General features: G+C 37.4%; 2 protein-coding genes across 2 annotated transcripts; one reads left to right on the plus strand and one right to left on the minus strand.

Moving 5' to 3' along the window:
• Positions 1–231: 231 nt before the first annotated feature.
• Positions 232–65,597, plus strand: FSIP1 (fibrous sheath interacting protein 1). Its single transcript, XM_066188301.1, has 11 exons — positions 232–296; positions 645–831; positions 1,657–1,806; positions 3,104–3,276; positions 4,140–4,224; positions 5,790–5,888; positions 8,761–8,852; positions 9,562–9,669; positions 13,067–13,231; positions 17,184–17,321; positions 64,271–65,597. Exons 1-11 carry the CDS (start codon positions 264–266, stop codon positions 64,844–64,846), a joined length of 1,806 nt encoding a protein of 601 aa, XP_066044398.1. The 5' UTR covers positions 232–263; the 3' UTR covers positions 64,847–65,597.
• Positions 65,598–74,797: 9,200 nt separating this feature from the next.
• On the minus strand, positions 74,798–90,585 carry THBS1 (thrombospondin 1). Its single transcript, XM_066188303.1, has 22 exons — positions 90,523–90,585; positions 90,263–90,357; positions 88,949–89,526; positions 88,390–88,465; positions 87,946–88,142; positions 87,652–87,777; positions 86,038–86,131; positions 85,526–85,699; positions 84,974–85,150; positions 84,494–84,667; positions 84,191–84,318; positions 83,921–84,073; positions 83,207–83,425; positions 82,593–82,700; positions 82,048–82,207; positions 81,538–81,656; positions 79,669–79,903; positions 79,039–79,266; positions 78,571–78,842; positions 78,014–78,111; positions 77,760–77,899; positions 74,798–77,134 (listed from the first exon to the last, which is right to left on the minus strand). The coding sequence occupies exons 2-22, from the start codon at positions 90,330–90,332 to the stop codon at positions 77,127–77,129; spliced, it is 3,534 nt and encodes a 1,177-aa protein (XP_066044400.1). The 5' UTR covers positions 90,333–90,357; positions 90,523–90,585; the 3' UTR covers positions 74,798–77,126.
• Positions 90,586–144,179: the final 53,594 nt, after the last annotated feature.

Consider the following 144,179-nt stretch of genomic DNA (forward strand, 5'->3'; position numbering starts at 1 on the left):
AACACATACTTGAGTGGCAAGCCAGTCTAAACTGGAAAAACCTTGTAACATGGAGTTACTAGAAAGCATTTTAAACTTACATGATCTATATCTGAAATATTGCAGGGCTTGTAGTATGTTTATTATGAAACTGTTTATTTGAAATGTTTTTGCTGTTTTTTTCCTGATTTTAGGTAACAGTGGATATTACACATGGGAGCTTAGATGAAATTTCAAGGCCTATAACTAGCTCAAGACCTAATTGTAGACTTTTAAATACATCTATGGAGTTAACACCAGAACCGTGTTTACAAAAGGTAATTTTTCTCTCCTTCAGCAGGTTAAAACCTCCATGCCTAATTCTTCATAGTAGAATGCTAAAGAAGTGATATTCAGCTTTTTTAGTTTCATATGTACCCTAGCCTGGCAATCCCAAATCTGACAGTCTGGGGAATGATGAGCTTGAGAATCAGTGTGAAATCTAAGAAAGAGAGCTCTTGCTTAGTATTAGTATCAGGCCCGGAAATGGTTCTTTTATTTAAGAAGTACACTGCAGTATTGTACAGAATTGCTGTTGTCCTTTGTGATAGCATGTGAGTATTGTGGTTATCTTCTTCACCCAAAACATTCCTGTTTTCATGGTGACAATAATTTGCATTTCCTAGGTTGAGTCACCTGTCAGTTTGGCTGATGGTTATCAGAAAGGCAATCTAGAAGAATGCTGTCCAGCAGAAAACAAAGGTGATGACAGAGATAAATCTGATGTCCAGGAGGTAAGAACAGATCAGCAAACAGTGGAGAATACGACCATCTCTCTTCAGAAATGTCTGTGGAATCCCAACGAGTTGTCAGGTGGGAATGACTAAAACTCTCCTTTGTTGTGACTAGGCCAAATATCAAGTTTTTATAGTTCAGGCAAAATTCTACTGATGGAGGGAATAGAGGTTGCAAATAGGCAAAATTCTGGAAAAGAAGATGTCAAAATCCATACCTTCACTTCTCTTCACTATTTGAAATCCACCTTTGAAAGAAATGTGTTATTACTGTCAGTGCAGTACAGTAAATTTCTTGTGGCATCATAAGCTATGATCTGGTTTAAAAGATCAGGAAAACCCATCCATGTGTGTTCCATGGAATCATGTTAGAAAGTGTTTTCATTAAGATGTTTTTAATCAAACTTTTCAGAGTAATCACGATCATGTGTTGGAAACATTGTATCCTAATTTTGGTCCACCTGTCCAAAAGTCTGGAATTTATGATTACATGTTACAGTATTTAACAACTGAACAATGTTAATACTAATAAAATACTTTAAATATAAGTATGCAGTGTAAAACTTATATTGAAGCACTTGCAGAAGTGTTTCATGGCATTCTTCTGTCATTCTATAAATGGTAATGGATTAATGTTCTTGGGTGGCTGACTGTTTACAAATAGAGATGCAAAGGCCAGTAAGTGAAGCAGGTGTTTGGATACAGTCTTGAAATTTAGTTAAGATTTCATGACAGAACTGGGGTCAAAAGAAATATCTTGATTCCTGCTCCTGTTTTTAACATGAGTTCTGGTGTACTAGTACATACTATTTTTTAAGCTATTCTACTGCAAAGGCTCTGTGGTGATCCCTAATTGACAAAAATGTATGGTTTATTGTGAAAGGCTTTTCCTTGTGTATTTCAGGATGTTGCTCTAATTCAGATTCTGGAGATGAAGGCAATGAAACACAGATGTCGAAATTCTGTGAATCTTCCCCAGGACAACCAAGCAGTGCAAAATCAGATACTATTTTACAAACTTCGCATTCCTGTGAACCTAACCCAGGAAAACCAGGTAATGCAAAATCAGATAATACCTTTCAGGTGTATAAAATGAGCAGTGCAATAAAACCTTTTCCTTTTCTTATGAATGCGTGTAAGACAGTTTGTAATGGTTGTGTATTTGTGTGCATATTATATAGTTATAAAAGAATACTGCAAGTTGAACATGTATATGAGTTGTGCTATTCAAGAGGTATTGGATGAATTATTTATTTAGAGTTTGCTTTATTAATGGATATATGCTATATCCATTAAAATTCTATAATAGAATTTGAGTTTTCTGTAAATTCAATCAGTGTAATAAGGCAGAATTCAGTGGTTATCCTATCCAGTGCAACAATGCTGGTCACCAAACATGATATTAATATCTACAGAACAGAAATTGGATAGAACTCAACTTAAAGCTTCACTCAGTAGTTTAAGGTTGATATCAATCTGCTGAGCTCAGGCCAGTTAAAATAAGTACTCCTTTTTTTACCATCTGTCCTTGGGTCCATCTGTCCTCTGTAGGTCACTTAGATTTTTATAGCTCTTCCCTTGTTGTATCCCTCATATTTTTATGGCATAAAGTAGACCAATGCATCACAGTAAATGCTTGGATCAATGGCTATGTAGAGCATTTGACCTCAAGAGATTAGAAAATGAAATAGAGTGTTTCAGGACTCCAAAATTTGTAAATCTGTGGGATTAGGGACAGTGCAGCAAGTGTTTCTTCTGCAATTAATATGGAAAAACAAGGAAAAGAAGGAGACAATATAGAAATCTACTTTAATTAAGTAATGGTAGCTTCCATCATGTTTCACAGTTTTTCATTTTTAAACCAACATTTTTCTAGAACCAGTATCAGAATCTGGTTTGGCTAAGACATAAGACTGTAACTTCTCTAATATTTAAAGGCAGAGATATTACAGAGTCTCTCTTAACCCTCTCTTAATATTAATTTCAAAATATATTCTACTACTCAGGCTGAAAAAAATATTTTATATTTTTAAACTCAATGATTTTTGCTGATACTGTGGAGATGTCATTCTTCCATTATAAATTTGAATCAAATTGCTTGCCCAAAATAGGTGAGTTTTCCTCTCCCACACCTCCATATCCAACTGCTACAGCTCAGAGTTTGATTCAGCACTCTGTTGCAAAGATTTCTGTATTTTTCTCCGCTACAAACAGGTTTAGAAATTAACATGCATTTGAGAATGAATGTTGTGCTCTTATCTATGGGTATTGCCAAATTACTTTAACTGCTTTTTAGTGTTTGTTTTTTTGACATGCTTCAAGCTAACATTAATTTTAAATATATTCTCCAGCAGACTCTTCTGACTTGGAATGTTCTGAAGACACAGATATAGATGCTCAGATTCAAGCAGCTATAAAGAAAATGAATAAACTTGACACTATACTTGAAAAACAGTGTTTTAAGGAAAGAGTAGTTAAAAATCAAGGCAAAGAAATGAGGGCAATGCTCTGGCAGGAACTTCAGGTTAGAAGTGTTCTGCTTGTTTTGTGACTGATGTATCTTAGAGAACTGTCTCACAGAATTACCGTATTTCACAGAAGCCTTATTATTAAATAACTCACAGTTGGCTCACTAAAATTAAGAAATGAATCTTAAAAAGTAAGATTGGATAGTTTTTAATGCATATTGGCTGGGCAGGCTTTGAAAGAAGGACACGCTCCTTAAAAATTGATAAGACAAATTGCCAAATATGCAGGTGTCTGGGTGTGGTTTACTAGCATAGGATTATGCTTGAGTTCACCACTTGCAGGGAAGGTAAGGTGTGTCAAGATGTAATGGCTGTGAATCCAGGCGAAAAAGTATTTATTCTGCTCAAGTGGGATCCTTCTTAGGCCCAGCTATTTCAGTACTGTCTGTTGTTGAAGAAATTAGAGATGCTGCCTGAAGAAGGCATAAGAATGCTACCGCACAAATTCCTTTAACCTATCCCTATCCCGGCCTCTAGCAGTTAAATGCCTTGAAACAAATTAGTATTTCCTCTGTTTTACATGAACAGAAATGTGAGTTGCTTAAAAACATGATTGTTTTGACTGCATTTCATAATTTCATTTGATTTGGAACCACATAGACATTATAGAACTTTGTCCGGTGAAGTGGGTCTCCACATAAAAGACTATGTATAACAGAGGCTTTAATGTTTCACCATACTTTTGTCATAACTTCTGGAGATATTCAGATAGCCTCAGGAAAGTAGAGTGAGAAGAGTAATTTTTAATAGGGCCTGAAGTTCATTAGATCTGATATGCACACAGTGTATTTCACTTTAAAGAATTTACTTTAAATATATGAATGTATCTATACATACACAGTTTATTTCTTTTGAATAGTCTATCAGAACCACAGGAAGCCATGAGGAGGTAGAAAACACAAACCAGTTTCTAGCTTTGTTCTCATCGTGGCAGGATACAGCTGGTAAGTAAAGAGAAACAGAATTGTGGAACAGACTGTCTTTTTTTCTTTTTGGGGAGAGAATAAGGATTTGAGGTCTGAATGGCTTTTGCTTAGCAAAAATCTCAGCTTGAATGTTGGAAGTACATGCATAATAATGGTAGCTAAAATATTTCAATAAATATTTCAATGAATAAATAATAATGGTAGTTAAAATATTTCAACAAAACTTACTATTTACAATGTAACCTGCTTTTATTTCTAGGCTAAAGAAATGTTCTATGCTTTTATTTCTATGCTAAAGAAATATTCTATGTTCGGGTTACTAAGGGAAGAAAACAATTTGATTTGGGTGATATTTAGAGAGTCTCCAGCAGATGTCAGGATATATTAAAATAACAGTAGGCAAGCAAGACTATATGACTGCTTACTCCTTTATCTCAAAAGTTACTCCTGTAGAGACCATGTGCATCACGTGGTTTCTGGTGTGCTGCAGATGAAATTGAATCGTTTAGATTTATAGTTTTCCTCCAGCTTGATCTTTATCTTTTCTGTATCATGCTAGTGCCTTACTTTTCAGGTCTTATTTATTTACTTTAGGATTTATTTAAGTAAACTAATGTCTTGATGGCTGCCCTGGTTGATACTGAAATGGAATACATTTCATATGTTTTGCTTTTCAGAACTTGAATTTGATAGAACTTTATTAAGAAAATTATAGATGAGAGCTGTTACAGCTTTTAATGTAGCTGTGAAATCAAACACAAGTTCAGGTACAAAATCATTAATAACTTAAGTGTTCCAAGCCTTTCAGGCACAAAAAAACCTTCTGACACACTCACAGCAGAAATCTAAATCAGGAGTTAATTAAACAGCCCTAAATTACTTACCGTATGCTCTGTTTATCAAAATAATTTGTTCAGTTGAGTCCGTTACACCTCTTTATTACTGATTATTGTTTGGTTTTTTCTTTGTGAAAATCACATGTAATTCACGTGGTTCTTTGCAATATGTGTCCTTTTCTGTAAGTGCTAAGTATATAGACTGCAACCTACTGTTCTAACTTTTTTTTCCAGTTGACACATGTGAATACTTCAATTGGTTTATTTTTTTCTTTGAGTAACAGAAACAACTAGGATGCTTGAACACTGTTTTTCTAGAGTATGCCCTTGACCTAAGCCACTTGGAAGTCTAATAATTCATGCATGGGCAGACACCAGCTGTGAAAACCTGAATGCTTTATTCTTATTCAATGTTTTAGATGACTTGCCACATGGTGTCTGTAGAGGCATTTGAAGTTTAGGGCCTTGGGCTATATCTTTGAGGATGTGATGAATTGTCTTCTATGGGCACTAGTTGTTAAAAACAAGAACACAGCCATAAGAAACAGCATACATATGACTCACGCTTTACCCTTTCCCCCTTCTTTGTTTCTTGCAAAATACAGTGTCTATGTCATTTATCCAAGTGAATTTCTTTACTTTCCAAGTGTGAGGAAAGTACTGTAAGAGGTCTTATAGTATGATATACGTGATGCTATATCTTTAAATACATTTGAATTGAATTTTACTGGAAAAAAATCCTTACAGATCCTTCCCATGCTAAAGAAGATGAGCAGTTTACTTCAGTATTTCACACATGCATGAATCCTGAAGATTACGATTGCCATAAAGCCCAAGAAAACCAGGGTAAGCTTTATTAATGGTAGAGTTTGTGTTTTTAGAAATGGCAAAACAACATGTACAATGGGTGGGTAATGAAGACTCAGTCTTTGTGGCAAGGCCAGTGAAATGGGAAAAAGCAAGGTTACTTACTGGAACAGTGACAGTTCTTCCCTTTTTTGCAAATGAAAGAAGAGAACAGCTTTGTGACTTATCTGAAACCTTTACTCAACATGCAAAGAAAATTTTTACTTTTGGGTTTATAAAACCATTTTTTTTCCATTTCAAAAGGAAAAGGTGTGTAAGTGATATATTGTAAAATGTATCATTGATTCTTCATGGCAGTTCTTTAAGAGCTTATCTTTGCTATTACTTTAAGGTATTGTAGCTTGTATCAATAGGCTTGTTGTATTCCAGAAACCATACAGAAATGACAAGTGGTGCTGAATCTAACTGCAGCAATTCTGTATTTTATTTGTTTTCAGCAGAAATTGTTTGGATTTGTGTCAAATGTAAATCTTGAGAAAACTTATTTTATATTTTGCTATGCTGATTATAGTAAAGTGTGCACTGCTTTTATGAAATAAGTACATTCTGGCAAAACTCAAACACCTGCTGATTCTTTTAGAGACCATGTGTCATCATGGACTGTATAGACATTTCAAATGCTGTTAGTGGTGTAGTGTGTCCAGCATGTCAAAATAAATGGAATTGTGCATGTATGCCTCTGTTCTTTCCCTATTTGAAATTTTAATTTGTATGGTTAGTAACTTTTCACATGTGTTGTGATATAAGAATAATAGCTTCAACTGCCATTGCTATCAGTTGCAATTTTTTATTTCTTTGTCAACTACCATGCAATGTAAACAGAAGGAATCAATCTTCCTGGTGACTGGCTGAGATGACAAAGACATAAATGCATCCCTCAAAACGGAAGCATTGATGGCAGCAATATCTCTGCAGTTTGTAGAATGTGACTGTATGTTTTAATTTTTAACATAGAATTCAACTCCTTTATCATTTTATCACTCGTCTTAGTTCCCCAGTATGTGATCTTAACTTTGTGGGCTAGAGTTTTTAATTTCTCTGCCTTTCTACCATATGTTTTCATTCCTTCCTTAAAATAAAGGTTGACCCTCAGCTTCCTTCTTCAAATTTTCTGAGTTTTGCTGGAGTGCCCTTGAATAACAGTGGTAGATTTCATTATCAGTACTCAGTACAGCACTGACTTCTGGAGCTTCCAGTACAGGTGTGGTTGGGAGTTGCTATCACTTGCACTACTTTGGGATGTTCTGCACGTTCCTACTTTGGGAATGCATGAAGTAGAGATCACTTACAGTCTGTGAGCAAAATATCACTTTAAATGACTTTTACTATTTCTGCTGGAGGCTTTTGATGTGGTGTCTGAATAGCTAAGAATTACTGTTTTGGTTGCTTTTGGATTTCTGTGTCACAGCTGTCATAAAGGCAGATCCTGAACAAGAGGAACTTGTACGAGAAGAAAGTGCACACTAGTTTTATGCTATTACTTCATCAGTCTCATCAAGATTTATATAAAATCTTTGAAATATGTGCCAAATCTACCAAAACACATATGCAAAATCTGTTTAGCTGCAATCTCTTTTAATTACCCATGGCAGTCTTCAGTGTATTCTTTGTCCCTGATGCATGTCTGTCCCTTCTTTACTTCAATGTTTTGAGATGTTCTGTATGATAGCATCCTCTCAAAAATGCTATTCTACAGTCAAGTGAAAGATATAGCTTAAAAGTAATGTATATCTTGTGTGTTATGTTGGTGTTTGGTGTGTTCTGCTCATTTCAGGATGCAACTTGTAATATTTATATTGATTGTTAAATTCCTACATGATCTATTTCCTTGACACATGATGTTGCCTGGTAACAGTAAAGAAAGCTCAGGATGCTTTCAGAGAACAGTTGTGCATTTGAACTGTAGGGGGTTTCTTGGTCAGATCCAAAACCTCAGTTCTTTAAGGTTTGTGTGTAAAGGATACATGGAATTTACTTCATATCTTGGTGAGTTTGCTTTTATTCTGTTCACTCTGAAAGAGAGTTATTTCCATATAGCCTGTCTTCTAGTATCTAACATGTCATATTATTTTTTTTTTTAGTGAAATAACCCATCCATTTTTCCAATTTCTGCTTTCCAGAAAAGCAAAGAGTACCATGCCTGCTTTTGAAATAGTTCTTGAGGTTTAGAAGTTGATTGTATTTGCTTAGACTTGCTATTTAATGTGACAAATATTTGCTATTCATAAAAGAATTGTTATTTTAAGCATGGTAAAAGTCTGAAAAACAGAATCATGCCCTTTTAAAATCATGGATAGAAACCTATTGTTCTTAGAATATCATGTGACTGTTTAATAGATTTACAGCTCTATGATGAGTTTTATTTTTTAACAAAATTTGTTTTATAAGCTGTGTTATAATAATATCAACTGTATCATCTGTTTTTCAGCTGTTTTATTTAGAAAAATGTACTTGATATTTCTCCAGATAATTCTGTGGTTTTCAAAAAAATTATTGTCTGGTTTTGTAATGATGAGAAAACTGCAACGATGATAGGGTTTGAAGGAATGCTTTGGCTTTTAAGGCCACCATGTTTAACATTTTTGAGGTCAGAAATCCAAAAGTATTTAGCCTTTGTAACATTGAGTGATCTCATATAATAAAAAGTTGAAAATGAAATTAGATTTTGGCAGTAGTATGGTATAAATATAACAATATCATTTACATAAAGAATGAAACCATAATACAAAAAGTTTGTCTGTTGACTCTATATGTTTGCTAAAGATTTGAATGGGATTGATGTTATTACAGTTCTAGTTGAATGAGAATAGGAATGATTATAATGTAGCAACTTTTCTTCCTCAAACATCAGATTATCCAAGTGAATTAGAAACAGAAAAATCAGCAGAAAAAACACATAGCAAAAATAAAACCAGCCAGCATTTCGTTAAAAAGAACATTGAGGTAAGCATTAAAACATAAAACCAATAATATTTTTTTAAATGTTATCTAGAAATTAGTCTATAAGTGCTTTTGAAGACAGTTTTTTTTTAAAATCAGGAACTTTTAAGTTGATTAGGCATAAATGAAAATTTACCTTTCTGTTAAAACTGCTGTTTATGGCAGAGTACTGTATTAGGTGGTTCTCAACTTGGATGCTCATATTGGTTAGGATAATACTGCTTCTATGCATTTGATAAAGAGTATTGCAAACTGAATTGTTGTGTTTGTGCCTGGACACAGCTTTTTTTAAGGGCAATGTCTTAAGACTTCTAAAGAAATGACTTACTATCAAGTTAAAGGACCATGCCCTGATGCATAAATAAGGGATAGATTTACAGATTGTTTGTGTGTAGCCTGGATGAGACCACTCTGTCAGAAAATACATCCCTAGATTTTCCTGCTTTTTTTTTTTTTCCTGTGAGGACCTAGTAGGTATCATGATCTTTCATCCAATGAAATATATTTGCCTCCTTGCTATGCCAAGGACTAATATAGGATTTTAAATTTATTATATGTAGGCTGCTATATTTTTTTGTCAGAGTGATAACTTGTATTATGGAAATAAACAAGATTTGGCTGTTAATTTCAGAGTTAAAAAGCTTTGTATGGAGGTGTTTGAGTTAGTGAAGTTCTAAAGTATGGGGTTTTTTTCTTTTTGTAAACATTTCAGCTAGCAAAGGATTCAGGAAACCGATTTGTTATGCTTGAGGGAGAAAGGAAAAGACTAACTGAGCTATTGAAAGATACAGAAGATGGAACTGAATTGCAGGATCTTGAGGTATGACAAATTTAATCTGTACTGTTTTGTTGTATTTGGCTTATTTTTACAGTAAATCTAAATTTGATCTTAGTCCTACCGTGAAGTACTCTACTGAGATATGAGAGAAAAGATGGAGAAATACTGTTGAATTTGTCTCCAAAAATGAATTCTCGCTGGTTTCTTTGTTAATTTTATTAACAGGAAAACCTAAAAAAAAAAAGTTAGGCACAGGAGGAAGAAACCTTAGAACTTCACTTGGAGAAAATTACCATTTTTTTGCATAAAATGTGAAGTTGTGGAGTATCAATCTGAGTGGTTAGTGCTGTAGTCACCGGGAGAAAGGCCAGAAACTACTTGCAAATAACTCCCAGGTTTCTTGACGACTGATAAATGGACTTCAAAATGCAGCACTTGGGGAAATACACATTTGTGAAGCTTATGTGTCCAGTTAGAAAGACAAATGTAACATCTTTTTGTGGCTTTCAACTCAGTCTGTCTTGAAAGTATATCAAGTCTGCTTAAGCATTAGACATCTGTCGTTTAGCATAGTATTGTTAGACAATGTACAGTCTGCATACTGCAGTGAATATCAGGGGCTGAAGTGAGTGGAAATAATCCTCATGGAGAGTAAAAAGAGTATTTGATTATCCCATCAATCACTGTTTCTAGGAGATGGTCTTCAGTTTGATTAATGCCATCATTTAAAGATCTGAAGATGTTTTAAATAACCTTCTGTTAGTAAACATAGCTTTCTGACCCAGGGAATACTGGTGCTTTTTTTATGATTTATTTTATTGATTGCAAAAGTATTCTCTCAAAATGTGTAGTTACTAGGTTTTCTTTCTCTTTAATCTAGTGTCTGTCATAGAATTTAGAGGCATTTATGCAGAGTAGCTAATGCAAATTCCAACTAACAGCATGTACTTTTGTTCATCAATTCTCAAGGCATCAAGGCAATGGAAAAGTGTAACATGTCCTCATTTTGTACTTGGCACATGTCACTGTCACGTATCGATAGAGATTTTACTGTTAATATTAGATATAAAGTAGATCATCTCACAGGATGTGTGTTGTTGTATGTTCTTGATACCATGGACAAGAATGGTAGTTTGTGGGTTACTCTAGTCTGTACTAGATAATTTCTTTAAAGGAAAAAGCTCCTAACTCTCCTATCAAAGTAGAGTAAAAGCAAGGATAATAGTTACTTAGACCTGTCTAGTCTAGTGATGGATTCTTCCTCTCCCACATTGCAATTTTATAACCGGTGAGGCATTTCCTGTGGCTACTTCATAACAAAAATCATGAGGAAATTATCAGCTAATGAGTAATCTAGACAACTTCAAGCTGGATAGGTAATTATCCAGTTGATGGCCTCTTTCATCTTATTTTATTCTGACTTAAAAAGCTGGTGCAATCACATTGGCTGAAGTAATGTTTTGGAGGCTGTCAATCAAGGCAGATCTGGTTATGCTGTATGAATTCCTCTGTATGGTGTAATGTGGATTAGGTAACTTCATTGGATTTGTACTACTACATACGCCAAATATCCAAACAGCACTTCTCACTCTTTGAAAGAATGTTTTATGAGTATTTAAAAATTTTAGAAGTACACATATTCATGCTAATCTAATTGTCAAAGCTGAAGCTGCAGGAGTATAATTTGTTTCAGATGTTCCACCAAAAGCACCGACTGTGCTGTTATAAAAGTATTGTTCTGAGTTAACACACAGGAAACATTGACAGGACAGAAGCTTATTTTCCAAGCAAAGCTATCTTGAAAATACAAAAGAGAATGTGTGACTCCATTTCATCCTGGAGTAAAATGACTACTGGGGTAATGTGGATACTTGGAGTATGGCATACAGAACTGAGCTGTAGCTGATGAACCCAGTTACATCTTACCAGGCTCCTGTAGAGTAATTCCTGTGTTTTTGCACTGTGATCTTCATTCTGTGATTAGGAGGTGGTTAACATGACCCAAATGTAATACCATGCTGGATACTTCTATTTTGGTGGTCACTGTCTCACCTGAACAGATGTTTCCACAAAGCTGGCAAGCATCTAAGACATTTGTGAGTGGTTATTTTGGAGTCAGCTCAGGTCTGGTCAGGCTCATTAGTTGTGTCTCATCGTACTTGTATAAGAAAGCATTAGAACTGATTTTGTTTCACAAAAAGGATGACTCTTGACTTTCTTTCTTTCTTTCTTTCTTTCTTTCTTTCTTTCTTTCTTTCTTTCTTTCTTTCTTTCTTTTTTGCATTTATTATGAAGATAATTTATGACAGGTGTTTGGGGTATGCTTCTTTTTTCTTTTTGCAACGAGTGTGCTTTAGGGTAATAGAGATGAACCATGAATGACCACATAGCAGTGGTATTGTAATTGTAAGCTGGTATTTCCTCCTCTTGTATGGATGCAACTGCTCAGATGGCCAGAGGACTAATCTGAAAGCTGGAAACAAATGGTGGGCGTGAATGTCTTGCATGACAGATTGTTAGAGTCTTAGGGCAAGGTGCTGGTCCTATTCTGGTAGGAAAAAGAAAGGAAACCAGCGATACACTCATGTTCTTCCACACATCCTTGCTCTTTTAAGGTCCTATCTAGTCTTTCATTGTGGTCAGGACAGAGATGTAATCTGCTACTCTGATACCCAATGAACGGGGCTTGTGCAGACTCGCTTCCCTGAGTGTGAGGCAGGGAGCGACAAGTTGCTGTGGAGAACCTGCATCTGTCTGTGGGTATGAGCTCATTTTCTTGGGTTAAGTGGTCTAGCTCACTCATAATATGCAACTGTATGTAGTAGGAGTATATATTCATATGTGTTATTCAGGCGTTAACTGCTATCAAGAGGAGAAAGTCATGTAAATCATGATCAGGAAACAAACTCTCTGCTTTCTGTCTCTCCCAGAGTTTCTGTGATAACATATAGGGACTCTAGAAGGATGGCAGCTACTGACTTCAGAGCAGTTCCCTTGATTTCCTATGAATGCCTTGTTTTTTCCTTTGGTGCAAGTGTCACATTACACCTCATACCCTCTGTTTGAGATTTGGCTCCAGGTGGTTTCTGCCATAGTATCAACCTCTGCAGTTTCATTCCAAGCCAAATTTTGGTCAAGCTTTCTCACTTTTTGACTCCTTTATGAGATGGAAAGTGGTTGTCCATGTAAGTTGCTCCTTGGTTATATTTAAAAGCAATGAATGTATGAATGTCTCTACTTGTTCTGTCCATAGCTGCTCTCAAGTGTGTTAGGGACATGAATATTTGTGAGATTTTAGCTGTATGCTGAGATGGATGAAAATGTACATTTAATTATTAAGTATGGTTTATCTGAAAAATAAATACACTTGATATGCAACTGCCCTTAAAGTCTGTTTCCTTTGCGAATGAGACTTAAGTATTTTCTGCACGTCCAACAGGAGAATGTATCTGTGTGGCAGGCACCAGGAGAAGGGTACACACCTGAACCGATAGAATTTCATCTCCTGAATGAGATAGAAAACAAGCTTCAATTACTACAATCTGATGAGGAGTTTCCTGCTCTTTCCAGCTCTAGCTCAAAATGTCCAAGCCAAATATATCAGGTAGGTTACAGATCAGAGCTCAGTTGCAGATATTTTATTTGTAGTGTGTGTTGAGATCAATACCGCATATGTCTGTATTTGTATCTTTTGCATTTTTCTTTAGGATCCTCTCTTTATTCATAAAGCCTATATGTTAAGGAATGAAGTGAGAAATTTTAGCTATAGAAAACAATAGAAAAATAATTTCCTGCTATTTTGAGTCATGTTTAATTCGAGAACTGTCTTAACAGTTGTTGATTCCACACTTCCAAGATCCTTCATGTTCAGAAACTGGTAACTCATACATTGTTAACTGCATGAGGGTGTTTTTTTCAGCATAGAAACAAATTATCCATGATAGTTTACCCTTGGCAATTAGAATAAGGTTTCTTCTTATCTCCGGGTACCAAAAGTGCCTGTTCAGTTATGGTCTGAAGGATAAGGCAATGACCGATAAGCAGTGCTAAAGACTGTAGAAGATAGATTGAAATTGTATGCCCCTTGTATTTAATGGCCTTTGTCTTTTTGCCTTGCCAGCAATATTGAAATTTGAAGATTAAGAGTCAAGGTCTCAGCCTTGAGAAATGATTGTTTGAATTTTGTACTCAGAAGACTCCAATTTATCCCATGCCCTGGTACTGTTGTCTCTACTATAATGTGGCTTATAATAAAACCCCCTAATTCTTATTTTGCATTTATTTGCACAAAGCTTGTTTACTTCTGTAATATTTTCATTTTATGGATATATCAGAACTGATATATCAGAGAATATCTGTAAAACTGTTCATTCGCAAAACTTTTCAAAAAACTGTTAAGTGTATGAGAAATCTCTGAAAGGTTGAAATACCTGTGGGTCTGTTTTTTCCTCCTTTTTTAAGGGCGCTTTAATGTCATTTTTTTTTATTGGCTTCTTTCTAAATGTGAGGTTTTATTTTACCTCTAGCAGTATTTTCTCTTGCTCAGTTCCAGAGGAGTCACATTTTGATGTTGATCATTCACCAGCTGGGATCTAATGTGTGAAAAAACACCTCCCCCTCGTTCGTAAGCACGTGACAAATGCCCTTGTTACCCTGGGCTTGCTAATGGTTGCCTGATCTCGTGTTCAGTGTAGTAAGACAGGGGCTTGAAGTTAATGTGACTTGCCTGTGATAATGAATGCTCTGTTTGGAAAAGTTTGTCCAAGTTGTTGTTGTTGCTTCCTTTCAGGTAATAGCCCAGAAGTATTTTATAAGAAACTTGTCTTTAGGTGATTGCTAATTAAAGAGTAATGTATTATCTTTTTTTAGTAATATTAAACCTAACAACCAAAAAAGAGGTAGTTAATTCCTTGTTACCTTTCATTAGTGAGAAGCAGTTGCCTTTCAGGTTTTTTTTTCAGCACACAAAAGGCTTTCAGACATTGTAGTTTTATGATTTTAATTTAGAATTAGTTTAGAGTTGCATATTGTGAAGCTGCACATTCTTTTCTTCCAAGAATTGTGTTAGATACAGCTTTCAACATGCAGACACTTAATCACTCTTGCCTCAGTGGGAGATGTCCTTTTTGTCACTGATGGATACCTTGACAGGATACAGGAACTCTTCTCTCACTCTGAAATCTTTACTAATGGCTTTAATTATCCTGCAATACCATGGCTGAGCTGTAACAGAGGAGCAGACATGTTCATCTTCTTGTGCAAGGAGTCCAGCTGGATTAAGAATGCTTTTCCATGACTAATGTTCACTTTTACATGGAAATGTTTTATCATCAGAACTGCTTTCTCTCTGAGATTTCTTTCTTTGCTCTGGTGCCAAATTAACTAAATATTTAAAAATGTTTCTGTCTTAATATTTTTGGGGAACAATAAAATTAAGTTGAATGTAGTCCTGAAAGAAATGGGACAATGATAGGCTGAAGAATATGAAGTGTAAGACTGTGTGTGATGAGTACAGTTATCAGCTTGAAATACTGGAAAACTACCTGAAAACTAAAGGAAATGAAGATGGTATTTAAAAAAACAATAATATCTGTAGGCTTGGTTGTCTTAAAAGATAATTAATATGTATTACCATGAGAAGTTCTTTCATAACTGATTGGAGTTTTTTATCGGGAAAATATTACCTTTTTCTATTATAGAAGTGGACTACAGTTAACAGTTTAAGATGAAATAAATACTCAAAATTCAGAAGATACACTAATTTTTCAATTAATGAACTCCTTAATAGCCTATGCTCTATGCCTGTGCTTTGCCAAAACAGACGACTTTCATAGATGATACCTGTTTCAGAGCATGGTTAGAAGCAGGTTAATAAACTGATGAGTTTTATGCCTCAAGATGATTGTATGACACTAATATACTTCTTTAGATGGGATTTTGTTATTATTTATTAATTTTAGAGAAAAGGGAGCACAACAAGTAATTATAGCTATTTCAAATACTGCCTATTTCTCTTTGGCATTATGTTTGTTACAGCTTTGTCTCTCGCTAAGTATTTGTATTTTCCCTTACGTAAAATGTTTAACAATTTTATTTTCTACAGATCTAAAAATATGAAAGATGAAGTAATCTCAAATGGACTTCTACTATGTACATGTGCTATATAATTGAAACATAACTTAATCTGAAGTATGCAAAACTTTGACAATGAAATATTTTCCTTGTTATAATACTTCATATATTTATTTCATGATAGCTTGAGAAGAATGTTAAAAAATTAGTAAGTGGGGAAAAGCCTTGACTTTACTCATATTGTGTGAGTTTCTGTCAGTTACTATTCAGGGATGAGAGAAGTGAGGCTGTAAGAACTACTTATGAGAAAGCAGTGCCTTAATGCTTCAGAGTGGTCATATATCAAATGGATAATTATGAATCATTTCAAAAGCAATACAGAATGAAACAGAAAATATGATTGTCTGTTACAGGAAAATTTGCTGTCATTGTGGTACTGCCAACTATTACTGATTGTAAATATATATTCAAAAAATTTTATTGTATTAAAATGAGTTTATTTTCAGGCAACTATTAATTTGATTTAAATGTCAGAACTCATAGGTTTGCTTCATGTTTAGAAAACATTGTTTACAGGTACAGTTTTTTGTGTATTGTAGCTGAGGAATTTACTACTGAATTGTGAAGTTTGTTTTTCTTTCCAATTAGGCATGCTACTTGGAATTATTTTCATTGTGTGTCTATTAAAATTTCTTGAGCTGCTTTTGAAAGTAAGAATGAATAGAGTATTTTTTTATTCTATGGCTGCTCATGTTCCTTTGGTTTGAATTGATTATCAAGATGAGGGAAAGTTTTTTCTTAGGCTCTTTTATCTCTGCCACTATTGAATCTATAGTTTGCAGGAGAAAGCTCTGCTTTTTTCAGATTACAACATAACTTTGCAGTTTTGCCAATACTTGTCATTCTCAATGAACTGAATTAAGTGTAATACTGCAATTTGAATGTATTTGGGACTGATACACACTTCAGAATCTAGTCCAAAACTATTGAAGGATGTGAGAATGTGTAACCCAAATCTTTAATTTGGGCAACTAACTCCAACTTACAGAGGGTTATTCCTTGTTTACCATGATACCTAATAAACAAAAGCTGTTGCCATTTCGGCTCAGTTTTTCCTTTTTCTTCTGACTTAATTGTGATCCCAGTATGGTTAATAGGAGCAAACTTTGAACCAGTCATTCAGACACCCCTATTCTCCGAGCGCTTTTATTGTTGTAGTAGAAATTAAGCATCCAAGTGTTAGATCTGGACACTAAGAAATTGCTCTTAAAATGCAAAGGGTAAGAATTCTTTTATTGAAATATGTCTTGCCTGATATTTAGCTATTGTATTTGAAAATATCCATTATGAAAATTTGCAGAATTTGACATTGACTTATTATTCTAAGCGTTTCACTATTTTCTCAGTAGAAATCTATAGAACCCTCATCTGTCTATGAAGCAATATAAAGTTATGTGGTTAACTTGTATCAATTATTTTCTCAGGAGTCTCTGGTTTATGCAAACAGAAGCCTAGAAACAGTTCCAGGTGAAAAGATTCTGCGGGACAATAAGGAAAAACGTTATCAACAGAATCGTCTGAAAGAAATAGATAATCAGCTGGAATCCCTAGAGAAAAGTCTTGTAAGTTTCCTATTTTTTTCGTATTTTTCTTCCCTCAGTCTGGGAATATTGGAGTTTATCATTCCATGTGTCTTAAAATAAAATCAAGTTTTTTTAACGTTATGTAAATTTCTGACAGGAATCCCAAAGAAATATGCAGGCAAATGTCTCAAATAATTATTCTTAATCTGGGAAATCTTTTTTTTTCAGTTGTAATACATACTGACCTTTAATATAGGGTCTTTCAAAGTCAAGGACATTATCCTCCTCTCTCCTTCCCCAGAGGGGCTTAGCATAAACAATAATATATAAATGCATCCTAAAAGAGTTTTTTAATGGCTCATGTACTTCAGTGTTCTTTGAAGGACCAAGTCTCACGGGAACATTGTATACATTAAGTTATTGTGGTAATCTTTCTTTATTATCACTACATTGAAAGAAAAATAGCATTTTTATGTCTGTGCGTTGTAGAAATTTTGTGTAGAAATCTTGTGTGTAGCTATTTTTAGAGTTTTTCACTTAGTAAGAAAAACATAAATATATAAATTTGTTGTGACTGACCAAAAATCCACATAGTCTACCTTTTTCTCTTGGAGGTCTTTATTCAGCAGTAGGCTTACTCTCTACAATAATCAGAATTAGGAAAAGTATTGTTCCTGTTAATCTTTTATCACCCTCAAAAAGGGATCTCCAGTGCAGATCAAAAGCTTTGTGATTCAGGTGGCAGCATAACTGCAATGGCATAATCTCAGTTACTTATAGTACTGTTGCTATAGTTGCAAAAGCTTCAGCCACTCTACATAATCAAGGTTTATTCTGGCAGTGCTGGAGTATATGTGAAGTATGAGAACAAATACTTTGAACAGGGAAACTGTTTTAGAGGCTGTTCACTTGTGTGTGTGTGTGTGACTACAGTAAGAAAGCATATTTAATTATTTAATCACAGTACCAAAACAATAGTAGAACTTCATTTTAATACACTATTCTGTTATACTAAACAGTTGAAAAAGAGAGACAAATAAATAGGGGAAATCTGTGAACTTCAGTATACTGAGTAGGTTAATGGGTAGTCGGATATAGTAAGTCTGCATATTGTCATATTTTTCTACTCATTGACCTTTATATCACTTTTTGTCACTGCTGACCTTGCTCATGAGGCAAGCACAATCTGAGGAAGTGTGTCTGGGGATTGTTTGATAGTCTACAACAGGCCTGGGAAATGCAGTGGGCTGCTGACTCATTCACATATTTGTGTATACATGGGTCAGTTCCAAATCTTGGTTGGGTTATAGCAGTTTTGTTTGGTATCAGATTACATGCAGACTCTTTCGATATACCACCCATTTTTCCTTGACTAGATTGTCAAGGAAATTGTGCATTTGAAACTCTAAATTGATAGACTGTAACACCAATTTACACTGTCTATAAATATAGAATGTCACCTGCACCCATGTGTAGCATTGCTGCATGCTGTGTAGCATTACTGCCTGCTATGCAGCACTTGGCAGGGCTTTAGCGGGACACACTGTCTTCTGCTCAGTTGCTGCTCTGTACCATGACTGAGATCATGGCATGTGGATGTGAAATATGTGAGTAGTAGGTCCTTTGTGGGATAGTTCAGTTGTCAATGAAGGTAAAGAAGTGTTCAGGTCTGAATGTAAGTAGACTTACTTTCTTGTGTGGAAAAAGAAGAGCCTTAAAAAAAGAGTGCCTTTTTTTTTCTTTCTAATGCAACACATATAATTGAATTTTTTTCCCTTAAATCAGATAACATATGCAGTTTTGTTAGGGCATTGTTTCTATATCAAAGTAATATTTGGGCAAATATGGTCACTGTCAAGACACTGCTTGATGAAAAACTAAACTGAAAGCTTGGGTTGAGGAAGGGAGTATATAAGATTCATGTTTCCAGAATAATTTAATGATTTCTGGAAATACTGGTTTTTATTCAATAGGTGGCACTCTTCACTGTATGTCAGAAGAGGAATGCTGAGGCATGGATCTAGGGGATATTTTGACTGGCAATAAAGTTGTCATTTCTGCTTCATAAAATGCAAGTTGTGAGAGATTTGCCTCTCACTTGTGGCAATAGTCCATGTGTGCAGCTTTTAGCATAGTTATTTTTCTAGCATTCTTAAAAATTGTGTATTTAAAATGCACATTTTTAAAATTCACATTGCATTTCAATTTCTCCTTCACGCTTTCATAAATCATTGTAACTTGCTATGTAAAATAATAAATAAATGCTCTGAGTAGAGGAGGTGATTAGCCAGCAGTTAGGAGTGTTACTTCTGAATGCATGGTTATACCTGATAGTTGTAAAATACAGTATTTTACAAGCTTAGTATCTGAGAGAACTTACGTTAAAATTTATTTTGAAAAGTCCCTTGGACAAAATATTTTTTGGTTTTGCTTCCTAGCTGGAAATTATGAATAGTTTAACTAAGCAGAATTTAGCTCTGTGTGTTAGGGCATTACTTGCAGTAGGTATAAAGGTAACTCTATTAACTTTTTTCGGTGTGTATGGTAGAATACTGCATTTTTTCACTACTTTAAAATGGATTATCTAAATTTATTTGTATAATGGTAATGACCTTCTCTTCAAAGGGAACAAATACATTAATCATATTTTTGGAGGAGGCTATTTAGTAGGTTCTGGCTTCTGAAATTATGGCATTTATGGATTCCTCCACTAAACGTAACCTACATATGCTGTAAGACTTCATCGTCTCAGCTAAATCTGGGAGTAAACTCACGAAACAAAGCCAGAAGATAAAACTTTAGTCTAATTTACGTTTAATATAAATGCATAAAATCTGCTGAATATTACACTGAATTAGTGAAACTAAGGGCTTTGGAATCTGAGTTTCTCCTTTGCTTTGAAAAAAATTGTCCCTAGTGAATTAATATACCAAAGAATGTATTGTATGCATTGTTGAAATGCATTGTGAAATTTCAATCCAACTGAAACGTATCTGTACTGTGGTATCTGGGCCCTTGCTGAATTTCTTTTAGGTTTCAGTTTGACCTTAGTTCACTTGTTCTTCATTTGAAACCATGTCTGACTCTCTCCGCATTCTTTCATCTTTCAGTTTCCTGGAAACCACTGAGCTTATCTTTGTTTTGTGGATTGCATTGTTAACTGCTGCTTCAAAAAAATACCCAGTTCAGCTGCCAAATGCGTGTTGCTGAGCATTAATGAAAAGAATTTTATATAGAAAGAATAATAAATGTAGTTATTTTTCAATTGTGGCTTTGTCTTGTTGGCCGTTTGTGATAATCCAGTGGCACGTTTGATGATGTGTTGAATTTCTTCATGGCAGACAGTAGGTTTAAATGCACATCAAAGCAAGCTATTATGTAAGATAGCTTCACCTTTGCTGACTATATATGTGTTGATTTGTAATGTATTACACTGGAAGCTGATTTATTCCTGCCAAAAGTCTGCCTACACATTTCTCTTTTGGGGTTTTGGTTAAACATACAAAATCAAAAATACTTCAAATGTGCGTTGGATATATATGCATGCAATAGTGTGTATACACAGATATAAGTCTAAATGCCAATTACCTCTCAGCACGACCTACTTGGAAAAAAAAGGTGTCCTCTTACTTTTAGTAAGTGCTTTTAAAACAGAAGAAACTAGATAGAATTAAGGCCCTAGTCTTAATATTAAATTTATCAGATGTCTGTACACCTCTAGGAATCATTTTTTTCACAAGTTCATGCAATCTTGTGGTCAAATGCATTGTGTGCTTGTTAATTATTAAGGATTTTTTTTAATATGAGATAGTATTAGGAAAATATGCATTTGGTTATTGGAGTAGCTGAAATTTGCAGAAAGGTGAGCAATTGGTGAGGATGATAAAGAACAAAAATAATAAATGTGACAATGCTGTCAGGAGCTTTGATTACCTTCAGGAGCTTACTCCAAAAAGCATAATTCTTATCTTTTTGATGCAAAATAAAGTATATCTGTGGGGACATCTCAGGATAAAATTAATTATTGTTTGGTCCTGGAGGAGGTCTTACATCACTTACATCATTTACTGTTCATCAGGGTGATGATGGGGTTTGTTGTTACACATAATCTTGTTCCAGTCTTTGCCCTGATACTGATTGAATTCAGTGTACTTGATCCTGAGTCTGTGTTAGGCAACTTCCAGAAAAGAGGAATAATTTCTTCCTGACCTCTGCCATAGTTCCTTCCTTCCCTTTTAAAGCCCTACCACATATCTGGAAACTAATTTGTCAACCTGACAATACTGTAATATGTTATTGTATCACAGTCTCTCCAGAAATTAACAACTAATACTTTGAATAGAGAAACACAGCCATATTTTGAACTGCTCCGTGCACTGGTGGGTCATTGTGGACTATAGCAGATAAGTAGCAAACATTTTTATTTTAATTCATATGGTATTATATGGTGTCTGGTTTCTATATAAGCATGTGTTTCTCCATTAAAGTGGAAATTGTTTAATAAAACATTTCTGTAACACATAGCACCAAATAAAGGGAAAAAGGACAGCCTATCTAAATAAAGTTGAGATACGCTGCTTTCTGTGTTATTTCTTCAAAAAGTGTACCAGGTGCTAAAAGTTGTTTGTCAAGCTGTTGTCGAGCTTCAAACAGATCTTGTTTATTCAGGTTTTACAAGACTTCATTCTAATTATGTGATTGTACAGAATTGTTTCAGAATGAAATGTGGTAGCACTTCCACCTGGGAGAATATCAAGGTGAAAATCCTATTTTCTTCATTTAGCAGCCACTACACACGAGAAGAGAGCAATAAGATTAATAGTAGATTAACAAAATGTATATATTTCACTCATAATTTAAATAAATTTACTGTGTATTGTTTTTCACTGTACTGTGGATAAGAATTAAGTGGTTGCTAGAAGTATTTATAAAAAATATTTTCAAACTACATTGGATTAAGATTCAATAAAATTAAATAATTTTTGTACACATGATAAATTTTTAAAACTAAATTATATTAAAATACTGATCAGTATTAAACTCTTAATGATGATTCTAGTTTATATGGAAAATTAGGATACTATTTATAAATTAATATTTAATTATTAATTAAGTTCAACTTAATATGCCTATTAAGTTGAACTGCATCCAAATGATGGTGATAAATAATATTGCCAGTTGCATCATAAGTATCAGTTATGTGTTGGTACTATGTATGAGAAATTATTGCTGGAATTGGATACCTGTAATGGGACCTGTTTTAAATATAATGGATTTCTAGGTAAGAATGATCAAATTTTCTGTCAATTCAGTGTACCGATCCTTCTTCCCCCAAAACGTCATTTCCAGTTAAGACAACACTGCTGGTTTACAACTCTGCTATATTGTGGTGTTTGCCATCATAAAATAACAAAGTATCTTTGATTGCTCACCCATCTCTAAATTCATGTAGTGCTACTTATAGTCATAGTTTGATCTCCTCCCATTTTGTGTCTCTAGCATGGCTTAAGTATAACTGCACTGCTTTCTTAACTTTGTTTATTTATAAATGGCATTTAATATCATCAAACATTATTATTGGAAATGTGCTTCTTCTTAGATGGTGAAAGAGGCCATGAAAACTGACTTGCTTCTATGCTCTTGTGTTATTTATTCGGTATATCTGTGTCACACTTCTGTCCTCTCTGACCTCAACAGTGTTGTTGTATTTGCCTATTACTTTTTTTTACTATGTCATCCATTTTTCTGCCTCCTGACCTCTCTCATCATCTCCAACCTGCATTCCATGTATCCACTCATAATGCTCTTTTTCATTCCTTCTAAATTCCCCTTTTAACCTGTCATCTTTAGTTCACGGTTGAGATAAATACATGGCTTCAAAGCAGGATGGTGCCCTTTTTCCAATGGTTATATTTTTAAACAATTGCTCATTGCTCTGCTCATGCCTGAAGCCTTCTGGTTAAAGACTGTCAAGTGTATTGAACAGTGGAGTTTTGGTGTTTTCCAGATGCATGACTATCTGTGTACATGTACCTTTTGTATGGATATACTTATAACAGGTTTATTTGGGCTTTTCATTTCTCCTTTCTCTTCCCTGTTTGTCCAACATGTAGCATCACATTTCAATGCAGTAACTGGTTTCTGGCTGTGGTAATATTGAAGTAGTGGCAAAAAATTCTCTGTTTAGTAAGTGTTGACACCATAACATTTTCATCATTGAAGTGTGCATGTCCCTCTGAGGCAAGGAGAAGGTATTTACCCGTTATCAGACATCTCTACTGGCAAATGGAGGACTTCCTCGTTCCTTGCTGCAAGTTAGCACTGTTTCATTTCTGTAGGAAAGGTGTATTATTTTTGTTGGCCCACTTGCGCTCTGTACTCTAAGTGAAGTAGTCAGGAAAAAACCTGTTTCTCTGCAAATGTCGTTGGGGAAGGCTGTTTCTGCTTTGCCCTAGAATGTCCCATTCAAAATGAGAAATGAAAAACAACAGGGCTGCTGTGGAGGAAACCCTCTGCAACATGTACTTAAGGTGTAATTTATCCTTTGTGGGTGAGTATTTTAATCTTTTGATAAGTAGCATATAAATGCATCTCTACATCTTATAGTTGGTGGCTGTGTGATATTGAGTTTGATAAATGTCAACATAGAAAATTTTGGCTGTAAATTTATCTTAAAACCTGTGTGTCTGTATGTCTGCACATACAAACTGTGGAGTAGAGCTTTGTTTTTTTTCTTGAGATGCTTTGGGTTACTAGGCCAGGATGGAAGTGTAATCATACAGGGTTTCAAACACATAGCAGATGCATAGGTTGGAGATACTCCTGTAAATGACATCAAATTATTTGATGGCCACATGGGGTTTCTAGGCCAAAACATTCTTAAATATCCTAGCGGTGTGTGATTTCTATAAATATTTGTAATCTTGCTGTTGGCATGTTGTTTATTTTATGTTGTTTAAGCTTTATATATATATATATATATATATATATAAAGTATTTTCATCTATGAAAGGCAGTAGTGGTAAATAAAAAGTTATTTTCAGTATGATTCCTAAGAATATAAAAATACTATTGAATTTATAGATAAGAGGGATACTGCAATTAATATTTTAAAGCAAACTGATAGCATACTGTGTTAAATCTGATAATCACAGTTTTATGACAAAGCTTAGTTGGATGAAGTATTTCTGATGGAATTTTGGATTCTAGGAAGTTTCCTGGGATGACAACAGCAGTATTTCTAGCATGAATGTAGTAATTTTATTTTCAGAAACAGGGTAATCCTGTTTACAGAGTCAAACAAAGTAGGTTTGAGAAAAGCCTTGCAAGATTTTTCTCATAAATCTAAACAGTCTAATTACATGTCATATTTTGTAGCTGTGCTGCACGGCACAGGTCAGTATCAAAAAATACTTAGGAGGCTGGGATGTCCTCTTTCCAGAAAATCTTCATTTAAAATATTCCCTCTTATTAGAACTAAGGGCATATAAACTTTTGATGGAAAAAATACATAAATGCCCAACATTCTGCTACTGAGTATTTGTACTGGTTGCCAGTTTGGCAGGGTTGGGCACCTCGTGGATTGTCTCATGCTCAAGTCTGTTTTTTGATGCTGGACTGAGCATTCCTTTGTCTATGGCCTCTGTTTGCTACACATGCTCAGAGCATGCCAATACACCGAGCAGCCATAGGTACAAAACATGTTAGCAGGCATGGTCAAAATTATGCCTCTTCTTTCAGAAACACAGCCTGTCTTAGAGTATGCCCCCACTTTATTCAGCCTCAACAATTTCATCTCAGTAGCTTTATCTCCATTTTACTTCCGGCAAGAGAGTGACCTAACCCTACATTATTCTTTTTCTAAGATGTAGAGGAGGAAGGGCATCATCTTTCCCATGGTGCTATTACGATATTCATCTAGGAACAAAGCATTCAGGGGCAAACCAGCATATATTAGAAGGATGTTATTTCTCTGGTCTGGTGGTGGGTGGAATATTGAGCACTGGTCGTATCTCTAGTGCAAAATGGATGAACAGATTGTTGTGTGGGGACTAGGAACTTCCTTTTTCTGATGACAGTCTCATCATTGATCTAGATTAATGGTTTTCTAACACCATGATTTTTTTTTGTCCTAATTTTTTGTTTCAGGGCTGTGATGAAAATTTTTCAGACTCGCCTATGTCCTAGCCATTGAGGTCTCCCCTCAAAAAAAGGGGGAATTAGGCTGAGACTTAGAAATTGCTTTCTAGGCTTGTACTTTTGTAACTATGCAGGGCAAGTGTAATTGTCATCACACAAATTGATTGTGTCCATGTAAAAAGCATGGCTGCATGCTTTGTGATAAATCCTAACCTTTAACACAGTCCTCCAGTTCTTAAAGAAGCAGAGTTGTAGGATCTTCTCTTTGTGTCTTTTTTCATTTGTCTGGTTTGGTTTTGGGTTTGATTTCCCCTTAGAGCAGGGTGCTAATAACACCAAGGGTGTGGGTTCAATCCCTTTACAGGCCATTCACTTCAGAGCTGGACTTGATCATCCTTGTGGGTCCCTTCCAACTCAGAATATACTGTGTGATTCACTGCCTTACTTCTTCATTTTGGCGCTGTTCTGCTTAGAGATCCTGAGAAGTGTACATTGGTACATAATACTGCATGGTAATGACCACTTTTTATATATTCTGTACTACTTATTTATGGAGAAAGACTTTCTATATAGGGTGTTATCTTTAGTTTCAACTATTCAGGTAGGCCCAAGAAAAGAAGCCCATTATAATAGGTTGACATTGGAAGACAAAAGATAGTGAGTGGACTTTGTAAGAAGGGCTTCTTAATATGACCCATTTTTTTTTCTATTGTACCAATTATGTTTAGGAGTGAATAGGTTTACTTGAATTCCTTCTGTAGAAGTTTCGCATTTCTAAATTATTCCTTCAAGAGTATTTGCACAATATTTTCATAGGCTCTTTTTTCACCCTCTTCATTATAATTTAAAGAGTAAACCAATTGTGTAGGTAGTTATATTTCCCCAATGCAAAACCCACTCAAAATTAAGCACACCTCCTTACTAATAATATCCCTTTGTATGTGCTCTGCCACTGCCTTTTTTTTTTTTTTTGAACGCTTCCCTGTTCCCTATGTGGTGGTCCTAATTTTCTGATGTGCAGAGAACTCTCCATCCTGTTCTGGTGGGATCTAGTTGTTATTCATATCATATAGTCTTTTCTGCCTGGACTATTGGTGTTTGTTTAAAACAATATATAAATATTTTTTGTTGCATTTATCTTCTCTAGTGCCTCAATGCAAAATGTACTTATACTGTGGTATGTATATGTGTTGAACACTAAACAATATTTGTTGATAAGAAGAGTATTTAAATGTTCTGGATGGTTTCACTTTTTCAGATGTTCGTGGAAAAGAAGATTAAAACTGAGTAACTGCTTCTATAAACATGACCATGTGGTTGTAGCAGTTCTTTTTTTCTTCCTAGCTGCTTTTCTTTCTGTAAATCAAAGCCTTCCTTCAAAGAAATATCAAGGAAGAGTGGTGTCTCTCAGCAGGGAGTCTTCATTCTGCAGGAAACAAACATTTTGTGCCTGTCCTGTGCTATTGGCTCAAATGTAATAGAAGCCTATTAAGAGTGTGCTGGAAGCTTCTGGTTTCTGAGGAGCAGTCTACAGGGGCTTTTTTATTGAAGCTATGTATATTAGTTTCTTGTAGTGATTGCATATAAATATAATACACTGCTACAGCTTTTTGATTTATTATATATTTAACAGGTATACGTGTGTAATTGGGAAAGTAATTAGAGTTGTTTATGGTTAGAATTGTCACTCATTTATAATAAAACATCTTGTACTTATTTTTTGTTTAGGATCATTGGTTGAGGAAATAAAATACATTATAAGCACCAACAAGTGTTTTTATTGCTAGTATTTTTAGAGGCAAAGCTAGAAAGTAGTAATGAGGTAAGTGACTGCAAAGTGGTAGCAGTAACCTGCTGAGAATTTTTAATTTAGTAAAGGAGCAAAAGAATAGTGATCTTTTTGATATTGTATGCAAAGGAAGGCATTGTAACCTAATTTGTGAGAGAAATTTCAAGTGTAATGTGATGACGGTCCTTCTCAGAAAGGCATGTCTTTAACCTGAACTTTTATAACAATAATAATAAACTTGAATTATGTAAATTCAAGAAATGACAGAAGTAAGAACTGTATAGAATGTAGAGAATATAGAGTTATTTGTGAAGAAACAGTAAAATTATTCAGACTCTTTATGACTGATAAACTTAGACTGTAACCTGTAACCTTTCCCAAGGTGTAACAAGTGTTTCTCCCTTTTTAATCAATCCACCTGTCAAACACTTTTGGATGGAGAAGTGTGAACACTATCCTGTGATACAAGTTCCAACACAGAAATTGCCTTTTAACTTATATTCTTTGTTTGTCTTTATATTTTTTGTTTTCAGTTATCTGTACTTCTTTATTTGACAGTTTGCTTTTTAAACATTTATAGTACAATAGTTTTAGTTGTTTTATGTAACTTTTGTACTATCACTAGGAGTTCCAGACACAGTATGTGAAAGCTAAAAAACTAAAGCATAGTGTTGGAAACAGAACTGGTAATGTTAGCAGGAAAATCAGCTGCAAATTTAGATTCCTTATGTTTTCATAAAAATGAATAAAGGCAAATTAGACTAAATCTGTTTTATTGTTGCATGGTAAAGAAATGACCTTTTATTTATTCTAAATGCAAATGTTGCTTAATAAGAGGATGATCATAGTAGGAAAAGTAATATCTGTATCTTGCTTGTTTTTATACCAGGGGTTCATAACAGCATTTAGCTACAGAGTTAAGTGAGTGGACAAATCTTTTAATTAACCTCCGTCATTATACATCATGCCCTCTTCATTAAATAGATGTAACAGGGAGAAAAGCCAGTTGTTTCTAATAATTTTCTAGTGCTTTTGTGGTTTGTATACTTCAGTGTTCTGAAGGTCGGATAGAACTACCAGACCATAAAATCCAGCCAGCGAGAGATCTGGAGCTAAGAGAGCTCAAGGATTTATTAAGTGATGTGAAACTCTATTGTTTTGTGCATGTGTTACATAATTGCTGTCAGTGCAAGGCTGTTAAAATTCCCTGCTAGTAATAACACGAATACCATTTTATAGCTTCAAGAGGAGATAAAAGAAGTTTCTTAGTCAGCACTTCAACAATATCACAGCACATGTCAGTTTTATTATTCTGGGGCCTTCAGTTTTGGCAGATGCTCTCCATTCTGGCTGTGGTGTGGTAATTACCATATAAATTAAGCAGTGAAATAAGCTGAGTGCAGCCTTATCCCTGCTGCCTGTAACCAGGTTGCAAGTATCACAGTGTGAAACAGGCATAATTCAGGCTGATTATTTTTAGAAGGCCACATTTTGAAGTCCTGGACCTTTATCCCAAATCGAGTCAATTTTAAAAGTAAATTGAAGCCGTTTAGTTGCTGTGCAAACAGAAGGATCATTCTTTCTCCACAAGGTACTCTCCATAATAGCATTCCAGGAATTAGTTCAATCCATCCTGGTTTGATTCATAGCCACTAATTATATTTCAGCATGCATTCTAATGCTTCAAATTATATGTGTCCCTACTTTAATGAGTTGTAACTAGTCCTTAAATGGGGAGCTTTGCACTTTTCTTTCATATCTAACAGGCTTTACTTTGGATTTTATGGGATTAAGCTGCTATGGAAAATCTAGGAAAGTAAGCTGAAATTAGTGGTTTTATTTTGTTTTGTGCTTCCCCCCCCCCCCCCCCCCCCCCCAATATAATTCTGCTCATTTGGGAAGCTTTGGAAATTGTTACATAAAGAGTCCAAATGCAAATTTGTCAGATAGGGATAAACCAGATATTTTTCTCCATGTGATAAGTAACTGCATGTGTCAAGACTGGGCAAAGAAAATAAAGATGATGTGGGCGACTGATGCTTTTTAAAATCAGAAAAATTGTGTTGGAAAATAAAAGCCTCAAAAGAAAAATAGTCTATTACATAATTTTTTTTTTCTTTCTGCTGTTTCATTACAGAATTCAAAGCATTTTAGAGAACTGGATATGTTATGAATGGTGTAGTGAACACAAAAAAACATGGCCAGGGTTTCAGTGGACAAGTGACAAAGCTGATGATGTAACTGCAATCTTTTGATTTAAATTCTTCTTTTAAATTCAGTGTCATGGAAAGAACAAGAGCAAAAACTTGTGCCTACAAGTGTTAGCCTACAGTTAATTGTCTTTTGCTTTACTGGACTATTTTTTCTATATTAAAATGTGAATCCACAAAACTGCTGCATTAGAGATAACCTCTGATCTTTTAATAAGATGGAAAATAAAATTTCCTTACTTTTCACCTCTGAGGGTTAATGTGAAAAATATTTAAGTTATTAGTTTTATAAGAAATATCTTTGCATTCAAAAGATACTACAATTCCTATCTTCTCAATTTACAAGTACTTTTGGAATAGAGACTGTTTTCCCTGTTTTGTTGATTTTCTTCAAGTAAAGCAGATGGATTTCCTTTAACATTCCTGACATGAAACTGGCAGTGTAAACAGGGAAACAAAACTGAAATAATAGGAATTTTTAATATTAGAATTGTATTTAACTATTACAGAAATAAACACTAGTGTCAGAACCAATTCCAGCTCAGCTAATTTTATTGTTCCTACGTCCACTCCTCTTTGGTGTAAGGTATTTCTTTTTTCTGGTCTGGTATGTTGTTTGATTGGGATCCTTTTCCTCTTTTCCCATGTCCTTCGGGAACCTTTTCTCCACAGCTGATCAATTTATTTTTCTAACTGAAAATTTTGGTAGTTTCATGCAGCACTTCAGTGGCCTTTAGGAACAAAGGTGGTAGATAAAAATAAGCTTGTATTTGAATAGCTTGATTTTGAATGACTAAGGACTTGTATGGTTAAATACTGGTATAATCTTTCTATAAGATTATGTATGGAATACATTTTGATACAGTTAAAGAGGAGGCACCTCCAATCTACCAGGTGGATGGTACTTGACATTAAATGACTCTTTGGTCTTTTGAAGATTTCTATTTTTTTTCTCATTTTTTTAAACCTTTTCTGAAGATAGTACTGGGTAAACCATTTAAATAAACCCCACATTTTCTGTATGTGTATCTACTCTATGGATTGTTATTAATTCTTGCTGTATAATCACCTTCATTATGGCTTTGCATTTTCTTAAAAGATTACATCAATTAAGACCAGCCATAGTCCCACAGAAACTTTTGAGAAGTCACAAAGTAGTATGACTGGCTGTAGAGATATGTTTGGGCAGAATAAGTTTAGTATTGAATGCTGAAGTTACTACTTGGTTTTGATACTCAGACCTTTCAGTAACTGCTTAGTTTGGTAAGACCTTCATGAGAGTATTTTCTGTGCTTGGCAGATACCATCTGAGAACACAGGTAACAGTGGATAAAAAAAGTAATTGGTGCTGAGAGTATGGGAAGGAAAGAGCTTGGTTAATCAGTAGAGAAGTGTTACAGTTAAAATTTGATAAACTGTTGAGCTTGCTTCATAAGCAAATACACACAACAAAACAACTCCAAGCTACTAATTATATTATACTACATGACTTATTATCTGGATTTTTGCCAGGAAGAAAATGATTATGCCAAATCTTACTTGTACTTTCACAGTTGACCTCCCAGTAATCCCCCAGAGGAGGAAAGAAACCCAAAACTCAACCAAAACCCATGGGAAGTAATATTTTGTGGGGGGAAAATGTTCTTAACTCTTGTCAAACTTAATATTATTTGTTGGAAAATTTAATTCCACTTCCATCTTTCACTCTTAAAGTTATTTATTCACAATTTTGCTTGTCATTCTGTTACAAAAATTACTTTTAAATAAAAGTAAAATACTTCTTTTATGTAGGTATCTAAGGCAGATAGGTAGAACCTATCACAGTAACTCCACGTACTGGATTATGTATTTGGATGGAGCTCTTGACTCTTCAGCTTTTCCTTCTCTACTGTCTTTCAGGCTTCCTGTTTGTATTCTGTTTGCTATTATTTGTAGTGTTTTGCTTTGAGTTTCCTAGTGTATGAGTGGACTAACCATGTTAAGCAGGGCAATGTAGATCACAGCTGTTCCTCTTATGTTTGGTTAGTTTTGAATGTGGAGTTTACTTTTATAAATTCAATTGAGCAGGCAAATAACAGAAAACAAAATGCACTGTGAGGACAACAGATTTTAATGTTCAATTTTAATCCTGATTTATAATTTTCTCTTGTTTTTGGAACACAGCATGCAGCAAACACTTTCTAATTCAATTTGTTCTTAATCTTCTCAATTTAAAGCCATTTCTGTGGTTTACCTCACAATTATGTATTTGAAACTGTAAACTGCCAGGTGATGTGCAGATTTGCTAATTGCAAATAAATATAAAGTATAAGTAAGGCTAAATTGAATAGTGGTGGTGTGTAGTTTTGATACAGGATACCAGAATCTCATGCAGAAATATTATGTTCTGGTGAAAGCTAGAGAGAACAGTCAAGTTGTCTTAATTCATCTCCATGTATCATTAAGCATTATTAGGTTGTTTTTTTACTAAAAGGGAAAAATTGTTGCCCGAATAAAGTGTACACTCTTCTTCTAAAGGTGTCCAATGTGTGATGTAGACAAAAGGAAATAAAAGAAACAAAGTAAAGATGGGAATGACTTTCAGCTCTTTGATGCAACAAAACTGCTAATGTCTTTAACAGAAGTTTTAGAAGAGTATAAATGCTAATAAAGTAATATAGTATAAGAACAATATAATGTGCAAGATAGCAAGCTAAATTTTGAATTTGGTGATTTTAACAATCTGTCTGCTTGAACTAGCTAAATATTCTCTATAGGAGAACATTTAAACTACAGTCTAATTAATCATTAATACAATTTTGTGAAACGAATGCCCCCTGCAATGAGTTTATAAGTCCAATATTTTTTTTCTCTAGGTGATTAAGATTTTCTTCCCCTGAATAATTTGCTAATTCATATTCTATTAGATCACTGCATCTCTTTCAGATAAGATACATATAAGTGCTTAAATCGTTGCAAGACCAGTCTCTTTAGATACTCTTGATATTATATAAACAAGTGTACACTGCAAGAAAGGCTACATTCAACTAAATGAAATCCACTTAGTCCTGCATGTGCATTCATGTGCTCTCTGTGAATGCTGTTTGTGCTTGGGTGTCAGATTGCCTAAAACAAAGAAAAGCTGCTCATGCAGTTTCTTAGTTTGTACTTGAAATGTCTAAGGAGTCTGCTGAAGTCTTAAGTCAGTTTAAGGTTCTAAGCTAAAGCTAGTCATAATCTATGCTCATGATTGCCTTTAGTAAAATTGAAAAGTCTGTTAGACTGATTTTTAATAGTTCGCCTTCTGAAAAACTAGAAAGTAGACAGATGTCCTTTCATTTTGAGCAGAACACTGTTATTCTGTATTTTGAGTAGAGGATGAGTATTATAGCTTGGATAAAGGAAGAAGCCTTTCATTCTCAGGCCCATCTAGTTTCAAGGAATGTCATTTATGTGGTAATTTCCTTCAGCGTTTATTTCCTGTCCTAAATCTTGAATGAATCAAATGGAATATATTACCTGTGGCATAGATTTTAAAATACTACCATCTTGATTATCTCTTCGCAAGGAGGGAGAATAGCCTGATACTGTGCTGCTTCTTAGGCTTTTGTACAACTCTGTGAATTAGTCATTCAGAATTATTGCTTCTTTTGTACATTTTATTTAGATATGAATATACATGCATAATAGTCTTGACAGGTAAACTAAGCAGTTGTTTAATGAGCTTTTGGAACAGAGTTTATCATAAAAGTTCAAGAGCCATATTCTTTGTTATGTTTTTGTAATGTGACAGAGCGGAACACATATTTAAAGAAGAATATAACAAATGGATTTAATTTACTTAAAAAAATTACTCTTCTTCCTCTTTGTAGTTATTTTGTGTTTGAGCACAGTAGCCTTAACAAAAAATTCTGGAACAGGAAACTAGTGATAATAGAAACAGTGGTCTTGTATCTCAGACTTCTGTAGTGAACTAATAGTGTACAAGTTGTTCAAAACATTTGTCTAAACACCACAAATATTTTCACTTAACCTAGAAATTATTAGATACATAGTTCTGAAATAAATGGAAATAAATTTTTCACAAATTGTTTTTCTGCCAAAGATAGTATGGTTTTGACTAAGAAGGTTTGCATAGAATCATTTAGGTTAGAAAAGATCTTTAATGTCATTGAGTCCAGTCCAGCATTGCCAAGTTCACCTCTAAACCATGTCCCTGAAGTGCCACACCTCCAGGGGTGATGACTCAAACACTTCCCTGGGCAGCCTGTTCCAATGCCTGACCACCTTTCAGTGCAGAAATATCCAATCTAATCCTCCTGTGGTGCAACTTGAGGCCATTTCCTCTGTCCTGTCACTCATTACATGGGAGAACGTCCATCTGCCTGCAATCTTCTTTTGAGTGGTTGTAGAGAGCAATGAAGTCCCCCCGAGCTTCCTCTTCTCCAGGCTAAACAAACCCAGCTCCCCCAGCAGCTCCTAGCAGGACCTGTGCTCCAGATCCTTCTCCCCCTTCATTGTTCTTCTTTGATTCTTAATTACTTTTGTTGACTAGTTAAGTTATCAGTAAAATACAATACTATTGTAAGTCAAAAGGTGTATTTAGTGTTTGAACATTAGTAATACATAAGTTGTGCAAAGCAGTAAGAAAAAGGAGCTAGCCAATCAAAATATACTTGGGCTGAAACAGCAGTACAAGACAGAACACAATGAATGACATCTTTAGCTAGTACAGTATCTGTTTTGTATCTTTTCATTTTTTCAAAATTAAAACCTAGGTTACAAGAAACCTAAGTTGGAAAAGTTACTAGACCTTTTGTTGGAAAAAGGGAATATTGGTTAAAGAACTGTTAAAGCTATTACTATATAGACAATGTTAGAAACAGTTTTCATCTTGAGTTACCGTATTTATTTATTAGGATTTATCAGGACCATTCATATAAAAAATGAAATAGTAGGAAATGTCTTAGGCTTATTTTCTGTGGAAGTGGAATGTGCGCACCTAACAAATGTGTTACTCTTACATTATTTTTTGTAACAGCAGGGTCATAGTTTGGTGCAGGGTGATAAGTTTGGGTTAGAGTGTCTAAAATGTCAGTAGCTTTTGGCATTCTTTAATTGTGATTATGCTTTATTGGCATATACCTGCACAACAGTCTTTAATAAAATGGGAAACCTTGCTATAAGTGGGGTTTTGTTAGTGTGACAAGTAGACTAAACAGTAAAGGTGATTAAGGGACAAGAATTCATATTGGATTTCAAAGTGATATCAGAGATATGCTATTGAGTTCTCTTTCATATCATAGATGAAAGACATATTTCTAGACATAACCATCTCCTCACTTTTGTTTTCAATTGTTTTCCCTCTCCAGAACCAATGTAATAGCTCTGTTTAAAATACGGTCAGTATTTTTGTATTTAGATGCTTCTATGGTGGTGAAGTTTCACAGATGTTTTAATGATCTACTTGCATTTGCTGTGAAGGGGTAAATTGAGTGGCTTTGTCGTAATTAGATGTACGTGCTTGAGGTTGTTCAAGTACAAAAAGAAGAGTCTAATAATTTAGTATTTTATGATCTTGTCAATCTGTCTTCATTACTTAAATTTATATTATAAAGGTCTAATCCTGCAGGTCCATGCTTGTATTGTGAATTAAAGGAAATATCCATAATTTAGTTTTTCCCTGTGTTTTTTTAGGATGAGGCCTGTAATTTGCATTACTGGAAATAATGAAAATGGCAGAAAAGTAATAAAACTAGTTATTGTGGCCTATGACTAAAGATGCTTTTAAAAAATAATTCAGCAAAATGTCTAGGCCATTTCAGAGATTTCTGAGCATAGCAGAAATGCATGCTTCTAGGATAAAAGTGCGGTTTTCTGCTAAGTGAAATACTTTTTTGCATTTTCTTTATGGCAATAACAACTATGACCTTCCTCCACTAAAAAGTGAGGAGAAAATAATATGGTAGTCCTATCTGTGAAGTTTGACTTCCATATGATTTTTGAATTAGTATTAGATGAGGTTTATACTTGTGTATTCCATTGTGTATGCTTGCTTAGGTGCTGTCTTGCCAAGTCAGGCCATAGAAACCAGGGCTAAATTTTCAAAATACTGTGGCGTCAGTAAACTCTGCGTAGTGCATATTGGCTATGTCATTTTCTCATGCAAATTATTCTTTGCATATCTAGTTACTGCTTTTACCATAGTAACATGGAGATTTGCTTTCACAATAGGGAAGTGCCCATTGTGTGCACATAATAAATTAGATGCATAACTCTAACCATGTGAAAAGAGTTTTTTGCATGACCAGATGAGACATTGCAAGGTAGCTATTATGCCTTGAGATGGCTGGCTGTGAAAAGAGTCGGTGAAAAAAGGATAGATGTTCCTTTTTTCCATCTTGGTAGTTGTCTCTTATATTCAATAATTTTGTAAAATTGTTTCTAAAACTTTGGTTTGTCTCTTTACTGGCCAGGAAATGTTAATCTTCTAATATGTAAATAATATAATTGTTTAAGCAATGGTTCATATGCATGAATTTTGTAAAAAGGAATAAAATGTCTTTGCTATGGTGTATTGTTTGGCTGGATGTGGTTTCTACCTGCACTCTTTAAATGTATTATTACTGATCTGCTTAAAGACCAAGTATTTTCTGCTTTTATGGGAAACAGACGGAATGTCTGGAATTCCACTTACAAAAAGGAATCTGTATCCTGCTGAGTAATAGCAAGACGGTTGTCTTTTTTTCCTAACTGCAGATGTAAAATTCAATACCCAAAGGCATGCAAAATATTGAAGGTGATTTACTGTTAAGATTTTAATATTGTTCCTTAAATTACATTGCTATAAGGAGTATATCTGGCTGCAGGATTACCTTCAAGAGAGGTAGCTTAATCTTTTGTTGGAGAAATATATTTCTTAAAGAAAAATAAAAGTAATAGATTTAAATATTCATATTAAATTGTTAATTTTATTAGTATTTTTTTATTTCATGTATTTGCTGTTTGTAAGCATTTGTTGCATGCATGTGTATCTCCTATGACTGTACCAAGTTTAAATACACAGGGCACCTAAAATTGCAACACATCATTGAATGTGTTTTACTTATGTTGATGACAGCAGAAACTAGAGACGCTCAGAAACTTGAAAGATACAGCTTTATATATTGTGAAATTTAAATACATTGTTCTTAAGACTTAAATATCAGCCGCTTCTGACAACAGTGGTGAACCAAAATGTTGTTTTACTTCCATCAATAACTGTAATGCAGATAAGCAGTGCATTTATAATCTTCCTTTATGGGCTGGACATCTATCATTATTTAAATAAGATGATAATTTGTATTTAGCCAGAAAAATTCCCAACATTTCTTTCATTGATCACATTTTGTAATTATTTCCTAGTTATCAGCCTTCTTTCTGAGGAAAAGTATTGTAATAAGATGAAGATGTTAGAGATAATACACATAAAGGACCTCAAACCATTACTCAGTTTGAAGCAGATATGTGGGGATAAAACAGCAATTACCCTGTTTCTTTACTTATGTGGATTATGATTAATATGAACTTTGTGACTACATTCTCCAGATTTGAAGACTTTAGCAAATCATTGTTATTTTTATAATAAATTAACTCTTAATTTTCTTTTTCAATAAAATAGTTGGGTTGACAGGTGAAGAAATATGACCAGTTTCTATCTTCTTAACATTAAAAATATTTAATTGAACATCATTTTTATGTTTACAGATACCTAATTTTAAATTTCAAGTCCTAAATAAAGACATTTGGGCCCTTGTTTGTGGCATATAGAGGCAAAACAAACAAGCAACCAAACAACCAAACTGGCAAGTTGTGCTGTTGACCACTCTTCAGAAGTGCATCATATAAGTATACTATTCATAAAGGTATTTTTTTAAATTTAGAAGGAAATCATCAAAAGTTACTTGAAATGTGGATAAGCACAAGAATCTTCACTCTCATATTTTCTGTAACCCTCTGGTTGTTGAAATCACAGTGTTAATTTATTATGGACCTCTAGTAATTGGAAAAATTCCTCATCTAGGGAATAGAATTAACAGGTCTTTTTTTTTTTTTTTTTTATGTTGGAAGAGCTAATTTTTGCAAGAACCCAGAGTGGAAGTATGGGACAACAATGTTTAAGTCGTGCCAGTTGTATGTCTAAAGTCAAACACTTCATTCCTCTGAAGAAGTGGTAGTAAGATGTATGCACTGTTTCAAAGGGGGAAATATGATTTTGGGGGCTGGAGATTTTTTTGGTGTAATGAAAGCACAGAGCTCATGCTGAAGCCATTGGAATTCAGTCTTGTAATTAGGTTTTTATAAATCTTATTATGCAGGGTTAAAATACTTGGTTTCTTGACCTGTTTCTTTGTGTAATTGATAATGAAAATTCGATCGGAATTAACTTAGTCATTTAGACCCCTATGTACAGATCAGAACATGGGTAGCTGCCTGTTTACCAGTTTGCCTCCTTTTTCTAATTTGACTTATCCTCTTTTGATTGCTTCCATAGATTTTGGGGTTTGGCTTTTTAGACTATTTCAAGGAAGTAAATTTATTTTACTATTTTATTTCTGCCTTTAGATGATATTACTGTGTCCATAAATCATGCTCAGTAAATTAATGTGCTTTAAGTGCAGAAAGAGGAGTACTTTGTAGGTTCCCTTAAATAAAGGATAAAACTTTTGGAGAGAATGCTGTCATATTCGGGGGGGGGGGGGGGGGGGGGGGAACTGCAAACACTCCACCACATTTTCCTTTGACAAGTTCTCTGTGCCTGAGGACGTGCTCTTACTGAACATTTTAGAAGTCATTCTAGGTATGCAATGTCTGTGAGGATGTTGTGATGGGAGGTCACCCAAGAAAGAGTATACCATAAAGGAAGAAATAACAAACATAGTTTTACTAGTGACTCTGCTTGTAAAATACAACTTTATCCTGTTAAAACTTTGTTATACTAGCCAGAGTGAAAGGAAATATGAACAAATCTCTATCCACTTGCTGTATGATTTCTTGTTCTATGTAGAGCACACCAGTAACAAGAGGCTCAAAGCATTTGTTTGAAGGAGAGGAACTGTTGAGGGAACATTCAGCATTTGTACTCTTTTCTGAAAATTTGGGTTTTGCTGTTTGTTTTTAGCATGAGTTGCCTTTTTAGTGCAGGGTCGTTTCATGTGTGCTTTTTTTCCCCTAGATGATTTCAGGTGGTAATGTAGCAGGGCAATTGATAAGATGTTTGGAGGTGTGGCTGATTCATTGCTCTTAATAGAATTTTGACGGAAATCAATTGTTTTGATTAGGCAGAAAATTGTCTTTTTTCCTTGGTTTTGTTTCTCAAGTTATAGTTGTGTTATATTCACCACATCAACTTCTGATTGCCTTTTCTGGTATCATATTCTTTTCTTTTTCCTTTTTCCCTGGTTTCCCCATAATAGAAATGGTCTCTTTTGGGTTGTTACTGAACCATTATGATCATTGCAACCCACTCATCCCTTCGGTTCTTACAAAATCTTTCTGCCATTAGTGCTGTCTCATGCTTTGTGTTTTCTCCTTTAGTTTATGTAGCTTCCTTCTTTGACCCCTGTGTGTTCCTTCTGTTTTGTGTTTCCTGCAAGAAATTTCTGATTTTTGGTCCCTGTAGAAACTACTCTTTGTCGAGAAAATAGGGAGCAGAGTTTAAGAATCTCTTTTGAGATCTTTTTCTCCTTTTGTTGAAGAGAAGAAGGTAGAATGGAAAATTCTTTTCCCTACTCTCAGTAACTTCTTAGAAGCACTTTTTCCCCTACCAGGGAAAATATGTAAAGGTTTTAAATTCAGGAAGCTTTTAGTTGCCATAAGTAGGACTGGATTCAAAACCAGGTGGCGGAGATGAATAGACAATGTCTCTTAACTGGGCTGTGTTGAATTCTACATCACAATACCTACCCTGATGAGATTCTTTTCTTCATACTGAAATAAGAATGTAAGTAGTGCACAGTGGATCACTGAATAATGCTTTAAGAAATATTAAAAAAAAGTAAAGCTATTGTTTTGGTATCTTTGTCTCTTTCTTGTCTAAATTCAAACTGTTTTTAATCCTTCAACCCCTGTTGTTTCTTGCATTATTGCTCTCAATGCACCACACATTGTTATTTCTGCCCAAGTTCCCTTCAATGAAAAAGGGCTGGTCCATTGTTCCTTCTAGCCACATATTGTGGGGAAGTGTTGAGAGTGTGAACTACAGAGATATATTTTTGTATTTGGAGTAGCACTATGATTATTAATATAGCTATATTTTTTCTTGTTCTCTTCAATCTTTATTGCTATGAACATGTAATTGGGTACTGAATTTGGTATTTGTCCCGAATTCTTGCCTCTCTAGAATATGTGACTCCAGGGGAGGAAAATTCTTCTACTGTGACATCAATTAATGGTATTGTGTTGTATAGTAGGCATGAATGGCAGAAATCCAGCCAGGCAGAGGAGGCATATAACTTCGGGTTCTTTTGTTGTAATATTCAGAGTTGGTTTAAGCTGGATACAAGGCTTTGATTAGTGCATAAAATCCTGTCACTTTGAAAAACATACTTTAGCTACTGGCTGAAGATGGAAGGGGATATGGATGGTTTCTTGAGATTTTACTTAGTCATGGAATTCACAACTTGGATAACCATTTCCATAGAATAAGATGAAAATGGGAAGCATTATTCTCAGAGGTGTTTACAAAGTACAGGTGTGTATAAAGTACTGTTCTTGTTCAAGTTTGAAGGTGATACCAGATATGGGGGGGGGGCAGAGAGGGTGATGCAACTCTTAGCTCAGTACACTTGAGAGCAGAGCTGCTGTCCAGAGAAACTTCAGCAAGCTGGGGAAATGGGCCAACAGTAACTTTATGAAATTCAGCAAGGGTAAAAGCAAAGTCCTTCACTTGGGAAAGAGAAACTTCCAAGGACAGTTCTGGGGACCTACAGGCTGGGAAGCAGTTCCACTGAAAAGTACTTGGGCTTCGTTGTGTATGGGGGAGGGGATGTAGCTGCATGGGAGCCAGCAATATGGCTTGGCAGCAGAGCAGGCCAACAGCATCTTGGACAGAATTTACAGGAACAGAGGCTCCATATGACTACTTAGTATTCTATTGTTTAATATTATATATCCTAGTTTCCTATCATGTTTTTGCATTTATAGACAATGAGCCCATTGTCTGCTACCATTTCTCTTCCTGTCCATTTTACAGATTTTCCCTTCTTCAACTTTGGGCAAATTTCCTTTCTTTTTGAGGGCAAACTTGTATATATGTGAAATGTGTTGCTTCATCTCAGCATCTTGACTGGAAGTAGGGAATTCTTCACATGAAATTATTGCCCTTCTCTCAGAAATAATTCCTATTATTCTAAAAGTCTGGATCTTAAATGAAGGGAAAAAGATGTGTTTACATGATGTTAGTCCATTGTGGTGGATGTTATGTGTTTTGAAGAGAAAAAGCTTCACATTTGGATGCTTGTCCGTCTCTTAAGAAGTAGTTGCTGAGGAATGCTGCAAGGCTCTGTCAGTGCTTTTTATAAACATGAAGGACTGTACAGGTATTTAAAATCTGTAGTGGGCATTCTCCAATTATAATCAACTCCTACTTTATTTAAACTCAAATTAAGCTTGCTAGTTGACAGCTAGTGAGTATCAGGCTGGAGCCTGATGAAGGTGAAAACATATCTAGCAAATGGGAGTGAAGTTATAGGACTGGCTTTCCTCACACTACTGCATTCGTGTATTTATCAACGTCTTTTTAATATAAAGATTTACCCCTTCCTTTCAAATTTTAATACTGATAAGCTCTACTGACCTCTATCTTGCTTAGTCTTAATGCCTGGAAATTTTAAATCACTGTAACTGTCACTTACGACATTTAAGAAAATATCCAAACCAACCAGTAAATGTAACCCTTCACAGATGTTAGCAGGGTTATAGCACATTTGTTTTAATAAAGCACAGTAACAGCTTTGTTGCAGGAAATGAGGGAAAATATCTCTTCCAGTGGAAAATATGGGAAGAATTTAAAGAGAAGGAGTATTTGGGCACATTAGGTGGTAAGTTTAAAACCTATATGCTTAAAGTGCTTAGGGATCTCTCTAGCACAGTTATTAAACTCCCCAGTTTTAGATCTAATTCCTGATGAGGCTGGTTGTGCTGTAGAACTTCCATATGTCTGTAGAACGGGAGGAAAGTAGGGCTTTTTTATTCGAAAGGCCACCTGAGTTGTGAAATAGAAGTTAATCAGATCTCTCTTGTACAAATTCTGAGTGGAGTCCGGTTCTGCTTTTATAGCATGCAAGATTGGTCCCTAACAAGCTTATGGAGCAAATCATGTTGAGTGAGATCACACAAAACATGCAGGACAACCAAGGGATCAGACCCTGCCAGCAGGGGTTCAGGAAAGGCAGGTTCGCCCTGATCAAATTGACCTCGTTTTGTGACCAGGTGACCCCCCTGGTGGATGAGGGAAAGGCTGTGGATGTAGCCTATCTGATTTCAATAAAACCTTTGACACTGTCTCCCATGGCCTTCTCCTGGAAAAGCTGGCAGCCCACAGCTGGGTTGGAAACTGGCCCAGTCAGGCCTGGAGAGTGGTGGTGAGTGATGCTGCATCCAGTTGGCAGCCTGTCATCAGTGTGCACTCTATTGATCAGTGTTGGGCTGAGATCTGTTTAATATCTTTTTTGATGATCTGGATGAGGGGATTGAGTCTACTAGTAGCAAATTTGCAGATAACATGTTGAGTTGAAGTATTAACTTATGGAGGGTAGTAGTTCTCTGCTGAGGAATAGATGGGCTGAAACCAGCAGCATGAGGTTCAACAAAACCAAGTCCAGGTCCTGCAGTTTGGCCACAATAACCCATGCAGTGTTGCAGGCTGGGGGAAGAGTGGGTGGAAAGCTGCCCAGTGGAAAAGAATCTGGGGAGGTTGGTCAACAGCTGGCTGAACATAATCCAGCATGGGCTCAGGTGGTCAAGAAGACCAGTGGGATTCTGGCCTCTATCAAAAATAGTGTAGCCAGCAGGACCAGGGAAATTCTCCCACTTTACTCAGCACTGGTGAGGCCACACCTTGAGTGCTGTGTCTGGTTCTGGGCCCTTCAGTTCAGGAGGGACATTGAGGTGCTGGAGTGTGTCCAAGGAAGGGCAGCAAAGAAATGGGGTACTATAAATGGGGTACAGCCTTTTCCAAGTCAGGCCAAAGAATCAGAAGAGAAGAGTATTGTATACGTATCAAACATTTAGAAGAATCTGGAGTTATTGAATGAATTACTAAGGTCTGAAGGGAAAGTAAGATGGAGTCAAAATGAGCAGATCACCACAGAAGATCAATAAATGTATGCAGAATTTTGTAAGCAGTTAACAAAGCAATCTAGGATTTGGTGGTGTGACAAAACGTTTAATTACCCAGATATCCTTTGAGAAAGGTATAATAGAGTAAGTTTAACAAGCATTCACTGCTGACGTTTTTCCTTTTAGTAATGTCATAGTGTTTTGGTTTTTCTTTCTTTAAAAGGAAAATGAAAGCAACTTGCTGGAAAGTTTCTATAGATGTAGTTTTAAATAGTGAGAAACCAGCTAGAAATGGCTAAGTGAAAGGCAACTTGATTGATGTGACAGTGAAATGATGGCACTCACAATGTTTAGTAAAGAAAACAAAATAGAAACAGTGGATGTCAAGAAGCAGACTCTGAGAACTAATAGGACTAAACTTCTCAAGGGAATAAGGATTGAAAGGAAAGCTTTTTAAAAAACAACAAACCTCCCACCCCCCCAAACATTCCATCTCATTTTAAAAGTGAAAGATCAGAAGTGAAGGTAATCCAGTTGCAAAAGAAGGCTTGGAACTAATTTGTTGATTTCAAGTATATGAAAAGGGAAAATAATCTTGCATTTGTAAGGTAATATGGATAAATATAAAAGAAAAGTCTCAGGTTAGAGAGAGAATTTCTCAAAGGCTCATAGGCTCTGAAATGAGCAAAGTATGTCAATGGAAGAAACATTTTATGTTAGAAAATCCTTCTAGTAAAAGGAGGAGCAAACCTGTTTTAAGCCATATTAGAGACAAAGTTCTTAATTTTTAAATTTGCTTTAAAGATTTGTTTTGCTAAAAAGATTGGATACAAGCGCTAACCTTACTGTTTCTAATATTGGTGAACTAGCATGTCTATCTATAGCAGAAAATCCCCCTAACAGTAAGATAGATTCTCTGCATAGACTGAGTGTTTTCAAATTATCTGGTTGATGGGTTTCATCAGATTTAAATTACTGCAAGAAGAAATCTCAGAAATATTCTTAGTCAAAATTAAAAATGGCCACAGGAGTGGATACTGAGAGACTACAAATGGGAAAAAAGTGCTTATTTTGTAAAAATAAGGAAAAAATAACGAGGATGAAACTGCAAACATATTTGTCAAGAAAAGTAGTATCACAAAAAAGGACCTCTTCCTATGCCAGTATAGCAGAGGCCATTTAGATAGAAGCAGTAGATTGAAGGTGAGTTCAAATCAATTTACATGTGCAGGCTAGAAACATTAAGTGTTCATTGTGGAAAAGCCAGTGAAACATGACTGTGACAGATTTTTCTTTGGCTCAGTTTTATTTTGAATTTTCATATATGACCTGGAAATTGAACAGTATGCTTATTAATCTTTTGGTAGCATGAAGCTGACAGATGTGTCAGTATCTTAAAAAAAATGAGTACTGTATAAAAATGGTCCAAAAAAAGTTAGGATGCAGTTAGTTCATCAAGGTGCTTTGATTAGAAATAACAACACAAATACAAATGACAAAACCTGTTTAGGCAGAAGATTTCTCAGGTTTATGGCAGATCCTGAACTGCCTGAGTCATGTTGCAAAAACTGTGACCCATCATACTGTGATGTATAAAAAGGATATATTTCTGTTCTGTGCAGGTTTGTTGGGTGTCAGCTATTGTTGTGCAAATATTAATAAAAGAGCCATGGACTGTTTGGTGAGAGAGCAAAGGAGAGCATCCAGCCATGTCTAGATGCCTAGATCACAGACCTAGAAAGTAACTACACCAATATGGCAAGACTGGGGTGAGTAGGAATGAATGGGAGAACTCTTGGGAGGATGCAGTGGCAGTCTTCAAGTATGCACTTCTGCAAAGCGGAATGAAGAAAATGGTTTCTGTAGTGAAAAGACAAAAGAGAAATTGTGCTTTGTTTGAAGAGCCAAAAAAAAAAAAAGCGCAGATTAGATATTAAGAAAACAATAAATAGCTTGATTTTTAAAGTACCCATTAGGGGCGTGAAAAGAGATTAGACAAAAGCTGAATTGGAAATGGTATGAGGATATTAATTAAATATTTCTAGAGGGCTTGGAATAGGAGATTTTTCAAAGTCTCTTCTAGGTGATTTTTCATGTTGCTTTTCAAAATGTCTAATTTTCTATATAGGCAAGAGGAGATATCACAGAACTTCATAAAAGACCTAGATGCAGTGACAGCAGTAATAGGGAAACTGCTGTCCTCAAAAAAATTGGTTATTGCAGGACCTAGAGTGGGTATGTTGAATAAGACATCATGGAGAGGGTGCAGTTTACTTAGATTATCAGTACATCTGTACCTGGGAAATGCTGAATACAATCTATGTTTTATCTGAAGGCAGTCCAGTAACAGTCATGTGTGAAATGCCTGTAAAACATCCTCAGTTAGTAAGGAAGAGAACTGAGACAAGCGTTCAGTCATGAAAAGAAGGTAGATCTACAGGTACTGTGTAGTGTAATTTATTTTTCATTGTGTATTAACAGGGTAGTTCACACTACATTTACTTACATTACCAAGTAAATGTTTTCTCTGATATATTTTATCTTTTATTCCATTTTAATTCTGTTCATTTGAAAGCATTAAGTATGGATTTGATTCTTCGAGCAGTCATGAAGCCTCAATAAAAGTTAAAAATGCTTTGCATCTCAGGTTATGCAGTATTAACTTAACTGGAGACGTGGAACTGTTTTCATAATGTGAACACCTTATTGTTATAGAGTGAATAACTTAGGAAAATTGTAACTCTGGTACAGAAGAGTATTTCCCCAATCATTACATCCAATTTTAAATTCAGTTGTTGGTCTGCTAAGGCACATCTAGTAAATTCCTCATTGTCAAAGAAAACTCATAGACTTAGTAATCAGTGAAGCAAACTTCTCATTTTTTGTACTAATATTTGAAAAAGGAGATAGGAAGAAAAGCAAAAGGGACAATGAAGAAGTTGATTAAGTATTAGTATTAATTATAGTTTAATGAATAAAATAAGAGTTTTTAGCCAAGACTGACAGGCCTAAAATAATCTTTGAGCTCTGTGATTCACTTGGATTTTGTGATGGGATATAGCAAGCATCTATTTAGTTTTATTGCACAGATGTTGTATGTGTAGACTCTCATACTAAAAAACTCTGGAGTTTTTCCTAACTTGCAATCTGGGGCTTGTTCTTTGTGGTTGAAGAAAGAAACACTGTGAACTGGAGGAGGTTGTGGCTCTTAAGTCACTTGCCTGTATGCTGTGGGAACAGACATGATATTTAGCACAAATCCAGAAAGTGCTTGGAAAATCAGTTGCCCCTAAAACAATATGGGAAAAAAAAGCATATTTGAGAGTAGTGATCAGCAAGACTGGCAGAGAGGACTCCTTGTCCTGAGAGGGTGGGGAGATAAAGCAGAAGTATGCAATTTCTGTAGTGGTTAATACAACATTAAGGATTCGAGTATTGAATGCCTTCTGCCATCTCCCAGTCAACATGGGGAATATGACTGTGGCAGTGGTGCAAGCACTGTTAATGGAGACATCATTAGAATGGATTCACCTTGGATTGCACATGCTCTTTGGAGATCAGGAGTTGATTCCACGATGGCTGCCCTATGTTGAGTTCTCTGCTGCCGTGGTTTTCCTTCTAACAGCTGTTTTCAAGATAGTTTGTGGATGGTTTCAGAAACAGCAGCCATTATATTGGATGGCAAGCCATGTACAGCTTTAGACTCAGACACTTATTTCATATATTTGACAAAGAACAGTTGTGTACTAAAACGTTCTTTGTAAATGTTTGACTTCACAACAAATTCCAGTGTAAAACTCAGATGAATTTCATCCATTCTTTCATGTTTGTCTGGTTTTTTTTGATTCTTTCTGTTGTTAGCCATCGTATGAAACCCAGCAACTGGCTGATGATTTTAGCTTTTTTAGAACTGACAAGTAAACAGTGACTTCAGCGAGCTCAGAAGATGATATTCATGAACAATGTGTTGTTAAACTGTTATGATGATTTACCGAGACGGTTGAAGGAAAATAAATTAACTTGGTGTTAGAAGATGAAATGTGAGATAGTCTTCCTTGTACTTATTGATGATAGCACATATTGTTTGAGTTTTCTAAGAAAGAGTGTTAAAATCTTGTGTTGGTTAGGAGTATTAAATTCCTGGCATTGTGTGAATATTTTTCAGACACTCCTTTGTAAGTATTTCAGGGTTATTATTGAAGTTTAACTAGACTCAGAATGCAATTGGTGGAAACTAGTTCACAAATCATGCTTCATAAGCATTATTTTCATATCTTTTCCTTCAGAAAAAAAAAAAAAAGAGAGATGGGTATAAACTGAAATACATAATGTTCCTTTAAACATAAGGGGGAAAAAACCCAAACCTTTGAGAGTGATTGAACACTAGTATGGGTGACTAAGAGCTTGTGGAGTCTTCATCCCCAAAGAGAGTTGGAACCTGACTGGACATAGCCTGATCAACTTACTGTAGTTGATTCTGCTTTAAGCAGAGTATTTGGACTAGGCAATCTCCAGAGGTCCCTTCCAACCTCAATTATGCTATGATCCTGAGATTCTATATTTGATAAAGTGAGTTTGTGTCTTTGAATAAATGTAAGTATTTGATATCTACTCATACTAGCTTCTTTCAACCAAATGATTTTTCTATTTCTTTTTTATTATTTTATTGGATATACTGTATTTGTTGACTGTTTGATACTGAACAAAACCAGACAAAACCAGTAATTTTAATGTTTATGAAGAAAGGAGGGAGGAAATCCATTAAAAGTGTAAATATGAAGGTTTTGGTTGCCATGTGTTTGAATACCATGCTTCACATGTTATAACTACGAATTACATGATAGTAGCTTTTGACTTTTGGCAAGGCTGGGGTAAGATACATGTCTGAAAATTTAAAGACTGGAATTTTGTGCTAGAGGATATAGATGAACTCTAAAGGTCTCGTGATTTACAGGAAGAAAATCCTCTGAAGCAGGGAAATACAAGCAAGTATTTAATTCTGCTTTACAAGAATTTCTCTTAGATGCCAAGGAGAGTGATGAGCAGGAGAATTAAACTACAGTGGACCACCCTGAAGTGGTTTTGAAGCACTTGCCCCAAAGCAACCCTTTGAACAAGCCAAAAGTAAAAAGGAAAAGAATTTTTTGAATCCTTTTGCCCTTTACCTTCCGTAGGCTGTGAGTTCCTTGGTACTATTGAAAGATGCATCAGATAATCTCACATCTGGATATTGTCTGTGGCTTTACTCAAACTCCTTGTAGGTCTATGACAGGAACACTGAAATGTGCAGGTGCAAAGAGCATATCAGTAAGCCTTGGCTTTACCTTGTGATGTTTTCTGTTGTCTGAAATGTTCATATGCTTGAAATGTAATGTTCTCATCAGGTAGTGCTGTAGAATGTCAAGCTAATTCCCTTCAGAAAGCTACCTTTGGCACTCATCTTTAGCAATGGTTTTAGTATGTTTAGTAATGCTGTAATTTTAATTACAGTTCAGTACTTTTATAGTGCCAGACATAGTGTGCAATAGGTGCTGTGTAGATGGCAGTTGTAGGATATATAGCAGTCAGGATTCAATAGTGATAAAGGAGTCATTGAACTGCACTAATAAATCAGGCGTGATTACAGTCTGTGTCAATGCGTAGGCAGAGATTAGAAGATGTCTGCTGATGAATAGACCAGAGACTTTCTGATTATGTTATTTTTCTTTGTGTGAGGTAAGTGAAGAGAAAATGGCAGCATAAAGAGTATGGTCCTAAATAACATGAAATATGTAATGAAGGCAGTAATAATTGAGGAGGTTGGATTAAACATTCCTTCAGTTTTGTGAGGTATGTCACCTCTTGTTTTTAGTTCTGTTCATCAGTGTTTTCCTCTTTTCAATATTTTATAATAATCTTACTATTACATGGTTGTCAATAAAATACATTGCTTTACTCTTCAAATAAGGTAAAATTTAATCACTTGAGACATCATGCTGTGTCTAATTTCAGAAGAAATAGAGAATCCAGTTTTCTTTTCATTGTTGGACTTTCTTTTGTGCTTACCTTTCTCAAATTCTAATTTTTTTTGCTGTAATCTCAGTTTTGTGATCACTTGTATGAACAAAAATCCAGCATTGTTCTAAAAGATTTGTAGGTCTGATTTCTTATTTTTAGCATATACAATATTGCATAGTTTGACCATATTAGTATTCTTTTTGCATCATATAATATATTTTATTTAAGAGATTCAGAATTCTCCAGTCAAGCTTTTGACTGAACTGTTTTGTCCCTTTAATAGTAATTTTTTTCAGATAGATTAAAGTGAGATACAGTAAGTGTCTGAACAGAAAAAATTATATAGTAAAACCAGGAATCTAAATTGGATTGTAACCAAGATTTATCCTTTTATGGGTACAGTATCTTTGGTCTTTATTTCCTTCATGATAGAAACTGTATAGAGAACTTCTAGTAGCAATTGAAGTTCATCAGGCTAAACTCCTCTGGTTTACTTTGCTGCAGCTTCAGAATAGCCACATGTGTTTCTTAAATTTAGGATCAGGTTCACTTTTCTATTAGGATGAGAGATTAAATAAGATGTATCATTAGTTCTTTGCACAACTGTTCTTGTCTCAGGATCTGTTGGCACCCTTTCTGCAGTGCTCTAACTTCAGACAGGCATATCTTTATACTGTATGTTACACTGTATTTATACTTTACACTGTAGCTGTGACCAGATATAAACACCAGGAGTGTGACAAGGCTTTCACTCCTCTTTGTCACACTATTCCCCTTTTTGCATGGGCAATACAGTACTTGCCCCTCACAGCTGTCCAAGAGCCAGAAGATTCCCTCTGGGTAAAACTCTCAACCAAGTACTGCTCTTCTGTTATAAAGAGGCTTAATTTGGAGAAGGAAAGCTGTTCTTTTACTTCTTATCTCATTATACTCGTTTTTATTACTAAATATCCACCATTTCTTGTTTGTTTTCTTTTTTTCCCAGAGTAGCCTTTTAAAGATTTCAGCATGAATTTTTTCCTGTGTAATGAGAAGGATAAATCTTAAATTTCTCATTATAGAAATTATTAGAATTTTTTGATGAGTCTTGTTAAAAATATTCCTGAATATTTTTAAAAGATTGATTTTTTTTTTTTCCATATGGTTTATTTCATGAGCATATGGGTCTGGTTTGTGGTTTTGGAAGATACAGTGATCCAGATTTTTTTTTGCATGTCCTAGAGTCAAGTATTGGGATTTTACAAAACCCTTTAATTATGTACTGCAGAGTTGGAATTTGCATTCTACACATTCACTTCACTTACTAATTTATTCTTCATACTTTGTTATTTTGTACTGGTTTCATTTGCAGCCTTTTCCTGATATTTCTGCCCATCCTGATATTTCCGGTTTTGCAAATATGCCAGTAAATGATTTCATTAACTCATTAGGGTCCATAGTGGGTATGTGCATACATACTTGCACACCCTTACCCCATTCTAGGTACAGAGATATAAATTGAGAGAGAGGGACTCAAATAATTAATTCCTTTTCATTACTGAGCCTTTCTTTTTTATTTTTTCTCAAGATGTGAATTTCTATCCTAGGAACATTGTGAAAGACAGGTAGGTACAGTGGCTTAGCACATTCTGCCCTCCCACCTTGGGCAAGTCAGTTAAAGCTGTATTGAGTGAACGTATGTTAATTCCTGGGCTTTCTCTGCAGTTCAGGGTGAGGATTATGTGGGTTTAGAATAATATTCAGAGCGGCCAGTTTACTGAGCTGGGAACAGCCTAAGGCTAACTTAAAAGAGAAAAAAAAAACCAAACTCAGAACCCAAATGTCTGTGGACTCATCCTTTCTGGAGTCTGGGTTTTTTTTATGTGGGCTCCAGTCAGGTGCCTTTGTCTTCTTAAGATCTAAAACCTAGAGGAATTTTGTAAAGCTAGGCACTTTTAAAATATTTTTGTTTCAAACAAGGAAGAGCTCTTCTAATTAGTCAATATATCTCGTGGTTCAAATATTCACTTGGCAATGGGGGAGCTCAGTTTAGTTCTTTGTAAGCCTACTGTTTCAAACCTAAAGTGTGGTCTTCTAAGAGAAACCTATCTATCATCGACAGGATGCTGTAGAACAGATTTGGTGCATTACTGTTCATGGCTATTGATGAAGCTGCTTTGTCTTGAGGAGAAAGCCAAACCAAAGAGAGCATGCCTAGAAAGGTGCAAGATGTTGTGACACAGTGCTTAGCACTTCCAGCTCTGAATAGGGAGACTGAAGTGCCTTAATCCTCTTTCCCAAGAGTGACTTGAGGATAAAATACAGAAGTACCTATGTCATGTCCCTTGCCTTGTTATTTTCTCCATATTCCATTTTATGGCTTTTAACTATGGCGCCCGACAGCCTATGACTCCCAGTAGCCGATATTAAACTGGCTCACATAAATGACTCACCCATGTAAGGAATATTCTTCCAATAATCCATAAAATAAAACATAGACTGTGTCAAATGCATCAAGTGCATTTAAATAATTCCTGTATGAAATGGTGCTTAGTACAGTAAGGGGATACAAATGTGAATAGATTCCACAAGGCAAGAAAAAGCTGATGGTGTCTCCTGCCAGGCAGACCAGTGAGGTCCACAACAATTCATTCTTAAAATTCCAGAAGGAATGAATTTCTGATGTCTCTGGAAAGGATACAATATCATTGTGTGGCTCAGATTGCTTATGTGTCTTTCTTAATTAAAACTCATTCATTTCAGGAATGAAATATAATCCTCAAATTGTGCCAGCCAGGCTGGTATAAAAACATGTAGTCACATTGTAAAAGCTGTACGAGTACACAGCATCATCCTTCCAGATTGTAGCTATATCCAACCTTGATATTTACATACACTTTTATGCCTGAAATAACAGGTTATTTTTAATTTTGCCATTAGCATTAAAAAATCAGATATATGGAACTTCCATGTCTTCTAATTTACTTTTATTGTGTCTTACATAGCATGATAGTGTTGGAAAATGCGGCTGCTCTGTGTGTTTTCAGAGATATATATCTTTCTATAAACATGTGTTATATTTGTCTTAGTTTGAGATAAACTGTTTTTCAATCTGGTCCTTGGTACATTTCATTTGAATAATTTGCCCATCTATCCTGGAAGTCTTTTAAAAGTTTAAGAAATTAAGAAATTTTCTTTCTTAAGAAATTTTAAGAAGCCTAATGGAAGATCATGTTAACCTAAGCAGTGAGTGTCCTTGGTTAAAGAAGTTATGATTTTTGAATATTTGTCATTAACCCTAAGCTCCTATGTTTTGTTTCAAAAAATACGATCAGTTCTTTTCTCAATGTTTTTCAGAAAAAACTCTCTATCTGTATTAACCTAATGAAAAAGTAGGTTTCTCCTAACTGCCTGGAAGAAGCACATAAAGCACTTGACTCTGTCACTGCCTAGTGATTCAGTAGCTGTGATTCCACATAACTGAGAGTAGTATAGTGTCCTCTAAAACCAACAATGTCATCATTAATTCATCAGAAACACAGCTGTGAACTTTGGTTGTTCTTTTCTACCAAAGCAACTGGGCAAAAACATTCCAATGTGCAGTAAAGAAAGTTCCAAGTAACTGGGGTGCACAGTGCTTTGTGTTTAAGCCATTGACCTTGTAATGTGATCACACAGACTTTTTGTAAATTAATCTTTCACATCTTATGAGTGACATGTGAACTTTGACTTTATGGGCAAAAGACAGACTCCAGCTTCAGCAGTCACCTGTATCCCAAATGCATGATAAATTTACATAACTTTCTTTTGAAAAACATGAGCCTTTGGGTGCTTTCATGTCTTTCACTAGGGGAAATATTATACTTTTTTTGTTGTTGTTTTTGTGCTGTGGTGTACATCACTGAGTATAAATGGGATTGTCACAAGCTGTATCATTTTACATTTTTGTAATTTGTTTGTTGTTTCTAGAATTGTTTTAATTTCTCTAAAAGCAAAATTTCTTAGAATCAATATTTACTCAGCTGTTTTGAATTGCATTTTACATATGAGCACATTCTGCAGAAAATGGTTGAAAAATTCAAACACTGTAATATTCCCCTATCATCAAGACATTATTTTTTAAACCATGAGTCCTTTTACTATAAAGCCTTCTACATGAGTGTAATTATTTTTTGTCCCTGATGCAGGAAAGCTGGTATGCTTATGCTTAGTTTATGCTGTTTGGGCTATCTGATTTCCTGCACCGCTGTCATTTGGCTTGTGGCATGCTCCTTGGTGATGAGGAAGAAATACAGGAACCTGCCCAGTGTGATGGTGTGACTTCTTGAATGCTGTTGTTGCTTCTAGTTACAGACATGAAGCCATCTCTTTTCTATCAGGCATGGATTTACCAGGAAAAGTGAATGGAGACAAGGAAAACTGATGTGTTCTGTACCTTTTGGCTTCCATTGTCAAGTCAACTTACTGCCTCTCTCAGCTGAGTAAGGGGTTTCTTGCTTTTTATCTGTATGCAGATACCAGTTCTGATTACGTGAACCAAGATAATAACAATAAGGAACTGCAAAACTTGGAATGCATATACTTTTTAGTTGTCCTTGCTACAGGACATGAGGAAAAGAACAACTGAAATGCTGAAAGTGGTTTTTATTGCTAAGGCCTAGGGAATTGAAAACTATTATAAAGTTAGTGGCAGAAAGTAGCTGAGGTTTTTCCTCGTTGCCTCAGAAGAAAAATAGAGGTTTTCTCTCTTACCTGCTCTTAAAATGTTTATGCTGTTTCTAGTTTGGCAAAGACATAAAATACATGGGTTTTGGTTTTAGTAATATATGAAATTTATCATGCCAGCAGGAATGTGGACATTAGTACTGTCTCGCATTTATTTTGTTAGACAAGCCTGAGGAAAAAGTGTATTTTAATAAATAATCAAAACTGAAGTTTACTTTAACAACCAGACTTTCTGTGCAGTTAGAAAAAAAGAAATAATGTTATAATTTTGCTTTTTTATGTGTCTTCATAAAAACAGCTGCCAAACATCAAGTTTACAATAGATTAGCACTTGTATTATCTTAGTCTCAGCTTTTTAAATGTTATTGTTATGTGGTAAACGAGAATTTTCTGGTGATATTTATTTGAATATTTCAAGCTTGAACTCCTGTTCTTGTACTTACTGAAAGGTTTTGTGCCCCTCTCCCTATCCAAAATCAAGAACAGGTGCAGGAAGGCTTGAGACTGCAAATAAAATGTTTTGCCTGGGGCAATATTGTTCATCACATTCTTCCTAAAGGCTTTTGGGTTTTCCTTTTGAATGGAAATACAAGAGCCAGATGCAGTTACCTCATTTCAAAATACCCTTCCATTCTTCAGGAAAGAAAAAGCTTTATATCATTCTCTCTTTTTTTTAAAGATGGTCTTTCAGCGCTCCATAAAATATATGCCCACACTGGAAAAAAAGAGCTACAACCTGATGTTCCCTGTAGAAACTTTGCACTTGCCTTGTGGCAACAGGCCCACCAAACAGAACTGGTAAAGAATTTTCTTTCTCTGTCCTCTCACAAGCAGAGACATAGATGGGGCACAACTATCCATACCCTTATTCATTTATCTATACTTAGGTACAGGGATCTTTTCCTTAAAGACAATGACAGTTTCATAGATTTTAGATGAGATCTTCCTTTATGGATGTAATTATCCATGCCATGAATTGAAATAGTACAGAAACATTTTGGAAACAGTGAATGGGAACTTGATTTTTTTCTTTTTTTAAAGAGATTTCATAGTCCTGAGACTGTGAGGTAGCATTCCATATTTGCAATTCACACAGCTACAAAGATTGACAGTTTCTCTTTTTTATTCCCATAAGTTGTGTCATATTTGGTACCGTTAATACTATAGATTTTAGCAGTGCCATAATTGCACTAGAATCTTTGCTCTTTATAAAAAAGAGTCAAACCCAAGCCTTTCTTTAAAACTGTAACAATTAAAAGACCAAAACAGGAAAAAAAAATTATAATTTCAACTGTACTAGACCTGATATTTTTGGAGAGGTGTGCTCTCTCTCAGTGTTTACATTCTTGCATTTGCCAATACATGGCAATACTGTACATGCTGTTATAATAAGCTTGTGGGAGCAAGACAATGAAATGCTAAACCAGTGTGTTACATTATAGGTCTTGTTATTTAAAGCTAGACAATATATTTGCAATTCTATATTTCAAGGTATTTCTTCACAACAAATTTCTGAAAAGTACTATATTTTACTGCTTTTTCTGTGACTTGCCCAATTTCTTTCCTAATACTGATTTCTCCTTCTTCCCATTTATTCTCTTTTGGTTGAGTAGCCTTTTAAATGGGTTGTCAGAAAGGCTTCAATTTTAAAACAGTAATTAGTAAGCAAAATTCTAAATGTTCTGTCTTTAAATTTTAGCTGGGTTGAATTACAATTTCTAGTGCTGGTGTCTCTCTGCCTGCCTTTGAGGACCTTGGGAAATACAGCTGACATTAGCACTTGGCTGAGGCTCTTGATTTAGGTGGTGTGAATGTGAAACGAGGAGAGGATGTTAAAAACTCTGTAAGAAAACCACATTCATAAAAGAGACTTCGATCTACCCTAACTTGGATAACTGAGATTGTGCCCTACTTATATTACTTCACTGGACAGCCCTGTGGCTTTCTGTGTCTTCTTATTCTACATATAGCAGGCCTTCCTTCATCTAATACTTCTGCTATCAGAATAGAATATTTATGCCTTCAAAATGTGTACTGCAGGACAGGCTTACCATATACATTAATATTTTATTTAGAAAAAGTCAATATTTAGAGGTGCTTGTTGCTATTGATACACAAGGCCAACCAGTTAAGAGTCACTTTACAAGATATCTCTAGAGAGTATCAGAAAATCAAGTCTGAAGCTTCTGTCTGTAGTTGCTTTAGATGAGTCTTTATGGTCTGCTGCTCCTTCGGCCAGTCCTTTACATATTTAGTAAGACTAAAGTGCTCTTAATTGCATAGGTCACCTAGATCATCTGTTTGTGGCTTCTCTGTTTTCATAGAATTGTAGAAGGGTACAATGATTTGGGATTTGAACCTTCCACTAGACCAGGTTGCTCAGAGCCACATCTAACCTGGCCTTGAACACTTCCATTCTTGAACATTTTCTGTTCCTCCAGTAGTTTATAGATCTGTAAGCATTCTTAAAATCTCTGGATATTTCATTGCACTTTAAAAAAAGCTGTATGTGAGGGTAATCCCATTATGCTACACTGTGTTTCAGAAAAAAATATTAAGCCAATATGATGCAGGGAAAAAAAAAGGTTTTGTAACAGAAAACAGCTGCAACCACATCAAGGCATTTTTGTCTACTCTACTGGCTTTGCTGAAAATTAAAGCCACAACATAATATTCAAGGAAGAGATTTCTATGGAATGAAATCTGTTAAGTGCTTAATAACAAACAGTTAAAAACACAAAATGGGATGTTTGGGAAACTGGTTTTGAATGCTAAATAGTCTAGATTGCAGAAGTTCTGCTTCTTCAGTAGAGGCTAGAAAATGAGAGTCTTATTCTGAGTAATGGGTTGTAAATACCAGTTCAGGTATTTGTGTCTCATGTTTTCACACACCGTCAGTGTGTTTAGTTAAAACCAGCTTGCTTCTAATATAAGAGCTCTTGAAACTGTATGAAATCAAGTGCTCTAAAAACAGGGAGCTATCCATCTGTTGAGAAAGATTTTAGAAATTAAAATTTTTACCCTGGCTCATATATGGAAAAGTACTTAGATTTTTTTTCTATCTACAAACACAGGAGATCAGAAGAGCTAAATTTTGAAGTAATCTGGAGTTAGAAGAGCTGAATCCTTGCAAACATCTGTTGATAACCTTGGAGTAGATCGATTTTCAAATTCAAAGTGATTTAAATCAGAGACTTTTGTCCTAGTTTAGTGTTTAACTGAAGGGATATTTACATCATGATTTATTCAGCTTTTAACATTCATAAAGTCTGAAATTACGTTCTCTAAGGAACACTCTTATAGTTTAGTGACTATTAGAATATCCAGTTAATCAGGCTCTTTACATCAAGTCAGTACCTCTTTGCCCCAGCCAATATACTCTATGCACATTTAATCACACAACTTAATAGATATTTATTTGGAATTTTAGTTCTTATCTTGTGTTCAATAAAAGACGCTGAATAAAATTGCTTACTTTGTTAATTCCTGTTTACTTGAAATTTGTGCCCTGCTGCTAATGGTGGAAGCTGGAGTAAAACTGAGTAACAGGACAATGTTGAAACTTCATTAAAGAAAATTTTTATTATACAGTATATACAAAAGTCAAATATGCTATACAACCCGTGTTTGGACCTTGGGGGAAATGGAACAATATAACATGATGCATAAGTCCTATGTTGCATTTACTCCAAAATGACAGAAAAAGCCACCATGCTAATTGAAAAACATATTCTAATGAGTTGTATTTGATATTTTAACTGTTTAAGTTGGATCCAATACTGCTTAGGGTCTAAAGGTTAAAAATACCCGGTTGGTTCAGACAATGAAAATGGAGCTTCAAAGTCAACTATATACTCAATTGAGGAAAATGATGATGCAGAGTAATTTTCAGTTACTTGAAAAATACATTTTTATTACAATACATGCCTGATAGAAATGTTAGAAACTTTAAGCCTGCGTGACATTTTCAGGTTCTGTTTCCTAAAGTTACCTTCTTAAAACTTGCTGAGGACATACAAATTTAGGTTTTAGTGTGCATGGATGAGAACTTGGTAATGTGTGAACACCTAGAAAATGTTATGCAACCTGTAGATCAAAAGCTACGATGAAATGAAGTTAAAATTGAAAGTTAGGGTAAAAAGTGCAACTTGTAGCAAATCAGAAATAGAGCTTTTTGTGTCTTTAAAAATGATGAAATTATTATAGGGTTCTAAGAAATAATTCCCACTTACAGCCCTCCCAGTTACAAACCTCTTAATTATGTCCTTGTATACTACCACGTAAACTCCGCAGCTGTGAGCTATGTAGCTTAGTGCCTATAGTGTCAAATGAAAAGTAAATGATAGCAAAAGATCTTTTAGCTTCCTTTTTTTTTCTTTTTTTTTCTTCCCCCCCCCCCCCCCCCCCCCCCCCCTTCTCCAGCTTCTATTACCTCTAGCAATCAGTTGCTTTCTCTTTCTAAAGTTTACAGTGTGGCATAGCTGATTTCCTTTATTGGCACATCCAAGCCACAAGCAATTGACTTGATATTTTTGAGAAAGGTAAAATTAAAGCAAGTGTTACACCTCTTTGTAATGGCTAAAATAGGCATGTTTATGACAAGTTCTTGGAGGCAAAACTGATTAAATTGTTTTTTACTTGTATAACCTATAAGCTACCTTTAAAAAACTGGTTTATCCTGTCTTGTCTTCACATTTTTCACATACCTTACTACTCTAAATAAGATCAAAATTGTATAAACTCATGTCTTTTGATTTCTGTGAAAATTTCTCTTTGTCAGAGAAAGAAGGGGAAAAAAAATCTTGTTTTTTTAATTTGCAATTATCTAATGTTCATTTTCTCTTCTAAAGTTCTTAAATTGTCTTTTTAGTGGAGATGATATATTATTCCATGAGGCTGATAATCACTTTGATGTTGAGGTTGTGATGGTTCATAATGTTACAAGTTGAATTTTCTTTTCAGACAGTGATGTTACCAGATGTCCAAGAATCTCCTCCCCTTTTTGTCTGGTGCTTCTATTTTTTTTGCCAAGATACTTCTGTCCTTCTGCATTTTGGCTCTTAGCAGCTGCTCCCAAAAATTGACTAGTAGACCTTTTCAGTTTGCCCTTACACAAACAGAAACAGTGGAAAAAATAAGAGAAGGGAAAATTTAACTAACAGGAGGAAAGACAACAGAAGGAGGGAAAAACAGAAGCAGGAGATTTTCTCCTATGCTTTAGGAATCCTGTTCACTCTTGAAGATATATGTCATTGCTGAAACACTGCAGAAGTCCCCAAGCCCACTAGACATAGGCACAGAACCACCAGATGCTAAATCCTTACAAATGATTGTAAGGATCTCTTAATTTCTGAATCCATTATTCAGCTTTCAGTCTGAATTTTTAAAACTGTCAAATCCACACACATTACTGGCCTCTCCAAAAAACATGCTCGCTGAGTTGTGAGCATGTTTCTGGTCTACTCCCTTGAATATTTTCTGTCCTTACATTCTGAACTAACCCTTCTGAAGCAGCCATACAGAGGAAAGATTTTTTCTTTTGCATTCATTAAGCTTTTTCTCTTAACATAGTGTTTGTAAAACAAACAAACAAACAAACAACGACTAGAAACAGTAAAATCACATTCTGAACACTTAATTTCTTTGTGAAAGCAGATGTGTGTCTCTGAACTGGGCTTGCCTGCAATGTTAATGTTTTCATAGCAGCCTATAGGGTGCTATGTTTTGGATTTGTGATCAAAAAGTGCAATAACTCACCATTGTTTTAGCTGTTGCTGAACAGCATTTGCACAGCATCAGGGCCTTCTCTGGTACTCTGGTTTTGCTCTCCCAGTGAGTAGACTGGGGATGTGCAGCAGGCTGGCATCGAGACAGATGACCCAAACTAACCAAAGAGATATTCCATGCCAATGTTTATAATCTCATGCACAGTAACAAAAAGGGAAAAGAGAGGTTTCTACAAAGTTAACCATTTTTTGCTCAGAACTGGCTGGGTGTTGGTCTACCCATGGGAGATGCTGAGTGATTGCCTTTGCATTGCTTTGGTTATTTTTCTCTCTCTTTGCTTATTAAATAATTTTTATCTTGATCCAAAAGTTTTATTGCTTTTACTCTTCATTTCCTTTACTCTTTTTGCTCTTCCTTTCCTCTTACCCTTCCCCACCAGGGTGAGGGGATGGGGAGTAAGCAAGCATCTATGTGGTGCCTAGGTACCTGCTGGGGTTAATCCACAACAGACATATTACATTACAAATCAGTTTACAAGTTATGGACACCAAACTGACTTCTGTGGTGCAAAACCACTTTGGGCTTTCAACATTTCTGGAAATTGTAAGAAGCTCTTCCACAATGACATGATGTGTGTGGTTTGTATACAGCATATTAATGACATTTCACAGTTGCACTGACCAGTACTGTTCATAGACATAGTACGTGATGCTTGGGTATGATGCAGAAAGGTGAGACCTTGGAGTTGATGGTGCACATTGAGTTGAGTAATGTGGAGATAGAAGGCAAGGATTGCCTTTTGAAAGCAGAATAGAGCTATTTCAGAAACTGTCAATAAGTTATTGAATAACTAAAACTTACAAAACTTCCCTGGGCTGATCTGTAAAAATTCTGAACTTTGTCTCAATAGATCAGTGTTCTCTTAAAATGGATTAATTCTATCAGGAAGAAAGCAGTTACCTTAGAATTGACTGTTGCAGTCTCACACACCAGTAAAAATGTCAGCAAATTAAGCATCAAAGTAAATTATTTCAAACAAATAAAGCATCATGAGAACTGTTGATTGCAGCACTTTCAGACTAAGGGAAAGAATTTCCATGTTTATAGATATGCCAGCTACATGAGTCCTTAAATATCCCGACTTTGTAGTGCTTGCTCATTTACTGTGTGTCATTTTTTGATTATTTACCATAATTAGAAATAATCCTGACGTGTTAGCTTTCTCCCCATGGTAAAATCTGATAAGGGCTTTCAGTGTTAGTCTGTTTTTGTTACTGTATAGATGTAGAAAGAAAGCCTAAAGATTTGAACTTGAAGACTTGTAGTCACAGCAGGGCTGTCCACAGCAAACTACAAGTTTGCATTCCTACCACATGCAGTAAGGTTTTCTCTATAGACTCCTGTCACGGAGGAATTCAGCAAGGAACAAGAAATCTTCAGTCAGAGGAGGGCCACAAGTGTGTGAAAAACTAACCACATATAAACAGTAAAGGTCATTAACAGGCTCCTAAACTCCTGGCTAGGAATTAGTTTTTTGGATCATTAACGGCAAAAAAGCCTAGGAAATGAATAGGACTCAGTGTCCTATTAAAAATTAGCCAGAACAATTAAAAGGTTTTCTAGTTTTTAATGGGAACCAGGCCTGATACCTCATTTTCCTTTGTCCAGTGGGCTGTTTCTGCATTTTGAATGACACTCGTTTTATGTCCTTGTATTTTTAAAGAAATGTCTTGAAGTATTTTTTCTGTATAGGAGTTGTGAATTATTTACAATGAGGGGAGTGAAAGCTTGGGAGATGTAAAATCCAGTGTCTCCCTAAGACTGTGTTACTGATTCAAAGTCATGACTCTGAACTATTACAGTTGGTTGTGACTGGATTGCTTCTGATGTGTGCAAATATATACTCTGCAGACTCCTAATACAGTTGTTGTATTATGCAATTCCATGAGTTCAAATGCTCATTTGGTTGCAAATGCACAGTTTTTTTTGCTGTGAGATGTCTTTCTCTACCGTGTTTCCCTAAACTCTGTTTCCTGATTTTAACAGAGCCTTTCTGCTTTCATTTCAATGTAAATTCCTGGCTGCTGAGTGGATGACTGATGGCTATTTATCTTCTCCTCTACTGTGTATTTTTCCTTAAGCCTACAGTCATGTCTTGAGTTTGGCAAAAGAAAATAACAGTGTGCCTTTAGTATTTTAAAATGTAATTTTTGGAGAGGTTTATTAAATACTTTCCTTATCTTTACATGCATGTCTTACAAAAAATCCAAAGGGAGAGAAAGAGAAAGAAAAAGAAAATGGAAGGAACAATGAAATGTTTTACACTGTCTGCAGGCTGCAGGCCTGCCACTCTGGAGAAAAACAAGCCCACTAGTTCCCAAACTTTTAACTCTTATAGTTGTTATATTAATTTCCCTCCCCATATGCCTTAGGCTCTAAATCTTACCACTTATCCCTCTGGTAATAATCAAGGTAATCTATGAATATCACCCATATGATTTTCCTGAAAGAAAAAAAAAAAGAAAAAAATTTGGATGAGGGAAAATGGACTGCAGATAAATGGGGTGGGGATAGGGGAAATAAAAGGACCAAAAAATGGCAGGACAAGATGATCTTCTCACAATATTAATTTCATACTGATCATTTATTTGCTTCATATACATAATTCCTTTCTGCAGTAAGTGAATTGCCCTGTCATTAACATAAAATTAGCCCCAAATGATCTTGGCCAAGAGGTTTGAAATATGTCAGTATAGAACCACACACTCAAAACCATGTGGGAATCCATGTGGGTTTCCAGATGTGAGAATCTTCTGTGTTACAAATATAGTTATGTTTACACGGTATAATCTGCTCTGTGAATAATCTCTTCATGCAGCTGTGCTTCCACAGTAGTGGTCTCTTATGTTATTCTCTTCCTATGTGAAAACATCTTGTTTCTTACAATGAGTCCATGCTGGTAGACACTGCTTGGATACAAATGTTATCCTGCAAATTAAAATACTTTTTCAAGAAATTGAAGGACTTCAGCATGGGCTAGTAGATTAGATTAAAAGTGAAAATTTGAAAAAATTCATGTTTCATTTTTGATTCATCATAGTGTTTTGCTACTAATTATTTTTCCCTGATTTATTTTTCATCAGTGAGTATTTTCTGCACTAGGATTAAAATTTAGAAGACTAAGTATTAAAGTTTGAAGATGTTGTAATCTTTTTTATGTTTTCTATATAAACACTTAAGCTTGTGGCTTGATTTCAGTAAATACTATCAAAAATACATAGATTGATACCAAGATTACTTGAATCTCAATATAATTACCTGATTATGTGTTCATCTAAATAAAGATCTCTACCCATAATGATAGTCTGTTGATGCTCTTTTTTTTTTAACATTTAAAAGCCCTTAACATCTGGATTTCTTTAATGCAGTTGCCTTCTGTTTTATGTGTAAGAAAGAACCTTGGAGTATCTTTGGGAAGGAAATTGATATCTGCAGGAAAAGACTACTGGGTTAAATAACTCTATAGTGCTGAGTTTATGCACATCAGTTAGTGCCTGAACTGTACTGTATTCGGTCTGTAGCAGTAATTATTAGCTATTATTAATGTTTGAATTGGTAAATACAGAATGGTGACTGAAGGTAACTTAAAATGTCATTCTTGTTCACTTTTTAGTGTCATCTTGTAATTTTTAATAGCCAAAAGTTTTTCAAAGAAATATTCTTTCCTTCCTGACTGAAAATTGTTCCCATTGACGAACATGAATAATCAGTTTCCATGTACCCTGTGGTACCTTGGCTGTAGCCAATTCATGTCATATATATCAAACAGGATGACTCCTGGAGTTGGATTAGAAACCTTCGGGGAAAAAAGAAAATCAGCTAAACATCTGATATTGATCTCTCCTCTGAAATGACAGTAGCTCCATCCTCTAGCACAACATAAATTCTCTGTAGAAGTCATTACACAATGAATAGAATTTTTGTTTTACATAAATCACTGTAGCCTAAGGGTTCATTAGTGTGTCAGCTGATCCTTTGTGTCTTGGAGGTTGGGAAAAACTGAGATTTTGATTGTAGAAAGCATTTTTCTCTATTAAATATTGCATAGCATTTCCAACATTTTTTGTATATAATGATATCTTCTACAGCTCCTGTTTCATGTGCAAATGTATTACACATATCTAAAATAGTTTTTTCCTTATCATTTTATCTTGAAATTGTCAGGGAATATTGTGCTACTCAGTTTTCCAGGAGCATTAAGGATTGTAATAGCTGGAAGTAACTCCCTATTTCTAACCTCTTTAAGCAAAATATCCTTTTCACATTCTTCACCATAACCTGCTAATATCAGTCATTATCTGTAATATCAAATTTTAAGAAACGTCCAATAGAGGAGACCTGTATGATAAAATGGTGGGAGTGTGCCAGTCTCTGAATAAGAAATTAACTGAAAAGATACATTTGAAAGCTATCCAAGCAGTGACAGCTTGAACGAAGCACTAAAACTGTCCTACAGAAGCTATGGAGCTTTCTTCTGTCACATGCCATGGGCCATGCTTGCCATGGTAGGTAACTGATGTTCTTTGTGTCACATGAGGGAGAGACACTATGTGGCATTTCTGCCACCAGCGGCTGGCAATATTTCAGTCAGTATGTGACAGTCTTTGTGGGCTGGTGCTGTCCAAACCATTTCTGACCCCAGCTGCATTGCCCCAAGAGTATTTTAGCAACGTGCTATTTTCCTTTCAATAACTATAATCCTAAAGTGTGTGTGTGTGTGTGTGTGTGTGTATTCACAGCAAACCAAGAAATATGAAAAAGTACCTGCTCTGGTAATTAAAATCCAGTCAAATCTCATGGAAGACTGTGCAAAATCATAGGCCTCTCAGTGCCTTGTGGACATCAGACTTCTTTCCTAACTTTCATCACAGAGTCTATCTAGAACCTAGTGAGGATGCTGCATACATTTTGTGATTATGGAAATGTATATTTAAATTCAGTTTGAACTGAAAAACATTGGTATTTATTTAAGGATTCTGCCAATGTATGTCTCAAGCTGTTTTATGGCACTGCTTTTCATTAATTATATTTTGACAGAAGAAATTCTCGCCTGTTTCTTTCAGCCTGAAGAACAAACGAGCCTCTCTGAAGAGCAGCTTAAGACCCTTCTGGAAGAATGTAGGCAGCCTGAGAGAACAATGAGTAACGTTACCATGCCACAGTCTCAGGAATCTCTTTCTTTTGGATTAAGTCTCCCTTGTTACACAAGTCAAGACTCCACTCTTCACTCCACATCTAGTCTTTCCAAAATGTTAGTTGAAGACCATATTGTAGGGATGTTAATGGCTCAGGAAAAGGCTGGACTCGAAGACAAAAGCTTATGTGTTAATGCAGAGAGCAAAATCCCTGGCTACTATATCAGCAAAGCATTGGTTGGTAGTCACTTATCAAAGGATTCACTGGCCCAAACAGAGGAACCTGATGACCTAGAAGGTTTACAGAATATGGAAGATAAGAGTATTACTGCAGGGTACTTTATGTCAAGAGCACTCAACAGAAAAAGATTGAAGAAACCTTCTTTCTTGGGTGAACCATTATATTGCATCAGCATGAACAATGAGCCATCCACAGAGGCTGACATTCTCAGCATACCACTGCAAACCAAAGGAGGTGAGACTCTTAACAACCCTTTAGAATAGGCTTTTGATTATGATGAAAAAACCTAAGCAGGTTCTCACCAAAGGTATGCACCAATAACACACTGAATATTATGGTGGGACAAGAATGTTCTTTTAGGAAACATAAAACTGTGCCAAAAGTAATCCACAAAAAATAACAGAATGCTTATTAAAATTCGTACCCTGAAATAATTGACTAGGAGTTTTATGAAATATATCACTGATGTTGATTAATTCTGTCAGCTGGAAAACAGTGTTGAAAACACATATGGATTACCTTTTTGGTAGTAGAAAGTCATGTTCACTGTTCTGTGGAGAACATATACTCTGGCAGTAGCTGGTACAAAAATTCACATGCAAATCCAAGTCTTTCAATAAAGTTTTTAATAAGGTAAACTCGGTTGTATAGAAACAAACATGACCTGGCAATATTAAAGATAATAAAATGCTTTTAGGGAGTTCAAATTTACACATATAAGATACCAAAATTAATAATACTGAACAATTTCTATAAATTACTTTTAGTTTGGTGAAAGAAAGAATAGACTTTAACCAGCAAAAAATTAAATTTTCTCTCTGTCTGGTATTATAAAAAGATTGTGGAAATGTCTCTTGTTTTTATGTTCTTTACTTATATGTAATTACATAGTGATATTGTAATCTAAATCTTTATTTATATTTTTAACCTAAGACTAGTTCTCTTCCTGGAAGGCCAACCGTTCAAATAAACCAGATTTTAGGCAGGTAAACCTTTCATTTTTTTCATAAATGTTTTGACAGCATGAAGTTTGTGGTTATAGTGATACAATCTATCTTAATAGAAATCAATACATTTTGCAATGTTTGTTGATTGATCTTTGTTAAGCTGGTAATGTGTTCTGGAAATTAAAGAAATGGGTTTTTTCATATATATCAGTAATTTAGAAGAACATTTTAATATCTCTCTTCTATGTTATAATTTTGCAATTACGATTGCAACAGTTTCTTTGGTTGGTTGTACTTAATCTTTCTACAGTGCGGGGAATGTTAATATTTTTTCAAAGTAATTCTGCCAGTTAGAATGCAGGAAGTCTTGTTATTCTGTTTTTACACTGCCAGGCAAAGTCGATATCCATACTTACCTACACTATTTTCCCCTTATGAGATTTAAGTCACAGCTTCTACTTGAAGACAATAGAAATAGTACCCGTAGAAAAGTTTGGCTTGTTTTGGTGCTTTTTTTTTCCTGGTAGATTTCTTATCAGCTACATTCACAAGCAGTCTTTGCTCTTCACATAGATGCAAGCATCAGAGCAGCAGAGCGAGGGAAGAGAGTGGTCTGCCCAGAGGGGAGCAGGGTGGTAGTGGTGGTCATGTGGGTCATAACTTCTGCCAGGGACAACCTGATCTCATGCAGGAGTAACATGATTGCATACTACACCACCAGGCTTCTTTGGCAACCAACGGAGAGAAAAACTCAGTACCTTGCTGTCTTCACTCGAGTTAAAATTCTCCTTTAGTCCAAACAGATGTAGCACTGTCAGAGCCAAGAGTGACCCAGCCCCAACTACCACCTCCCATTATGAGTGTGTTTTAAGAGGGATGTGTTAAATCAAAGAAAGCACCGTGCACTGTGACCGCTGGGTAGTGAAGCAAGCAGGTAACTGCAGATATGGTCATTGTGAGGTAACTGTTGCACAAGAGAGGACGGAGATTTTCACTAAGTGAATTTCCATGTGGGACATCTCACCGTAGAAGTCTACAAGGTGGATGTGTTAACGTTTATCACATAATAATTTAAATATCTTTGAGTCAAAATCATGTGTGTCAGAATAATGTAATGAGGTATTTTGATTATCTGTTTTCAATAGTGACTGAAACAGATGATGCAGAACTCAAATCTATATGCATAATAAGCATCTCGGTTTTATGGTGTTATTGCTTACCAACTCTTTTTTTGAGAGGGGAAGTATTCTGAATTTTCAGTCTCTGATTTTTTTCATTTTTTACTAAGAAGCTAATTAATTTGTTTCCTACAAAGGTGACTCAGTTCTGTCTGAAGCAATTAGTCCTGGACATAGGCCAAAGGGTGTGTTATTAATCAAATTTGTAAACTTGCTTAACATATTCTGTAGAGAATTTGCTTGTTAGTTTGGACATGATTAAATATGCTAATTGTATTGAGAAATGGAGATCCCAGTGCAATCCAGTTTCAGGCAAATACATCTGCAGATGCAGGTATGAGAAGTGTCAGGTGTTATTTTAATTTGTAAGAAAGATTTACATAATTGAGTTTTGTTACTGTCTTAATTCTAAAGGACATTTAAATATGTATGTGTAATCTTCTGTTAGTAGTTTGATTTTCTTGTCCACTTTACATATGGTTTAAATTCCTTGTAGTGCTGGTTAAGCATATAAAATAGTGTGAAAATGGTTTAGCACAATTTCTGTTTTGCATTCCTTATGGTACGGTATTCTGTGATATAGATTTACTGTAATAGATTAAATTATATATATTTTAAGGAAAGCGTAATTATTAGCATAATGCATTTATATGTATAGATATGAAGGAAACACTCGTGTGCCTTCAAAGATAAATAATGCCTGTTTCTTGAAAGAGGCACCGATCTATACCCAGCTTGTATGCATGTAAACATAGATGATGTTTACTGAGGTTAACAGAATCCAGACTTGCCCACGTGCAGATATTAAAAGGCTGTTATTTTGCATAGTTGTATGAGCCAGTAAATAATTATTTCCAGCTCTATTTTGAAGGGCTATATGAAGTTTTAAGTAGAAGTTGTATCACAAACTGTTGCTGTTTTCCTCTTGCAAATAATGTTGTGTTTACAGCAGCTCAGCACCTTTTTCTTTTCGTTTTTTTCAGATCATAAGAGAATTGAAATTTGAGGGGAGAGCAACTATATGCTTCTCTACAACTCTTTTTTGAAAGTGTAGCTAAACCTCTATCAGTGTTATTACACTGATACAGTATCATATCAAGCAACTTGATGGGAATAAATTATCATAATTGAAAATGTTCCATGAGTCGATGTTTTCTTTAGAGATAATTATTATTATCATTATCACATATTGTTGCAGTTTGATTTCAAAATAAACTCTTGAATTTCATTATATTTCCTGGGAGTGTTCAGCCTAATAAAGAAATGTACACAGACACTGTGTAGCTATGTCTGATAAGACATACGTGTCTTTGTTTGTAAAAAACAAACAAAAAACCAACCAAATTTGAAAAGTTTAATATTTACTGATGGGGTTTTATTAGAGGGGGTGTGAAATATATATAACAATTTCATTTTTCTTTGCACACACACACAGAGTCTAGCTTTTTCATAGTTAGCTAAATCGTGGCTTCTGTTATCTCATCGCAGTTGGAGCTTGCAGCCTGTCTGACTCAGAGTCCTGACTCAGTGAAGCATCCCATTACTCAGTTTTTTGCCCCGGGGCTGTCTGTTGGCTGGACCCCTGGTTTGGTTGAAGGCTCAGATTGCACGAGTGCTCTGCTGGATCAGAACATCAGCACTAGTCTGCTCAGGTCTGCCTGATTCTTGTCTGGGAAAACGGTAACCACACAGCAAACATTCATCTCTTCTAGTTAAAAAATATAATTAAATGAGGAAGGATGGCAGCCCCTGGTGAAAGCTTGGTAGGAGTAGAAGTGGAGGCATTCAGAAATTTGCCCTAGCAGCTACTAGATTGTGAAACCTAATAGTGATGGGGGAGGGTAATGCAGCTGGTTTGGGTTTGAGAGAGTAGTTACAATTCATTACAGGTTTTTGATTGTCTGGTCTTTAACTACTATTTTTTCCTGATTTTTGCCTTATTTACTCAGCTGATGGTCAGTTTTCCATTTCATGTGCTACAATGTCAGAATAAGAAAACATTATTAAAAAAACATGGTTCTTTTTTAAAAGTTTTTTTTTAAAGTGGGGAGAGATTCTCTAGCAAAGAAGATTCAACAGATTTATCCCACTGACAAACTCTCATGTGACTTGACATAAAAGGACAAATTATTTCTCAGATCCTATACCTATAGTCTTTTAACATTCACGAAGAAAAGATGTATGGATGGAATATTAACTCTACATGGGGGTGTTATTGCATAGGGTTTACTTGATCTAATATGAATGTTTAGGTTAATGCACATATTGGCCCAGATTTTAATCTAATTTACAGAGTTGCCAGTAGGAGTGGATGCACACTTCTGGGGAATTGTAATTGTGTGGATATAACAGAGATCAGAATCTAATCAACTTGCTTTTAGTTAAAAATCTGAATGGGACATTATATTTGCAACAAGCGGTTGCTATTTCTTTTTTAACTTTCTGATATTTTTACTTGTTTTTCAACAGCAATAACAAACTTCGGGATAGTGGATGTTCTGCATAGGATTGCTGTAAGCAATTTCATGGAACTTTTCAAATCTCACCTACATGTATTTCTTACTGTAAGAATATTACGCCTGTGTCATAATTTTGTTACCATAAATATAATTAAAGCAATACTGACAAGTGTTTTTAAGTATGCCTGTATGATATTCATTTAGGACTGTCTGCTGGCTCTAATCTTTCCACAGTCCAGTTTTTTTTCCCATGGAATTTGTGTTTCAGAGACCTTCTCAAAAACAGTGTTTCAAGTGCTTGGGCAGTTTTTGAAGAGATCTATCTCTAGATATTATAAATATAATCTTTAAATACCAGATTTAAAGATTATATTTAATATAATATAATATATATATATATAAAATATATATATATAATATATAAAGATTATATTTATAATATCTAGAGAACAGTAAGAAAAATACTAGATAATTCTGAGTTTTTGTGTTTTATTTTCTTAGCTTGAATCTCTCGCTGCTATAAAAAAGCTTTTGCTAGCACCCTCAAGGAAGGGTTGCTGTGGCTAAGAAAGACAACATTCCTGAAGCCATACAACTTTATATTTGCATCTGGCATTTCAGGGATAAGCAGGTCAGTTTGGATGGCTATTGACTTGACGTGTATATTCCAACAGGAGGCCTGTAAATTAACTTTTAGTCTCGGGAAGTGCTGGGCACCCTGCACCAGTTGTAGTCTTTGCAAACCATAGGGATCTAGGATTCATGGCTTGCTATTCCAGAGGTGTGTTGGGTCAGTACCCAAAGCTCAGAGACTGTAAAAAAATTAGTGACCTAATATTGATCAGTGCTTTGTTTCTACTGCATTATATTAAACAACAGGTTGTTTGGGAATATTTTATTTCTTGCTTGATGTTACAGGTGAAATGTCAATTCAAGCCCTCCTTTCTTTTTGTATTCTCAGTTTTAAGTAAAACTGTTGGAAATAAAATTATTTGGAAAAATATGGTACTGGTGAGAGGTGGTCTATAACAGAGATATTATATAAAATATAGTGACAAGGTCATTTACTAAAACATCACCAGTACCAGGGTAAAAAGAAAGTTGAGCCCAGGAGGATTCATGGGTTTTTCTTTGTTTTTCCAGTGACTCTGTGTTGTGACCTGCAATAACCCCTCCACTGGGGCCACCGCTTGAATTCCAGCTGCACTGGAATGTGGCAGCTTCTCCTCAGGGAGTGATGCAGCAGTGATGATTAAGATATTTAAATTGATTTTCTTTTGCAGCTGAACTTGGGATTTGGAAACAGGTTTTTTGAAATACATATCTTCATTCAGCATAAGTTGTATTTTGCAAACGCTTCTGATGACTAACTTCTTTACTGTCCTCTCTAGTTCCTTTAATCCAAAACATAGCAGAGCACAGGAGACTGATTTTTTATGTTATCCTTCTGATTTTTGGGCTTTGAGATGTTTGAGGAACAAGAAGTTTCATGTATGCATGTAAATTTAATGCTGTTTGTTCTCCTTATCTTTTTTCACACAATGATTTTACAGCACAGATAGATGCTTTGTTCCAAACATTTAATATTGGTGAAAGCAACATAAGCATGAAGAAAAGGTTCTGGTGTGCTTGCATCTAATTGCTGAGCAATACATGACCAAATTATTCTGCCTTTGTCACTGAGAGACCCCTCAGTGATACAGATACAGTGCTGGTGTTCGTGGTGGCCAGTGCTCAGCCATTGATACTGACTGTCTCCAGTGGGTATGTTTCAATGCTGCCATGGTTTGCCCTTTTAAATGACAAACTGCATATTGTTTTCCTCTGAAAGTGGAAAATTAAGGTAGTTCAATCGTTTTCATGAACATTATGTATGTGTATATATATATATGCATATATAAACTGTATGTATTAATTGAATATATAATATAAAAGATATACTATACATTCATTTGAGTCGGATATTTTAAAGGATTGATTTCAGTATACTGTAAGGGTGTCAGAAGTTCACTCCAGCTTTACAGTTATTGTGCAGACTTAGAGGGGTTGAGGGATTTTCATTTCATAGAGAAGTGACAATCTAAATATTAAAAAAAAAAGTTTAAAAGTTTCTTGAATCTAGACAATAGGAAAATGCTTGAAATTATTCTTGTATGTCCAGAATTCAAGTTTAAATTAAAGTAGCTCTACCAAGGGGGTGAAAAAACTTTCAGTTTCATCATTAAAAAAAAAAGAGGAAAATACCTCACAAAAATCCTCAGCCTAATGCCTTTTTCCAAGGCAGACGTGGGCTGCTGTCTGCTTAGTGGATCTGTAGTGCATGCTTTCCTTCTCACTTCCCGAGCAGAACTCCTGCAGAGCCAGTGGGCATGCTGAGCGCAGAGTGAAAACAGGCTGTGCAAAAATTATCTGCTGCATAGATCAGAGAGGAAAGCACTGCTTAAACATGTCATCACAGTAACAAGGACTAGTCTAGAAATGTGAAAAAGTATGCTAGTAAATTCATTTGCTGGAAAGGGTGCCTTTTTGCCTCCATGTCAGGGATGGATAAATGAGAGGCAGTTGTTTGCAGATCAGTTTCTGTGATTTCAGTAACTACAAAAATTTTTATATTTTATTACAACCCCCTACCTGCTGGATAAAATTTCAGCAAATAATACAAGAATGCACCTTTTTGTTATGCTTCTTTAAAAGGCTTTCTAAGCACAACTTTGAAAAAGATCCCCTTTCTCTTGCTTTTTACATGAAAAATTTGCCAGAGTTTACACTTCCAAGCATATTTCCTCCCCCACTTATGAAGAGAGAGCCTCACCTCTGGGAGTCTCACAGTGTGAAGGATAGACACAAGACAAGGTGGTTTGGCAGATCCTCAGGAAACTGACAAGTTAGGACGGTTTATGAAAGCTAGGAAAAAATAGTAACTGATTTTTTCTTTAATTTAATTTTCAACAGATGCACTTATTGAGAAATAATTGCTCCTTTATTTGTAGTGAGATTGAAAGGTCAGAAAAACTGTTTCCTTTTCAAATAGAATAGAGGCACTTGAATACTACTAATGCCATAACCTACATTTATCCAATTATACGTTTCATTGAGGGATTGGCTAGAATCCAGATGCAGTAGTTGGAATAAAAGGCTCCCTGTCATTTATATCTATGTGAAATAGTTCACTACTTGCAATTGAATCTGCAATACCTCTTATGCCTAAAACCCCCCCACAGTAAGCTGGAATATTCTAGCGTGTGCAATAACTTGCAGTGTTGAAGTGCATGAACAATTTTGCTTTATAGGCAAGTATTCTGTATTCAGAACGTTTTTTTCCCTTAAAACTCTGCAGTTTTCTTGTGGAAATACTGACCTGTGCCATTGTTTTCTTATTGTTTGCTTTGTGTATTTGGTATGCGTAGTTTTGGTGGGAAGGGCAGTGCCAGAGGCATTCTACCCTAATTTTACAATAACACTAAAATGGTCTTTCCGTACGCATTTTTGTGAGCAGAGCCAGCAAGGGACATGGACACAGAGTCTAAGCAGCCCTCAGTTGAGCCTTGCATGTTTTGCCTAGGCTAGCAGTTCTTCACTTTAAAAGCAGGTGAAAAATAAATGACAAATGATGTCTGGGCTTCCTGGGATTTGTTTAAATTTGAAAATCCAAGTTTCGCTATGATACTTGTCTAATTTTATGTATTTCCTGCGGAAGATTTTATCTTTAAGACTTCAGCTTGCCAAACACTTTTTTTTAAATGAGTTCTCTTCCTCTTGTCCTATCTCTGCTTCAATATTCATTCAAGTTTGTGCACCTGTTTTTTGTCTTTGGAAAAGGTGAGTAATAAGAACTAGAACTCCCTTTGTGGATACTTTAAGATGCTTACTTCTGCAATCTCAACAATCCTTTCCAAAATTAATTTATGTTGAAAATCTACCAATAACTGTGGACTTCCCTGCAAAAATCATGCCAGTATCAGTAAAAAATGCGCTAATATCATTAAGATGCAGATCTTTCTACACTTATCTCAGTCTTTATCTCCATAGCTTCTGAATACCTACTGGTTAAACTACTACACCTATTGAATATAGGCTTGATGCAGATGACCACTTTAAAACTTAAGGTGCTGCATTTCCATGGGCTCTGAGAAGACCCTACTGTGGAAGGAAAACTTTGTGTACTCTACAAAAGCATGAAATTTAAAAATTTCTTAAGCAAAAATAGTTGGCCAATACCAAGTAATTCTAGAAGTGGCATGCATTGGTTGGTACACTTACATACTCCACTGATGACTCTCCAGGGAAGTTTGGAACAGCAAATTTCCAGCAGGCTTCTCTGCCCTGTGAAGTGCGGCCATCTTCCATGTTCTTCCTGTTTAGTTTTCCTTCAGTTGCTTCTTTGGACAAGTAAAGGCCTAATTTACCTCAACTATAGCTCCTTCTTGTCTCCTACTGTATTCACACTCACCAAGCAAAAAGTGGGTGGACTTAAGCTGTGGGTTAACACAAAGCACATGGCTTGCCTTCTTTATTCTAATGATCAGAAAAGCTACGTAAATGCATGCAATAAATTAACGTGAAAATTTGGCATGGCTCAGACAAGATCATTGGAATGGGCTGTCCAGGCTGTCTTCCCTACAGCAGCAGCAGCAGGTCTCTGTTTCAAACATTTGGTTAGACCTACATATATCCATATATAGATATGTTCAGATATAGATACATACTCAGAAAACTGGTTGGCTTTAAGGTATCTCCTTCTTCCTGCAAGTGAATGAAGAGATTCTTCCAGGTTGGAACTGTCTTTGTTTTTTGTAGTTCTCAGTCTTCTCAGTGTCCTTTGGAGGCCAGAAGAAATAAGAAACCAAACCTGCAGGACCTATGGTACTGCAGGCCCAGGTAAGATCAGATGGGTTACACTGACAGTGCACTCCCACTACCCCACATCATTCCAGAGAAGTCAAGCAGACAGTCCTATAACTGATGAGGGCAGAAATTCCTGTTCCCTGAACAGGCCAGGAGTTCTTTCTTTGCTTTCCATGTTCTCAGTGGGAAAAAAATCAATATACAGGCCTGCCCTCAAAAGTGTAGTGATATAGAACAGGAGTCTTCATCCTCAGGAAAAGAAGAGGTCAAGATTAATTTTCTACACCTGCAGGACCCCATAACTACACTTCTCATGTGGGTATCTAGCACTCCTATTACAGCACCTGCTTTTGCTAAGGGGTGCACAAGACAAGCTGCTGTTTAAATAGAAATTGAAGAACCAGTCTTGACTTCTTAGTTTAAGCAGCAGTCTTCTTATGTTCTAGAAGTTGATTGAATGCCCTGGCATCAGTTCTTTGATCACACTAGCAGTTTCAGTCTTTAGAGTCTAATGCACCAGCCCCTACAAATATGCTGCCTCTTTCCACGTGAAAGGGGGCAGGCCTGGCTGGGCATAATTAAAGTCACTGAAGGACTGTTTTCTGCTGTGCCTTCAGGTGGGCCAGCAGTTACATGTAGGGTAACAGCTCAGGGGCTCCCCCTCAGCACAGCTGTAATGTAGAGTGCAGAGAAAATCTTGCATCAAAGCCAAATTTGACACAAATAACGCATCAGTGATCCAGAAACGTATTACAAAATATTAATAAAACCAGAGCACAAAGGTATAAATATAAATGTCCTTGGTGGTTTATTGTTCTTTGTATGTAAGAAGCTTTATTGTACAACTTACACGACTTTAGAATGGAAAAATGGTTAAAAATGTTTACAAAAAAAGCATGTTCTTAGAAAATTATGCTAGCAAAAACATTGGGAGGAGGGAAGCAAAAAAATCTTCAGTGTGCAAACTTCTTATAAAAATAGAAATACTAACTCTACAGGTAGCATTTCATGATAAATTATTTAAATAGCCTATCTACACAATTATGTGATTAACTATTACAATGGCAATGAGAAAAATAATTTATAAAAATACAAGCAATGGTATACAAGATGACAGGAAAAAATATAATACAACATTAGAAATTGTATTTGACCTTTTTTTTCCAATGCCATTTCCTTTCTGGGAATATGTTTTCTGCAAAGAAATTTTGACTATGTACAGCAATAACTTTTTAGTACTACAGTAGCTTTAAAGTTTGTTAGACATTTGAACTCTGCTTGCTCCAAAGGTTTTTCTCAGTCACACAACAATGAGGTAATATTTGTACGTAAAACTTACACCATGTTCATTTCTTTTTGTTTTTTGAAAAGACAAGGAATTATTATAGGTATTAGGATGCTGCTCCTTCTGTTGGGGAAAACAGTCTTTTAATGTACATCAAGGCCTCTCCCTCTTTTGCAAGGAGCTCCTGAAACTGTCAAGTCTGTGATGAATTCCTTCTTTTGTAGCTGCACATCACTAGTTATAAACTGAGCATGCAGTGGCCCAAAGAGCCTGTTGAATGTTTATTGAGGGCTGTCCTGCTGCAATCTCCTCAGGGCAGCTATCCTGGGTTAAGCCCACTGACCAGTGGTAAAGCATCACAGACATTTCCCAGCACTAGAGAACACTAAGAGGGTGAATGGCTTTCCCTCACCTCTAGCACTGTGGATGGGACAGAAACGGCTACCATCTAAAGGGACTTGAATTTTAGCAGAACAGTTGCCTGCCAGGCTACCAACTGCCGTGCACAAAGGAAGGAAAAGCCAACACTGAGCTCAGACTGAGAAAAATAAACATCCCATTGCCCACACCCTCACTTTTCCTTGCGCCTCAAAGCCTTTAAGGGAAAACTGCTCTTTGTAACAAATACATCACCACTATCTGCTCCAGACAAGATCTTTTTTCTCAACTAAACCCTCTCTAGTTTCAGTATAGAACAGAGATAATAAATAATCAGTATTTACAATCTTACAGTCATGAAGACTTGTAACAATGATTAGGTGGATAGTCTTGACGCATCTCTTCTTGTTTTAATCAATAATCCCTCAGTCATTATAACATCAAGAATAGGCAAAAATAAATATTTTAAAATTTTATCTACAGGCCCCTTTTCCTCCCCTCTAAAGAAGCGAGGGGTTTAAAATATCTATGGCATGTCGAAAAGGAATGTTTTCATTACATTATTTTTGTGCCTCTTTAACCATAAAAAGTGAAGCATGTGCTGGTTTCCTGAAGGACAGCACATTGCTAGCTGAGATGGTGGCACTTTCTGGCACCATATCTAAAAGAACACATTTGAAGGTAAGCAAGATCTGCATCTAAATGAGGAAAAAACAGAATCTAATCATAAATCCTAGTTCTCCCAAAGCTGGTGTGATCCAGTGTACCAGTTTTTATCCTCTTTCCTCCCCTGCCATGACAGAAATCAGTTTTAGGATATCTGTTTTGTTCTGTGTAGTACAGCAGCTGATCTAACTCACCACAAATAGAGAGTAAGGCTATGTTTTTATCTGAAAAATATGACATAGAAAATGATAATTTCTCCAAGTTAAATGGATGTAAACCAAATTAGCACAGCCTTCCTTAAAATAATTCTTTACCCCATAAAGAAAAAAGAAAGACCTAGAGTTCCCCCTCCCACCCAAACACCCTCTTCCCCACACAATGACAGGTCTTCAGTTTAAGTAGTCCACGGCACATCCAAAGATGTTCTTTTACAAAATGCTACTCCATGGGACCTCCAGTTAGAGAGGCAGTGCCACTGCACTGTGATAAACAGCAAAAAAAGTCTTTCCTACTGAAAGTAGTGTGCTTGTTCAGTGACGACAATTCTCATTTGCAAGACACTTTTGTTTCCTTCCACTTCAGCAGAGGTCAGATACCAAGTATGTTCTCACTTTCATTCTCTCAAAAGCATTCTCTTGAGGCAGGTCATGTGTTTCGAGTCCACATTTATGCAGAAAGAAGAAAGGAAGGAATAATATAATGGTCCCAGGATTTGTAAGGCTAAACGTTTCAAAAGGTGCAATTACCAGCATTTTTAAATAGTCTCTGAATCAACAGTCTTGTGATTATGAATCTGTGAAAAAAAGAAAAATATATTTAAATATTTCTGTGTATTATGCATGATTATGTCCAAGTCATTAATGCCAAGAGACATTTGTAGAGAAAATTGGAAGTACTTTCAATTACAAACTTCCTTGAGTTAGACTTCATAATCTAATCTATGTAACCATTACATAACAAAGTGACAATTTCAGAAGACTAGGACAGCTGGAACTAGTTGTGTGCACTTACCTCCACTGAACTTCAAGACTGCAATATTTTGACAACCTTCTACTTTGCTTACTTTTAAACAAATCAGCTTTTTACTTGCTAAAGTCAATTTATTGCATTTCTACCACAGATTTTGTGAGACGTGCTCATTCATTCTAGTCCGCACTTCAAAGAAGATTCAAGATGTATTTCATTTCTGGAACTCAACGTGTATTTCTGATACTTTGAAATAACATGATAGATATATACTTAGATTTTATGTATTTAGATTTTTAACTGTGAAGAGTTTATCAAGGTGTCCTGCAGACCTTGTTCGAACCTGAACCATGGAAGATCACAGGTGAACTTTCCCTCTTGGCTCTTGTGTCTTGAGCTTTCTTGAACCAATTAATTTATATAGGATCTCTTAAATGCAATATTATCCTTACCTCTGCATTCATATTTAAGGTCTGAGAAGAACACCATTTCTTGAGAGAAGACAAATAATCCTAGCCGACCACCAGCATAGGTTTTATCGTAGATTGGTCCTGAGTCTGCCATGATTTTCTTCCCTTCATACATTACAACCCTACAAAGAGAAAATGGCTCAGCCATCTTTGACAAGGTCCTGTGAGGTTCATCTTTACAGACATCCATCCACTCTTCCTGTGATATATACTTCAGATAAAAGGATGGTGCTCACCTGATGTAGCCAGTCTTTGGTCTATGGCTAAGTCGCCATCTGTATGCAGTGAAGTCTTTCCAGCCTATGTGACGAGGATCATGCCACAGAGTTCTCACCTATAAGAGAGTATTTTTTAAATAAGCAAAGGCCAGAGATAACATACCAGTTATTTTGACATGAAGGTGCCTTGTTATTAAAGGCTGCAAGTCAGTCATTAGGCTGTGTAAGAGCCTAAAGATAGAAATAATAGAAATCAACTGCATTTAAATTTACTTTTTAAACATGTAAATTGAAAGCTACAGCACAATTCCAGAAACAACTGATTCACTGCTGCTGGAAAGCCTGTTTGCAGCAAGCAATCCTTTTAACTGTATACAATATTATGCTTGATTAGGAAAAATTACAAAGTTACTGGTCTTTGCCAAGAAGCCTACATGATCAGCATGTGCAGGCCCCCTGTAAGTGTCTAATTTGCTGGAAAAACAGCTTGCCTTATGCAGAAGAGTGTTATTACACTGGAGTACCCATGCTATCACATTAAGCATACTTCAGCATGTAGTAACTGCCACTCTTACCTGGCCAGGAGTGTTTCCTGTGTGCCACAGAGCATTACGAAGGTGTTCTCCTGGACCAGTGGTGGAATTCACAACTTTGATGGAGAGACCTGAATAGCCTTGAGCTTTGGTCGGTGTGGAGTCCCAGTAAGACTGGGTGATCTGCTTCCACATGACAACATAGAAACGACTGCTAGACTGGTAGCCAAACACAAAGCCAGCATAATCATCATCCCTTTCTGTATTGATAAAGAAGGTACCACTGAAGTCCACAGCATTGAATTCATCAAAACCTATAGGGACGTTAAAGAATAAAGTTTTAGGTGCTACTTTTTTACAATTCTTAAACAACTCCATAATAGTTACTCAGGTTGTCTTCCTCTCCCCCACCCGAGTAGAAAAACCCAACAAACAGAACTCCCACACCCACCAACAAACAAACAAACAAACAACTCCAAAAAACTGTGCCTGTTAAATTTTTCCCCTTACCGACTGCAAGGCCAGGGTCACAGTTGACTGTCTGAACCAGTTCTTTACCCTGGTGACGAACAACCCAGTTTGGATCATTTTGGGATGTTCCTTTGGGATCCAGGGGAATCATCTGAAATTTTCGGAAATCAGTCTCACTAATTTCCACATTTTCAGGACAGATATCATCAATGTCTGGCACACTGTCTTGGTCAAAGTCATCTTTGCAAGCATCTCCACGTCCATCACCTGTAGGATAAAAGTAATTTCACCATTTTATTACCACCACTGTTTGCTTCTGAGCCTTACAGCGTGGGAGCTGAAGTCTGAATTGCAGATCTCTGACTGCCCAGGTAGCTGGCAGACACATGACAGAAGCCATAGCAGTTACTGTATAAATGCCCTTTCACTCCAGCCTGATAATGACTTAGGAGTCAGTTGAGTATGTAGTCATTTTTACATTGATCATTACTCCTGAAAAGCACTGTAACAACATTCTGTTTTTTTTTTTTTTTTTTTTTTTTTTTTCCTGGTACAGACATTCTGTTTTTTTATTACTTAGTTTTGTCCAACAATAAATAGTGGGAAAAAATAGCATCAAGCTATCGGAAGATACTCTAAAAACATTACTAATGATACTGGCTATCTTACCATCAGAATCAGCTTGATCTGGGTTGGCAACCAATCTGCAGTTATCTTTGTCATCAGGGATACCATCATTGTCATCATCATGGTCACAGGCATCACCTTTTCCATCCTTGTCGTGGTCAGCTTGATTGGCATTGGGCACATAGGGGCAGTTATCAAGATTATTTTGATGGCCATCTTCATCTATGTCCTGGTTGTTGTCACACTGATCACCTATGAGATCAGAATCAGTGTCTTCCTATCAGAGGAAAAAAAAAAAATTTAAAAAGCTACGTAAAGAAGGCTGAGATTGGAGTCTCTGAAATAGGAGTCTTAATATATAGAATTGACTGGGATTTCTGCTTGCTTTATCAAGAGCTAAAATGGATATAGTGGGTGGACTAATACACACTTCAAACTGCCTGTGCTAACTGGTTTTATGCTAGTTTAATCTTGTTCTGGTTTTAATTTGAAATCACATCATCAGCAATCTTGTGGCTTGGCAACACACCTCTTCGGTCACTAGTCTACCAGACTGGACACAGGGTACTTTATCTCCTACCTTCCCTGGCAGCAATGTAGTTTCAAGGGCCAAATCAGGGTTGGACTACTCTGTACCTAGTCAATAGAGACTGTAACATTAAACAGTCTACCTATGCTTGGTGTTACATCTTCTACACCACAGCTAAATCTTCCCTATCATAAATGCTCTTCATGCTCTGATTAATCAGTCAAGACAATTGTTCCCATGGTGGTCACAGAGTGCATTAACTAACTAGTGCACTTGCTGATCACAAATATTTTAGCCAGTTATTTGCATGATCAGCTTCTGAACTAAGAAAAACAATCCCATCATCCCAAAGGTTTCCTCACATTTAGCCTAGTAGTCTTGTGAAAACAGGTGGATGACCCTGCTGTAGACAGAAGGCATACCATACACTGTTGGATTAGCTAATAATTCCGGCACTTGAAATCTAATATCTCCACTTCTAGAACTTGATTAGGATAGTGTTTGGAAAGCCATTAGAGTCTTACATTAAGATTTCAGAGTCACAAGAGAAAGGATCTTCCTGAAAGGAGCTGCTTCAAAGGATCTTCAGGCAATTCCCTCCCTCAGATGGGGAAGTAGTAAAGCAAGTGACAATGACTAAGACATTTTGTATTATCTATTTAAGTCCTTCAAGTAACACTGCTTTTAGACTACGTGGCCACAGTACACTCATTCCACTGATTTGCAACAGCTTTTCTCACCCTTCAAACATTCCAGTTATGTTCCTGAAGCTAATAAACTCAGTCTTCTAACTGACAGGATGTCACAGGCTTTATCTACTTCTGCCTTCAGTTTTTGAATCCAGATTCTGGATCCCCCTGGATTTTTATGAAGGCGAATTTTAAGCGTCAGAATACTCCTTTTTCTTAGGGAAAAGCAACTTGTGCTGCCTTCCACTTACTGCTGGAAAAGTCATCTTCTGAACTGCAGTTGGCTTAAAGCTTAGGGACAAAGTTTGAAGAACAACTTTGTGTCTAAGTGAACACAGCACTACAGGCTATGAAATGAGTAGTTCCACTACATACATTTTACACAATGCTTCCTAAGTTTTTAATATTCTCACAGTGAGGATCACCACAACTGACAAACCTAAGAAATGTTTAGGCAACAAGTACATGCAGTAGGCTCACAGATCTTCTATGGCTACTTTTCAGAAAATACCTACCAGCTGTTCAAACTCTGAGGGCATGTTATTTGACAAAGGCACCATTTGGGAACATACTAAGAATGATTTGTGACAAGTCAAATTTCAGGTGTAACCTGTTCAATCACTTTCTACAACACACAACATGCTATGTTTTTAAGCACACCAGTCTTCTACTTACATAATTCAAATCTCTTACCTGGTCAGGGTTGTGTTCCAGTGGACAGTTATCACACTGATCTCCAACACCATCCAAGTCTGTATCCCTCTGGTCTACATTGTAGACGTACTGGCAGTTGTCCCTTTCATTAAGCACCCCTGTAGAAGTTAATGAATGAAAGTCAGACAACTAAAAGGTGCAAAGGACTGTATAAAGCCACCACACACTTCTTGATACCTTTTTAAAAGCATTTCGAGCAGCATTTAAAAGTTTTGAAAGAGGACTCATCACTAGCTCTGCCACACACTTCTGCTCCTACTGCCTTGTGAGAGTGGAGCTAGAATTGAACTGTGCAAAAATGTACTACATTCCAAAGTGAATTTCCATTAGCCCTAACTGTTCCTTCAATAGCTTTCACATCCTGAAACCACAAGGGAACTTTTGTGTGTTCAGGGATGAAATTTTGGTAGGAAATCACAATTACATTGGGTTCATTTGATTAATGGCTGATTACAAAACCATCTAACGGAGTGATTAGAGGCCACCTACCATCTCCATCAATATCAATTGCACATGCATCTCCCTCTCCATTGTTGTCAGTGTCAGTCTGATCAGGGTTGTGATTGTAGGGACAGTTGTCACAGCGGTCACCAACATCATCCCTGTCATAGTCATACTGCTGGGGGTTGTAGATGAATGGACAGTTGTCCTGCAAAGTGAGAACAGTCAAAATTTAAAAAGAGTCAAATTAAAAGTTTTAACCAGATTTGGCTTATGCTTGTACTGCTATATGAAAGAAGAAATGAAAGGTGGGCAAACAGTTAAAACTCAGATGCTACTATCACAAAACACCCCGTTGCTGGCATGAGTGTATGAATGGCTGAATGAAAAACGAAAATTCACTTCCAAAACTCAAACAGCTGCAGAAAGTCTGTCTGCATAGTTATGCATATCTAAGGTTTCTAGGATAGCTGTCAGTGCCAGCAATTTCCTATGGTCCTCTCTTAAGATTAAGGTTAGAAGCTAGACCCCAGCTTTGGGAAGGGGAACGGGAAAGCCACATTCTCACAGGCTGTTCTTTTCTGGTTCCTTACCCGGTCATCAGGAATGCCATCATCATCATCATCACTGTCACAGGCATCACCAATCCCATCCTTATCATAGTCTTCCTGCCCTGAGTTAGGCAGATTAGGGCAGTTATCCTACAAATGAAGACATACACAGAGATGTTCACTCCTGGTATTAATATAATATGGATTCAAGCAGGTAAAATCTAATCATTAGGCAAAATCATAACACCTCAATCAGGTAGGAGTAACCTTACTGTAATTCTCTCCATTTAAGCTAGTCATAAGCAGTGATAAGTCTCAGAAAGCCACAGTTAAATGATTTTTAAAATAAAGATTGGGTTGCTTTTGAGAATCATACCCTGCTTTTTTTCCCTTGGAAATTGCTACCAGAAAAAAGCTGACACAGGTATGGGCTAAGCCTCCCAGAATCTTCCTAGAACATTTACAACAATCAGGCTTCATTTTTTTTCAAATCACAAGAATATAAAAAGCAATACATCAACAGCAAGAAGTTTCCTAGAAGTGTCTTGACAATGGTATCCCTACACCTCTTCTATCCCAAGAAGGTTATTTGCAGAGAGAATAGTTTAATAGCTTAGGCTGTTATAATGGCAGATGGTAAAAGAGGATAAACTTACTTTTTTACAGTGGTAAGTAGCATTGGCAACACAAACCAGGTTCTCATTTGGCCATCCATCCAAGTCAGTATCTTCTCCACAGATTATGCCATTGCCAGCATAGCCTGGTTTACATTCACAGCGATACATGGGGTCACTAAAGTGGCCAAGGTAATTGCATTTGGCATTCTTGTTGCAGTCATGTGTTCCATCTGTGCATGGATTACGTGGTTTGCAGACCTAGAAGACAACATAGATATTAAATCCACTGAAAAGTATTGTTTTATCCCTCACTTTTTCCCCAGAGATTCAAATACACCCTAATGAATCAGGAAAAAAGCCTCATACATGGCTTTCTTCTGGTCCTCAACTCCAGTACAGTCTTAGCACTTATTATTTTTCTTGTTCAAACCTTGTGCATATCAAATGGAACCAAGCACTAAGATATCTGAGGCACATACTGTTGCATAATGAGTGAATACTGATTTACTCCTGAATTACTCCTAAAATTATGTGTAACCTCTGAACCCTCCATGGCTGAGGAGGACAATGATATTTAAAACTCATTTTGATCTTCAAAAGAAACTGGTTAATGCTTCTTCTGTTCTGAATCACAGAAGATGGGGTTTTATTAAACGCTCCAAGTCTCTTTTGCCTAAAACACATAGGTGTTTTCTGTTTTTTAGAAACTTTGTGACATTTTGTAAGCCAGAACAATTCTCAAATTGACAATACCTGTTTGTTAGTCATAGCATCCTCAACACTGCGGCCAAATGGCTGTGTTCCAGTGAAACGTGGTGGACAAGGCAGACAGTTGTACCCAGGTTCAGTATTCTCACACCTGTGCACTCCATTGAAGACAAAGCAGGCATCAGGAACCTCTTTGCACTGAAATACGAGTTTGAGACGAAGGAGAACAACAGTTAGCATTATAAAATAGTGATTTTATTCTCCCTTTTTGTTTTCCTTCATTTTCTTTCAAGGAGCAAACTACAGTCTTCTTACCTCATCAATATCTTGGCAGTGAATTCCATCACCATGGTAGCCAGGAGGACAGGCACCACACTTCCAGGAACCATCAGGGGCACTGGTGCATGTAGCCCCCGCAAAGCAGGGATTAGACAGACACCCATCTGTGAAACAAGCGAGGAAAAGTTATGATAAAGGATGCTTTGCCATGCTGCTACAGTCCTGTATTTGGCTGATATCCTGGTTTAAAATTCTAGCACTTGAGGTTTGCAGACTTTACATTGGTATTTTCAAGATTATCAACAGCCTTCAGATATTTATGGGCAAATGGGCACTCACCAATTGGACAGTCCTGTTTGTTGCAGACCTGAGTCCCTCTAGCTTCACCTACACAAGTCTTCCCACCATACTGAGGCTCGGGATTATTGCAGAGACGGCTTCGTTTCTGAAGTCCTCCTCCACATGTCACTGTGCACACATCCCATGGAGACCATGGTCCCCAGTTGCCATTAACTAAAGAGAGAAGTTAGAAAACATGTATAGCTTTAAATTCAGTGCTACAACTAGTTTCTACCTGACTAAGGGCTTTACTTTTGTAGTGAGAGCAGTTCAGACATTGTGCTGATACAAGTGACAGAATTAATGGACTCCATGGAAGAGGCATAAAAATAGTTTCACCTGAAAATAACCTGTGAAGTTTTACATAGCCCATCTCTAAATTTGAAGGGAGAAGAATACTAGAACAAGCTTATTTAGTAACTACTCAGGATGTTCACTTCTTAAGCTACCAATTACTTGTTACCACCAGGACACACTTACTTGGGCAAGGATCTTTCTGGCAGGCTTTGTTTTCTCTTGCTTCGCCCTCACAAGGTTTGCCATTCAGCTGTGGTACTGGAGAGTTGCAAAGACGAATTCTAGTGATGATGCCCGTGCCACAAGTGACAGAACACGACGACCATGGTGACCAGTGACTCCAGCCACCATCCTGTTTAACTACAAGAGAGATTTCTGTTATTCATAGTTTCTGAAGACTTCAGTTGTACAGCACCTAGGACGTAGCCAGTACCAGGACTGTACCAAAGACTCCATGTGTAATGGATAGCCTCCTGACTGTCACAGATCAAGTTTTGCAACTAAGGAAATTTCACACTTAAACTGGCATCACATTTTGTCCTGGGAGCAGTGCCCAAACATGCCCGTTTACAGCATTAAATATCTGCTCCCCTCTACCTTGTTAATACAAGTCATTAAAGCTAGAAGCCAAAGATCCATGCCACTGACGAGCTACACGGTTATCTTTGCTTTTAACATTCAGCCAATAAAAGCAGCCTCTGTTTTACTACCAGCAGGAGTCAATTAAGTACTTACACCTCTTATCGCACTCCTGAAGGTGGCAAGTCCGAGTCTGCACAGAGGAGCCTTCACAGCGGTTATTGAGGCTGTCACAGGAGCGGCCTCTCTGCTGAATCCCATTACCACAGGTCACAGAACACGAGGTCCACTCAGACCAAGGAGACCATCCATCATCTGCATAGTCGCTAGCTGCAGAGGGATACAACTATGAATAAGACTCCAGAGAGGTGCTTTTCTGTATCTTTTCTCCCCCCCTCTCTCTGCAAAAAGGACAACTGCCCTCAGAAGTCACATGCATCTTCCTTCTTTATCTGAGATAAAGGCCATGGACTCAAACATTTCAGTATGTTGCATATTGTAGAAAAAAATTGAACACGTATCACATAAACAATTAGCCTCAAAGACACATCAAATTAACCTACTTCAGAAGTACAAGATTACCCTTGAATATCCAGTACTGGGGAGCAGCATGTGTCTAGTTAGATGTGGCCAACTGCTACAGAACTGTGCAAGTATTAAGTACTTACGCCAGCACCGAGGGCAGCACTCCCCATCAGGCACGGTGGCATTGGAACAAGGCATGAGAGGACAGGACACTTTCCGGCATATAGTGGCAGAGTTCTATAAAGAGTTGTGAGAATTACAGTTACCAAGTGGAATATAAACAATGTTTGGAGTCTGGGTAAATAAGAGAGACCTTTTCTGCAGAACTTTAAGACTCAGTGGCATATCTAAAGCAGAGACCCTTGTATTTAGAGCTAATACAACCCAAGGGGTAGTCTCAGGTATTTTCAGTCAAACTTCATCTCGTTTTCATTCTCACCCATTATTTCTTAGTCAAAGCAGAAATATTTTGGCTCTGCAGAAGTTTATCAGTAGTAGCTAGCAGATGCTGGCTTGAGTAAATGACTATTACATGATACCCAAAGTACAAAGTCAGATTTCAAAGAAATGAAACAAGAATGAGAAGACAACTTTCTTTTCAGTTAATATGGATTTAAGCTGATTATATGGTAAAGATAAAATGAGTTTAGTGGACTCTGCTCAAGTGCCATGCAATCTATAACTTATACTTAGAGGTTTTTGATCTGTAAGCCAAACAGGCTGGGTAAGAACACCCACCTCCAATCTCAGTAAGAGCTAAAGTGCACTCTGTAGTTTTGCTTCTTGAAGAAAGCAGCTTGGTCAGAAGAATGTGCTCATGATTACTATTTTAATCTCCCCAAGCAAATTATTAGATTAAGACAATTGCAGCTAACATTGTGTAAGCAGGTTGGTAGGAATGAGGCAAATGCAAAACTCACAGTATCGTTGGCTGACTACAAGACAAAAGATGTAGACAGCTAAAGAAGCAGATGCAGAATTTGAGTTGCCTTGAATTGCACATACACAAATACTCAGCTTTAGAGAGTGGCATGCTAGTTAACCACTCTTTGGTAGACTGGTACTCCAAAATGCTTTTGGTAAGGTATACTTAAATAGAACAAGCAAATAGTTTAAAGAAACCCTGAAACTGTAGGTTTTGTGTATATTTGCAACATTCAGCAGAAGTGAAACACAAAGCTTAAGTATCTTGCCAGGTGATTCTGGGATTTAAACAGCTAAACTGAAATCCAAAAGGGATTGCTGTTCCATATAATCTTTAAAAACTAACAAGACACACCTAGAAGCATCTTTTAGATAAAGAAAAACACCTCAAGTTTAAGTGCCTTTACTGAGTACTAGAATGTCTTTTTCTACTAAGTCAGCAGGAGGTTCAGTGAGGACAGAAGGTAGATCTAGCAAAGCTGATAGTATTATTTATACATTTGTTCTGTTGATGCTGACTTTTGGTTTACTGATGGACTTATGTAAAGAATACAGGCATTCCCCAAATTAAGGAACCAGAAGTGTTAATAGCTATATGAGAGTGATGTTTCATATAATTTTCTAGACTATTGCTGTTGACACAAAGTATGGAAGCTGCCTCTATAGCAGAGATCTAGTCGAATGAAATAAACTGCGTAATTCTATGGCTTTTTTAGTATGCCCAGTTCTGTGCATGATTCACCCTTTCTAATGAACAATGCCATTTAGAAATATCTGTTCATTCCAACTGATGAGTTTATATTCAGGTGATCTGTGAATGTGAAGAATCTTACCTGGCAAGTACATTCAGTGCAGCTGTCAATAGTCCACTCTTCTTTATTTTTGTGCAAGACTCCATTATGAATGCATGCTCCAGGAGTGATCTGGACTACTTTGGCAATGATTTCGTTTTCTTCAGTCTTGGGGGTAAGAAGCAAAAAGAAGATATTTAGCATTTAATCCAGAAATACCCTTTTTCACAGAAGTCTAAATTTTTGGCCATTTACACAGGCTCTCAAAAGTCAGGTTATAATTAATTCACTAAGTGCTAGTTAATGAAAGGTACCATGAAGTTAACCATCACTCACCACTTTGCGAACTCTGTCTTGAAGTGTTGTCACCATGGATCGTAGCCCTTGCAGTTCCACAAACATATTTGTCAGCTCATCACAGGAAAATCCACAGACTGCTTGGATGTCCTTTGTTTTATGGCCAATGTAATTAGTGCGGATAGCTGGGCTGGAACCATTGATGGGGTTGTCCAAAGTAATGATTGCACTAGTGGCTAAGAGAAAAAAACAGACATGAAGTAAATGCATTTTATACCACATGCATTTATCATTCCAGGCTAACACCTGCTAAACAGCTGCCATGAGATTCATCAGGGTGCCTGCAGAAATATAATCTTATTTCTTATGCAATGCGGATTTGCATGTCAGCATACTTCTGAGTTCTGTTTCAACTTGTCTTTCTAACGTAATGAGAAATCTTATTTTTAATAGGTCATTGGATTCAGAAGATTGTAAACTTACAGCTGGAGCAGCCTTTGTTCCGCAGGATAGTTTCCAGAGTCGTTCCAAACACAAACCGCACATTCTGCAGCAGACCCTGTGGACAGAAGAAGAATTACATCTACTTGCAGCAACTGCAAGGCAAAGAAGCACCACTTGCATAGAGAGACTGAAGGTCATGCAAGATCTTGTGGAGCAATTTCATGACAGACAGATGGAAAAGTGAAACACATTGCTCTGTTCCCCGTAACAAAAACCAGCCCTGCTTCCTAACAGTCTTATCCTTGAGCATAAGGACTTGGCGACTCTCCAGGCAGGAAGGAAAAAACCCATGGATTTCTGAATCTCATATAAAAAGCTGAGCAATGAAACTGGAACTACCTGTCTGGAAGCTTCAGTGCCTTCATATTGCTGCAGAAAGTTCCATCTCTGCAAATCTAATGCTTTACCCTTCAAACTCCATTAGCAAAGTTTAGTAGATTTAGAGGTCTTTGTTGCGATTTAGGTTCATTGAGTAGCTAATGAACCTTCAAAACAGATGACTGAAAATTCTAGGTAAAAACATTAGTGAGAATCTTACCTGGAAGTTGTCATTGACTCCCCCTTTGGCAATACGGAGCCTGGCACTGCTGGCCAGGTCCCTAGTGAAGATGCTCTGGATGGGGATGTCCAGTTCAGCATTCTCCATTTTCTCACACCCCACATAGAGCTGAGCTCGATCCTCCTGCACAAACAGGGTGATATTCTTCCAATGTCCTGTAGCTAGCAAGACATCCTCTACTGACACTAACTGCTGCTTGCCATCAACAGAAAGGCTCAGGTCCAGGGAGCCTGCCTTGCCATTTGATACTAGACTGAAGACATGACCAGAGCCATCTTTCTGTTCCACAGAGAGCAGTGTGCCTCTACTTTTCTTGGCTTGTCGGAGAGTGGCCAGGAGAATGAAGCCCTTCTCAGCATGGATGGCATCTAATAAGTCTTGGAACTTTGAGTCAGGGACAGCAGGGATGCGACTGGCATCTTCAATGCGGTAAGCAGGGCTGGAGGATTCTGGTCCCTTCACCAGGTACACCCCGGGGGCCCGGCGCCCAGCTCCCTTCCGCATGAAGCCAATGAGTTCAAAGAGATCGAAGACACTGTTATCATCATTCCTGGACTCTGCACAGAGAGATCAGGACAAGCATCATGAGGAAAGGACAAGAGGCTGAGTAGGTGCAAATCTCCCAGGATTGCTTAACATTTTGGCTCCTGGTGCACATCGTACAAGGCACAGTGCCTCACATCAGAGCACAGACAGTAGCTCTGATGGTGGGGCAGTCCCCCCAGGAGCTGCTGTGCAGCAGTACATGTGCATTCTTGTACAGGAGCCAGTCGGCACAGGAGTGCCAGGTACCCGCTGACTGACACGCAAAGGTAGCAGCCATTCTGGCACCCCATTACACTCTAGCAGCACAGAAATAGACAGCAAAGCCCAGACCGCAATATTCCTATGCTAGGACATAGCAAAGTGAGTTTGCATAATCCAGCTGAGTGACAGCAGCACAGTAGCAGCTTCTTTATGGCACCAAGACGGCAGCCTACTACCCCATTTCTTCTTCAGCCAGTTCCCATATCATGTTCCTCCTTTCCTCCGCTCAGCGCAGAGGTAGACAAGCTACACGCTCAAGTTCTGGAAACACTGCGTTCCTGTTTCTGAAGGTTACACAAATTCCACACCAGAGAGAAGTTTCCTGTTCCCAACTAGCTGATGCTCAGGTTAAAACTTTTTTTCATAGAGACCTTTGGAGCTCTTTACCACCGAACACAACTTCATCTGCCTACGCAGGCACCAAGGTTTTTATTTTTGTTCCCCCCTTCCCGATTGCCACGGGTACCAGCACAGAGTTGGCCTTACCTGCAGTGCGCTTGGTCTCTGAGCTGCCGAGCACGAGGAGAAGGAGGCAGAGAGCAGTGGCTGGCCTCATGGCAAAGGTCTGTCTCTGAACCAGCCTGCGGACACACACACGAGGAAGGTCACCGCGCTGCCGTCGCACCCAGGACCGGCGCCAGCGCGGCTCCCGCAGGCAGGGAGGCTGCGCAGCGGGGACGGGGCAGGTGTCCCCGGCCGCCCTCGGACGGGACAGCGAGAGCGGCGGGAGCCGCTTCAGCACTTACCTGCGGGAAGAGCGATCCGGACGGTCAGCGCCGGCCTCTGGATACCGGCGACCAATATCCGAGGGCGGCCCCGACTGTCCCGGCGCGGGAGGGCGAGCAGCGGCGGGCAGCTGTGGCGGCGCTGCCGGGACTCTGCGGGCGCCGGCCGCCGAGCGCGGCTATAAAGGGATGGCTCGCATTCCTGGGCGCACGGCGGGCCAATCGGCGGCGGCGGGGCAGGAAGCGGGAGGCGGGAGCCGGGTGGCTCCGGGGCCAGGGACAACTTTCCGCAGGGGCCGGGGGGCGGGGGCGGGAGCGCCCCGCGGGCCGGGGGAGCGGGCGGACGGGGAGCCGCTCCCGCCCGCCCGGCCGCGCCGCGAGGGGGCGCTGGCCCCTCGGGGCCTCCCGCCGGCCGCGGCCCCGCGCGCCGCCCGGCCCCCATCGCCGTCCCCGCCGGCAGCGGGAGCCGCGGCGGGGCTGCCGGGGGCCCTCGCTCCCCCAGCCGGCCGTGAACCCCGCCTGGCAGCCGCTCCCGCCTGTCTCGCCGCCCGCTCGGCCTCCCGGCGCTGCCGTCCGGCCCCGGGGCCGACCGCCCGTACCGGCGCAGGGGGGGCGCTGGGGGCGCGTCCCGCTGCCGGCACCTGGCGGGGCCCTAGAGGAGAGGTGCGCCCAGACGCCACTGCCTCGGCTGGCCTGAGGCGCCGGTGAAAGCATCCTTCGCTTAATTAACCCAATTCACTTAATGAGACCTTCTCTGCTTGCCCGCTGGTTCCAATACACAGCACACAGGACACTGGGTTCACGAAAGGGTAATAACGCGAATTCTCGTTAGCCCTTCCTGCCCAGCCTTGGAAGTGCTGGGCCCTGTGGGGGAAGAGAGAGGACGGCAGGCTGGAGGAGTGGGAACCTGCTGTTTCTTTTCCACTCCACCTCTCATTGTCACTGGAGAAGGGTGTGTGGGGCTGACCCTCAATCAAGTTGTCCTTAGGAATGAAATGACTATCACTGTACTGCAGCTGAGACTCTCCATAGCTGCGTTGTTTAATTAACAAAATGATGAACACTACTTCAGCTAAGAATTTCCCATGTAATATGAATTCCAGGTAACAGGAAATCTAAAGGTTAGAAGGTAGATTCCTTACATCATGTCATATTCCGAATGACTGAAAGTGACTTGAGAGTGTCAAATGGCTTTGAAGTAATTGAATTCCAAAAATGGTTAATTCCTCCGCATTCCCTGGCCTTTGTATGCTTGGCATGTGCTCCTGTGGAAAGTGGAGTGGCAGTGAGCGAGAAGGACCTACTCAGGCAATTGTGTGTGTTGTGAGGGAGAATTGGAGTGAGCAGTGACTGAGTTGGACTCTGAACTGTGTAAAATGCATCAGACAATTGTGCTGGCTAATGTATGAGGAGGAATTACTGCACTGCAGATTATTCTAGGAAATGCTCTGGGAAATTCTTGACCCAAAGAATGAGATAGCTGCAGAATTGTGTATATTATGGCAAAGCCAAAATTATTGTTTGCCCTTTTAATTTAGAAGATAGAGTATAACATCTGAAGTAGCCTCTTTACCGTTGTCTTGGTTTGGGAAGACAAGTATCTGCCAGGTAATAAAAAAAAAAAAAAAACAAAACTGGAGTTTCCTTTGGAATGGAGAGTGTAAACCCCCCCTCCACCTTTTTTTTTTTTTTCTTTTTCAATTATAAATTTACAATCAGAGGCTCTTAGGCAAAGATTTGGGAAATAGGAATAGCAGTTCTTTACTAGTATGTAATACAAAGCAAACAAACACAAAAAAACCCCCACGAAACAACTACAGCATTAATAACAAACGAAAACAGTACCAAGAACCTTGAGGGCTTTGTTTCACAAAACCCAGGGCAGTTTGGTTTCGGTGTCCCTGCAGGATCCTCATAGCGCCAAGCTGAAACAGTGGAAAAGTCTCGGGCTGGTGTAGCTGGGATGGCAGAGTGTCCCGGCAGGCAGGGGCGGGATGTCCCGGCAGCGCAGGGGGTGCAGGGTCACACTGTAGCAAGAGGAGCAGCGCCGAAGGAGCCGAGGGCGAGGCAGGGCCGGCCCAGCTCCTGCGGGTGGCAGGGAAAACTCAGGATTCAGGCCGAACCGGTAATAGTAGATTTCCCAGGACTGGATCCCTTTGGCCACAGTGAAACTTCCAGCCAGCAACAACCATTCTCTCTCTCCCCGAACGCCGAACGCCGGAAAAAGAAGAGCCCGCAGCTGCCTCAAGCTCTTTTACCTGCATTGTCTCCCCCTTCCAACTTTGTCCACCTCTTTGTTTCGGTTAAGTACTCTCAAGTATCCAACACTTGGTCTCCTTGGTAACTTAAGGGGAAAAAATTCTTTAGAGAAAGAAGGAACAAACCTAACCTCCAACAACCGTACAGTGATTCATAGAAGAAAAACATCAGGCATCTCAAGATAAAGAACTGAGAGAGAAGAGAAATAATGGTGATAGTGAGAGCCCTGTCATTAAAAAAATCCTAAAAGATCAGCAAGAGAGAAAGCATGCAAGATACATGGGCTACTCTAACCTGGACAGGTTTAATGTTTTATGCTAGTTGAGATAATTTTTCTCCCTTCTTGCAGTCAGTATTCTCAGCAGAAAGATGAAGAGCATAGTGAATCCAATACCATGTATCACAGAGTATTTTGCTTCTGTAAGTATAATCGTACAAGAAAGAACAGCTTATCTGTTCACTATTTGCTGGTAAGGAATTGGTTGGACGGTCACATCCAGTAGTGAGTGGTGGTTAAGGGCTCAGAGTCCTGATGGACATGAATCCCTCAAGGGCCCCTACTGGGACCAGTTCTATTTAATGTCTTTCACAATTAGATAGATGAAGGAATCATCAAGTTTGCAGATGACTGCAAGTTGAGTGGTGAAGCTGACACACCTGAAGGATGGAATACCATCCAGACTGGGACTTGGGAACCAATCCATGGAAATTTCATGAGATTTAACAAGGCCAAGTGCAGCGTGCTGCACCCAGGTCAGGCAACCCCTGGTATCAGCACAGGCTGGGGATGAAGAGATGGAGAGCAGCCTTGCCCAGAAAGACTTGGGAGTGCTGGAGAGTAAGAGGCTGGACATGACCGAGCCATGGGCATTTCCAGCCCTGAGAGCCAAATGTGTCCTGGGCTGCATCCAAAGCAGCGTGGGCAGCAGGGCCAGGGAGGGGATTCTGCCCCTCTGCTCTGCTGAGACCCCACCTGCAGTGCTGCATCCAGCTCTGGATGCCAGCACAGGAAAGACAAGGACCTGCTGGAGTGAGCCCACAGGAGGGCCACCAAGAGGGATGGAGCACCTCTCCTACAAGGAAAGGCTTAAAGAATTGCAATTGTTCAGCCTGTAGAAGGCTGTGGATTGACTTTATTGTGGCCTTCCACTACCTGAAGGGAGCCTACAAGAGAGCTGGAGAGGAGCTTTCTACAGGGGCATGTACAGGTAGGAAAAGGGGTAAGGCGTCCACACTGAAAGAGAGTAGATTTAGGTTAGATACTAGGATGAAATTATTTATTCCTTCTCTGGAAGGCCAGGCTGGATGGGGCTCTGAGCAACCTGATCTGGTGGAAGGTGTACCTGCCCATGGCAGAGGGAAGGTAAAGCAATACCAGAGCGTTTTGCTCACCACAATTTCTCCTTCTGACAGGAATCCAGTACCTGGAAATTGATGTGAGATGGTATTGAATAACATTAGGCCCTGGCCACGCCCCCTTCCTGCCTACTGTAAAATAACCCCCTGTCCTGGCTGAAACTAGGACAGTGACTGAAGTCAGATGAGAAGGATCTCAGCATTTATGACTTTCTGTGGCATTTCCTCTGTTGGTGTTTATTGTCCTGACAGTAAGGAAGCTAACGGTTGCCTCCCAAGGGGAGGTAGATAACTGTTGGAGGAGTGCAGGTTTCAATGCAGGGCATAACACTTCCCCTCTGGAGTGGAATCCAGGACATTGCTGTTTGGCTGATCTGTGTCATGTCTGTGAAAGAGTCATTCTACATAATTTGGAGTAAAAGAATATATTGGTGCATATGTTCTTGACAAGAATACCTTGCTTATCAGTCTTCTTTTTTTTGCAGGCATATTCTGTGTGCTGATCACAGTTGTAATCTGTCTGGATGCACAAGTCACATTGGATATTTTTTTGGTTTTGAAGTTCTTTAATCAAAATTAGACCTTTTCCCATACCAAAAAAGGTGTGGGAAATTGCAGTGTCTGATTAACAGATAGCTAACTCATTGAGTTGAGCCCTTACCCCTTAAAAAACAGAAATGTTTTAATTTCTTCTAAATTGTAGTGAGTGTGCAGCACATTTGTTTACTAAGAGTCATATTTTGGGGTTTGGAAAATGTACTACAACTTAAAGAGAAAAATATACTTTAAAGGGATTAACTGAGTGATAAAATTTTCTTGCAGGGTTGGATATAGTTTTGTAATGTAATGCCACTAGCCACTAGCATTTTTTTCACCAGAAAAAGTGAAGTCATTCAGTAATTTTTTAAGCCTTTTTTTTTCCCCGAGAAGGAAAAAGCATTTCTTTTAAAGAAGTATTGAGAATTTGCATCATGAATAAAAAAAAAAAGCCCCAAACTCTATTCCTGAAGCTAAAAACATTTACTGTACTTCAGAGTTCAAGTTGGTTTCTTTTGTCTGTGAAGGCATAAAGAGGAAAACCCTAGTATTCTCTATCAAAAGGCTTTTTCATGTGCTTCCTTTGTAAGCAGCAGATCAAAAGTAACTGTAGATATAGGCATCTAGTCTCTGCCTCAGTGAAGTATTTCTAGTCAGTGAATCATTGGAGCATGTATTCAAATTCAAGCACATGGTAGAGTTTCCTTGGTTTTCTTTAGAATTCTTGTGGACATACTTGTGGACATGCATTTTCAGATGTTTTATTCAGCAGAGGTGACCATAAGTGCATGTTTGTACATTTATATACTGGGACCTTTGATCCTATGAAGTGAAAGAAAGCTGTTCATTTACATCCGTTAGCAATCTGTGTCCCAGTGTGTTTTTGTGAGTTGTAAACAAGCAGCTGCAGAATTTATATTCCTCACAACATAATCACAGATGAAGTGAAAAAGAGATTTAATTTTTGTTCACCTATCCAAGTATCTCTCATCTCCATTAACTTCATATTACACAATCAGGCAGGATTGATTATGAACAAGACAGAACATACACATTATGCCACAGCATGAAACCACACTTGAGCAAAATACCATATCATATGCAAATCTTTACCCTGTTTTTTCTTCTTTTAATTAGGCAGAAGCAACCCATTATTTGCAGATCCAATAGAACACCCTTAAAATACTATTAATTACTTAATATTGCATAATATCTTCCAATCATCTGGAAAAAAGGCATTGAAAGATCTGTGGAATACATAGCTGGGTGTTGCTGGCAGTCATGTGGTAGAAAAAACGAATAACTTGTATATTAAAAAAGGACTGTTGTGTCATTACACAACTTGAAAGATATGTGTTTAAAATAACTAAGAGAATTGATGAATAAACAGTAATGTGCTCATGAGAGGGAAGATTAACTTTGTGCTAGGAAGTGATGTGCCTCGAGTTTCTTAAAGGGCAGTTGCTTAAAATGGAGTGTCTCCAAGGGACAGAAATAGAAAATAAAAAGCCTGGTTTTTAATTTCCAGTGTCCTCTCTGTGTTATCACAATATGTGTAACTCTATATTGCAGTCTGTCTTATGGACTTGGTCTAGAGTTAACAAGATTAGACAAAGGATGACCTTCACATCTGAGCTTTAAAATGAAGAATACTGGCATTTAATAATTTCCTTATTCTGCACAAGTTTCTGTGCAGTTTGATGCAGCAGCAGTTGCACAACCTGCATATACAGAGTAAGAATAACCACATTAGGAAGAACACAGACTGGAAGAGATTCCATTTCATGTTGAAGAAGGGGACTGAATAACAAAACTGCCTGGTATAGTTATTTTCAGGCTTTTATTACAAACAATGCCTTGGGGGCAGGGAAGTAAGATGTCTTGCCAAGAGATTATTTTGAGCAAATAAAATGATCTATGAAATTTATGACTAAGAATCCTTGACACACCCCAGCTGAAGCTCCCAAGCAGTCTGCTACTTAGTGGAACTGCAAGACCTATAATGTCTATACATGAGGTGAAAAGTGCATAGAAAATATGGGTACATATTATGTCAAGCCTTTTCTTTGTTCCAGAGGTCATAATAGTTGTGTTGAATACTGCAAAGCCTTTCCCTTTCCTGTAGATTTTAGATACATCATTAGCTCTGTTGATTTGCTTACACACAAAGTCAAAAATTCTTCAGAGTCAGGTTCTTACATGGTTTTATTAGAAGTTATCCTGATTTTATCTGGGGTAGAGTTAATTTTCTTCCTATTAGCTGGTACAGCACTGTGTTTTGGAATTAGGATGAGAATAATGTTGATGGCACACTGCTGTTTAAGTTGTTGCTAGGTAGTGTTTATATTGAGCCAAGGAGTTTTCTGCTTCTCACCCTACTCCACCAGCGGGTAGTCTGGGGGGCACAAGGAGCTGGAAAGGGATACAGCCAGGAGAGCTGACACTAACTGGCCAGAGGAATGTTCCATACTATGTGGAGTCATGCTGTACAATAAAGTTGGGGAATTGGCATGGGAATGTTGGCTCACTGCTCAGGAACTGGCTGGGCATTGGTCAGTGAATGGTGAGCAATTGCATTGGGCATCACTTGTATATTTAATTCTTCTAACAGTAATAACAAATAGCAGTATTGTTGTTATTATTTTTGCTTTCTTTTTCTGTGCTTTTAACCTTTATCTTCACTCACAGATTTTATTTGTTTTTCTTCTGATTCTCTACCCCGTCCCACTGATGGGGGGAGTGAATGGCTGTGTTGTGTTAAGGTGCCTGCTGGGTTAATCCATGACAGAAGTGCAGCCTGCTGTTAGTCATGCTTTCTAAATTCAAATCATATATAGCATTATATCTATATCAATTACAGTTGTCTCCCAAATTTTGTCACTTTAATTACTTTAATTGTTGGGAATGGGAGGAAATTTTGAGAAAGTTGTCTTAGCAGTTTGCTTGATACCGTAGCATTGCCAAGTTGCACAGCACAAGGAGTAGAGTTAGCAGTTCTGGAGAGAGTCATGCAGGAGCTAAAAAGGTCTTATGTGTAGCACATCAGATCTCCCTCTTTCCCCTGAAAAAATGAAACTAATATTTTTCATTATCCAGGCACCTCTCCATTCTCTGAAATAAAACCTCTTACAATATCTGAAATAGGATAATCTGAAACTCCAGTAACATTAGAAACATCAAATAATTTGATCCATAGTGAGGAATAATTCTTAAGGCCCTTTTGAGGCTCCAGGCTTGGCCTGCAAAATGGAACAAAAGCACAAGCAGTGCTCTGCAACAGTTCAGCCTAGGGATACTTTCACTAAATATTAGGAAGTTTTCTAGGAAATTACTAGGGACACATGGGCCTTGAAGTTATAGCCTAGCACATTCTTTTAGTAGCCTCATTTTCTTAGCAAGAACTTCAGTCTAAAAAACATGACAGTGAAAATAGTTCCTAGGAACTGAGAATGTACACAGAAAATTTACTTTGTCTATGATTTAAATGGGGGTAAATTTATTTTTTTTTTAGCCAAATTTTGTAAGGAGATGAGACATCTGTGACCATGCTCTGTGTCTGTTTAGATATGTCTGTGTAACAAATTGCTCTCTTCCTACTCCCCTGATAACTTTAAAACTGTTTTCAAGCACAGTCAAACACAAATTCAGCAGAAGGGCAGCATTTTCAAGGAAGTTCTAACGGGTCCTATGAAAATTGGCATCTGAGTAAAGAAAGACAGCCCAAATTGGGATGCTGCTCAGAGGGATCTTGACAAACTTGGGAGGTTGGCCTATGCAACCCTCATGGAGTTCAACAAGGCCAAGTGCAAGGTCCTGCACCAGTTTTAGGTCAATCCCAAGCATGAATGCAGTCTGGGCTGAGAACAGATTGAAAGCAGCCCTGAGGAGAATCACTTGGGGGTGTTGATTGAGAAGCTCAGCATGACCCAGCAGTGTGCACTTGCAACCCAGAGAGCCATTCGTGTCCTGGGCTGCATCAAAAGAAACATGGTCAGCAGTTTGAGGGAGGGTTTCTTTGTCTCTGCTCTGCCCTTGTGAGACCCCACCAAAGTACTGCATCCAGCACTGAGTCTTCCAGTATAAGGAGTTTGGGGACCTGCTGGAGCAAGCCCAGAGGAGGGCCATGAAGATGATCTGAGGGCTGGAGCACCTCTCCTACTGTAAAATGGGCCGAGAGTTGGGATGTTCATCCTGCAGAAGAGAAGGCTCCAAGGAAAGTTTATAACACCTTCCAGTACTTTAAGGGACCTTAAAGCGGCTCAAGTACAGCAAACCGTTTTCAGTTGCCCAACCTGTTCTTGTAAACCTTTTCTTCAATTTAGTTCCACAGCTGCCCCATGCAGCTTGCTTACACCTCTCTTCTTGTAGACTTGCTTTCACAGTAACTTTTCTGTATTGGAAATTACTTTGATTTCTTATTGTCCTTCCTTCAGTAGACATAGAGATTGGTTGCTGTCCCCTTACAAGCAATCTTGTATGTATGAAAGTCTCCTATCATGTCTTTCCTGAGTCTTCTAGACTAAACAAAGCCAATTTCTTCAATCTCTCTTCATAGTTCATCTTTTCTGAACCTCTTAATCTCCACTTTGGACTTTTTCCAGCTTTTCTTTAGCTTTTTTGAAAAGCATGGTTATAAAAAGTCTTGTGTAATGCAATTCTCCATCGAAAGCCTTAATAAGACTTAGAGAAAAAATTAGTCTCTTATGTATAGAATATTTCTGGTAGCGTGTACTGGCATGACAGTGGTCTCCTTTTTCTTTCCTTGAATTTTTGTTTTGCAAAGTATCATATCATTAATTTTTGTGCTGCCTGTAGTTTAATACAGACCTTCAGTCCTATCCATGTTTTTTGTTGCCTTGCCAGTTATTTTTGCATTGTATTTTATTTCTTCTTCAAATATACAAGAGTTGGTCTTCACTGTGATGAATTTCAATTCAGTTTTTTGTATACAAGACTGTTTATAAGGTAGAGTAGTTTGCTTCTCAACATGGTTTTAGCCAACCTTGCCAAGGTAAGCGAAGAACAGGAATCTGATAGTGCTGCACAGAGCAAGCCAGCAAGTCTTGGAAGTTACTATCAGTATTAGAGCATTTATTACAGAAGTACTCAAGAATATCTTTAAATGTTTGTAGACTTATATTTTTCATTTTCAGGGGTGGAAAACAGAGGCATGAAGCAAGGTCTTGACAATAAGATTTGTAAAAACTGCCAGTGCAAAATTCGTGTCCCTGCAGAACACCCTTGGATGTATTGGCCAAATGTAAACAATTTGCTTCCTAGGAATAAGCCTGATTTCCTGCAATGGTAAAGGCAGGAAACTTGAAGGCCATTTGGAAAATTTTGTCCAAAGGAACCTATCTGAAAACATCCAGCCAAGGCATAAATAAGGCATAAGATGGAATGTAATTTGAGTTTCTGTCTAGGAGTACATACTATCTTATGTCTTGGCAACAGGTCTGAAGTAAAATACAGAGCCTCTCAGCTATGCTCATTACTCCGGCACAGCACTAACTGGGAGCATCTCTCTACCACAGCTGTGCATGTCCAGCTGGCTCAGTCTGGGAGTAGAGTTAATACAAGACTATCTCCATTGTTTATTTAGACCAACACTGAATCTTTGTTTTCAGGCTTTTCCTCAACAGGTAGACAAAATACTGTACTGCCTCACATTGGCAGCCTAACATTTTTTTGCAAGTGATAAAAGTTAAGATTTGAGGATACCAGCTGCAATTTTCTCTCAGAAATTTTAAACTACCGGTAGTTTCCCAGTGCAGAGTGGTGCCAGTTTTACTTATTAGAAGTGTAATTCATCAGTGCAGATTGCTGACTACTGCTTGCAGTTTTGCACATCCAGTATCTTTGCACACATTCTCAGGCATGTACAGATTTAAATGATACCATTCTTAATCCAAAGTGCCCGTCCTTTCTGGACACTGTGGATTCTGTCTTTCTGCCTTTCTCTTTCATCACTAAATTACTGATTGAGAAACAACTCTCAAACTTTACAAAACTTCTCTCTGAGAAACTGTGAGTTTCAGAATATGTATTCTCCTCTTATGGCTCTTCCTACAAACATACTCCACATGCTAAAGAAGCCTAAAAACCAAATTCTGGCTTTGTAGCTCTGAACAATTTTTTTATCATGCTAAAGACAGGATAGTATTCAACATACAGATGCAAGAAAACTGTAACTGCTAGAACGTGTCTCAGAGAATGACCAATAGTCACAAGCCAGGGAAAAAGTACAGCCTCCAATTCACTTGCAGAAACATAAGTGGATAAAGTATGTGTATATTGCATTTAATAATGTATATATCCTCAGGGAGAGATAAACAGTATTTCTGCTTTTAGATAAAAATAGTCAAAAAATTAAAATCAGAAAGGTGTCTAGTTTCTGGAGTTTGTAACTCTGCATGTAGCTTTTCAGTTCATCATCTGCTAGAAACTGCCCCTGTGTTGCTGAATAAATCACTGTGTTGCTTTGTGTTTGAGGTTTTATTTCTGAGCCAGTGATACTCCACACAAAATAGCCATTCTACGAACAAGTAGGAAGACATGTTTAATCAGAGCTTTCAGGAGTTAGAAACTAAAAAGGCTGTGGAATGTGGTATGTGGATTGGCATGAAAAAGTAAGTGACTTCCTTTTTTTTTTCTTTTTTTTTTCTTTTTTTCTTTTTTTTTTTTTTGGAAGGTGTTATTTGAGGTCAGGTAGCCCATGTAGGCTGAAAGGGAAAAAAGGAAAAAAAGCAGAAATCCAAACCTCATTGTCTGTAATACGGTAGGGAATGGGATGTTTGTGGAGAAACTCTCCAGGCAGCTGAGGTCTTGATTTTGGAAGCAAGCATCTAAATATATATGAACTTAAACTGAAAACAGGAAATTCTGCATGGTTTTCTCCACCTCAACATGCCTGACCATAAGGTTGTGAGACAGGATTAGCTTTTACTGATTGGAATGTGCCAGTAGTCAGAGGTTGCTATCCCAGTTATGACCATGATTTTGGGACCTAGCCCTGAGCAAGATAGCTGCTGCTGACTGCATTACTATCCACATGTTTTTCACATGTAGTAGGTTGTCAGTCAAAACACTCTTGTTCTTCTTTAAGGACATTCTCAATAAGGGGAATACATTGGTAGCCACATCACGTTTTGATGAAGAAGAAACATGAGTTTTCTTCATTCAAAAGAGACATTCTGTGTCTTGTACTTCTTCATATATGAACGAGATACTAGTATATTAATTGGTTAAAGAGGACTCTATAACTGAAGACATAAAAACAAAATGCAGAAAGTATGTATATAGAAGTTACTGGGGTTTCGGTTGGCATATCAATTCTAACCACAAAAGTGAAATTCTGACAGGGTTTACAATACATCTACTTAGATGTTTATGGAGGGAATGCTAGCTAATATGTGGTAATCCAACTGCTTTTAGAATTTGTTGGCTTATTTCTTTCTCCTTTAAGGACACTAGCTTGCAGTTGTTTCATCATGCAAGGATGTTAGCGACACCATGAGTATTTTCATTTATTTCCTTTTTATAGTTAAAGCAATTTTATAATTGCAAAACTCCTTTTTAATTACCATTGTTATTTCTAAAGTTAGAAGCTCACCCTGTTGTGGAATGTTGGTTTTCTTCTTGATTCTTTGGCTTTCCAGCTTGTATAATTCTGCATAAGTAATTATTAAAATGTAAACTTGTCTAGCAATAAAACAGCCACAGAGATTTCCACATAAAGATAAGTAACTGTAGAGTCAAGTAGGAAGTGAAAAATTTGAACTTGGAAGGAAAAAAGGAAAGGAAGAGAACATTTATAAGTACACTTGATGGGAGTAAAAGGAAGAAAAGCCTACCTATCTGGGCCTTGCCCTTCACTTGCTTTGGTTGCCATGTAGAAGCCAAATCAATTTTTCATTCCTCAGATCAGCCATCAATGATGACCATAGCACAAATGGTAGGATAGCCGTGAAATACATGTGTTGGATGATACATGGCTTAGATAGTTTCAATTGATGATAGTTTTCAACTAATCCATTTCAGTCAGATGCCAGCAGGAAAGAGGAGGTAATGTTTCATACTAGTTCACTAGAAAACTGTTTCAAAAATAATTTAAGGAAATGCACAAGGAAAATGTAGTGATTTGTTTTCTGACAGATAGGTTTTGCCCTGCTGTTAGAGCTATATTGTTGCTCATTTCTGGTCCATTCATGCCTACAGTCATAGACTCAATTTATTGAAACTAAGAAGAAATATGTTTTCTCAGAATTTGTAACCAAACAGACTACATTTCCAAGAGTTACGAAGAGGTTTCACATCTAAAATGTTCAAATAAATCTCCAGTGATAAGAATGCATAACCAAAATACTGTAAAGGTCATTTTACTAAGGGAAAAAAAATCAAAACTAAAGTTTTATGTAGTGGAGATTCTTCACAGTGGTGAGAGTTGGCACATGCAATGGTATTAGGAAAGGAAAATAAGCATACACAGTATAAAGTATTTAGAATGACTAGGCTTTTAATTTTGTTTGTAATTTCAAAGATTAGCTAATCTTCACACAGAGTGGGAAAGAAAAGAAAAGAAAAGCCATCTTTTTTTTATTAAATTGTTTTGGAAAAAACAACTACTTTAAACTTTCTTCCTTTTCTGTACCTGAGTACAAATAAATGCATGTCTGTATAGGTAGTCTGGGAAGGGTAGAAGTACAGCATGTGCTTATAGGATATGCATGGTAAAAATGCACTTTATGAACTGTCTATAGACACAGTATTAATTTAATTAATACTGTCAGCTAGAGTGTTAAATGCAGTCTGCTTACTGAAACATTTGGAATCTGCGCTGCTGAGAATGTGACCTAAAAATGTTGCCTTTAAACTTTTATATAACCTCATTTTGACCTGGCTGCATTTCAGCTGAAGTTTTCAACAGTCAGTAACTTACACTGTTTCATGTGAGCAGCAGGGAAGACTTCAGACTGAGGGACAGCAAGTTGAGAAATTAATTGTCTAAAAAAGGGAGGAGGAAAAGGATGGAATGAGGAAAACATGAGAACAGAATTGCTGTGAAACTTGGTGACGATGACATTAAGATTATTCTTATTGTTTGGTTTTACCCTGTGCCCCGTAAAACTTTAATCCAGTCATGTGGGGAAAGTAGATTACTATACAAATTATTCATGCAAAAGAACATACACTAGAACATACTTATTCTAGCAAAAGAGTTTGGGAACAACACTGAGGATGTGCAGAATGGGAACAAGTACTTGGTTTGTAAAGACCTCAGATAGAAGTATTAAATAATCCTCTTGAGATGGGAGGAGAATCACTGTTAGTATGAGTGTGTCATATCATCTGAAGAGTAGTGGTTACTTGTGTGTTGCAATGGCCAGAAAAATGAACAGTTGCTCTGTTGCTGGAGAACAATACTGGTAATTTTTCCTCTGATGGTGGTCTTTTAAATTTTTTTTTCTCCTGTCTGGTTTAGAATATAGTACTGTCTCTGATAATTTGTTTGAAGGGTAAATGTATCTGCAAAGATCAAGACTCTGCAGTCATATGAAATCATTAACAGGTTTTTCTACAAAAACCGTCAACCAACCCAGATTTTCATTTTGGCACAAATTCAGTCATTAATTGGGTTTTGTTGCTGTTAGTAAATTGAGCAAGATAGCATTATGCTTTTTGAGGCAGGGTTATTGTTCCAAATAAAAGTCTGTTTTGAAGTTCTATTTGGGTCAGAAGTTGGTAACCATTCAAAGGAGATGGGAACACATAAAATGAGGAAAGATTGTAAAAGTCTCTAAAATGGTTGAAGCATGTTAGGTTGACAAGGGTTTTGTCTAAGAGAAACTTTTTCTAATTTTTTTTGTCTGTACCTTTTGGTAAAAGAAGACTCCAAACATTGGTCAACCCTGGGTTTTTTGAGGGTGTTTTGCTGTAGCATTGATGGTCTACTGTGATTTGCAGCTGTAATCCAGTGACTTTCAAAAGCATAGAGAAACTGAAGGTCACCATATTTTCTGGAGATGAAAATATTGGCTCCAAAATTATTCTAGGTAGTTTTGGCAAATGTTCTCTGTGGTCTTGAGTGCCACACTTATCTATATGTTCTTTGTATGTACTGGCTAATAAAGGGAGGCCTTTGCTGTGTCTTTTACAATGTCATTGACCTTGCTTAGCCAGAAATAAACTGAAAAGTACATGCTGACACTCATAATTATTTCAAATATTATGATTTATCACTCCATTTGACAAGATAAATGGTCTTCTATTTTTTTCTTCGGTGTGTAGTTTTTTGATAACCTTGTGAAGGGATAATCAATGGACAAAATGCAGTCCTTCAGTTAAGAAATCATATTGCCACTGGAAAAACTCCTTGCAGTAAAAGCCCTTCCTAACTGCTGCTCACTTAGAAATTTCTAAATGTGTTAACACTAGCAAATGGTTCTTGTAAATATCTTCCGTATGTGAATTGAGACAAGATGTCTGCATGTCTTTCCTAGACTGGATTTTAGAGCAGAGGCCCAGTATGACATTCTGAACCACCTGAGTATTTATGCCTTAAGTGTGTGACAATTACATGTGGCTTTTGATGTTGGACAGCAAGGAAACTTGTCTTTTATCCCCTTTAAAGCAAGTGATGTAATCTGATGATAGAAGTAAAACAACCTCAACTAGGTATTTAGACAGGCAGGGAACACTGGTGCAGGATCTTATGCTGGTAAAAATTAAGTTCAAATAATTAGGATCACAAAATGCTATGTAAAGTAAAGGTTTTCTTGGTGAGGTGCCAAAGATGTCATGGCTAAGATTTCCAGAAAAAAGTGAAATTCAGTCCTGTGGCTTTTTTCCCCCCCCTGTTTTCCCTGTATATATAATTTATGGTGATATTTCTGGAGCCGTAAACTTTCTGTATTCCAGAATTCTTCAGGATGTGTGTGTTTTCAAACACGCACATATACGCAACTGCCTACTCACCCTCCAGAAGAATCAACACAGCGTGTCACGTCAGTCTGGCAGGATTACGTTCATTAGATGTTCATTTTTGCTCCTGCCCTTTACCCACTCCCTCTCCTTTAATTTTCATTGTGAAGAAACAGCTTTAATAGTGGGATTATTTCTGGATTAGTTGAGCTCTTTAGCATATTGTCTATGGGCCTGTTTACCTTGCAGGAATCAATGAGCCTGATCTGAGTCCCATAACAATGCCACAGAACACAATGGCAGTAAGCACAGAAACTCAGGACTATTAGCTTGGCATAGGGAATGGCAATGGTCAAAGGCTTCTGGCAGGTTATTTGAGCTGGCAAGAGGTTGAGGGCTGCTGCCAAAAAACCCCGCAGAGACCAATTTCTGAAAAAAGTCAGAATGGCCTGCCTGAGGAAACTACTGCATCCATCTATCCTCTGCTAGATACTGGGAGTAATCCCAATGTCTATTCCAAGTGGTTTTGAAAAACAGAAGAAAATTGCTTTCCAAGATTCACTGCCCAGTTGTTGAACCTGGATGGTGGGAGATATGGTCAGCACAACTGAGATCAATGTAAAACTCTTAGGCAAATCCCCTCCTGATCTGCAGTATCCCAGCTCCTGAACCTGGAGGACCTCACTGGAAATTTGTATAATGGATAGTTTTCAATGTGGAGACTTCAATATGGAGAGAGGTTTATTTAAGTTTCAATAACAACTGCAGAAATATATATGTTTGTTTGGCACATTTTTTATCCCATTTCTTTCCTGGGCTGCTGTTTAAATTTTTAGGCTGAATCATTTCCTGTATTCGTTGTATGGTTTTTCCTTTTATTTTTTTTTCTCTTTGCTGGGAAATGTGCAAAAGGCCTACTGCTCAGTCAGGGTCTTGCATCTTTCCTCCTTTCTGTCTTTGAATATTTACTCTCAGCTGACTGTGATTTGTCAGCTAATTTAAAGTTAGATTCTTACGTTTAAACTCAGAACCAACTTCCCTCTCAAAACAGTCACTTGCAGTCATCAGTAAGAACCTCATGTCAGCCTATTGTTTTTTATCTTGTGAAGTGAAAATACCAATTTCTAGCATGGCAGATGGCAATTGTTAGTTATGCACTGAATTTTCTTTTGCTTTTTTCTGTCCAAATGTCAAAAACCCCAAACTTACTTAGTTTTTTCCCAATGTGGATTTTTTCAGAGAGGCTATTTGGACTTGCCTTTGACCACAGTACTCTTGGCAGGCTTATAACAGATCTATAAACTCTCCAGTTGTGAGCAGCTGTTGGATGAAAGCAGCAGTTTAAAGAATAGTTTCAGGGTATTTGTTGGAAATTCTGAAAGTCATCTAACCCAGTAGATTTTCACACAGTGGGTTTTGTATCACATTTTCTCCCATGATTTCCCCATTTAGTCCATTTGAGTATGAATCTTATTAACATATCTTTGTTTATAATTGTCTTCAAGGCAAGAATGTGGAATTACAATTCCAGAATGTTTTAAATCCAAATTACATTAGCAAAGTCTGGAAAACAAGGAGGAATATCAACACTGAGGAAGAAAGGAAAACTGTTAAAAAGATGGGGAAGAGGACTGGACTCTCAGAGAGGTTTTGCTGAGCCCTTTCAGTCCCAGCCTGCTCCTCTGGACTTCCTCAACATGACTCTTTGCTGATATGCAGGTGTGGAGGAAGGATGAAGAGTATTTAAAGCACAGAGTGGAATTCATCTGGATTCAAAGTCACTCCCAGCCACTTGAAATCTCCTACTCATTCTTATGAGCTTTTAATCAGGATCCGGCTCTATTGCAGGCTCCTGCATGAACTTCCACTTCTGAGCAGAATAGGAGGCTTTGTTTTAGGCCAGCACATTGTAGTGAATCACTCTTCATTTTCACTCTGTATTTTTTGCAGCATGTACAGCAGAAGTCTTTGTTCTAGAAATGAGCCTAAACACTAAACGGCAGATTCCAATTCAGCCTTTCCTAAGGTTCAGTGGTGTTCTTCTCTGCTGAATCCACCAAGTCCCTTCCTTTATGCCCTAACTAGCATCTGTCCATCTCTGTCTCTGGAAAAGTGATGCTCTTGACTAACACTGCCATTGTGCCTATCACACAGAAAGCTAATAAATTCAAAAGTCAAATTTTAAAAAGTCTTCATTTTTCCCAAGGAAATGAAAACTATGCTTTACCTGTTCCTTCCCTGGCAAAAAAAAAAATCTAATTATGAGCTGCTGTGTTAAATTGGTTTCAATCATGTATGAGGGTCATTATCAGGCAGGACTTTGGGGCATTTTCAGTTTGCAGAGGAGTTGTTTACTAAATTTTACACTGTTTGCTTTTTCTTTGAGAACAAGCTAAAGCTAGGAATGTGAGTGTGCTGGAAATTTATTGCATCTGGCAGCTGCAAAACAGTGATTCTCAGCCAATGTGTTCATGAAAGAAAGAGAAGAAAAAGTTACCAAGTGTACAGTAATAAATAGCATGGTTCCAGTGTTGTCCTTTGTCAAGCAACTGCTACAGTATGTGGCATACATGAACAAACCTTAGATTGGTATTAAACTTCTGCAAAAGGTTAACAGACCTGTCTCTTGCACTTTTCTGACCTTATGTATACCTGTCTTGATTAACTTCTTGTTCATTTGTGATTTTGCACTAGCAACTAGATCATGTATGTTATCTCAGTGAATCTGCTAATTTTGCTTCTTGGCAAAGCAACAGAAAATTTGCCTCAGAATTTGTGAAGAGCTGGAAGAGATAAGATTTTTGTATGACAGGATCAGGGCTCATTGTCCGTTTAAGCCAAGTCTACCAGTGGCAGAAATATAGTCTGGCCTATCTGCACCAAAATGTCTCCTGTGCCAGTTTTGTGTGCAGCTACCAAAATCAAAGCAAGAACTTGATTTCCAAACAAAACTATAAAGAAAACTTTCAGCAGACAGCATATCATAAACCTCTAGTGAAGCCCTGGCATTTTTAAGGCACTTCAGTCAGACTCAAAAGGGAACCAGTTCTTCTCACTTCAGGCTTTTTTTTTTTTCTTCTTGCTTATCAACTCATCAGACTTCACTGATCTTTCAAAAAGTCAAACTTGTGCATTCCTTGAAAGCGGGGCTGGGAGAAAGCATTTGCATGGTGTGGTTGTCCTGGTTCCATCCAGGACAGGGTTAAATTTTGCTGTAGCCAGAAGGGGCATGGCCAGGATCCAGAGGTGATTCTGTACCACTTCTGGGTGCATCACTGCCAGGGGAGGAGAGTCTCTTATGAGAGCTAGAGGTTTGTTCCAGACAAGTAAACGTGGCAGAGGGAGCAGTTGAGTAGTGCCGGTTCTGAGCTGGAGGGAGAGGTCAGGGTGGCATGGCTGTGGTCAGGTCGGGCTCCACAGTGAGAATTTTGCATGTGAATCACTCTATCATTTTTCTACAATTTTATTATTAATGTTGTTTCTCTTACCATTCATTTTCTTATCCCGTTGCTGTTTCCAGTAAGTTATTCTTATCTCAACCTGTGATCTTTACCTTTTGTGCCTCTAACTCTCCTCTCCATCCTGCCAAAAGGCAGAGAAGGACGGGGAGTGAGCGAGCAGCAGCAGCATGGTTTGGAGAGGCTCAGTGGGAGCACTGAACTGGGGAGTACCATTTCTAAACCATGACAGTAGTCGATTCATAATTTAGTTGCTGAGATGGTATAGGGAGAAGAAATGTTGCAATTGAAAATAGCATGTGATAAAATACACTTTTTCATTTCCTTTCATTTATGTGATACCAGATATATACAGGACAAATCCTTTGCAAAACATCAGTAACCTGATGAAGGGCTGAAGGTTTAAATAAAAAAGCACATTACTCTGAAATGTTGCTTATCATGTTTTTCTTTCTTTCACAGTTTTGTGGTAACTTTCAGGTTAGATTACTCAGGGTATTTTTTTCTGTTTCCCAATCTATGGTATGTGTCTGCTTACTTTTAAGCAAATACTAAAGCTGTTAACGATCAGTCAGACAGCAGTGCAAAAGTTCAAGTCCTGAAACGTTAATTTCTTTTTCTCTGTCTATTGTCACTTTAAGTGGACTGAGGAAGTCTATAGTTTGTTACTGCTGTTTATCAGGGAAACTTTAAAAGCCTAAATGCATTCAGCTGTGCTGAGCAAGGCTCAGAAGAAATGGTGTCCTGACAGGGTTTTAGATGGAAGCTATTTTAAAGTTAATCAGCTCTTTGGCTTGTTAAATGTGTATACACTGACATATATGAAATGGGATTGTGGTATCCAGAACTGAAATGATCATATGCTTCATCGTAGCAGGAAGGAGTATTGGGAAATGATGAACTCATTGCAAAATCTCTGCAAGTATAAAACATAGAAGAAATGTATGAAATATTATAAAAAATTAGTTAATGTCATTCCATTCTGATACATAAAATTTAACTAACATTTTGAATATCCTGGAGGAAAGAATGTTTTTCTTTTTGTGTCATTCGAAAGGGCTCCTAGAATGCATTATTGCAAATCTTTAGAATGGATTAATGCAAGTCTTCAATATGTATTCATGAATCCTTGCTCCTCAAAGAGCTAATAAACCTATTTCCAGATTACATGCTGTCTGTATGACAGCAACATTTGAATTTCGTGGCACAAAGTCATCTTTCAACATCACCGTAATGCTAAGATTATTAATTTTCTGTTTTAGGGTACAGCATTATATATCTATAAAAAATCAGGCAATGAATTCCCTAAAGCTCAACAGGTGTTCCTGAATTCTGGTTCTTCCTTGAATAGGGAAAAGCCTTTGCAAAACCAAATGAACACTACAAAACTGAGCTTTCTGAAAACAGGAATTTTTCAGCAAGTCTGATAACTAAAAGGTCTTTCCTTAAGCTCCCTAAAATCCTTCTGCCTGCCAAAAATCCTCCCACCTCAGATTCCTACAAACTTAGTGTAGGAAATAATTACAAATTTCTTATCTGTAAGAAACTTTACTGATTTACTTAAATGTTGCAGAACCAAATATCTTTTCAATACAAATGAAGGGACACGTAAGAATGTTTTCTATTAAAATCATCACTAAATGGATTGTTGTACCTGTTTCCCAGCATGATGCAAAGCCTTACTTCCTTCTGGTTTTACTTTTGAACTTCCTAATCCTCTGAAACATGAAAATTCAAGTCCAATTTTTGTTATACACCTGAAACTGAAAATGCATAGGTGTCACTTTACCTTTTAGTGCAGCGTGGTTTAAAACAAATGTTCTAAAAACAATTTGCTTTGCCCTCTGAAAATTGGTAATGACCTCCTAGATGACTGATTCTGATTCACTTAATAACTTTGGAGACCACTGGTATGAAACTAAAATGGAGTAGGAATCCAATGGATGCTGCCCCATCCTTCAACACTGCCTTAAAACAGTGATTTTTGTACGACTAACACATGTTTTTCCCTTGGAGTTAAAAGAATTTTTCTTCTGATTTTTAACAAAAGCATGATCTCAATTATTTGGCAAGTCTTTAAAGATGTAATTCTGCACTTAAGAAGAATAGAATAGTGATTCTGGTGGCTTTTTGGTTTTTTTTTTTTTTTTTTTATTATTTTTTTTTAATTTTTTGTTGTTGTTGTTGTTGTTTTTTGTTTTTTGTTTTTTGTTTTTTTTTTAGCAGTTTACCATGACTAACTCATGAGCATAATCCCTGCATGAAATGTTAAGGCTCAGTAAGATGCATTATTTAATAAGAGTGTATAATGGAAAATGTCCTTACTGTGCAATGACAGACAGTGCTATCATCTTCCATACCATATGTCTGCCTCCCTCAGCTTAATTAATCAATTTCTGAATGATTCAAATATACTTTATAGAAAAGCCTGAGCCATCTTAGAAGAAATGTAAGTTGATAATATCAGAAGTTATTTTGTCTTAATTAGTTGATCTATGCTCAAAATTACTTATAGAAAATCGAATTAAACTCCCAACTTTGGATTTTCCTTAGTACTCAGGTCACATATAATTTCTAAAAGTGATCCAGAATAATTTTGAACAAATGAAGAATCACTAAAATCAGTATGATAAAGGATACTGGAAAATTTTCCCCATCTAAAGGAGAGAAAAAAACCAGTGCATGAAAACTATGCTTTTTGCCTGCTTAGCATCCCATCATCTGCAGAGCATGTCAGTAATCTGTGAAGCAGCTGACCTTGTCCCATGGTACACTACAGAGCTTGGGGGAACTGCAGTCCAAGGCTCTGCTCTTTGCTCCCAGGCTGGCTTGGTGCTCAGTCTCTTGGTGCTCTGCATTACATCCTTGGCCAATTCAGCAGCAATATTACGCATGCTTATGAGGGAACCTCTGTGCAGCCTTTCTTGCTGGGAAGGATAAGCTGCCTCATGTGGGACCTTGCATGTGGGAGGAGTACACCAAAGAATAGAATGATTCAGAGTCCTTAGAGAAGCAAAATGTAGCTGCAGACTGGTTATTGAGGCCCTGTCTGGGCAAACTGGGTTTGATTCCTAATGCGGCAGGCAGTGCAAAATTGCAGCCAGCACACTGATGATCTTCCCATCAGACTTGCATTTTACTTCCAGCCTTTACAGTGCTAAGAGGCTACTTGGCTTTTTTTTTTGGAGGGGAGAAGATAAGAATAAACAAGTGCAAACCAATTAGCATAGTAGCTGCTTGCTTTTATGGTAAAAGGTTTGGCTTAGTTGTGTACTTTTTTTGGAAGAATATTTTTGAATTAAAAACATCTATATATTTTTAATAAAAATAAGTACTAATAGGGCATGTAAATCTTTCCATGTAATGCTTTGACATTTGCAGTTCAACCTCAGCCCTGTGTCAGCTCACACTTCCAAGACATGAATGTCTGTATTTTAATGAAAAAATAGTAAAGTTACAGATTTCCTTGAGGACATTCAATGTCAAGAGGCTCATTAAAAGTTCAGACAGGAATTTCAGGAAGATCCAACTCTCTTCTGGCCTAGTAAATTCCTTCTTGCTCTTGAGTCAACCCAATCTTTTGTAAGGCCTCATGTTTCTGAAAAGCTTTCAGTTAACTATGTCTGCTTGCACCAGTGCCCATTTTCTGTAAAGAACTTCTGTTTGTTGCTTTATGGCCTCCCCACATACATCTCATATCTAAAGCAGAAGGATGACTGGAGGTATCCTAGTGCCTTTCCCACAGTAGATTAACACCAGAAAGCTGCATAGCTCCAGCTGAGATGCAGGACCTTTAGATTCACTCATAACTGCAGTAACCATTTTGGATGTTATAATTTTTTCATTGGTGCATAGAAAAAATAAGTGCAGATATATTTTTCCATACTTGTCACCATTTCCTCCATTAAATCAGGCTATAGCAGCAGGCGGGTCTTCATTTTCGTCATTATTTTGATCAAAAGATGTTCATATAAGCCATTAAGCCAAAACACTCTTTTCCTTGCAGTGGATCTACACTACTGCAGTTTTCACTGAGACACCTCTTGAATCAGTTGAGAGTAAAACATACATTGCCAATATTACAATTTTGCACATGGATTTTATTTTTAGGCTTAATATAGAGGGTGTGCGATGTGACTGTTTAGTCTTTTCTGAATCGGTAACTTATCTAAGGCAGGAGCTACATTGTGTGTTGCTTGAAGTAGTAATTGTAGGATTATACCAGCACACTGTGATTCTCAAATTCTTAAACATTTAAGTAGTTTAAAATTTAATATTAGGTTATATTAGAGCCTCTTAGTTTTATCTTCATCTTCTGTGAATGTCACTCATAATGATACTAGATGTTTTAAGGGGTCTAATGAGATCTAGTGGTCTGGCTCTATATTAATTAAATACTTCCAGTCACAAACTAAGAACTGTGAACAAGCTATACAAATAATTTGAAAATAAAAGAGTGACAACCTAGACAATGGTAGAAACAACACTGGTTTTAGCATGTGATTAAATACTTGATGAAGGAAAATTCCACTGCATTTGTTCTCATTGATTTATTTTGCCTGTTTTAAGCCAAAGACTTGGAGTCCAAGTGTTTTGATGTTTGCTATATCACAGACCTTAGCATTACTTATTCCTTGAAGCTGTTGGAATGCACCTGCCTGTCAGAGGTGTAATTTTACCTGATAGTGTGAGAGTATTCAGGGTACACATTCTGGGTTCCCTAAGGAGTCCTCACCCAGCCCTTTTTCTTGTCCTGAGGCAAGCTGTTGATGCCAGAAGGTAAAGCATCTGGAGAAAAAGAAAACTTTTAACTCAGGTGTCTTCTAAAATATTGGATTTCACTCAAGAAGGAGCTTTTAGACCCTTCAGTAACATCAGCACCATCACAAGATCAGCAGTCAGAATTCTAGTTTGGGAACCAGATGTAGCACAAGGTCAGGAAGGAAAAGCTCAGGGCAGGAGTATGTTGTGTGGTGTCAGTGAGTTTATTTGTCAACTCAATGGGTAGCTAAGGAGTTCTGCAGGGAAGCCTGCCTGTTCCTGCCTTCTGCCCCAGAGATTTACTTGCAAGGCATATGGTCAGCTTTGCATGTTCTTAGACACATTAGGAACTTGGAGAGACATTAAGGTTGTGAATTCGAACTCACTGCATTGTTGTGTTTTTCTGGCAAGTCTTTTTTCAACAGCCTAAACGATTTCCATCTACAGCAGAATTTAATCCAGACCAGAACAGAGGATCTCAGTCTGCTCATTCTGTGGGAGTGTTCAGATTGGGATGTGGTTCCAGTCTCTCTGGCTTAAGCCCATTTCTTGTCTCTGTTGTGGTTTTATGAGTTGATATAGCAAATATGTGACATTTGCTCTCCTTTTTCTTCCCTTGGAGTTTTTAGAGGCATAAGAGTTCCTGCTGTAATGTAAGGCAGAAAACAACAGAAGAAGTCTGAATAATAATGGTATTCTGTGCAGAAATCTCCATGCCTGGAGAAGGCAATTTTTTGGAGCCTCCTAAAGGTTAAGGACATGTTGGATGTGTAGACATTTGTGGATCATGAAAAAGTCCCTTTTGAGGAAGAGCAGAGGCGCAAACATCATTATCCCCAGCAGATGCTACCAAACTATGAACTCCCTCTCTATATCTCAGGAATTTCTAGAGGCATAGCATTACTAGGACAAAGATGCAGTCTTATTAAAGATTCTCAGTACAGTGATATGAAAGTTCAGACTTCAGTTCAGAGAATTTCTTTCTGATAGTTATTTGGAATCTAATTAGCTGCCTGAACATCTCTTCTATTGAGTAGAGAGAAATGGACACTTCCAACAAATGTTGCATCTCTGAAATTATGGTGCCTAAATTATCTGGAGAAATACACTTTCTGGGTGGTTCTGTCACTTTCCAGTGGTAATGAAGGTGACATGGGATAGACACCTAGATCTTAGATGACCCGAATCCCTCCCTGTATTTCTTCCCATTGTGGTGTGAAGAGGCAGTGCCTCAATAACAATGCTGTGGAGGGTATTAAGTTGCTCCACGTTAGTCAAGAGTGGTGGTTAGATGTTTGCGCAACGAAGTCTCTAACACTGTATGTTCCACTTAAAAAGTCACGACAGGTAAGCAAACAGTGCCATAGTATGAAACACACAGCTCTCTGAGCAACAGGAACTTTATCTGACCATTAAAAATTCCTCAGGGCTGTGCAGCCATTACAAGCGTAATGACTAAAAGCCACGTAATTGAAGACTAACAAACAGCTTTAGATATCCTAATTTCTAAACCTACCTGCAATACTTTTGTGTTTTGCTTTTGATGTTTGGAAGTTTTTCGATTATATATGTAGTATTTTCACCTATGTCCCCTTGGTGGACACTCATAAGTCACAACTTCAGGGCCTATCCACAAAGTGTTCTCAATAAACAGGGCATTAATGTAGAGCTCAGGCCTTTGTGCTGGGCTTTTGTGCAGCATTGGACCATAAGGAACAAGAAAAGATGGCTACTGAAGAGACTGTTTTCTTGACTATTTTGTGTGTCTTGGTAGTAAGTAATAGGGGAGAATTCGTCCCTTCCTTTCTCCCCAGAGAATTTGAAATGTAAACAGATTCAACTTTTTTCTCTCTCTCTCTCTTTTTTTTTTTTTTTTTTTTTTTTTTTTTCCAGAATGCTTTTCTCTGTTGTTCTATTTCCTTCATGACATGTCAGAAGCAATTAAAAAGAAGAGAGATTGGAACAGTTCCTTTTTGGCCAGAGCCAACTGCACTCATGCTACAGTGACCTGGCTCTAATTGATACTTCCTTTGCTGCCAAATATTCTAGATAAACCTCTAAACTCAGCAAAGGAGTGATATGGTGTGTGTTATAGGCTCTTATAGGTTTCTGGTTTCATATTTTACACTATGTTTAAGCTAAAGAAACCATATTTTCCCCTCATTTTGATTGTGTCTATTTTAAGGATAGGGTTTGAAAGTGGATAAATATGCACTGATAATTCTGAATTTAGATTTCTGTGTACAGAATTCTGGCTGCACATTCTGCTACCACTGGCATATAGGAATTGAATAGTCCCTGCCCTGTTTAGGCAGGTAGAGTTTCCTGCTGGCAAAGGCAGGAATTTGAGATAGGAAGTAAAATTTCTCAGTTAAAAAACCAAGGGCAGTTGTGAATGCTTTAAAGTCCCTTTGCAGGCACTGCAAGGGGTACCTCACATACAGAACTTGTTATATCCAGATGGCCAATATTCAGACTGAGAGGTAAGTATGTCCCGCTTTAAAAGGATTAGATTATTCTCAGTGCAATTAGATAGTTCACCAGTGTCAAAGAAAAGTTTCCAGATACAAAATATCCAGCTGGGAATAGTAGGAAATGACAGTGACACATTGTTTTCTTACCATTTTTCTCCTAGAACATATTTTGCTTTTCCTCCTGTCAAGATAGCAGGCCAATTGCTTGGCCTTCACCAAGGAGGCTGCTTTTGTACACCAGTTTTGTGTGTGTGGAGAAAATACTGATAGGGCAGAGTCATCAGACTGGATCTAACCAAATTTTCTTCCATTAATATATTCAGCATGCTCTAGCTGACCTCGTCAGAGGTCATAACAACAGCAGATGTGGTCTATTCTTTAGAATGTCCTTTAGTTCAACTTGTTTTTATCCAGAAGCCTAAATGCTAGATCAATGTATTGTAAGTTATCTAAAGAGCTCTTGCATTTCAGGTACAATACAGAACTTTCTGTTTATCACTCAGCACTTTACTATAGAGTAGTGAAGAGGAAGATAAGCTTATGAGTTTTGTGCACTTCCCCCACAAATAATTTCTTAATGTTTTTCCTGCAAAGACTAGGACTTGGTAAATACTAGCATGTGGCATGCTCTGTAGTTGGATCTGGACTACCTCCTCAGCAGTACATCTCTGTACATGTCTCAAATGTTGTATCTTAGCTATGTGGTAGGTGGGCAGAATTTCAAGGCAGAAGGAGTTACATGCCAACGTCTGGGGAAAGACAGTAGTGCTCTGCTTGCTGTCACTGGATATTTCTCAATCTGACATACATATTTCAGAGGTAGCTATTTCTCTTTAGAGAATTTCCAGTAGGAAAGCGAAAACAAGCCTACAATTATTTCTGTTTAGTTTTAGTATTTACACAAGTGTTTCTGATGCAGATGTAATTTCTCAGTCTACAATTTATTATTTCACTTGCCTTTAAATAAGAATGCCAGCACTTTGCCACTCTGAGCAGTGAGGTGCTTTGTTTCATTTTAAGTTTTACAACATGCTAGTAGCCTCCAGTGAAAATTTTTTGGTTTTCTGCAGTAATATTTTGCCACACGTACCAGAAAGACACACCTATGTCTCCTTTAGGAGCTAAAATTCAGAAAAAGCAGTACTTTTCCCTTTAGTGGCATGGATGTTACAGGCAGATGTTTCTGCCTACGCTGAATTTTTTACATTTGGTGCTGAAACAAAGTGCTTCTTCATGCCCATTTGCCCTTTAAAATAAGGCTTATGATAAAGATTTCCCTGATGGAAAAGTGAGGGAAGGATGTAAGTGGTTTATTTACATGTCTGTAAGAACATGACTCCTCCACAGGTTAGCTGATTTTTGTGTATGACTCCTTTTTGCCCATATATTGACATTGTTAGATTTATAAAATTGAATATCTGTTAGGAAACCCCAGAACTTAGGTGGCTCTCTAGTCTTAATATCTACTTGTCTGCTTTTTTTTTTTTGGCATATGCATTTCCAAAGCTTTACATAATTTATTATTATCCTCCAATTTTATTGCTAAAAAAAAAAAAAGAGATAAAAAGTACTTGAATAATATTGCAGAGGAGAAAATATCCACTGTTCTTTCTGACACAAATGTAAATAGTGTATACTTTTTCAGTAGCTGATAAAGAAACAATTTTAGTCCTTTTTGTAGTGGAAAACATCATTATTAGTCCTGAACTTAGTCAGACCTAGATTTTATTTTTGTTTTAAAAAGGTCATTAAATAAAATTTTATAAAACAAAAACTTCTGATTTTGATTAAGTGGGAACCATTTTTTTCTTAATTTAGTTTGTACTTTTTAGCTTTCACAGTAGAAAATATTTCCTTAGTTTCTCACATAATTTTGAGGAAATTATCTTTTCCAGACTTATGTTTTGAGGCTCCAAAGAGATTCAAATATGACCAGAATGTCCGTTAAAGTGTTTGGATTCCAGAATGGTGCTATACAATTACTATGATAGTGCCACTTCACAAAAAGATACTATTTGTTGAGAATTACTCCTATGTAGTGTTTCCAAGCCACTAAATTTGAGGCTTTATTATAGCATTAAGGATATATCTACACATGTTACTTAATCTGCAGGAGGGAGTTAACAGAGTAGCATAAGTATATAACAAAGTAAGAGTACCATCTGAAATAACTTAGAAAAGAGATCAGGATTTTCTTGTCCACCCTTGAAAGAGAATAGCCAAAGGAAAGGAACACAGTAAAATAACATTTATGTGTCAAAAGTACTCATGGCATCTGTTTTTTATTGATGAGGATAATATTTATTGCCATCTGGATTTCCTAATTCATTTTTCTGATATTGCTTTATCTGGGGTTGCCATAGGACACAAACAGCTGTATTAAATTCCATCACGTTACATCACTCTGACTCATTTATTTTTTCTTATCTATGAAAATTTCTTGTTGTGAATAACATCTCACCCTTTCTCTTTCTGAAGTGCTTTGCTCTCTTGCAGGATCGGTGGTCTCTTTCAGTGTTTCTCTCTCTTCCCTTCCTCTTTTCTATTCCTGCTTTTTATTTTTACCTCTGTCTCTCTCAGATTCTCCCTTTTCCTGGTTTTCTATCCTGTTTCTTAGCTAACAAATGCTAGGTAGCTCTTTAGATATGTTTTAGCCTCATCTATGGCATCTAAATGTAAGTTTAATATTGCCTGAATAATGTGAGATGTTAGTTAAAGTTCATTCTATCTTTCCAGCAGAGATTTCAGTCTACCTATTTCAGAAATCCCTGATGTCATAGGGACAGGGCCTCATGGCTGATTCCCTGGAACTGTTTAGCTGCTTTACAATTATGAAGCTTTTTCAGTTATGAAGATGCCTAATATATTGGCTGTCTTCAAGCTTTTGTAGTGTCTGAAGCCCACTAGTTCTGTAGTACCTATATGCAAAAGAAATAATTGCAAAAATATGATTTATAATTTACACCACACTTCGAAAACTCTGGTAGTTTTTTCCACAAAGTGGACATTTTAGGAGTATCAATTCAGATGTAGTTGGAAGTCTTTCAAAAATGTAGATTCAAGTCTGCCTCAGATTTTGGGTAAAAACACAGTGTGGCCATTTTGTGCGTATTTATTTGAAAAACACTATTTTTTCATTGCCATTGGCAGAAGCTAAGAAGAGATTCCTTATTTGTTTTGTGAGAAAGGACTTCTGATGATGAAAATGGTCATTGTTCTGCTTTAGAATCTTAATGTTTCACAGATATTTTGCTTTCAAAATTTTACTCAGATTTTGTGTATTTTTAGTCTTTTAGAGCACCATGAAGCATATTGCTGCAAACATAATAGATTTTTTCTAACTCAGGACTAATTTCTTAATATAACACTGAGCAAAGAGACATTCCTTTAGGTCAGCTACAAAACAAAGAGGAAGAATCTGAATTCAGGGCAGAAATTGCAGTTTATCTCTCATCCATGCCTGAAGAAGTGCAGCTCTTTTGTGGTGTCTAAAATCCATCTGAAGCTCATTTAAATTTCCTTATATCACTCCTGAAGGTATGTCTCTGGAAGTGGCCCAAGTGGGCATAACTGCACCTATTGCACACCCAGTAAGGTGCACTTATGGCACCTCTGCAAGGTGTTCCTCCACAGGCTGGGATGGGATCTGGGTGTTATCACAGCACTGTAAGGGCAGTGAGTTAAATTTGTGAACACAGAGGAAGAGAAGGATGCAGGACTAGCTCTGGTGCTGTTCGAGGAGCTCAAAGCTGAGACACACAGGATGTGGACTAATTCTGGGCAAAGACGGCCTGACTCTGTCTAAGTTTCTAGAGAATACATGAAGGAACAGACTGGGGTGACAAACAGACTCAGGAAGATACAACTTGTTATTACATCCATGAGAGCAGATGGCATTTATGTATGCCATTGCAAAGGGATGAACAAGTGGACGGGGTGACAGATGCGAGCTAGGAAGGATTCCTCTTAGGAACAGATAAACATAAGCATGCTTGCAGGTATCTATAGTAATAGTCTACTGCATGTATAGAAACCTGGTATTAGAGCTTAAAACTAAATTTTGTCATCAGCTGCAGAATAGGAAAGGAAAACAAGAGGACTTGTGAAAATTCATGCACACTGGTGTGTTGAATCTTAAGCATTGAAGTGCCTTCAGCAAAAGATATCACTGGCCTAGGAAATATTTTCTGTGTGGGTTGTGACAATATTTAGTGAACTTAGAAAGTCTGTTGAAGATATGGATCCAGGCTCTGGCTACCATGGATGTAAAATGGGAAAGAGTGTTACAAAGACAAATCAGTGGTAGTTCTATGCAGCTTGGTTGAGCACCCTGTTTATACTGGCCTGGATTTTGCTCCGCTTTGGGGTAATGGTGCTAGAAAACATCTCATGAAGCAGGAACTTGAATCACTCTGTCAGGTTTCTCACCAGAGTAAATTTCCCCTTTTGTCAGGCTCTTGCTGGTTGCTTCTTATCTTGTTCAGTCATTAATCCCTATAACTTGCAAGATGATTAAGTAGCTCCCTTTAGAAGGATGCTTTCAAATGTGCCATTTTGTTATGCCGGGCTCTGTGACAGGTGGTGTTGCGTTAGAAAAATCTGAAAATAGAAAATCTACATGAAATTAATAATTAGTCCTTCATTAGTGAAACAACTGGATTGAGGTTAGGTTGTTAAACGATATAAACTGAGCTACAATCTATGGCATACAGTTTTCTCTTGTGTAGACAATCTATAGTATACAAGACCTTTTCTGTTTTGCTCCTTCACTTGGTGATTAATAATACATATCCCACTAAGCATTTTGGGAACCCAAGAACTATGCTGACTTGATTTTTGAGTTGGTTTTGTGTGTGTGTGTATGTGTGTGTGTGTGTGTGTGTGTGTTGAGGTTTGGGGTTTTTTTAGAGCGGTTTTGTGCTAATTGAAAGAGGAGATATTTCTTCTTACTAAAATCTATTAACTTCTAGACTAGAGACTATAGGAAAACATTTACTGACAGTTGTTCATACATGGAGCTGCCCAGGTTCTTTCAAAAAGATTATCTTTCCTCAAAAGATACATACACATCAACAGCAAAAGGAGCAGTGACTGGCCAACCCAGGTGCACTTACATGTTTTTGATCTTTATGGTACGTTCTAAGAGGAACTGAAATATGTGCTCATTACTGTGGTTACTGTGATGAGGGGATGGTTGCTTATTGGTTAGGGTTACCTTTTGGCTATTTCTGAAAGTCATGAAAGTAAACAGAAAGGGCAATATGCTCATTTAATAAGTTTACTGTATAAGGCTACAGCAAAGATTCAGTAATTTCTTAGAACAGGTGTACCTTGTAAGCATTGTAAGCTGATTAATGGCTCCTCAATACATTATTCAATGAAAGATGTTCTTTATATTTCTCTGACATCCATCTCCACCAAGTAGTTTTACTTTGTAACCCTATCAGTGGTTGTTCTTGTATTGATTTTTTTGAGCTTTTTATGTGTTTGTACTGGTCCTTGTATTTTTGGTTGGGCTTAGGGAACACCTCCATGAAAAATTAAAAATATCACAAAGAAAGAAAGGAAGGACTTATTTTCCTGTGGTGTTACATTACAGACCTGGATGGAAGCTGTTTTTCTTGCAGCCTCTTGTGTAGCCTGGGGCAAAGGTGCCGTGAGAATTCCACACTGGAGACAGAGCTGGGATACTGAGGGGAGCACTCTGCTGTCACTACAACATGTCATGCTTGACATGAGAACAACCATAAAAATTTTACTCAGGAGATTCAGAGACCTGTAATTAATATGTGCTGAGGGGTACCTGTCTGCATAAGGAATAGGAGCAGGCACTGTAGCATTTACTCAGTTTGGAAGCCAGCAGAAGGAAACATAATGTCCTATTTCTTTAATTTCAAAAAGACAGAAACATTTTGAAGTGTTCTAAGCCCTACGTTACACTCCATTTAAGCTCTGCATTCAGTTTTGAATGCTGCTTGTCTTTACAGCCTGCGTACAACCCTTTAACCGTGCTTGAAGGCATTCTTCTCTAAGCATCAGGTGCACTGGAAGAACAGACAGCAGAAAAGAGGGAAATGCCCCTGATATTATATTTCTTTTAAACCTTAATTAATGAGAAAACCTGTTTCACAAATTCAGCTTAAGGAAAATCAAGAACTAAGCCCTTTTAAAGATCTTTCTAACAGAACTTAGTAAAATACGCAGAAAAGCAAGTTTTCAGTTGTCTTAACATTTCTCTTTTTTTCATTTATAAAGGTATAATTTGCCATTCAATATCATGTCACAAAACAAAGACAAATTCAGATGTGGAATTATTATGCACTGAATTTTCCTCCTAATAAAATTTGAGCAGAATTAATTGCAAGGGACTTTCCATAATGACAGGCTAAGGACATGTTCAACTCATTGTGTGGGATCTTGACAGAGACTTTTCAGGAGTATTTCTGTGAACTAGTTCTGTTCTTTCACAAAAGTACGTAGGATGAAGAAAGGAAATGTACAGGAATCAATTCTATGCAAAAATAGCAGTAGAGGATGTCGCAAGTAAGATTTTTTCACTTGTCTTTGTGTATTATAACTATATATGATATGCCAGATTTATTGCTGCTGAATTGCAGTATTCTGTCAGATCACTTTAGTATCAAGTCACATTGGATTGTAGTATCAAATCCTAAAGTGCTTGAAAGAAGGTAATCTTCTAAATACCATCTAGTTGTAGTATTGGGAGTTTATTTCAGAAGTTTTTGTTAGGATCTTAGAGATGAAAAGCTCATCTTGTCATCATGTTCTACTTTTAAGATGACACCAGCAACAGCAGCAGCAGCAGCAGCAGCAGTACTTTCTGATGGATGAGCAGAATCAGATGAAAAAGAATCTAACATAAGAATTGACAGCCCTTCCAGCACTGACCTTCTGCCCTGCTTTCCCTCTCCCCACCCCCCCAAAAAAATCTTGCTGCTCACTTCCTAGGCTTTTAAAAACTTTTTTACTTATTTATTTAATTATTTTTAAATTTTTTTTTTTTTTTCAAATGGAACTGTTGGAAATATTGAGCTAGCATGAAAACATTGCTTGTAACATTATTTCCAGCTTGGCTTTGCAAGGTTCCTATTTCAAGAAAGTGTGTTATTATCACACTGGAGTTGTTAGGTTCTGCATGGAACTCCCAGCCAATAAACAAACACAAAGCTATTACAATGTAGTTCAGACAGCAAATAGAAGAAGACAAAAATGACCCTAGCCTTGGGTAACAAAAATTACTTTTGGAGTTCAAAGCTGCGCTATGATTTTCTGTCTGTTTGTTGCAGTTCAGACATTCCCCTTCCACCAGGGTATCTGCAATGTGTGACTGTGATCGTAACTGTTGCTCCTGCTTGCCCTGTGTCTGCTTGTTTTGGCAGTTTCGATGGCAGAGAGCGCCGGGCCCCTTTCATGTGGTTTGTGTCACATGTGCTGCTGTGCAAGACACGCGCAGCTCTTTGGGAGCGCTCGCCGCTTGCTGCTTTGCCTGCTCTTGTGTGCTTCCTCTGCAGATGGCTTTCCTGGCTCCCATGGACCATTTGTTTGTTCAGTTTCTTTTATGGTGTGTACACCCACCCCATGCAGTTCCAATGAAGTATGTTGTTTATTTCCTCTGCTGTCCAGCTCTGAAGGTTCAGATCTAAGGAGGCAATCACTGACACTAAGTCCAACAACAGTCGTTAAGACAACCTGTCTTCTCCTGGGATACTTAATCTTTTCCCTCTTGGAAATGTGGAAGTCTCCACTTGTCCTTTTTTATAATCCTGCAGTGACTAATTTTAGCTGTCTTACCACCAGGCACCCACTGTGGATGAGCTACCCTGCTAAGGCAGGCCTAAAATAGGTGGACAGATTTGTGTCTCTCAGATGACTTTTGTTGCTCTCCGCATTGACAAGGAGGAAGACTAGATGACAAACGTGGGCTAATTGGCTCACTTTGAGATAGCAATGTCTGTGTGAGATACATCCCCCTTGAGGGACCCAGTCTTTGTGGTGGTATGCATGAATGCTCTATGCTTGCAAACTGATCTCTGGCATTTTTTCATCAGCTAATCCTCTTATCAGCACTTTCCATACTGCTTTACTCATGAGGACAGAGTGGAGAACTGGTGTCAGTGGAGGGGCATGTGAGTGTAACAGATAAGGGCTAAGAGCCTCCTTTCAAGTGGGTCAGTTCCAGACTCACAGGAGTTATTTATTCAGTATGTAAAACAGTAACAGACTAGCCTAAGGAAGAAAGGCAGGGAGAAAGAAGGTGAGATAGTGTTGGGGAGAAAGAAGGGCAAACCCCTAGAATGTGACAAGCGGTAAACCCCTGGAACAGTACGAGGACAAACCTCCTACTGCAGAATGTTGCAAATGCAGGTAGAAGACTTAGCAAATCCTTGAAGTCTGAACTAGAAGTGCAAGCTGAGAAAGGTCAGGCTTTCCATAATGTTAATGGTCCTGTTGACATACTTCTTGAAAAAGCTCAATGTGTGCCATATACTTTATTTATACCAAGAGCTGTTTATTCCACTATCAAGAGTGATGTTTTCATTAACAACTCTGCTGGTTTTGTTCAAGACTAAACTGTCATAACCCAGGTAACAATGGTAAGTTTAAAGCATTTCTGCTGATCCATCATTTTTCTCCAGCAATTTTCAGAATTTTTACCACTTCTATATTTAAAGGTGTGCATTAGGTAAAGTAACCAAACATATCTGTGAGAAATAAGGCTTTCTCACATCAGAAGCAAAAGCTTGCTTACTGGCAGAGCTGTTAAAATAGTCCAGTTTTTACATCCATATCCTGAAATAGTATTAAAAAGATCAAATAAATCATTAGCAGCAGGGAGATTATTATTTTAGTTGTTGTCCAGCAGTAAGAAAAATCTTAGAGGTATGGACTTCATGTTTACCTTAGGATTAGCACACTAACCCTGCATGGGAACTACGTGTGATAGTCCCTTTGATGCAAGTGGCAGCTCTGCTCATGGTCAACATGCACAATCTGTTCCCACATGCAGGGTGCAAGATCTGTAGTGGAGGAGATTTTAAACCAGAAATCTTATTACCTGGAGAAAAACTGGCATTGCTCTAGCTCTGCACATCAGTATTACTGTTGCAGCAAAAGGCAATACATGTGAATCTGTGAGACTTGGGAGAAATGACATGGTTCAAAAGGGGTTAATTGCTCTCTATTATATGTAAGGGCAGACTTCTGCTGCTTCATTTCTTGTTTGGTCTTTATCTATCCCTTAGGAGTCTCTTGAACAAAGTTGTTGGAAAGAAGTCCTCCTTAGTGTGAATTATGGGTAAAGATTCAGCCCTACGCTCATGAAGCATCCTGTTGTAGTCACTGGAAGTCAAGCCTGTGAAGAAGGCAAGAGTGTATGTAATCTGCCTTTTAAGAATGTTGGGTTTTTTTTTTCCCCTGAAAATTGATTAAAAATAAAATGAAAAATAATGTTCTCTGCCACTGGCATCAGCTTTACAAGGCATCAAAGCAACAGACTGCTCATAGTCTCTAGACATTTCCTGATGCAAAGGTCATCTTGGAGTGACTGGGGAAAACTGAAAAAGAGTTATCCAAAGGCTAAATAAGGTGAAGATTGCTGTGGCTAAAGTTCAAGTTTATTTATGCAGAATGAAAAAGAGAAGTGAAAAGTTTGCTGACATATTTTCTAAAGCTTTGGACCAGTTCATGTAAAAGACAAAGAAAATTAAAGAGAGCAGAATGTACAGTGACATTATAGGAATAGCAGTTAATGGTTGTCCCTGACAACTTGACTTTTTCCTTATTTATTTTATTCTAATGCAGATGGTGATATCTGTGATATTGCTGTTATTTTCTAGCTTGGGAAATCTTTGAGGCTGAGAACTTATGGTTTTTTTCCATCTGGAAAAATTGCGCTTGTCTTGCCACAATGGAAGGAACATAAAATTCATACAAGCCTTGGAAATAAAGAAGAAAAAGGGTTTATGTAGTTGTATATGTTCTAGTTTTCATTTATAACATAATCCTCAACAACAAAATAATGTGTGATTCTTTTGCATTCCTTACAGCATTCCAGAGACTAGTGACAACACATTGACTTGACCTTTGTTAGAGGCCAGTTGCCCACCAAAGCCACTTCATTCCTACCCTCCTCAAGGGGACAGGGGGGAGGAAATATGAAAGTCTCATGATTTGAGATAAGGGCAGAAGAGATCACTCACTGATTACCATTGTGGCCAAAACAGACATGACTTGGAGAAATTAATAGAATTTATCACCAATGAAAATCAGAGCAGGATAATGAGAAGTAAAACAAATCTTAAAAACACCTTCCTCCCACCCCTCTCTCTTTCCCAGGTGTAACTTCATTCCTAATTCTCTACCTTCTCCCACCCAATGGTGCAGGGAGACAGGGAATGGGAGGTCGCAGTTAGTTTATATGTTGGGGGTTCTTCCTTCCTTCCTTCCTTCCTTCCTTCCTTCCTTCCTTCCTTCCTTCCTTCCTTCCTTCCTTCCTTCCTTCCTTCCTTCCTTCCTTCCTTCCTTCCTTCCTTCCTTCCTTCCTTCCTTCCTTCCTTCCTTCCTTCCTTCCTTCCTTCCTTCCTTCCTTCCTTCCTTCCTTCCTTCCTTCCTTCCTTCCTTCCTTCCTTCCTTCCTTCCCTTTATAGAAAAAAATGCCAAATATCTGGGGTAGGATGAAGGAAAGTGTTTGGAAATATGCTTCAGGAGGAAGTACAAATGGAAGGAAACCTCTGATCTTATTTCTTATTTATCTTGTTGATAAAAAGCAAGAACAAGCCCTTTATATGAAATCTTTTAATGTGATGAAAAACATGGTAGGAAGTACAAAAAATGAATGCACAGTTCTATTGAGATTTCTAAGATCTAGTATTTCTTCAAAGTTAAATTTAGAAATGATCAGCAGTGGGGATTTTTCTTTCTGTGTAGTTCAATGAATTAGCAAGAGAAGGATCAACAATGTCGCTGTCATCCAGGATTCTCATCTGGTGTCACTTTTCACTGGCATGCAGCTGTTAGGAAAGAAAAGGCTATGAAAAAACAGTGAACAAGGAAATGGGAAAAGAAATAAGTAGACTCAAAAAGTAGAGGAGAAAATGAAAATGTAGTTGAAAAGGGAAAAAAAGTGATAGATCAAATGGAGAAAAAAAACAATTAAAAAGATGGTGCCCTAACAACACTGGTCTGCCAAAGCACCCGTGTTTTCTAAAGCTATTTTCATCAGCATGCTGAACTTGCATTATGTCTTGGTAGTCCTAACAGCTTTTTTGGAATTGACAGAGCAAGGCTTCCTGACATTGCAACTACTGGATTTTTTTAGTTTCTCCGCAGTTGGAGCTCACTAGAAAGTTTCATCAGATTTCTTACAATCCTGTAAACATGGGATTTGTCCTTACAAGTCCCTGTCACTTGTTGTCGTGAATGGTTTCCTGGGGACTTAGAGGCTTTCTATAAAGCTCAGTGGAGCCATCTGTGGGATGGACACTTGCTGAAGACCCTTCCCACATTCTCAGATTCTGATCACTAGGATTTAATTCTGAGAGGTCATTATGACAAGAAAGTGTGCTTTGGAGTCCCCTGGTTCCTCACAGGAAGCTTCCTGAAATATTATGCACATGGGCAGACTGTAAGACAGAAACAGGTCAGATATGTGGGAGGTTTTTATTTCTGTATGTCCTTGCTTAAACTTGTAGAGTGCTATTGCAAAATCACAGAATAGAATCACAGAATCACAGAATATTGTGAGCTGGAAGGGACCTACAAGGGTCACCGAGTCCAACTCCTGGCCCTAAACAGGACACCCCAAGCGTCACACCCTGTGCCTGAGAGCATTGACCTAATGCTTGTGAGCTCTGTCAGGCTGGTGTTGTGACCACTTCCCTGGGGAGCCTGTTCTAGTGCTCAACCACCCTCTGGGTGAAGAACCTTATTCTAAAATCCAGCCTAAACCTTCCCTAACACTTCCTGCCATTTCTTCGGAATCACATACAACATGGTGACAAAGCCCATTCTACTGAAGGGCCCATAGTAACAGCAAACAAAATAAAAAATCTCGCTGATAAAGCCCCACCTTAAGTGTTGAAGATGCACAGTAGCCAAGAATAGGAGTGCTGAACTAAATGTCAATCTCCTGTTTCTAACTAAATTTTAGTGCTTGGCTGTTGCACATGTGCTATGTGTGCAGTGAGAAGTGAGGCAAGGGCTAAGTGGGGAGCCTTGAGAGTCTCCTTAGATGGCTACTGTGATTGCTGAGGCTCAGGAGGGAGGTGAGCCTGGTGAGAGCTGTTGTGGCTGTGCTTTCAGTGGTGAGTTACAGCCTTCTCCAACAGGGAGGATAGCCAGTGCTCAGGATAGCCTCTCTGGGTATGCTGGAGGGGGACCTTGTTTTCAAGGGAAAGAAGCAGCTTAGCCACACTTGGAAGTCTCCAAGAGCATCTCTGTCTTCTGAGCCTCTACCCACAGTACAAATTCAGTAGAAAAGCTTCAATAATGCTTTCACCAAGCTACTGCAGTAGCTTTGCTTGTCCCTTGTGTTTCCTGGTTGTGAAAAAGTTAAATTTGTTATGTGACTGTCATGATAGGAGGGAGGTAGATTTTTGTGTAAAAGCAAGTTGCAGTCAGCCTAAATAGTTGAACAGATGAGGAAAGTCATGGGATTTTTATGTCTGGTACTTGCTAAAGTGGGGCTACGTGTCTCAATACAGTAATCAGGGAGTGGCTGTCTGACCTGTTACTGCTTGTAGGTACAATTGCTTCAAGCTCTACCACATATCTTGCTAGGGGCTCAGCAGAGATGAAAACAACTGCTAATATGCTGTATGAAAATATCTGCTTTTCAGATAGGTGTATGGGGCAAGAAGTCCCTGTCCTGCTTTGAACTTGGACTCTGGGAGGGACAGGAACAGCAAATCACCTTAGAAGAAAAAGGGAAAATACTGGTGATAAACTTTAAAGCCTAATTTTGTCTGAGGGTGGACTCCTGTGCATGTATAGCTGTGAATCCAGTGATGTATAGCACAGTGTTAGGAGTGGGTACTTGGAATATGAAGAATGCGTGTAGCTCCCTCTATGCATCCTTCCCAATATGTATCTTAATTGCTGATGGTTTTTCATTTGGGTGTCTTTACTATGATCTTTTATAGGCTTGGTTTCACAGGAAATAAGCCCACAGAGTGTGACACAGTAGAGCTCTTATTCCAAGATGCTCTTGTGTGATTTGTGGTCCTAGATATTGTACCTCAGCCATGGCACAGAGAGCAGAATGGCTGCCATATAGCTGAGAAGCATTGCTGCCTCTGGAGAGTGATGGTGCTTCTCTCACTTTTACTCTAAATGTGTTTCTATATCGTCCTTCCCTGACAGGCTGCTGTTTGGTCCTCTCAAAGCCATTTGTTGAGCAAGCTGAGCAAGGATGGGTCCATCAGCCTTTCCTCATTGGTCAAGTGCTGCAGCCCCCAACCATCTTGCTACCACTCTGTTGAACTTCATGAATTTTATTAGTGTCTTTCATGTACTGAACCATGTCTTTCATGTACTGGACCATATCTAAATGCTGCATTCAGTTCTGGAGCTCAGAATGCAGCATCTAGATATGGTCCAACAAGTGCTCTGAGTAGAGAGGCTGAATTCTTCCCTTGTTGTTCTAGCTCTGCACCTGTGAGTGCAGCCCAGGGTGCTTTAGGCCTTCACTGCCATCAGGAGACACTGCTGGCTCACATGCTGCTTGACCCCCTTTCTGTCCACCAGGTCCTTTTCAATATCACTGGTTCCCACTCAATCTCTACCTCCAGCAGAACAAGAGTGTTTTCTTTCCCAGCTGGAGGTCTTGCTATTTGTTCTCACTGAATTTTATGAAGTTTCAGCCCATTCCTCCAGCCTGCTGAGTTTTCTGTAAGTGGCAGTCCTTCTCTCAAGTCTGTTACCTGGTTTCTACCAGTTTAATGCCATCTGCAAACGTGACTAACCTTCATTCTGTTGTGTCCTAGAGATGACAAGACGAAGATGTTAAACAGGATGACCCCAGGACGGACCCCTGCAATTCACCCGGCTAAGCCACCCACTTGGCCAGTAATGTTCCTTCTTGTGCACAAGAATATATAAGTGAGAGTGTTTGGAAGCCTTGCTAAAGTTGAGGAAACTGCTTTCCCATATCTACAAATTTAGTCATTTTGTCATGACGAAACATGACATTCTGTCATGACAGAACACAACCAGATGGTCAGACATTATTCACCATTAGACATTCCATGCCTTTGCCTGTTCACAGGTAGAAATAGTCATTGTCTGCATGAAACACTGTCTTCAAGTACCTGAAAGGAGTGTATGTCAGTTTTGTGAGAGGAAAAAAACCTGCTTTTTTGGTATTTTAAACTGCTCAGTCTCTTCAGTGTTACAATTATTTTGTGATGATTGGTTCATTTAATTATAAATATCGTGTAGGGAGTTGTTTCAGGCTTATTTCAGATTCAGGCAGACAATAATGAATTGGTTACCTGCATTCATAGCAGTAAGCTGTTAAAAAAACCTCAAAGAAAGTTTGGATTTCTGGGCATGAGGGGAGTCAAGTGCTAAATAACATGTTGCCAGAGTGCTTCTGAAGACAATGTTTTTACAGCCTGCTTTTTTTTTTTTAAAAAATATATATATATTTTTCTTTTTCTTTCTTTTTTTACAAGTGGGAATAGCTCCTCTTTAACATGTAAAAAACAGTTTTCTATTTTCTAGGTAGTGGTATGTCAGTGCATGCATGAGAAAGTGAGGTTTCTTTATACTATTGCATAACCTGAGAAGCTTTGTAGTTAGATACCCTATTTCTATTCATAATTAGACTGGAATGTGATGTGCTAACCAGAAAGTAATTATCTTCTACCCAAAGGGTTTTCTGGGAGTCTGAACTGTGCCAATTTACTGCGTCCAGGGTTCTCATCATTCAGGTATCTGCGTGCTAAATGAGGGAAAGAGACACTTCATAGTTTTTTGGGGGTCCTCTTCTCACTCCACTGCAGTCTTTGAAAGTGTGATTCACTAAGTGTAAGGGAGAATGCAGTGAGAATCACTGAATGGCATCCAGACCAGGTGGCTCTTGCTTCACAGAAAGTGCACAAACGGAAGTTAATGTCTTTCAGGCCCCATAAAGCATGCCATAGGAATGCTAAATAGCAGAAACTTTTGGGTTGTGTATGCTAAGTAACCTTTCACATGCCTAAAGGAGCCCACCAGTGTTTTTTTCTCTTCAACTAATGCTTTATTGAAATTGTCCTTTGCTTTAGTACTGCCACCTTGTCTCTTCTTTCTGAACATCAGACTCTGTCTGCTTTAGTTTATCTGTGCAATGCTGCAGCAACTTTTGATTCCATGTTCTCAACCACATGGTGCCATCTCAAATGGTCCCTTCAGTATCCAGCCTGAAGGAACTTATAGAGAAACAGGCATAATAACTAGTGGTATTACTTTTAAAAATCCTTTCCAGAAATGTTTTTTGTTTCATGTTTTCTGGAATTTGCATGGCTTCTCTGGATCATGTTGTGTGATCTTTTTCTCCCCCTCCCAATTCTTTCTTTCCTGCTTATAATGGATTACTTCTCTCATGTACTTTTCTATTACTGGACTTGTTTACCTCTCTGTAGATACAGAGAAAGAAGAACGACAAAGCAACAGGGACTTGGAAGGAAAAATCCCATGTTTACAGGGTTGTAACAACAAATCTCATGAAACTCCCTTGTGAGATCCAGCTGTGGAGAAACTGCAAAAATCCAGTAGTTGCAGTGTCAGGAAGCCTTGCTGTGTCAATTCCAGTCTGTCAAGTTGGAATTCTCTCTGGTGCGAACTGCCTTCATTTTTTTTGTTACTACCCCTTTAAGTCAAAATGCAGGATTAGGTAGAGCTCCACAGTATCACCTTCCAGTCTTCAGTGGCTGAGTGTTATTTACAGGTAAGTATGTATACAAACTTCTAGAAATACAATGTTTTTAATGAAAATTGAAAGTCCAAGGAGGGATTTCTTTAAAAAATGAACTCTGAAAACTTTTCATAATACAATTGATATTATCATTATTTTAAAAGTCTCTAATTAAAAAAAAAAAAAAAAGGAAAAGCTTTGATCTTGGATTGTCTTATGAAAACAGTGAAAAATAAGTTAAAAGTGTTGTAAATTATTGACTTTTTATCATTGGCTTTCCTGAGGCCTGCTTAAGCATCACATTTGTGAAATCAACCACAGAAGTAAATACTAGATTTGAAGACAAATAAGGTCTTGGCTTTGGATTGCTGCTGCTTAAATCTGAAGGCAGTAGTGAGAGTCCAAATAATGTGACACATTACTGTTGGAATACTGCACTCATTAGCGCTGAACAAGACTCCAACATTTATCTTGAATATACAGCATTTGCAAAAGATGATATAATGTACTGTTACGAACAACAATCTTAATGTTGTTCAGACACACGTAGAGATGAGCAAAAGAATGTAATCAAGTACTCTTTTTAAATAATCACAAGTTTTTCAACTCCCCAGCTCATTTGTTACCTTTCATTTCTGAGTTCATTTGTAGTCGTGGCTTTTTCACATTATGGTATTCGTATCTGTTTCAATTGGAGAGTAAAATTTTATATTATTTAATTACAGAAGCTTCAGTAAACATAATTTATGCCTTATTAATTGCTGCTCTTTGATCTCCTATTCTTGTAGTAGGTTTTTAAAACAAAAAACCTAGTACAATCCTTATAAATAATGATGCCAGAACTCTGTGAAATGCTGGTGGCAGTATTTTTAGGTTAAATCTGCAACAGCTGTTTTCCCTCTATGTGAATTTACAGGGTAAACTGAACTAGCCTTCACCCTGAGATTCTTTCATCTCTGAGATGCAGCCAGGAAGAGAGGCATTTGGGATGGAAAGAATTGTGACAATAAATAATAACTATTTATTATTACTTGATAATAATTATTACTTAACATACAATAATCACGTGTGCAGTTAAATTGTATATATTTTGATACTTTGAGGTTTTTTTCTTTTCCTTCATTGCATTTGACAAATGACTGAAGATCAGATAGCGATGTTGGGTTATTGTATTAGTTGTGCCTTCCTCACAAGCAGAAAATAACTAAGGCTGCATTTTTTTCCTTATTTCACCTGTTTGTGATCAGAGGGAAAGAGGTTGTTGTAAATCTTCATTCACATTCACAGTTCACTCTGAGCACTTGGGAGGCTGCCATACTTCGATCTTTTTAGAATAACAAAGATGCTATGAAAGTTTACTTGGTTTTTGGTTTATCTTGCTAATGTGATATAAAGTAATCAGTAGAATTCATACTGATTAGAAAGTCAGATTATAGAACAGTGATTTAACAAAGTACACAAGTCAAAGGGATGAATGGTGAAAGTTGCTTAATTTAAATTTGACAACTTAAAATTGTTTGCTTAACTTATTAGTGCAATAGTTGTAGTATCATGCACTAGGATTTAAATTGTTGCTGCAGTCTGGATAGAGTAGTCTGGAAATGAAAATAGGTAATTATGAGACAAATGGAGAACTGGTAAGAATCTTGTCTGGACAGTGTGAACAACCAGTGGCAAAATTACTTTTGTGTGTGTTCTGTTGCTTAGTTCACTTGTGGAATTTGTAGTACCTTGTTTCTCACATGTGAACGTCTCTTTTACATGTTCAGATTTCCAGGAGGATTTTAATTAGCACAGCACAATTCCAATGCAGTAGGAGCTTTAAAGTCTGTAATTTCTCAGCACTGTTTACTCCTGCTGTGTTGAACAGCTGAGGTATCATACTGTAATAAACTGTTATATAGGTTACTTGTTTAATTCCCTTGTCTTTTGAAGTAGATAACAGTTGCATAGCAGATGAATGTTCAGCCTGGGTTGATTGTTTCTACATTGCATAGACAGAGCAAATGACTGCAACATATTATTAGAATGTCCTTAACATTTATCAAAGCAGAATATGATTAAATATTGCATTTATGATGATATTGAGCTGAGTGAAAATTATATACTATATTATAGACCTTCTTTGTTACAAATTTCAAAATCTTGATTTTATTTTTAAGAGTTTCTATAACTTTTTCCCTTCTGAAATAATTTGATCTTCCGGATAGAAGTATCCTAAGCTTCCTTGCATCATAATTTTAATTATAACATAGTCAAGAAGAATCATTCAGAAGCGCATACTCTGGGACAGCAGATTGAAAAGTATAGTTAAGACATTAAAAAAAAAACAAAACAAAACAAACTCTTAGAAAAAAACCCCAAAACCAACAGCAACAACAAAAACAGTAAAAAAAAAAAAAAAAGAAAATTCTTTCTCTTGGCCTCAGATCCATGGTAATATTTGCCCAGAGTACACAGTGACGTGTTAGCCTTTGTAGGTAAAATTTGGTGACGTCTTGAGCACTGGAATGCATTAGTGCAGTACTGCATGGTGACATTCCTTGGCTGTTCACATCTGAGAGTGAGTAGCAGCCCAGGACACTTGATGAGTTAAGGGGAAAGCATTTATGGTAACATGCTGCACGTCATAGGAAGTTACAGCCCAGGTTTCTACATATAAGGCCATCATTCCGGTGGAAGCAGAGTGTCTGCAGAAAAACATCACAGAAAAAATAACCTATCATTGAATCTTTGAGCATTCCCAGATTACATCTGTACATTTTCCAGCAAAAAATTGGCCTACATGTTTCCCTGAAATATGGAGATTCTTTGGTTGTGCAGTCATGCGTTGGCTGATAGAAGACTTCCTGTGAAATCTGTAAATCATCAGTAGTAAGATAAAAAAAAATAAAACCTAAAAAGATTATTTAAGTTAGTGTTCTCTCAAACAGCATATCTCCCTAGAGCATTAATGCATTTATATACAATGTTACAGCTGTTGTACTGGATCAGAAATTGTTAGTGACTGAGGCACTGGCAAGAAAAAAATACAACTGTAATGATTTGATGACTGCTTGTAAGTAGCAGCTGCATTTCCTTTTCCTTCACTTCTGTGTTGCTTTCCAAATGAACTAGTTAAACCCTGTCTAACTGCAGTGTGACCATCTTAAAGGTTGTTTCCCTAAAGCTACTAAACTGGTTGACTTAGCTCTCAGTCTGTTCTCAGCTGGAAGTAATTGCTACTCTTCACTTCAGGAAGGACAGTAGAAGGAAGAATCAGAAGGAGATGACCAAGCAGTTGTTGAACTCTGCTCTTACCCCAGAGGCAAAAGCTGCCTGCTTGGAGATGATAAATGCAAGAAGATACCATGGGGAAACCTTAGTTGTGGCTTGCAATGCTGCCTCTAGAGAGGATTTCATTCTGTGGCATTGGTATTCAAGAACCTTTAATTAACAATCAATTAAGCAAGTGATTAGTTATTTAAAACAGAAGAAAATATTAGTTGTGGAGACATTTGGATTCAAGTGTTTTAGCTGGAGCCAAATGAACGTACTAGCAGTGGAAATAGACTGTGGTAAGTTCTTAGCTACCACACTTGTCACTCCAAATATCACAGGAATAAGGGGGTTGACAGATGAACTGGTCAGAAATCTTGCTTGTTGGTTTGAAACATTAAAACCCATGTGCTCCTATTGCCTCCTGTAAGCTGGTCTTTCCATAGTAGGTTCAGTGGGAGAGCATGATCTAGTTCTGCTGCTTGGAGGAAATGGTCAGACTTTGTACAGGGAAGACTGGAGTGTGTGCTCCTGTTCTCACCCACTGCTTGCTGTGGGAAGAGAATGGCTGTAAGGCTGGAGCTTCGTTTGAGAGTGTCCGTGTACTAAGAGTAAGAAACCCTTGCTGTGGTTACATGGATGTCATGCTGTGTTAAGGTCTGATCCAGAAAAGCACTCCTGATTAAGACAGTACTCCAGCTAGTACCCTATCCTCTTTGAATCAGTTTGGGTGGTATTGTGTTTTAATCAAAGTCATCCTTAATTGCTTTTCTGACACAGAGCCTAAAATTTACCATTGTATGACAGCAATACTAGTGACTAAATAAAGTAAAATTATCCTCTGGGTAGCACAGCTGCACTGTTTAACAGTCCCATGGATGTTTTACAATAAAACTTTGCTGGAAAATTGCCCTCTTAAGACAGTAATCTTACCAACGATACTAAAAATATAATTCAGTTAGTTTATTGAACATGACTTCAAATACTTCCAGTGTGTAAATGTGCAGCAGCTCAGGATATAGTGTGACCTTAAGCAGTAAAAATTTTGACTGACCATTTTAAGTTTTAAAATATCCCACTATATCAACCTTGATTTGAGCAAAATATGCTTCTGTCATATAGTTGTGACAAGATGAAGAGCTACATTTCTACTGAAAATTGCAATCTTCATTTGTCTTTTGTTCTCTCATACTCTATTCCTACAATTTCTGTTCTTCAGAAAAGTTGCAATTGAACAGAATCTGCTAATTTGTTCAGTAAGTACATTTGTTTTTTGTATAATGTTGCTAATGTGGAGTTGCTTGATGAAAAGGTTCAGAGTGTTTTTTTGTTATATGGCTTTATAGTAGTCAATTAGGTCTTTTTTGCTTGCAGCTTTCTTTAGTAGAGTATTTGCTTTATTTAACTGATATGATAACGTGACCTAGTGAATTCCAGGGACTGAATTATTACAGCTGTGATTTTAAAGGAGCAAAAATCAAAACCTCAAGAAATCCTGTACCCAAGGCTAAAGTAATATGCAGACAACATAAGCTCACAAAACCGTTGCTTAATAAATAAATAAATGAAATGACAAGACAGTGAATTTTCACAAACATGTTTCCCTTGATTCTGCTTATTAGGGCTGACTAATGTTAGTATAGTGAACAGGAAGAACTTTCCCCATGCTTAAGCTGTTGAATATGTTGACTCATATGTTTAGAATGCATCATACCGTGACTTATCCATGTTATATATAGATGTATATTTGGGATTCCTCATGCATGACTAGGCATCGATGAACTTCTTGTAACTGAAGGTTGTAGCTATGAAAGGGAATATCCCAATTATTACAGAATCACACACAATCACAGAATCACCTATTAATCTGTTGTCTGTAGGACCTGGACCTCACCTGTGAATAACAATATCATAGAAAGTTGGGAATAAATAACAAAGCTGTTTTTAGTAACTTCACTTTTTTTTTTTTTTGTCCAAGAGAGCCCTTGGATAAAAAGAGCCTTTTTCACACTAAGATTCTCAAAACCATTCCTTTCCTTCCACTGCCTCATTGCTCCAGGATGGCTTAGTTCCAACTCATATAGTGAGTAGTCTGCAGTTAGCTTTTTTATTCTAGGGAGGATAACTGCTAGCAGAGTACACAAGATTCCAAGATCATCACCTTCCTGCATATGAAAAGCATTTGTGAGATTTTTGGAGTTAGTAGTTTGGTTTTTGAACTTCAGAAAGACCTTGTATGGTAATATGGGTGTTAAGAAAGGCTGATGTGCTCCTCAGCCAGGTATTTCTATAGATCTTCTGCTTTATGCTGTAACAGATGCTGTGTTCAGTTTCCTGCTCTGAGGTACTTCACATGCTGGCTTACAGCACACAGCTTGGTTATTGGTAACTTCTCCCCCCACTAACTGTACCAACATTCTGTGGCTTGACATCATGGCAGATGGTTGTAATGACATCGGAGGTGACTTTTGCTTTTGAATGGCTATTCTTGGCTTTGCATGTCTAGTTTTACTCTGTTGATTAGTTGTCTATAAAATTTATTGAAAAAAAATTCTGAAGGTATAGACAAATACCAAAATTCTTGAAGGATATTTGCTATACAGAAAAGTCTTTTTTTTTATCACATAGGAAATTAGCGTTTTTGACCAGGGAAGGGATGGATAAAACCCCTCATTCTTTTGTCTATGACCTGTAGAAACTGAGAATGTGATAAATAGGTCAAGCTCTTTACAGTATCCAACTTCTCCTTTTCTCTTGCCCAATAGAAGAGTAAAATAGCTGTTTCCCAGAAGTGAAATGTTCTTTAATCATTGCATGAATGACATTATGACTTCATTGCCTTGTTTAAAAAAAAATAAATTCCATAAGCAACCCATTAAAGAAGGTAATTAGAAGTGTGCCTTAGCACACTTGCTGGAGAACTTTCAGTCCTTCCCGCAAGGTTCATCACAGTCAGAGGAATCTGGCATGCAGATGGTGTGGCACAGAGCTTTGTCAGACAGATAGCGAGAAAGCCAAGGGAGTCTAGGAAGAATGACAAAGCAGGATGAGCAGACCAAACATCTCAAAGATGCCTCACACATGCTCTCACCACAGAAGAGTGTGTCAAATGTTCTCGCATGTGACTTACAAAAAATTTGGTGGAATGGATTATTTGGTGAGACTTTAGGGGAAAATTTTACTCTACAAAAGGATTCTGGAACTTCAATCCTAACTCTCCTAATTCTTTTTCTCTTCTATGAGTTTAATTTTTCCGTGTCATTTAAATTCTTCTGTGTTAAGGGCTTTGACTAAAGGTGATGTGAATACGATTCTTGCGAAAGAGTCCAGTCTTTTGAAAAGTAATGAAAGTCATATTTGCTGTGGTGAAAACAGGCCTGGGCTCTGTTTAGTTGAAGTGTTTCTCATTTTGCAATGTGAGGGAGAAGTTTTCATTTTGCCAGAATTGTTACTAAACCCACATTGATACAGAGGATATATGTTGCCTACTATCTAAGGAGGCTTAAAAAAATTATAAAAATGTTGGGCTCATAGGAAACTGCTGTGGTCTTTCTTTACAGACTCATTAATTTTGTGAAATTGGTGTTTGAAATGCATAAAAGAGGAAGAAGGAAGATTTAGGTATCTCAGGAAAGCAGAAAGACATGCTTTTGTCGTACTGCATTTTGTATTTAGAAGAAATGATAATATGCCTATTTCTCTTCAACCTTACATCAGTCTGATGACCTAAATGCATATTTAAGAGAAGATTTTAACTTGATCAGGAGAGTTTGTCTCTCCAAATCCAGTGGTAGTAAATGTCTAATAGTTGTCCGGAGAAAATTTCACTGTCTTCCCTTTTTGGAAAGCCAACCCGACTGTCTGGCATATGGTTGATACGTATTTGGGTAATACTGAATGCATTGCTGATGCAGTGTGACAACAGCCAAAAATGCAGTTTTTTATTTCTGGTGAAGCTCAGTTATGGTATACTGAAAAATCAGTCAATTGGTGCAATAAACTGTTTTCCAGTAAAATGTTCTTCATACTTTCTCTTGCATTGCATCCCATAGATGGGATGAGTCCAAGGTCACCTTCAATTCTGGCCACAAGATTGTTTTTCCATGACCTCAACTTCTTTCCCCTTTCCCACCCTGCCCCAATGACCCTCCTGCTTCTGGTTTGGTGAGATTAATTTCTTTCACATCTACTAGTCTTATTGCCTTATTGTATTCCTAGCATTCTCCTTGTGTTGTCTCCATGATTTGCACCAATGATTAAAATATATATCTAGCAATTATTTAAAATATACCTTTTTATAAGAGACCTCCATAAGTGACTAACATATGGGAAGAAAAACATTTAATTCCACTCCTTTCCATAATTTTCCACTCCTTTCCATAACTTTTGTGTTTCCCTTTGATTTTCCTTCAGGAGGTATTAAAATGATACATTAGCAAAAATCCTTCAGAACTGGATTCCTCTGAATGTTGTCATGTCATGCAGATCATATGAAGAGCAAATATCACTGTAAATCCATGAAAGTAGCTCTTCTAAACTAGAAGGGCATTTATTTATTTATTTATTTATTTATTTATTTATTTGATTTTATATACTTGCAATATCATCACAAAGCACAGCTGAGGTAGTCATTTGCACAATTGACATGATCTTTTCGAAACTGTTTTCTCAGACAGTAAAGAATAAGCCTACTGCATTGTGTTTAAGTCTTTCTGTTTTCCTGTTTTCATGCTTTGTTTTCCTCCATTTTGGGGTAAATATGAGATCTCCCTGAGTGCATTGAAGATCTGATTCTTTTGACAAAACTTAGTTTGGCAGATTATTTAAAGGGTGCTTCTTTTAATAATGAAATTGAGTTCATTTCTTGAAAGTAGTTAAACATCTTAGAACAGGTGTCTTTCAAATTTGCTAATCTTACTATCCCATAAAAACAAGCACTTGGTCAAAATTTTTAATATGAAGTTATACACACTTTGAGTAGTATTTGTGCAGAAGGTACCTGGAGTCTTGTGGGTAGGCAGGGTATTACTGCCGTCAAATGAATTGTTTGCAGTCTAAGAACATCTATTTTAAATTAAGAATTATTCTTAAATTAAGAATTGTGCTTGTGACTCAAGAGAGCCACATAGAGAATGTAAACTGTCATTATTTCATTGCCATTAGTGATTCTCTGCCAGATTATGCACAATGTTTTTCAGCTATATCTTTCTATACTGTCACTCACTAGCTAAACAAGTAAGGACATTTCTAGTAAATTTTCATACAAAAGAAGAGATGAAAGGAAACAGGTCAGTGTAGATAATAAATTATGTTGCATTTAATAAATTATCAGAGCAATCATCAATTAAATGATCTATGGCTTCTGTTTACTCAGTACTTAGTATGCAGTAAGTTTTTAGAGTAGCCTAGCGCTACAGAAATCTTCCTGAAGTAATCAATCTAAGAGGAACTCCAGCACTCTTAAGTAAGAACAGCAGCCAGCTCCAGTGGATATAAAGCCAAGTATGTCAGTAGCAGTTTGGCTTTCCTTGGTGTTGCAGATCTAAGATTGCTATCAAACAATCCATATCAGGTAGACTGCAATTTTTATTCCTATTTTACATATTGTACAAGGCATATCAGTTAACTGATTCACTCCAAGCCATATTTTAAAAGCCTATGCTAATTTTGCTAATTTCCGTTTGAGGGGTCCCATTGTGACGGTGTTTGCAGGATCAAATGTGCAACCTCTGTAAGGTGGATACAATTTTGACAAACCCTAGAGAAACTTCAGAACTGGACACTATGCAACTAATTTTTCAGAAATGTGAAGTTTCAATACAGCTTGATTGAGGCCTTAGTTTGTGTTTCTCTTTCATTTAGGATGATAACTTGGCTTTTATATTTAAGGTCACATTATGCCCCTGACATCAAATGGAAATTATTTAAAGTAGTGGAGTTGACAAGCCCCTCTCCCTTTTTCGTTCCTTGCAAAATTAACAACTGCACTGCATACATAGCACCTAGCTACTTTATCTGTTTTGTACCATCTGGCCAGTTGTTCTGTTTTGAGAAACTTCAGGAAAACAAAAAGTCCTCACAGGTAATCTGAAATAAAGAAAGAAGATTTTGTTTTTAATGTTAGAGGGGATTTTTATACTTTCTTTCTAGAAGCTGTCCCATTAAATCTTCCTATAAAATTGTTATCTTTAAACTTGTGCCTTCTTGTTTGCATCCCACTCTGTGAAAGGAATGTAATCTGTTTATATCCTTCTTATTTTTAGAGATGTGAATCTCAACCAGCAACTACTTTATTTTTTCCTTTTAATTTACTTCCTTTTTTTTTTGGCAGTGAGATTTGACCTGAAATGCAAGTAAACTTTATGCTTATTTTGTATCAAAGCCTCTATAAACCAAATCTGCTCTGTCTGTGGGTGGATGGGAGGAAATTCACTGAAGGAAGTTGCAGTCCAGTGTGGGAGTTAGGCAACTTGGCTAGATGACCAAGTTGTCATCCCTTTCTCCTGTTATCTTCAGGGAATTTTGAATGCTCTATCTAAAGCTGAAGCTTTGGCCATTCTCTCTTTTGGCTACCATTTGCTGCTCATTTGTTTCTGAGGGCAAATATCTTTCTATTTATTCCAAAGAAGTCTAGGAAGGGAGGATCTGATGTGAAGGGAAGCTAATGGACGATAAGAAAACTGTCTCCTGTGCTGCTTGTCTAATTTGTTTCACTCTTCCTACATTGGTATCTGAAACCAGCTGCTGTCATAGGTCTAAGGGAAAACTTGACTCAGTTTCACATTTTTGCAGCTTGAGTTCCATCCACATAGTCAACAGCATTTTGATAGGCAAAGCCCCGAAACAGAATGGAGACTGTTTTGGTTTTTTACGGAAAGAAGTTTCAGTCTGTTGGAGGACTAGTACTTAGAGGGGCTGTTTGAATCCAGATTGAGTAGTAGTATAAGAGGTAGGTACTATGAAGATTTAGAAAGAGCCTTTATAATAGCAGAGGGCAGTAGATATTACAGAAATGTGATAGTAATATAGAATATTTGAATAATATAAGAATGCTTATTATTTTTAGATGTTTATTTAAACATAATTACTTTAGAAATTGCTTCTTTGACATGGCTATGTGTTGTGTGTAGAGGTTCAAGGTTTGATCACACACAGTATATTGAAAATATGTAATCATGCAGGTTAGTGTTGTAAGAATCTGTAGGAAATTTCAGGTTGGAAAGGATCACAGGTTGTCTCTAGTCCAATCTCTTGCTCAAAGCAGAGTTGACTATGAAGTCAGTAACCAAGTAGCCCAGAGCTTTATCCAAGCTTTCATCTTGAAAACACCTGAGGCTGAAGAGGACACAAAATATCTTGGCTACCTGCTCTAACTTCCCAATTGTCCTCATGGTAAAGATGATCTTCCTTGTATCCAGTTAGGACCTCTCTTACTTCAAATGATGCTTCATGTCTTTTGTCCTTCCTCCATGTGCCACTGTGAAGAGGCAGGCTTTGTCTTCTTAATACCTGTCTCCCTGCTCCAAGTACTGGCAGGCTGCTGTTAGGTGTTCCCCAAAGCCATCTCTTGCGCAGGCTGAGCAAGTCTCATTCCCTCAGCCATTCGTCACAGGCAAGTGCTCCAGTCCCCAGCCATCCTAATAGCTCTGCTGAACTTTCTGCCATTGCATGTCTTTCCTGTATTGGAAGCTCAAAAGTTGTTACCATAAGGAGAACAGAAAATGAGACTACCCTTTATCAGTTCCTTGCTTATGTTTGAATTGTACTTCTTACATCTTCTTTTCTACTGATGCAGAATATAAACTTTTCCTTTATGTTTTTTGTAAGCTTCCTTTGTTTTAATGGCTGTTTAGATTCTATCTTCTTCAGTGCTTGGTTTTGACTAACAAATTGACTAATGGAAGAGCTTTTAGATTTTGAGGTGCTTTGTGTTCTTTTCCCCTCTATAGCAGATGTACTAAGAGGAGGGCTGGGCATGAGATCTGTTATTACCCAGTACTTGGTTTAGAGATGCCAATGTTCTGTTGCAATGTCCATGACAATAAATAAACAAACAACTATATTCATTTCAGTATTCTCCCATTGCCAAAAATAGTTTCAGGGCACTCCATAAAGATTTCACTTCTTTCAATCTGCAGGATTCATACAACTGATCTGTCCTTTGCTTGCAACTTTTTAACAGTAAGGACATCTTACTGATGTTCTGCATGTCTTGGATACTTAAGTGACCATCATTAATGGGAAAACCTTTGTGGGAATTGAGTAATGTCTCAAACTTGTTAGCCTGTGGATACGCCTGTCCTGAGTTTTTTTTATGTGGATCATGCATGGAATGGTCTATATTAAAGCCTAACTGTGGAACTTGGACAAGCTTTCTGATCCTGCTCAGAGTAGGAGACAGCCATTCAGAGCTGGCTCATCGAGTCCACCTGTGCTCTAGGGAAGATTCCTCTAAAGCCTGAAGTCAGCTTCTTTGGGATGTGTAACACTAAGGTTATCTCTACCTCACATTTCCCCACACCATCTTTTTTCTACTTTCCATCATGTTGCATCTACATCCAGGTCCATCTCGTTTCTGTTTTGCTGCATTTGCTAAGCTTTATTTCATTTTGCCAAAGTAAATACTTCTGCGCTAGATAGAACTGTGATACTTCAATGACAGAAAAACTGTTAAAATCTGGCCCAGCTGTGGTATCCCAGTTGTTGGAATCTGATTGTGTCTAGGAGTATCCCATTCTC

This window comes from Chamaea fasciata, unplaced genomic scaffold, assembly GCF_029207755.1.
Source record: "Chamaea fasciata isolate MVZ Bird 193981 ecotype frontalis unplaced genomic scaffold, bChaFas1.0.hap1 SCAF_7, whole genome shotgun sequence".
NCBI classification, from domain to species: domain Eukaryota; kingdom Metazoa; phylum Chordata; class Aves; order Passeriformes; family Sylviidae; genus Chamaea; species Chamaea fasciata.

Bases quoted from the DNA above. Each gene is read 5' to 3' on its own strand.
- THBS1 (XM_066188303.1), bottom strand. From the start codon at position 90,332: ATGAGGCCAGCCACTGCTCTCTGCCTCCTTCTCCTCGTGCTCGGCAGC. The intron at 87,778-87,945 runs GTGAGTGATGGT...CTTACCCCCAAG, and splicing joins AAGACAGAGTTCGCAAAGTG to ACTGAAGAAAACGAAATCAT. The intron at 84,319-84,493 runs GTGAGTGCCCAT...CTTGTTTCACAG, and splicing joins CAAACAGGACTGTCCAATTG to ATGGGTGTCTGTCTAATCCC.
- FSIP1 (XM_066188301.1), top strand. From the start codon at position 264: ATGGAGTTAACACCAGAACCGTGTTTACAAAAG. The intron at 297-644 runs GTAATTTTTCTC...TGCATTTCCTAG, and splicing joins CAGAACCGTGTTTACAAAAG to GTTGAGTCACCTGTCAGTTT. The intron at 5,889-8,760 runs GTAAGCTTTATT...CTCAAACATCAG, and splicing joins TAAAGCCCAAGAAAACCAGG to ATTATCCAAGTGAATTAGAA.